Source organism: Lissotriton helveticus, chromosome 5_1, assembly GCF_964261635.1.
Source record: "Lissotriton helveticus chromosome 5_1, aLisHel1.1, whole genome shotgun sequence".
Lineage (NCBI taxonomy): Eukaryota > Metazoa > Chordata > Amphibia > Caudata > Salamandridae > Lissotriton > Lissotriton helveticus.
This window is the reverse complement of record NC_136065.1, coordinates 379,227,675-379,371,853: the sequence shown is the minus strand read 5'-3', so window position 1 is coordinate 379,371,853 and position 144,179 is coordinate 379,227,675. Positions and strand designations below refer to the sequence as shown.

At 45.7% G+C, this 144,179-nt stretch overlaps 1 protein-coding gene across 2 annotated transcripts; it reads left to right on the top strand.

Moving 5' to 3' along the window:
- The first annotated feature begins 43,529 nt into the window (after positions 1-43,529).
- EPHA2 (EPH receptor A2) lies at positions 43,530-116,816 on the top strand. 2 transcript variants are annotated; one of them, XM_078642545.1, is made up of 17 exons: positions 43,530-43,952; positions 60,293-60,360; positions 64,699-65,359; positions 86,430-86,585; positions 87,343-87,675; positions 88,168-88,292; positions 88,780-88,939; positions 89,374-89,476; positions 89,922-89,977; positions 96,707-96,832; positions 97,587-97,772; positions 98,170-98,231; positions 98,395-98,604; positions 99,381-99,530; positions 99,970-100,163; positions 110,086-110,241; positions 113,432-116,816. In XM_078642545.1, exons 1-17 carry the CDS (start codon positions 43,868-43,870, stop codon positions 113,535-113,537), a joined length of 2,937 nt encoding a protein of 978 aa, XP_078498671.1. In that variant the 5' UTR covers positions 43,530-43,867; the 3' UTR covers positions 113,538-116,816. The 2 variants fall into 2 exon arrangements, with proteins under 2 accessions (XP_078498671.1, XP_078498672.1); XM_078642546.1 differs by lacking the exon at positions 110,086-110,241 and having other exon boundaries at positions 113,432-113,686.
- Positions 116,817-144,179: the final 27,363 nt, after the last annotated feature.

The following is a 144,179-nucleotide window of genomic DNA, read 5'->3' as shown; positions in this document are numbered from 1 at the left end:
TAGATACGTCACTAGGAAGCATCCAGGCGGCAACACCATCAAAATAAACACGAAAAAAAAGACTTGTCGAGAGTCCATCTATTTAAACTTTAATTAAAATATCCCTGAGGCTATAATTTGGGCAGAATACTAAACATTTCAGCTAAGAGATAAAATAACATCCTTAAATGAATAAGACAGAAATGAGAAGGGGGAATCCAAAGGTCATGGTTGGTAGAGGGTATCTGTTCAGATCAGCTCAGAGGTTACATAGCAATGAGGTGTTGCTGAAGAGTGTTAACTGAAATATTTTTTATGAAGTCGAGGAAAGCGAGAGTGGCGGATATAAATTGGGATGAATTCCTTACTCTTGGTGCATAGTAAGAGAAGGCCTCACCTCTTGTCGTCCCACTACTGCTCTTCCTGGTCTCTGGTAGGGGATCGTAACTAGCGAAATTCTCTTTATGACTCGTAATTATGCATAATTGTGTGAGAAGCGAAATCAAGCATTTAGCCCTATTTTCTTAGTGCACAGTGCACCCTCATGTCTAAAGTGGGCCAGAGGATGCATTATGCACTAATAAAATAGCACTAAATGCTATAGGACATGAACAGCAGTAGACAGCATTTGATCTTTCTCTCTTAGTTCATTGTGCCTGTGCTCCTTTGGTATGATTTTGTCCATAATTACTGAAGATGGAGTGATTGTGTAATTTTGTAACACAAGAGTAATACATAATTACTGAAAATACTCCAATTACTCCAGCGTAATTCAAATTTTCCCCAAGCCTAGACTCTAGGCATCGTCTATCCATGAAAAGCTATTATTAGCCTTAGTCTATTTGTATAAAGTGACAACATCTATAAGTCGACGTTTGTAAAAACAAGCAGCTTTTTCTGCGGATGGGTTTGCACTAAACCTCCAGGGCTTTGAAATGTTGTAGATGCTGTAACATGTCTCAAAAGGGCAATGTACAGTTGTGGGGCTTTTGAACTGGTTATTTTAAATAACCATAATGTCCCTATGGCAGTGAAGAAAATGCACAACGGCACTTGCAAGATATTAGAGGCCTAGGTGAGCTTATATGTTCTGCTTCAGGCTCTTGTACCAAGGGGGAAGGGTGTATCAAAGGCATCCCATACAGATGTTGATTACCTAGATGACCCCTGGGGAAATCCAGAAAGTAGCTTTCAGAATAGGCTGTTACCAAATAACACAAAGCAAATGTGAGCTTGAATGTATGAAGCACACAAGTAGAGTTAGTACAGCCTGTGCTCCACTTACTGATAGTGCTGCTAGAGGTGGTAACTCAAGTTCAGACTCAACATTGAAAGGTGTTGTCAAATAAGTCATAAAGATATCAAATAAAAAGTGCCTGCTTACGTCTTGGGTGTTAAAATATTTGATGCCAGTTTAAGGGTGTGGTATCATTGGTTCCCAATGTACAGACAGAGGCACAGATTTTATGGAGAAATGTTACCATGTTGTGAAAAGAATATATTACTATGCAAATAATGTTAGGAATAATCATTTTAATGTCTTAAAGTTTAAGGTAACTTTTACAGGACTGTATATATAAAGCAATGTCTTTTTTTATTTTTATTTATTTTTATTGAACAAGCCGTAGGAAAACATTGGTACATTAAATTCTTCATAGTTGGACAAAAATTTACAAACAATATACAAGAGACAACCCTAGATAATAAAATACCACAGCAAAAATACAACAACTGCAATAACATACCGATATTAAAGTGCTAGTACATGAGAAACAACTGATATTATACATCGAACTTTCTACTATAATTCATATAAACATTCATATAAACCTACCCCCATAATAAAATGAGGATATACAAAGATGTTGTTGTTATTCTTAAAATATTAGTACAAAAACGTACTGAATTGACTAATATATAAACATCTAATAAAAAGCATCGAGATTACTATGCGGTTTATAAAGTGCTAGTGCAATAAAGTGCGAGAACCAGCGATTTAAAATAGCAAAAATATTATTGTAATTCTCAAAGTGCTAATGTAGTAATGTGCAAAATTAGCTTATATAAAGTGACTAGTACAATAAAGTGCAGAAAGAGCAGATGTATAGCAGCAAAAAATAGTATTACCTTTCATCGATATATTGCAGCTGAGATATTATTACATTTTTTTTTAAAGTGCGAATGCAATATCGTGCAAAATATGCTAGTATATACGAAAAAGTACATGAACAACTAGCAAAACAACATAAATATGTATTTGCGGTTTTTAAAGTGCTGATGCAATAATCACTAAAAATCGATTCAAATAAAATAATCAACTTCCTTTTATCAATTCAAGATTCTCAAAATATTTCCAATTCCTTTCGAATCTGGCTATCGCGCCCACTCTACCTGCATAAGCTCTCTCAAAATTGCATGTTCTTCTCATTTTATTAACCCATTTCAACTGGCATGGGATCACCATAGATTTCCAATTTTGTAAAATCAGAGACCGAGCTACTGCAGTAGAAATAAAAATAAACACTTCTTATGATTTATTAAACCTATTCCTTTCTTTGCAGATACCGAAAAGGGCCACCTCCGCTTCTGGTAATAGAATTTTCCCTGTTGCAATCTCCAAGTCTGCAAAGATCCCCTTCCAGAAGGATTCTAACTTTGGACAAGAGAAGAAGATATGATACCAACCCCCCTGGCCCCTAGTTTTGCACCTAAAACATTTATTTTCACATTCAGGGAATATTCTCTGTAAGGTTTCTGGAGTGTAGTACGCCAGCCAGCGAGAGAGAAAGGACATTCGTTTATAATTAGCTGCTCGGAGGGCTTTATTTCCTAATTGGCATATTAGCTCCCAATCTTTATCTGAAAAAACGCACTGTAGCGAGAGGCTTATCTTTTCTAAATGATCAGTAATTATAGGAGATAAACCGGAAGGCATTAATTGTTTATACCAGAATCCAATACTCTTGTGTTTCTCCCCATATAAAGCTGTTAACAAGACATTGGGTGTTGTATTTAAGCCTCCTATTTCTTTTCTTATAAAATAAATCAGTTGTAAGTACTCAAAAAACATAAGCCTTCTGGGGTGTGTTCTATCTATAACCAACTGCCAACTGATTACCGTATTTTGAATGAGTAGGTGCCTTATTTCACAAAATCCGGCAGATTCCCATTCTAACAAGTGATTCGGAGATATCTTGAGACCCATTTTAGTGCATTCCGCCAATTTCAAATAAATGGATCCGTCTGAACCATATTTTTTAAATAAAAACCGTAATCTGGATGAATACCCCATCAATGTCCTATATCTTGTTTTCTTAGGAAGTTTTGCAGTTTTTAAAAAGAAAAAAATTTGAGAACCTGATTCCTTCAGCATTTTATCCCAAAAACAATTGTCTCTTGTCTGTCTGTTCCTTAATAATCCTGCCACTATATCGAAAAAGGCTGCTTCATAATATGTCTTAAAATGGGGGAGAGCGAGCCCACCTTGATTTACAGATAGTTGTACTAACGAGAGCTTGACTCTTGGGGCCTTTTTATTCCAAATAAACTTCCTCAACATAGATTCGAGTTCATTAAAAAAGGCCGTATTGACTTTAATTGGGATATTGCTAAACAGAAATAAAAGCAAAGGCAATACATTCATCTTTATCAGAGCTACTCTGCCAATCAGAGATAAGGGCAATAGGTCCCATTGTTCGAGTAGGCTCTTGATTTTGTTCTTCATTTTTATATAGTTCAATCGAAAAAGTTCTTGATACTCGCTGGTCACAAAACACCCTAGATATCTTATTGGATCCCGTTTTTGTGCTTGGAACTGAAGATCTAACGGAAGAAAATCTATACTTGAATTTAAAATAAGAACTTCTGTTTTTTTCTCTATAAAGCAATGTCGTCTTCAAATCACCAATGTGCATTTCTGTGTTGCTGCACTCTAATGTTGTTTAAGTTAATCCATTTCGAATTAAATCCCTCTTGTGTGACTGCTATCTTTCTCTGTTCTGCTCTGGGGCTTGTAGGGGTTCTGTGTTATGATCACATGCAGGCATAACTTCTTCAAGCTTAGGGTTTTGCAAGAATAACCAATATATGCACACAAAACAAGCAACAAATAGTGTGCATAAAGTCACCTCCTAAAATATGGAGGCAACAGAATCGGCTATTCAGTAGAATGAATGCTCACTCAATGGTGTTCCATGTGACAATGTAGCTTTTGCTGTACCTCTCGTCTGCAAGTCTTTATGGTTGTATGACTGGCACTGGACACCACGATTTCAGGGGATTTCGCCTCAAAAAGCACGTGCAGATGTTGTCATTCAGAGACTGGTAAAATGTAGTCTCTTCATACATGGTATTACTTTACATTTACAGTGATAACAAGGTGGATGAATCACTAATCTACACAGCAACCAGGCTTGGTTCACGATATACCATCATAATATTGTGGTACAAAAATATTGCGCCCTAAATATTGACTACCAAAATACGTGATCTTAAGTAAGTAATCAATCAGTCAATCAATCAATAATTCTTTATTCGGCCAAACAGGCCATAAAAGACATACGGAAAATACAACATTGCACAACAGACTACAACAACATCATTAAGAGAGAAAAGATCACAGTTCAGAAAGTGGTATAATCTTAAAGTGATCTTAAGTATAAATAGATAGGTATATGTTTACTATCCTCTACTCCACGTATATGTGTACCTTGATATAAATATCCTCATGGTATGTGTATTTGGATTTCAGGATAGTAAATCTATGTTTGCCTGTATATTCTTACCTTCACAATATTTTGGTTCTCGGTATTTATGCCATGATATTTTTGTAGGATGTTTTTTTTCCTCAGTATTCTGACACAGAACCTGCTCTCGAGGTAGTTTGTCCATCAAGTTCTGCGAACTACTGTCCTGGCAGAATGTAGGCATTACGGGATAACCCTAGAATGTTCTCTTTGCTATGATTCATAATGAGATTTGCACTGCAAAGCCTTGTAAAGTTCATGGAATAGTGCAGCTTCGATAACTAAACATTGGTTCACATGCCTGTGTTGGAATATGCTTGAAATGTGTATGTCAATAGGCCCTTCCACCTTTGGAAAAGAAGGAATAGTGCAAAAAGCAGCTTTGGTGGGTGAAAGATCTTCTGTAGTTTTATGGAAAGGAAACATATTCATTACTGTACATTAGAGAAAGAGTTTAACATGAATCAGTGGCTTTGATAAAGCAGGCTGCACTTTTTTCTACTCAGAATGCAATGCTGCCTTACAGTGATAAGTGAGACCATGCAGCACTAACTTTTGCAGAGATGTTAGGCTGTAAGACCCAGGTAGTACAACCTCCTAGATCACCCTATACAATAGGATGGTTTTATTGTTGAGCTTGAACAACAGCTGCTTTTATGATAGTTCAAGTGAACTAGTTATAGTTTACAGTGAACTAGTTATAGGCCTGTATATCGGATGTTTATTGGGAGATACGTCTTAAAACCACACTTGAAAATAAAGGATTTGCAGCATCTTCATACTTCCTGCTACCCTTTCTTTGGCACGTCCGTGCGTATTTAAAAGAGATCTTTAAACCATATTTTCTTCCTTACGAGTGGTTGCAACAATGGAGACCCTAGGAGAAAAATGAAGATATTAAGTAGTGCAAATAGACCAACAGCTCAATGCAGGATGCATTGTTATTGGTGGTATTATTCCACTCTGAAGCATACAACTGGACGAGAGTAATGCTCATAAATACTAGATGGAGAGACTCGGACAACAACATACATTTCTGGCTTGAACACTATTGTAAACAAGCACTAGCAAAGCCAACACGCCTGGTGTTGCCCACCAGCAATTTTGCTTTCTTAAATGCTTTTTGCATGGTTTTATTGTGGGTAAGCTGCTGGGTCTTCATCTTTTTTTTTAATGGCTAAAAGCAGAAATATTTGTTTGCTCTCAAAAGGCACTTGCTAAAGTAGCGGGTAAACTGTAGACATACAACCATATAATACACTTTCACAACTAAATTAGAAAAATATTTTGATTTTATTGATCTTTTAGTATTTTCTTGTAGATAGAAAATATATGTATATAAATAAGTTCAATTTATACATGATATACTTCAAGACATAAATAAATACATACACATCACAACATATATGTCACTGGTTAGAACCACTTTTTGATATCCATTATGATGTCACTTGCGATAAGCTTATGTTGATGTACCACAACTTATAAAGAATAAAAGGTTATACAGTATACTGCACTTATCACAATCTGTGTTGTCAGAAACGATTTTGCAATAAAATGACAATCATATATATACAAAACATTGGTAGTGATTTGAGGAATACCACCAACGTGTTTCAGCAAATGCCTTCTTCAGGATTTTCTTTACCAGTGAATACTAAAAAGATAAGAAAATATACAAATAACAGTTGTCACCCAGAGTTTAACGCACTGATTCAATATATGTATAATATGCAGACATAAGGTACATCTCTGATGACTCTAGCAAACGTTCTAAGAAGAATGAACCGAACAGTACTGTAAATTATCAAGGTGAAGTGAAGGACATACCACTCTCTCTTCCAAAGGTGATTTGTGCTATACATTTTATTACTAAACTTATGGGTGAAAAAGTGCAAATGAAATAAGAAAAAACTATTCGACGTAAATATTTAAAATTTGCTACATTCACACAAGTGTAACCTACCAACTAATCTATGAGAGTTTATTGAGAACTTAATTTTATTTGTGTTGATCTCTTAACCTTATGCTATCTAATTTGATGAAACTACATATATCTTTAAGGTTTCAGGCTGAAATTGTTTCCTACTTCGTTATATTACACTATAGATACCCCTTGCCTAGGCTAAATTCTTCTATTGAGTTATCAATAACCTCCCTTTATCTTTTGTTGAGTTAATGGTTACATCTAGCAACTCAGTTCAGTACTAGTCTAACAAGAAGGTTACAAAAAAAACATATTTTCTTCTTATATAAAAGCTTCTCATTTATGTTGCCCATACTACAGTACTCTCTGATTTCTTACTGAATATGACTTTTGGGATTAGGTCTATAGTGGACCTTTTCCTTGACAAAAGTGTATCTTCTGTATTGAGATTAGTGTTCAGGATAACAAGGGCATATCTTCTATATTAAAAATAGTAGCATTCAGGCTATAGGGATGAATTCAATGTATTCTTCTTGTCTAAAAATACAAGATGCAATTTATGAGAATTCACTATCTAGAGCAATTCAATTGCGACATGATTTACAGTTGTTACCATTCCTATGCATTATTACTTACTTTATATCTTCTTTTTCTATCCTTTATATGGCCCTTGATTACAGATCATCACTATTCCTAACCGTCGAAGGTCTGTTGAGTGCATCTATATCTCTTCTGTGAACGTCATGAATTAACAATGAGACTCCTGGAATAGGTGTAACAATTGCATTGAGTTTGTCGATATCTATCTATAGGGTCCTATATACCAACCTAGCAAAAACAGGATTCGGGCCGGAATGATATATTCCGAATTTTCTTATTTACCCTCAAGTATATAGAGCAAATTTTTAAGGTTCAATAATCCTGTACCTAAAACAAAAAAAAAGAAAAGAAAGATGGAGAAGATCCTGTGGTCAAAACAGATTCATTTTATGTCTGACTCTAAGATATTTACACTATAGATGAGCAAGAGTAAAATATTAATTCACCTCTATTTACAGGTATCAATTGCACTAGAGATGGACAAGTATCACTGTTTCTTATTTCTTTGTTTGTTCCAAGTTGATAGTTGACCAATTGTCAGACCCTCACAAACCCCTGTTTTAATAGCTTGGTCACTGTGAATGAGAGATATTTAAAAAACATGTATCACCCCTAGTTGTAGGTACAATTATCTCTAAAACTATACTATACTTTTATTTGTGTCCTAACAGATGGCATATAATGCCTCCATATGTCTATGGGTCAAGGAGTGATATATCAAATTTCTTTATTCAAGCATAGGGTAACATGTGTGGCCAGTATATTATTCTCTGTTTAAGATAAAAAGGGTTTGATTAACGTTAATAATATACAATGCCCAGAGAATACAAATGTATCAGGGGACGTTTCAATGTTACCTCACCTTAGAAACAGATGTAGCAAAAATCTATATACTTGTACGTACCCGTACTTATGTAGTGCGACTATAAAAAGCTGTCCACTCAATAAATTGTAAGAGCTTTCTAGGGACTAGTTTCGCAAATAAATTTAATTTAATGGCCGAGGTCTAGGCGGAATTTAAGCTGGTACCTCAACACTATTCCTCGGACTATTATCCAACCCGTGGACCTTACCGATGTGATGGCGATCTCAGGTTCTCCCTCCGACCTGCTTTTCCCTATGCCGCAGCAAAATGCAATCACTTCCGGATTAAATGTTCTCTCGTAACTCAGTTTAGCGCCATGACGTCATCGCGTTGCACGTCTCACTGCGCACTATCCTAGTTTACTTTGGCCACCATCAAGAAGTGTTTTTAATTACCCATTTCTTAACTCGATATAAACATAAGGCCACAATATAATAGGCCTTATTATGTGTACTAAGTTCATTTTGCGCCCTACATTTTTAAGTGTAGGTCCTACCATTCATTGCAGCTAACGCCAAACGAGGTCTGATGTTATAACGTCGCAACCCTCCTCTAGTGGCCATATTGGACTGCTATATGTCTACCCAGTATTCCGGGTTTACAGCATACAATGAATGTATATGTAAATCAATTGCAGTGAAGTGATCGAGAGTCACTATATCGGTCATATATAGTTAATGCTCAATTTATTTACAAGAATTGACCCATTAATCAAGTATTATTTATTTCGATTTTATATTCACTATATTAGGCTTGAGATCTAAGGTACCCATGAATAATTTTGACATTGTGATAAATCCTTGTCTAACACCAGACCCGCAGATCATCTATGTTATTTTTGTTAGGTTACCTATATCTCCCATATAGACCTGTGTTTTTCGGCCAAGTTTGAGGATTCATCCTAGCACTAATGAATGGACCACCTGTATTTTTGTTGTCTACTACAATTATAATTTTTGATCTCAACCTCATTCTATGTCTGTTTTAGTACCCCCTTCCATTTTAACATATTTCAAGGGACCATTTTACATAATTCTTAAGGGAAAAAAAGATCTAAATTTATGCTTAGAGCTCCAGAGATATTATCGCTCTCTAATCAGTGGCGTCCGATATGTATAAAAGATCTTGCTCCATAATTTCTGACTTCACCAGGATATTAAAGAGTATCATAACTACAGTCCCGTGGTTAATGATACATCTCCATATCTACAAAGAAGGACAGGGGCTCTTTTTCTCTCCCCGGTAAATTTCTATTTCATAGCCTGGCCCCAAGGTATTTCAAGATCCTTGGTCGATGTTCTCGGAATAAAAATCCAATGAACTTCTCTCAGTTTTCTGATTTTGTCTATATGTAACCCTTCTCTCAAACTGATTTTCTCCAAGACATACCATTGCATGTCTTCAAGGGCATGATTCTTTTCAATATAATGATTGACCATAGGTGCTATAGTTTTCTTTGTTCTAATAGCTGACCTGTGCTCGGTTAATCTCGCATTTAGCGCTCTACCTGTCTACCCTACATAACCCAATTTGCAAGGACATATAATCAGGTAGATTACATTAGTTGTCTTACAATTACTGAGACACTTGGATGAAATTATGTGATTATTGAAATGTAGAGAGGGTGCTTCTATAGCCATCGCACAAGATTTGCAGCTCGTGCATTTATATGTCCCCACCACTGGTTTATTGTCACTGATACTCATTTGTTGAGATACATTACTGTTCCTCTTACGAGAGTGCACCACATGGTCTTTTATCAATCAATCAATCATAGCATTTGTAAAGCACACTACATACCCATGAGGGTCTCAAGGCGCTGGGGAAGGGGGGTGCTGCTCCTGTTCGAAGAGCCAGGTCTTGAGGAGTCTCCTGAAGGTTAGAAGGTCTTTGGTCTGCCGTAGGCGGATGGGGAGGGTGTTCCACGTCTTGGCGGCGAGGTGGGAGAATGATCTGCCGCCGGCCGTCACTCTTCGGATGCGGGGGACAGTGGCGAGGTCGTGGTCTGCAGAGCGGAGGTGGGGGACGAGGGTTTAGAGGCTGAGTCGTCTGTTGAGGTATGCTGGTCCGGTGTCGTGGAGTGCCTTGTGTGCGTGAGTGAGGAGCTTGAAGGTTATCCTCTTGTTGATGGGGAGCCAGTTCAGGTCTTTCAGGTGGGGTGTGATGTGGCTGCGGTGGGGGACGTCGAGGATCAGGAGTGCGGAGGCGTTCTGGATGCGTTAGAGTCGTTTCAGGAGTTTGGCCGGGGTTCCTGCATAGAGGGCGTTGCCGTAGTCCAGTCTGCTGCTGACAAGGGCCTGGGTGACCGTCCTTCTAGTTTCGGTGGGGATCCACTTGAAGATCTTGTGAAGCATGCGGAGGGTGTTGAAGCAGGAGGAGGAGACAGCGTTGAGCTGCTTTGTCATGGAGAGTGTAGAGTCGAGGATGACCCCTAGGTTTCGTGCGTGGTTGGTGGGTGTAGGGGGTGCTCCTAGTGCCATCTGCCACCAGGAGTTGTCCCAGGCCGAGGGGGTGGAGCCGAGGATGAGGACCTCCATCTTGTCTGAGCTCAGCTTCAGTCGGCTGTTCCTCATCCTGTCGGCGATGGCCTACATTCCTTCGTGGAGGTTGGTTTTGGCGGTGTGGGGGTCCTTGGTGAGCGAGAGGATCAGCTGGGTGTCGTCGGCGTAGGAGTTGATGTTTAGGTCGTGCTGTCAGATGACGTGGGCGAGTGGTGCCATGTAGACGTTGAACAACTTTGGGCTGAGAGATAAGCCCTGGGATACGCCGCAGATGATCTTGGTGGCTTCGAAGGGGGAGGCGGACTCTCTGGGTTCTCCCGGAGAGGAAGGAGGAGGTCCAGTTCAGGGCCTTCTCTTGGATTCCGGCATCGTGGAGGCGTGCTCTTAGTGTGCGGTGGCAGACTGTGTCGAAAGCGTCTGACAGGTCCAGGAGGATGAGGGCCGCGGTTTCTCCGTTGTTGAGCATGTTTCTGATGTCTTCGGTGGCAGCGATGAGGGCAGTTTCGGTGCTGTGGTTGCTGCGTAACCCTGCCTGGGATGGGTCCAGGATGTTGTTCTCTTCTAGGAAGCTGGTCAGTTGTTTGTTGACGGCCTTTTCGATTACCTTCGCCGGGAACGGGAGCAGGAAGATGGGTCGGAAGTTCTTGAGGTCCTTGGGGTCCGCCTTGGGTTTCTTTAGTAAGTCGTTGATCTCTGCGTGCTTCCAGCTCTCCGGGAGGGTCGCTGTCTCGAAGGAGATGTTAATGGTTTTCCGGAGGTGGGATGCGATGGGGCTGCTGGCTTTGTTGTAGATGTGGTGTGGGAAGGGGTCTTCCGGGGAACCGGAGTGGACGGTGTTCATGATCTTGATGGTGTCGTTGATGTTGGTCCAGGCGCGCAGACGGTTGGTTATGGATTTATTCCGTCTGTATGCAAACATTGGGTTTGGCATCTGCTCTGTTTTAGATGTATTGACATTAAGTATATGCCAACTGGCACATACTGCCTGCCTAATTCTCTCATTTAACATTGAATGTCTGGTGACAAAGGCTAAAGCAGGATCCTTTTATCCTTAGTGATCATTAACAAGTGCTGCCGATCATAAAACCGAGCTCTTTTGTAAGAGCCTCTTATGATCTTTTTGGGATAGCCCCTAGTCAGGAACTTCCTTTTCATTGTTTAAGCCTTGATATCAAAATTCTGGATGTTGGTACAATTCCGTTGGAGAAGTAAAAAGTCGCCGAACTGAATACTATTCTTCTGTGTAGCTGGATGGTAGCTATCATAGTGTAATAAGGTATTCCTGGCGGTAGGTTTAACAAATAAATCTACCACCAGGATACCTGTCTGATGTTTTATCAACACATCCAAGTATTCAACTTGTTCTGTGCTTATATTATTCGTGAAATGTATGTTGTTATCAGATAAATTTATCCACTCCAGAAATTGTTGTAAATTGTCATAGTTGTCATTCCAAATTAAAAACACGTCATCTATGAATCGTGACCATTTGGTCACTGATTCATAGAACAGGGCTATTTAGTTACAGACATATTTTTTTCTCAAATTGTGACATATAGATGTTAGCTACTGTTGGTGCGCATGAAGCCCCCATGCTGACACCCTGTTTTTGTTTGTATATCTGTCTGTTGAACTCAAAGATGTTATCGCACTATTTTAAGGCAGTCCAAAACAAACGAGGTAGGGCCCTTGATATTATAGGTCTGGATAAACCAGTGTACAGCTGCTATGGCTCCATCAATAGGAATATTACTATAAAGAGCCTCTATATCCATTGTGACCAAATATTGTTTATCTGGACCAAACATCATGTTCTCCACAAGATTAATGAAATGCCTTGTGTCTTGCACAAAGACTGGTGTCCGAGATTCATGAGCGCATAAAATAGCATCAATATATTTGGCTACGGGCTCTGTAGCCGAACCAATTGTGGTTACTATGGGTCTTAGTGGTGGATCTGTTACACTCTTGTGTACCTTCGGTATGCCATATATACTGGCCATCCGAGGTTTCCTTACATTTAAAAAGGCCCGTTCCTGTTCACAAATCTCTCCCTCCTTCAATGCTCTATTCGTAAGTTTATGTATCTTATTCACAGTGTGCATCGTAGGGTCTCTAGTAATAGGTACATAGAAGTGTGTGTCACTTAACATGTTTTCCATTTTTGTTTGGTAGCTGCTCCACTGTAGGTGTAAAGATTGATTTGGGTGCAAGGCCCGATCGATTCTGCCTGTCACTTTTTCCTTCATGGTTAGAGAAAAAAACTTTTAGTCTGATCTTTCTCAGAAATGCTTGGAGATCTCTAAATAATTCACATTTATTGAGACCTGAATGAGGCGCAAATGTAGGGCCTTTAGATAGAAATGACATAGTCATTGAAGATAACTGAGACCCACTTAGATTAAAGATTGGTATGGTTTCTACTCCCTCCAGTATCTTTTGTTCCGTGTTTCTAGATATTGATTGTAGCCCATCGGTGGATTGGCCTGGAATTGTTTGAAATCCATTTGTGGGCTGGGTTGGAACCTCGGTTGGTATTGAGGTCTCCAATTGCTCCGTCTGGTGAAACGCCTCCCTAAAAAAGGCTGTGTACCATGTTGTCTACTATTAAATCTAGAACCCTGGTAACCATTCCCTGCATATTGGCCTTCATTTTCGGAATCTGAGGAGTCAGAAAAAGTGGTGACGTTTTTTACCATAATTATATTGTTTGTTCATGAATTGATCATAATGGCCACTTTCTGGTTGATTATAGTATTGTTTCGCTAAATAGAGATAGGTAGTCTCTTTACTGTAGAACCTTTTAGTTTTTCAATTTTACGTTTAGTAAGATACTCTGTACATGAGTGCAGATATTTTTCTATATCTTCTCACTTTTTTTTACTTTCTTCCACTATCCCTGAGCTTTTGATTTTACTTTCCAGGTCCTGTATTTCTGCTGCCAGTTGCTCTAGGCTCTCTTTCGTTTGTCTAGAGTTTACGCGCTACATTAGCATTGATCAGCACTGAACACGGTGCTACAGTTTTTTTCAATGTGTCTTGCTATAAGACACATCTCGTTGCTCATGTATCTCTTCCCAGCACTATACTTTCTCCCAGTGTGTTGACTCTACCCATGCACTCTGCCTCTTTCCAGCTGCACCCTGCTGCTCTCCTTTCTGCCAGTGTTCGTTCCCCTGGGGCCCTGTCTCTCTCCTGGGCTTCTCGGCTACTCTCCAGACAGTGGAACCGACATTTGCACCAGCTCCAGGGCTGGTAGTTGGTGCCAGTGGCTCAGTCATGGATACCATGGAGCCCAACTGCAACTCAGACTGAGCAATGAGGCCCAGTGTCTAGTGAGCAGTATTAGCAACATGAAGAAGAAGCAGGTACCTTTGGGGAGAGGGGTGTGAGTGTAAGAAGTGTGAGTGAGAGGAGTGAGAAAGTGTAAGAATAATGTTTTCATATGGAAAGGGAGAATGTATGAATGAGAGATGTGCAAGAGCGATGTTACTGAGAGGAGTATGAAATTGGAGTGTGATAAAAACAGTGAGTGTCAAGCATAAGAGACTAGTGTGAGGGAAAGTATTCAAGTGAGAGTAACAGGGCTGAAAAGAGTTGAGTGAGAGGAATGAATGTGCTTCTGCCTGGCTCTGCGGGAGCCTGGATGGACCCAAATCCAGGTGCTCAGCTCCATCCATGCAGGTTCTTCATTCCAGCGTTTAGACCACCAGCCTCCCTGGATATTCATGTCTGAGACGAAGGCTGCAGATTGTCAGCAGTCTCCAGAGGCGGTATTCTTGGGTACTCATGCACAACAGGGAGCTCCCACACACTCATAGCCTCCGGTGCATCACAAGCGGGGCTGTGAGTGGCAACAATTTACAGGGTGTTTGCTGACTCAGTGTTTGTTAATGCAGTTATAGTAGTCATACGGCTGCAGTTTTATTTACCTGTGTGCCACAGGCTGGGGTCTGCACTGCCTTTCCTAGTCCTTGTCCAATGGGACAGCTCAGTTTCTACTCGAGCTTGGTATACAGAGTAGCTGCTTCTCACCCGCAGTTCTGCTTTTCATTCTTAATCCATGTTGGCAGCATCACTTCTAAAACTGCAATATCATGCTCTGGATACCTACAATTCTTACGTTGCTTATGTCCTACAGGTTTGACTACTCACCCTTCTCCACACCAATACCAATTGAAGAACTACACAAGGGTCTTTAACAACGTACACTACACATGCATCATAAGCTAACCAAATGTTTAAACCTAACACAGAGACAGGCCTTAGACATAGAAGTAGGACTCAAATGCTGACAACATATTAGAGAACAAATGATAAAAACAGTACTGGGTAAGCTTCAAAATGTATCATCCTGCTTGGTGTGGTGGTGATGCATATAGGTCTGTAAGGAAAATTATTGACATTCATATATGGAATCAGAAGGAAACCTTTCAGGACCCTTTTCCCAGACTTGAATATAGCTATTACAACTGTGCAACCTGCTATTAAAAGCAATCAACTAAACTCTGAAAGAATCCCTCAGCTCGTCACTATCCCATAAAACCCTGAATAATCCAATGCACCACTGAGTAGTACCTACTATCTACAGCAACCATCGCAGTTTGAACCATTAACTTCTTCGATGCGTCCACGGTGTGTGTCGGACAGCCAAGGGCCGTCCGTTCTGCGCACACGTCAAATTCCGCTGTGGCGGAATTCGCGCCTCGGTGAAGAGGTTAAAAGATCTCACTTATAAATAAGAATGGGTTAGGTGGAGCAAGAGATAAAATATCAAAAGATACGAGGGAGAACGTTTAAAACAAACTAAATTGGATGAGAAGCTGCAAAAGTGATGAGATCATAAAGCGTGTTGGGATGGAAAAGGTCCCCTGAGTGGCTCAGAATAGCATACATCGATGGCCAAAATTCCCCTTAGTGAGGTTTGGATGGTTGTAATCATGCATGTCTACTGAGGGCCCTTTCTCGCATTGAGTTAGACCCAGAGCTGGGCTCTGTGGTTAAGAGGGCATACCATATGCGTCCTCCAGTTGCCAGCTCACCAGTCTGAGGAGGAGACACTAGCGGTAGCATGTGGATCTCAGTAGTATATGGCCAGGAACTGCTGAGTTCCAACCCCTCACAGACACCCCCATTCCATCCTGTGAGCCTCGTGGGTAGTACCCCCACTCTCCCCCAAGGCGTAGATTACACAAAAAACATTACAGAACTTTCTTTGGGTTAGGGGTTGTAACAACCCCTGGTTGTTATTTATTAAAAGACAAAATATTAAACATTTTGTATATTTCGGGGCTCAGAAACCGTCCATAACACTTCATACAATAGTCATATATCAAATTTATGTACAATATTTATTTACAATGATTGTGGATGGCTAACCTTTACAGAGATTCTAATACATAGCCATTCCTAATCCTAAACTAAAGAATATATACGTTTGTTTCTGAATATCCTGAATTGAGCCTATGGGCAATGTCCAACTACATGCTAGTTCCATCCCATTGTGCAGGAGGCCCGTCTGCCCAGAATGTGGAGAAGTGTGGCTCAATGGTTAGAGCGGCAGACCCTGATGCAGAGGTCTAGCCCGGGACCAGGGTACAATTCCCCGCCTCGGCGGGTCTTGGGCTCAAAATTCCACGGACCTGATAATTCTCACCTCGGTGCCTATTCCAATCATGGAGTCCCACTCTGCAACTCTGGGCAATAGCTTGCTTAATCTCCACAACGGCCCCCACAACGCTAAGGATGCCTGGCCTCCACCTTGGGGGTGCCCAGGAGTGGACACCTCACAGGGAAAGCCAGGATGGGTTCCACAGCGGTAATCGTACAAGCGCCTTGAGACCCTTGCGGGTGAGTAGTGCGCTATACAAGTATCAATTTACAATTTTTTATTTACAAGGTTATCTACCTCAGGCACCTCCTACGCCCTCAAATACCATCCCCAAGGGGCTGCACTCTTATGCTAAATTGCAGCACACTCGCCTGTGTGGGGATTGGCCGCAAGGGGCCTACTGGAAGCGTGCAGTTCCCCACCGCACCCTCCAGCCGACTGGCCATAAGCTCCCCCTGGAGTTCCATGAAAGACCGCTGTTCCCCCAAGTATCCCCATTAACAAGGGTGATGCCTACGAAGGACCGGAAATACCCAACCAATAATGACCTTAACTCCTCAGGCCAGCATAATTGCCTGACTATCTGCTCCCCTCAGAAAACCATACAGTACTGTACTGTCCCCGGATTAACCATGGCAGCAAGTTTTCTAAGAAGAACTCATTACCCAACTTCGAGAGATGCACGCCATCCTGCAGGAAAAACTTCTCCCCCCAAATGCACCCATGTGAGATGGTTTGAAGTTTTGGGGACCGAAACAACTTGTCCATCTTTTAATGAATTCTGTTAACAGAATGGTTCAGGGACCATACCGAATCGCCCCCCACCATTGGAACCTTGGGATGATGTGGGACCAAGCTAAAATAGACGGTGGGCACATCCTTGCCAACCACCCTATCTCTGTGATCAGTGCCTCAAGCAGGCCCCTCCTGCCCAAGTGTACCAGATTTTTGCTCCACAGATATATCGCCACATTTGCAGTGGGTGTGCGCACCTTAAACAGCAAAACCTCTAACATGCTCCTTACCTACCCCAGGCACAACCCTCCTTGCCCATGAAAGGAGATGTTGAACCCCGCCTGACGGGCCCGCTCCACATAATTTCCTGTGAAAAAAGAATGTTTCAATCTGTTCACATAGGAATGGCCTACTACCCATACTTCCATTTCACCTGCGGCAAGGAGAAGCTCTTTAAATGGCCCCTTGCTGCGAAGAGGCAACTGACTGGGCGCGATGCGGGTGATGCGCCGGGAGCAGTGAGGAAAAGACAGTCCCACCTTTTTGATGCTCCCTTTAAAGGGGGCGTGAAAACCAGCAGAAACCGGCTGGACCTGCTTCACTTGCCCCGAAAGTCCTTGAAGCACTTCCGGGGCATCCCCGCAATTCACCAATCACTGTGCAAGATGATTGGTGCAGAGTCATCTGCTCCGTCACCAGCCCACCCTCTTTTCCGGGGGGGACCAGCACAACCGCCATAGGCCCGGCGTGCCTGAGTCCGTATGCCGCCTCTTCAGACAGGCCTTTTTTACCTGTTGCCTTCATTAGGAGAGTGGTCTACTGCCCTCTCCTATTCAAACCGGCCTATTAGTCCTCTGCAACCAGGTCATTTGACAAATTTGTATGGGCTATAAATGCAATGTGATTGTTTACCATGTTTATGTGTTGCAGTGTAAGAATGTAGTGTGTATGCTATGGCTAGCTGTAGCAAACAGGAATCCATATAAAGTACTAGAGCAAGAGTGGTACTCATGATCGAAGTTGGCGGAAGCCTGATGGTCAGCACTGTAGACTTCGGGGCTACTGAAAGCACTCCTCAGGTTCTTCCAAATGAGCCCACTCACTGCTAGAAGGGGCAGTGGAGGTATCCCAGCACAAAAAAGGCTGCCTATGAAAGGGGGCATTGAGGAGCTGGGCAAGAAGCGTGAACTGTCAACTCATTGGGAATCAATCAAGGACGGGCATTGGCAGGCCCTGCAGTGAGACCTTGTACCTGCCTCTCAATGTGCCCAGGGCAGAGTGTCTAAATCCTAAAAAAGTGAGGCAGCTCTGATGGAAGGACACTATGATGTATTGCAACAACTGTCAGTGGTTTCATCAAGATATATTCCCAAAGCACCCATATGACCTAGTGCCAAAACGTTTTGCTACTGCAATCGACAGTGCATCAGGGCACCGCAACCGCACCGTGGCATCAGGGAGCTAAACAAGATTGATTAGAAAATTATCTATGTGCCTTTGAATGGCTTCAGACTGTGAATAGATCGTTTTATGCAACTGGGAGACCCTTCCTTCTCTGCCTGGATCACCATAGTGACATGCGTCACCTTCTTTGCTTCTTTTGTGAGGCGACCTTGAGATTGGACCTGAGGAAGCTACCCAGAAGGAGGACCACCTTCCCTGATCCCCATGGTGACTGTCTGTACCGCAGTGCCCTAACTCTCTCCTACATAGAGCATGTGCATACACCCTAGTGACTGGAGCTGGAGAACAGTAGTGACACTAGGCCAGGCTGAAGTTAATCCAGCCTTTCCCTGCAACCTCAGTCAGTGAGTCAGGGATTGTGAACAAGGGAACGGGCAACATGTAAACTACTCACATGGAACATGACATCTTTTCAAAAGCAGGGTGGTTAGCTGAGACCAAAGGCAGCATTCTTCACTATGCCAATGTGCTAGTGACACATTACATTGCACGTACTACCTAGCAACCAGGGCTTTAAGTGGGCCAGGTGCTCTATCGGGTCTCCATTTTTGCAGTCACACTCAGGATGAAAAAACAAATCTTAACTCTGCAGTAGTACCACCCTTCACTACCTTTGATGTATCTTCAAAGAGACTAGTTATTGTTCTTTCATAGTCTCACCATTTCAGAACTGAAGTTTTCAAAATGCTATACTAGGAAGCCATGGTTGTAGCTTATTTATGTTATGCAACTAACAACCATTGATTGACAAAGCCAATAGTACTGACTTGTTATGAGTGTAATGTTACTTGCTGTATTATATATCTGAATGTAATGACAAAAATAGCAAAATACCAGTTGCTACCACTAAGCTAAGCACAGATTTTCAGCTTACGTACTTTTAAGACGAGCCCTTAATTACATTGGTCACGCCTCTTTGAGAGACTCCCAGTTTACAATGCGGCGCACCATGGGGCAAGAGTAGACAGATGCGTGATGCATCGGCTGCCGTAAAGGTGACGCATTGCTAGAGTTGCGTTGCAAGTGCGACGCAGCTCCAGCAAGGCTCGGGGTGCCCCTATGCCTAACATGCTGCGTCAATCCTTGCGCCTGCTTCAAGCAGGCGCAGGGTTTTGACATAGCATGGCCTTAAAAGTGACTGAGTGAAAAAAGTGACGGAACGGCGGCGCAAATGTGGCGTACGGAGCTTGTAAATCTGTCCCCAAGTTTTTTTCATCCTACTTAAAACACTGCTAGTAACCTTAGAGACTGCCTATGCCATACTGATGGGTTCCCGAATACAGTGATTACTCGCCAGATGTTGCTGTGTTCATGCTGATGGCTTTCTGAACTTATATGTACAGTATTGAGTTGTAGGTGTTAAATTAGGGTTGAACAATGATTTATTTATTGGGATCGGAGTGTCTACCTCACACCACTTCCTTGAGTAAGCCTTCGACTTCTCAACTTCACTGCCCTCAGGCTCAAGTGCTAAAGAGGTGTTCTTGGTGCTCAATAGTAATGTAAAGACAAGGACACCAGTGGTAAGAAGCTCTGGTTATAATTTGAGCCCAGTTGCTCCTGGCTCTCTAGGGTTTTCTGAATAAAGGGCCTTATTTATGAAGGCCTTGCGCCGCCGGTGCGTCACTTTTAACATGGGAAAAACAGCGCCAAGATGCTCCCTGGAGTGATCGTGCGCTATATAAAAAAAAACCAAACATCAAAAAGTGACGCACCGGCGGCGCAAGGCCTTCATAAATAAGGCCCAAAGTTTCCACACCAGGCCTTTCAGAAATCTGAGTGAATTGGGCAACAGGGAAACACTGGAGCAAGGGGGCCAGGGATCATGAGGAATAACCCAGGATAATTTGAGTATCCTAATACTAATAACTAATCTCGACAAGTTCCCTTATACCATATCTAAAGGAGAAAATCAGGCCAATCAACTAATAGTCCGCCAGCAGGCTTAATTGAAGAACTACACAAGCACAACATGGCTTGTTAAAGCTGTCTCCCTTCTAAAATTGGCTCCACTTCAATGTAGGTCAATGGGGAGAAAATGTCCCCGATTTCTTTTTCAAATCTCCCTCTTTCCAGTTTTAAAAATGTTGGCATGTATGGTACAGTGTCAGTGATGGTTTGCTTCTGGTATAGGTTTTTGCTACATAAGTTCTGATGAATACTGACGTGCACATTGGCCTTCCTTTTATCTTACTCTAAGTAAGGTATGAAAGGCTGAGGTGACGCGGCTGTGATCTGAACCCCTGCTCCACACCTGGCGCCTTGTGGTGAGCAGCCCTGCTATTTCTGAGCAGGTTATCTCAAGGCAGAACTCGATAACGGGCCACGTGGCGCCCGGCCAATAAGCGGCCAGGAAGTGTAAGCCACCGGAAGGATAGCATAGAGGTCATGGCAGCCAGGAGCCAGGACTTCCCGTCTCCCCCCAGGGCCCCGTGATAAGAGCCTCACACGAGGCAGTCGCGGTCTGCGGGACTTTCATTGAGAGGAAGGTCACGGGCTGGGCCCCAAAGAATCATTGCTGACCACAGGAAGAATCCCACACACTCGCGCTTCCTTCACACCAGTTTGGAGAGATATCATGTCACGGTCAAACTACAGAAATTCCACGAACGATAAAAAGAAACAAAGATATATGAGGATGTCTGTAATGCATCTAATGAATTCTGTACACGAGAGATAGTGCTTGAATTTTTTTAACCTGCTCTTTGGGCTTTTTTCTCTTTTTTCTAATTTTTTTGTCTTTCCTTTCGCTTTTATGTGATCATTTTATTAAAGGGGTATTATGGAGTTCGGCGGGAAGAGCTGCTCCCCAAGGTTATTTATTTCGTTTATTTGGATTTAGTTTGTTGATTATGGCTTCGTGATGAACTATTTATGTTTGTACACAACAGAAGAAAGTCACGTGGAAGTTGTTTATGGTGGATTGAGTGGGGGGGAATTAATTCAATGTCTTTTTCTTTATTCTACCAATATCATTTTAAAAGAGAAGATGATTGGTTCATATTTAAAGTGAGATTTAACAGGGTCAGCATCTCTATAAGGTCAGAAGAGTCGTGATTGATTGAATCCAGCCGTCAATGTGCATAACAAGGTTTGGTAAATGCATTTCTATGTTATTAGTATTAAGCTGTTTTATGTTGTAAGTTGTAGCTTGGTGAACAGTTGTGCAATATAAGTTACTGAAACTCTGTCAAAGCAGGGGCGGCTCCTCTGCTAAGGAGGAGGAGCGTCGCCCCACTGCCCTGAGAGCAGAAAAAAAAATGATAGCTTTGTTATTATCATTTTTCTTTGATACGGTGCTGGGTTAGGGCAGGGCGGGGCTGGGGTCGGAGCCTGGGAGCCTGGCAGGAGTGGTGAGTGCACACTCTCAAAGCGCGTCTGCCTGCTTGGCCAGCCCTTTTGACCGGCCAAAGCGGCATGTGAATCCCCAGGTCCCCAGACCCTATCTGAGCGCCAAACCACGGCGCTCAGACCCATCACCATCTTAGGGGAACCAATCACAACACTGCATTGCAGCATTGTGATTGGATTAGGAGAGCCCGGGTGCTCCCTGATTCCGGACTTGCCAGGAAGAGAAGGAACACCGAAGAGACGGCGGCCGCGGAAAAAGGTAAGTGTTTTTCTGTTGTTGTTTTTTTTTTCAACCACCTCCTCCAATCCCCTGCTCGCCATTCCCTGCCATCTACCACTGAGTTAAAGTGTTATGACTTATTTATTCAGAAAGGCAATATATTGTGCTGGACACAGTGTGTCTGGAATGTCCAACATTTTGGCAGGGGCAGCTACGATTATTCTTTGTGTGGACACATTTATGCTATTATTAGGCCAGAGGGGTACACTGCAATTCCAGAAATGGCCATAAATAGGCCAAAGATGTCCACCGCATGTTGCAAATTTGCATTATTATGCCAGGGATGATCTCATAATGCCAAGAATGTACAATATAATGGCAAGCATGGCTATCGGTATGCCAAAGATGCAACTTTGACGGATTAAGTGTAGAGCTTGGTGATCATGTTAAAGAACCCTGCAGGCCAGTATAGGTGGGAGTGTTAGTGAAGCTCTGCTTTCGGGTTAGCAGGCTCTCACTCCAAGTGTCTGAAGATGAGCAGCAATGCCTCTTGCAATATCTCAGAATGCTGCATGTAATGTTGTGATCTAGCATTCATATCTGCAAGCTACAACCAGGGAGCTAGCACGCTATCAGTAGATCCAAAGCACCTTGTTGAAGACCCTTGCCTCAATTTCAGTCCTAATCATAATCTTTTATTTCACCTGTTTGTGGCTGTGATGCAGGGGTATTTCATTAAAAAAATGTAGAGCGGGCATTGAGACTTGTTGGTTTTTCTTGTTCTCAACAGCAACATGGGGCTCCTGAATGGACCAGTGTTACCCGCATCAGCGTATACCATGGTGAGACGAATGGGCATAGCACATAGCAATGACCAGGGCTGCCAAATTGTCTACATATCAGAGAAATCAACCATTCCTGCAGTTGCTATGCTTAAAGATAAGGACAGCAGTGGGTAGTGTCAAGATTATGTGTCAGCAGAGACATGGAGCTCAGAGACAAGGAAAGCAGTGGACAATGTAGAGATTAAGTAAGAGCAGACACATGGAGCTCAGAAACAGGGACAGCACTGGGAGAGCTTCTTGGGGCACCCTGGCCCCCCAAAACATAAAAGCAGTGTCTAACACGAGGGGGAGCAGCGCCCTTCTCGTGCCAGACGCCAGAGCTGTTCCGGCGCTGCTGCCCCCGCCAAGAGTGCAGAAGTGCACCAAAAAAATGTTTTAGGGGGTTTAGTGAAAGCTCACATCAGACTCGGGTGCAGTCGGCAGCCGAAATGGGGCCAGGTCGGCTGCACCCCGTGGGCAGGCAGTGGCCTGCCTGTTTGCTGTCTCCTTAAAAAAAAGCTGATATGGGAGTGAGCACATGGGGAAGGAGAGACAGGAAGTCTGAGGGAAAGTGGAGAGTGCTGGTAAACTAAACAAGCTGCTATGGGAGTGAGGACGTGGGGAAGGAGAGACAGGGAGTCTGAGGGAAAGTAAGGAGTGCCAGTAAATAAAAAAGTGTTAGGAAATAGTTAAAAAAGAGAAAACAGATGCCACTCTTCTCCGAAGGAGGCATGTGTGCACGGGGTGCCTTACCAGTAGCATGCAGGAGCAGGGATTGCTGAACTGTGGTATTCTCCACATCCTGATGAGCTTCTAGAGACGCCCTTGCCGCCCAAAACCTAAAAGCAGAGTCTAACACAAGATGGTGAGTAGCGCCCTTCTCTCTGTGCCGGAAGCCAGGGCTGCCACGGTCGCAGTCGGAAGAGCACTTTCAGGGCAGGGACGGGGGCAGGCCGGCCACACCCCTTGGGTAAGCAGGTGCCTGCCTTCTGCTGTCCCCTTAAACCAAGCTGCTATGAGAGTGAAGATATGGGAAAGGAGAGTAAGGGAGACTGAGAAAAAATGGGGAGCACCAATAAATAAAAAAAAAAGCAGCCGCCGTATATGTGTGAATGCACTGCGTAAAAACGGAGGGCTGACCAAATAGGAAGTGCCGTGCAGCTAAGGTGCACACTATAGAGCAAGAATAATAAAAAAGCTGACCTTTGTCGGCATCAAGAGAGCAGCCATACAAAGAAGTTCAGCAGATGAAAAGGAGTACTTCGGCATGGGGACAGTGATAAGAACAAACCCACGCGGAACAACAGGAAATAGTGTGCGACAGCCAATAGAAACGGACGAAAAGTAAGTGGTAAGCACACAAACCAATGAAAGTAAAGGACAGTATGTAAGCCCCTTTCAACATTTATATTAAATACAATAGATTCTACACGCACAGCACAAACGCTGTGCAGGTGAAACTTAAAAATGCATGGGAACTGTGATCCTGAGTGTAATAGATAGCTTGTTGTCCTTTCATCAAAGGGTAGCCAATTTAAAATATAATGCACATACCGAAAATTCGAAATAAGTGCAAGTTAAATAAATCTTGAAGAAATGCACTCTTTTCTGGTAGGAAAGCTCAGTTGGTTAATTTAACTATTTCAGGTATGTGTGTGTAACATGAGGATAACATATTTGAGCATAGCATAGCTACCATTTGTGCAGCAGGTGCAATTGCACATGGCCCGAGAGCTCTGTGGGGCTCACTGAACCCTGATAATTGCTGTATGTCCTAACCTAGCAGCAGTCTAAAGGATATTTTCCTTGCTTGCACTAAGGCATGTAGCATCCTTGCTATGCTATTGGATTTGGCTATGGTTAGGTACACTGTTGAATAGTGATGTCTGTTTATAATGTTATGAGGCCCGAGTCTGTGACAGAAAGCACTGTGAAATGTACTTGAACGCTAACAAAGGAATTGTATTATGGGGCATACATGGTAGGCTGATGCCTGTGAGCTTCTTAAAAATGTTTTAAAGTATTTTTTAAAATTGGCGATCCTTGCACGATCTCTGGCCTCTTGGGCCTTCGAGTACAATAATTGGATTAACGTGTGACCATGCATTCATAGTTAGTCATCTGGCCACTATATGGTTTTTGATGTTAGAACCAGTGCTTCAAAAGTGTTGGCACTGCCCGGTATTGAGTACCAGTACTTTTTTATTTTGAGAGGGAGAGTACCAGCACTTTTCAGGAGGGGTGTAATACTTTTAATTGTAGAGTACCGGCACTTCTCAGAAACACGCAGGTACTCCGGTACAGAGTATCTGCCCTTCTATTTTTCCATTTCAACCACTGGGTAGAATCGACTGAAATTGAGATCTAGGAGTAAATGTAAACTTTTTTAACATTTAGAGCTCGTATTTTATTCCTCCCGAATAGTTAACATGAATAATTTCAAGAACAAACCAGCATCACTTTGTACTGATAAAGGCTCTTTAAACTGTGCAATGTATAACCGAAACACTGTCAGTTCATTTAGAACAATCAGCAGCTTTCGCTGTTTCCTACTGCATAGTGCAAATACCAAGTTCTTTCAGTACTATGAGAACACACAGAGGCAGAGCCCACTATAATTTTCAAGTAGATTAAAATTAATAAATATTTAGAATTTGTTAAGTGTGAAAGCACACTGCACCTTTCTTCAAGTTAGGGTGTTTTATACTGTCTTTCCTTTTCCAAGCGTTCTTTGTACTCCCATCATTGTCACTTGATTCCATGAGTCTTTCTTGCTCCTCTGTCCTCGAGTGATTAGAAACTCTGCATTGAGAGTATTCCCAAAACAGAACAAGGAATACCCAATGCTATGCTTTCAAAGATTGGTGGAAGAGTAAGACCAATATTAACCTGTTAACCACAGCCAAACTCTTGAGATCTTTAGGCAAAATCTGCTGCTCCAATCTATAATCTCCGGTGATATAATATAAACAGGTAGAGTCTGAAAAGGACAATGAAGATTGCATTCTATTCTGCCCTTGTGAAAGAAATGGTTAATACAGACTCTCACCAGTGAACCATGCAAGGTATAATAAAAATGGTGAGTACAAGGCAAACAATACTAAAGCAAAAAAAAAAACGTACTTTCAATAAATATCATTTTTAAGTTGGAACGTATGAGAACACAAATATTACAGGAGAACGTTGTAATGGTGTCTTAACCCAATTGAACTACTTGTGGTCTGCATGGGCTAAATCAAAAAGGAAATATCACGGATTTTAAGTGGTATGTATGAATTAAACCTAGACGAAATGCAGCAATTCCCTGTATAAGTTCAAATGGCAAGGATACATTCAAGAAGTGATAGGAGTGGTAACTGGGTTCTGGGAGTAGAACATACGGTTACTGCATTCTGATAGGAGTAACTGACATTTTTGAAATGATTGACTATTTTGACAAAACTCTGGACCTGTTGTGAAATACTGGCTACCTATTGCCACGGGGTAACTGCGCCATGTCAGAATTGTTTTTATTTATGACTCTTTGTTGAAAGGTGCACTCTGTGATTGACACATAAGCACTCGGGCGTGTTATAGAAGAAGAGTATTTGGAGCATTTTCAGTGGTATTAGAGGAACCGTGTCTATTTGAGGTCACACGTGTAGCTGTGTTTGCTGCAGTGAATCTGCTGGTGAGTAAAGGCAAAAGAGGTGGTGCTTCGGGGAGGTCTCTGAGTTTTAATATCCACAAAATAAAGAAGAACAATAGAGGGACTCTTCATGAAATGTGCTTGAAACAGGCCAGTACTTTTGATGTTACCAGGGCCTTGTTATAGACCCTTGCATGTAATCCAGATTAACATCTGTATAACCCATAGATTAAATGCCTTCTCCTCTTTGGAAGTGAGGTATCTAAGTTATGATGTTGCAATTATTTGAATCATCTACTTAGGAGACCAAAGAAGTTATCAGAGGAATAAAGTGAAGTAGGGATCTGGGACAGTTAATGTATTAGTCTTAACATGAAATGGCGGACCGTACTTTATAACCCTTATTCATAAGGATGTTGTCGGATGGAAAAATACGAGGATACTGTAAAGTGGCAGTGGTTAAGCCAATCAACATAGAGTCTGGTAGGATGTTGTCTTCTTTTCCGCTTTATCACTTCTTAATAATATTTCATACATTTTGTTAGAAGTAGTGTTGTGTTAACAGAAGCCTGGATAAATTAAAAGAAATGTAGTGCTAAGGAACAGATAGGCTGTAGTGAATGCAATAGCACAACCATATCATGATTTTGCACTTTGTTATTTAGTTAAAAAAAATAAAAGAGCTGCAGGCCAGACTGGAAAGCTGTGCTGCTGCTTTGTAGACTTTTATGCAGTCGAGTAAGGGAGGGGCTGGCATCGGACACGCTGCATGTATGGCGGTTTTGCCGGCCCCCGATGACGTCACAGGGAGATGGGCTGGGTTGCGCACAATTGTGACGCGGTGGCCTCGCCTCCCTTCTTGATTGGTTGGTCTGCGCGTGACCCAGAAGTGATAGGAATCACTTCCGGGGCATGCGTAGACAGAACGCCGGCGAGCTGGTTAGAACCGGCTCCCGGTGCCCAATTACCTTTAAAAAGCTGGGGAGCAGCAAGAACGCCCTCTTTGCTCGCGCCTCCACAGCTGACATGGAGCTGAGGAGACCTCCTCAATTTCTCCCACCCACCATCCCCTAAAGCAGAGGTTTTTCGAATGTTTGCTTGCTATAGTGGTTCTCTTTATTTGCAGGTTCATCATGTATTGTGTCATAAAATGTTTATTGTCGTATTTATATTCCTTGGTCAGTGGTAAGGTCATGATTGGTGAGCTTACATTTGGTCCTTAGCGGCGGCGCCATTCTTTAATGGGGACGCCCAAGGGGGAGGGACAAGTGGTCTCTCATGGAACTACAGGGGCAGTTACAGCCGGTTGGCTTGAAGGGTGCGGAGGGAGGGGAGCTATGCTTTCCAGTAGGCAGGTTGGCCAATCCGCACACGCACAAGGGCGCAAGTAAACTGCGCATAAATGCAACGGCCCCTTATGGAGATAATCTGCGGGCATAGGGGGTGCTCGGGGGGAAGTACCCTTCCGGTGAATGGGCCCCCCTTGCGCATGGGCACTCCGGTTGTGGTGCGGGCATAGTTTGATCAGGATCTGGGGCCAGTCATTGACCTTGCCGTAGGCTCAAATAGGGATACGCAGAAAGATAATGTTATTTGATTGCTGAATGTTTAGATTAGAATAGGTTTGTCTATGTATTAGAAATATGTTAAGGATAGCAAAACAAGACATATGTACCTATCAATATAACGGACTTGACTTTCTGCGTATTGTGTACATAAATGTACATATAATGTTTTGAATATAAATTGTAATACATACGGCTGGGATTAACGATCCCTAACCCAAATACCCCTTGTCATAATTGAGTTGTTGCCTTTGGGGTAAACGGGGGCGGGCAACTTTGGCACCGGGAAGGGGGCCATCACCTAGGGGTGTAAGTCCATGGAAGAGGGGATCTAGGCCGTACCTGGCCATATTGAACATAGTTGGTAAAAGTACCCCCTAAAACAAAATTATATCCTGGGGTATTCCATCAAAGCTAACATATATGATCCAGGCCATTCACTCAGAAATTTGTGTCAAGGTTGTGATTGATAAAGGGGGTAGGAACATTCAAAGGATCAACAAAATATGCTCAAGGAAGGCAGTGTCCTTGCACTCCTTCTTTTCAACCTCTTTTATAGTACCATCCACCACTGGGGCAATGATGACTGCTGTGAAAGACCAGGATACATTCCTAAAAACCAGGCAAAAACGAATGACACAAAGCAACAGGACCTGCAGTAGGATGAAAAGGAAACTGAATGCCACAACACAACCTGCCTGACTAAAAACAGGGGTCGGAACCCAACGGACTGGGAAGGGAGAAACAAAACCAGCATGTGGGATGGAAAGACCCGGTGACAAACTAAAGCAACAACGGTATATCATAGCAAAGTGCAAAGTTGCCAGGGAGTGAGCGCATGAGTTATGGGTCTTCTTGTACAAGTGAACCACGATTAGCCGGAAGTAGGAGTCAAAGGGACATCAACTCCTGTAGGTATGTTGGTACACTGGACCACTAACCTTTTGCCTTAGGCACAATCTTCCTATCCCCCACAACCTCTAACCTCTTTTTCTGTGATGTAAAACTCAACCTTTCAAAATCTTAACATTACCTCTGAGATGTCAAAAGTCAACATGTAAATGCACTTATGTATGTGGGCTAACTTTTGATTTTAGATAATGTGCTGACTGGCTGTAGGGTCAACAGAAAATATTGGATTCTTCTTACAGTAACAATAAGGTTACATGCCAATATGGATAAAACAGTAATCCTGGCCTGTGGGAGGAGTAATGTCCAGTCAACATGGTGGCTGGAGGAGACGTTCACAGTATTGAGTAACTACATTTACTTGCTATTTCAATTTACCCTTTCATTAGCCTAAAATCACATGGCACTTACAGAATCAAGAGTAATTAAAGATATGTGAGAGTTTGTGAAATGTAATTGACAATATCGATCCTCTCAGTGTGAAAAAGTGCCACTGTCAGTGGAAATGGGTTTATAGTGCGCATGTTGGTTTGGCCAGCCGTCTTAGGACGGCCAAACCGATAAATGCACTCTTATCTTATCTTATAACCCAAGCTGTGCTGCACAGCCGGTGGACAACAGCTCCCTGTCCCTTAGTGAACGCCAAACCAGGCCGCTTAGACCAATCCTGGCATTGCTTTCATGCTGGTAATGGCATTACCAGCATGCAAGCAGCATCTGGATTGGCCATTGGGTATCTGGGAGCCTGTGTATTGGCTGCTGGGAGTCGTCAGGAGCAGAAGACCACAGAGGCAGCGGCCGGCAGGTAAGTTCTCATTTTTTCCCCTATTTTTCTCCCCCGTGCTGCCCCCTCCATGCTTCCGCACCAGTTTTCCCTCACTGTAGCCGCCGCTGCCCTAAGTTGGAATTGCACGGACAAGAAAAGTCCTCTTAATTTTATGATTATATTTCAGACCAACTGTCATCACAGGAAAGGAGGCACCAAGAGCCTCTTGTGAAATTAGATGGTGGAAATTGAAGAGTGGTGAAAAGGAGAAAGGTATTAGATGATAAGAGGGAATTAGCAAAAGACGTATTAAGGACATGTCCTTTCCGCAAAAGTGACGTTGTGTATTTCAAGCATGTTATGTCGTGGGAGAAGAGGCGAAGGAGATATTAGTCAGAGCCAATATGGACACTTCTACACGGCTGCGACTACGGATAGAGATCAACTCTTATTATTCTCAGGGCTAGGCGCATTTATTCAACATTTTCCTACCAGAATCATACCTGCCAACATTTTAAACTGGGGTGGCATGGTGAGCAAAAGAACGATGGATTTAACCCAGATCTATTCCGTCAAGTGCTTGGGTTTTGGAGCAGTGAATGGATTAGTACATGGTGCTGAATGGGTCACTAGAGGAGTGCAAGGGGAGTGACACTCAGGTTATATTGAGCTGTTATGTTTGTTCTAGTTGATTCAATGCCCATTAGATTCCCAATGTTAGACTAATGTTCTGATTTGTTACCTTTGCCTCAAATTGTAAAGCGCTCTGATATCCTTCGGGATCAAGTTCGCGCTATATAAAACTTTATAAATAAATAAAATAAATAGTACTGGAAGGAATACATATTTTTTGCAACAGAACGGAGGCGTCTAAGAGTGTGACTAAGCCTGCCAGTAAATGTTATGTTGTAGACTTTAAGGGTAGAATAGAACCCTAATTCCTGGTATCTTTTAGCAAACTTAAGGCTGCTGTCATTTATAGCAAAATTAGATAATGGTGATCCAAGGAAGACCTCCAGCATTTTCCATAATGATACAAAGGTTGCCAATTACATACAAAGTTGCAATATCTTATCAAATTGAAAGCATTTTTTAGCATTGGGGAACAGCTTACAATAGAGGTCTTTAAACTGTGTGACAGACCCCAGGATTCCCTGAGTGTCCCTGAATTAATCTCAGGGTGTACCCCAGGCACTGGCCAAGCGAAGCATCAAGCTGAAAACGGTGCTGTGTGTTTACTGAAAAAGCAAGTCGAAGCATTCTTTAAGGGGCCATTTAGTAACATCTTTTGCCACTCATATCCTGGCTGGGAGTAGGTCTCCAGTAGGGGTGGGCGAGTTAACCCTCAAAGTACATCCCATATTTTTGGTAAAGGATCACACTGTGGATACTTTTTACACTTTAGGAAGACCAGGCTGCCCGTAGCATGTTGGCAAGCATGTACTTCATTGCATTTTTAAACCAGATTGCGGAACATAACTGCAATGTTTGAATTGTAAAATTCAGAGCTCCCAATTTTATTTTATAATTGAGAAAAATATGTTTGTCGTTCTGTGAGGCCCCTGATGAAATTTCTTTACAAGAGTAAGGGCTCTGCAGTAAAACATTTGAAGACCACTGGCTTATGGTAACCCTATATGCTTGCAACCGAAAGCATCTCTGAAGAGCTTGTCTTTCTTAGGACTAGGTATAGTGTAACTACTTAGAGTGTATATGTGAAACCCACCTACGCTGATTAACCAACTAAATGTATAGTTGTGAGTAAACCAGTGTGGTGTACAGGAAATAATAAGAAAAATGCCAATGTAATTTGAAGGCATTGTATAACCTGGTACACTTGTACTTGGTGTGCCCTTTAATATCATCGGAGGTTAGAAATGTATTTCTGTGAAAATGCTAAAATAACAAATATGATGAACAGAAATGTTTAGTGTGGGTGAAACACGGGGTCTAGCACTGCCCGGGGCTATTTTTTATGGCGCACAAAGTGCATAAAAATATAGAGGACACCCACCACTTAAAGGCAATGCCTGCCTGGCAGCTGCCTCTCAAACCTCCTCTGCTTTACCTTGTGGGATCTCATGTGCACTCCTCCAGGTGCTCTCCTGCAACCGGAAGTGACACAAAGTGAAGGAGCAGGCGCCTGTAATGAGGCTAATCTTTGGCCAGGATTGCCACTCGTCCAACTCGGTTGGTGACCGTGGGTCCAGAGTGGGACCATCAGAGGTGACAAACACTAAGCTACTAACTAAATGCTGACTATATGTCTGGATCCCACAAACCCATGACCCTGTTTCGGTTCATTCTACCTCTCACCACCTGTGCAAACAATAGCAAAAAGCATGCATGGACACACAGAGCATCATGGTTCATACTGAAATTAACACCTGTGGTGGACATCTTCCGTTAGCAAAGTGAACTGGAGATCTAGGTCATAGCAGTTTTTACTCACTATTGGTAACCTTCCCTCGAAATTCAGTGGGACATGGTCAGCAATTTTATGTATGGTGCTCCTTACAAGCGAGGGGTCGAGTTTTCTAGAACTCTCTTTGTGACACTCCTAATCTCTGCTCTGTATACATCTAGGCTGTGATATACACAAGACCATGACTTCTGTAACCTACAACTGTAACTAAACTATCTCTGTAAAAATTGATTCAAATGTAAAAAAAAAACCTGTTTGTATGTAATACACTCAGTGACCCCTTGCGAACATTCTAAATGTGTTTGGTGGTCTTAGTTTAAATGTAAGCCGCTTCAGCCATGTTTTTTTGCTCATGCTAACAATGCCTGGAGGATGTGCCTGTCTCAAACGTTTAGGCGCATTGTGTGTTCACAATTAAGACTTAAACTTGTGAATTAGCTTTCTCATGCAAAACCCGTTTACATTTTATTACTTATTCGTTCTCATGAGCTCAGCTAAGGCACCTGTGTGTATTCTTGGTAAGAATTCTGTCATGTGATGAAAACCTAAAACCGGTATACATTAGGGTATACATTTGAGTCCCAAATGCATCTGGTGAACTTGCCTCCACCGATTATTTCGGGGGATCCCCTTGTCCTTTGATTCCGTAATTCACTGGCTACTAATTTTTCTTTGTCAATAAAGGCTTTCAGACTCGGACAAAACACAGTAAATAAATAAATAGCAACATCCTGTTTTAACTGTATTAGCAAGAGTACAGCACATACATTTATACATTTTTGTAACAGTGATTGCTTCTGGCAATATAAAAGCTGACCCCAGTGACCATTTTTCATCTTAAATCGAACAAATTATGGAAGCAAAGCACGAAATGTTGAAGAGATTCAGTGGTGTCAACAGAAAGTTCACAAAGCCAAGGATTGTAGGATAAATCATGCAATGCTCATACCAAATGCAGCAGTGGAAGCTGATTAGGTCTGATGCGTATTAGCGTGTGAATTTTACAAGGGCATTTTAAAAGCTCTTATTGACTTAAATTGGGAATGCCTACATAATATTTAGAATATTTACAATACATGCTATTTAATGATTAGAAATCAGATGAGTTCAAAAGTTGATTAATAACATCTATGTTCATTCTTTTGAACATAGCCTTGATGATGCTTAAATAGAGGATGTTAGCATTCAGATTTAGTATGTCTGGCCACTCAAGATAAACTACAATGAAAATGCTGTCATGTATGTAATAACCCAGAAGATGGGAAGTAGTAAATTATTGTGTAAGATTTAGAGATACTACAAAAAGACCAACTTGATGCTAGTACAAATTCCAACTACTTCTCCTCAAGTGGTGCACGAATACGAAGTCCAAAGTGTTTTCACCAAATAGGACCTTTGAGTAAATGAATTAGGTGATCCAGGACAGGAACCAAATGGGAGCACCATTGTATAAGAAAGGGGTTACCTAAATGGTGCTAACATAGATCTATGACTGAACCTTGTGACCACCATAAAAAGGATTAAAACAATTGAGAGCATTTGCAGTGGTTGATAATGAACCGTTCTTGACAGTAATCAGTCTTTCAATGCAGGACCTTATCAGCGGAGTCACTGAAATACTTATAACCACCTTTAAAGGGTTCCTGGCCAAAACTGAAATACCCCAGAATGTAATCTGCCTATATATCAACACTTGAGCGTACTGATTTTTAACAAATTTTGACTATGTGTATTTGGACAGTCCAACATACACTGAAATACTTTAGCACTTTGATCACACAATACCAGACGGTCAGCATAATGTAAAGAACCAGCCCTTCAGCAACCAAAAATAGGTGGAATAAAAAGTTTTGAAAGTTAGGGAGGCTGTGTCACAATCACCAACTTAGACCTTAACTAATGCTGGAGCCAATGCATAACCTGCCTTACACCTGTTTAACATGGTATTTATTAGATTTGATTCTGTTTTGTACTCAAGGGGTATTCCTAGGTATTTAAATGTACATAGGGCAAAATGTGTACACGGTTGCTAGTAAAGACTTTGTTCCATAGAAAAGTCAGGTCTAGTTGGTCAAATGTCAGTGATAGTACAGTGGAGTTGGAATGCTGATTGTGTTATTTTAAAGGGAGAATTAGTATAAATTCCTGATATTTTGACGTACTCACAGAAACACTGCATCCATTTTTTACATCTTGGATATTGCTTGTCATCTAGAATTTTACTTAAGAATAACTTAACACAGACCTTTAATTCTTATTCAGTAATATAGATGGGTCCAGGAACAATTTCAATACTAAATAAATTAATTCAGGTCAATATTAAAATATTCAAAAAACAAAAATAATAGAAATTGTATTTGGCTGAAATACATGTCCTCTTTGAAGGGCTCTTTATAAAACAATAATCATAGTTGGGTGGGGCCCTGTTATCCTGAGTGACTGGTAGCCCTGTAGCCTTCAGTCTGTCCTGGTGTCTGGCCGTGCAACAGCAGGTTCCCAGGTAGGTGGAGTCTCAGATTCATGTGTGGGACAGCCTCAGGTTCCTCAATGTGGGTAGCTTCAGGTACCTTGCTCTGCCAATCCATTTTATGTTTATTTGGGTCCAAGCCAGAAATTTCAGGTTCTGGTTGGGCTTGTTTAGTCTTCTTCTGCCATGGCACAGACAAGTTAATAATTGATGATATGGAATGTGCCCATAGTAATTACCAATGTTTCAGTTTAATTTAAGCATTTCCACGCATCACATTTTTGTTTTGTAAGTGGTTATGCCCAGACATGAATCTCTTATTCGTGTTCTCATTTAGACTCAAGATGCACCTCACTCATGAGACACAAGAGTGAAAATGGTCTGGGGCGGCTTCTGTTCCCGTTCAGAATATATTCGGTCTTCCAGCTCTGGCTGGATTGTTCCTATTCGAGGAGGACCGTGGCTGTTTTGCATGTGGTTGGTCCTCTTTTGCAATGGCACAGCAAGATAAAATATTTGCCGGTCGCCGCGTGAAGGACTCCTTTTGAGTTTGAAGAGAAACATGAATTCAGGTGTTACGATGGGGCAACATTTTAACCCCACCTCAAAATGGGTGACTTCTGCGCCACAAGGTAATGAGTTGGCATTCATCCAGATCGGACTTCTCATAAAACTATTAATAGAGGGAGACATTTGTCTTACATATAAAAATAAGCCCTAGTGAAGTTCAGTTTTGTAAAAGCGAAACCTGTTAGCTCTAACCTTGGCTGTTTTTTATGAAAAGACATCAACATTTCAAAAAAGGAGATATCTAATAAATATAAAAAGAACTTTGGGCTTTTTCATTCATGGTTGGATGCACCATTCTGTGTTCTGTCTTTACATATTTCTGCTTAGCAGTGGTATCAAGCAAAGGATGATACCTCGGATGAAGTGCACCATTCTTCAGTTGTAAGGAACTGTGTGAGAGTTGCGGTTTCACAAGTCCGCCTTTGCAGTTGGTGATCATAAAGATAACATTATTTTCTCTGGTTTGTGCCCAGAGTGATTACTAGTGGTCCAGATTATGCCAAGCATTTCCATCAATTCCTTTTTTGCTGTCTAACTGAATCATCCTAAGTGGTGCGTTTATGCTTGGCTGGGTCAGTGGCTTTCTGTGCCAGAGTAATAGTAGCTGCATGTTGCATTTCACTGAGGAGGCCCAACAAGCTTGAAAACAGCCAGAAATAGCTCATGTTCTCGTTCATTGGCTTGTGTTCAGAGGGTGCGTGGTTTGAGGTGATTGTATTCAACCTGATCTATCTGTTCAAGCTGGCCTGTTCTTAATGGAGCAGGGCCACTCCTGGTGTGGTTGGACCCCTTCTGTAATGGCAAAGAGAGGCCAAAATTGATGGATACATTAGTTACATATTTTCTGCGGAAAGGGGAACAAGTGAGAATGGCAATGAAAAATGCACCTGAATAAAGATCTAATAAATGCTTATATGGCTAACTTACGCCTATACTAGACCAGCTTCCGATCAGACAAGGTCCCATGTGGTTTCTTGATCCATGCCTGTTAGGTTAAAATCGAGCATTCCCTGCTTCATTTCCTAACTCTCTCAAATGTACGTACCTTCTCGAGGTGGCAGGCAACACATTTGAAAGCAATCAATCAATCAATCAATCAATCAGGGCATTTATATAGTGCACTACTCACCCGGAGGGTCTCAAGGCGCTGGGGGGGTGGGGGGGGTCCGCTACTGCTCGAACAGCCAGGTCTTGAGCTGCTTCCTGAAGGCGAGGTGGTCCTGGGTCAGGCGGAGGTGGGTCGGAAGGGAGTTCCAAGTCTTGGCAGCCAGGTAGGAGAAGGACCTTCCTCCTGTGGTGGCTCTTCGGATGCGGGGGACGGCGGCGAGGGCGTGGCTGGTCGATCGAAGCTGGCGTTTGGGAGCGTAGAAGTTGAGGCGGCTGTTGAGGTAACCTGGTCCTTGGTTATGTAGGGCTTTGTGTAGGTTTAGGTACAAGAAGATTGCTCCTTCAGTTAAAAAATAATTTTACAATTAAATATTTACGGCGATCTTTGCTTTCCTGCCGAATAACAAGAGAATTAGGATAGATGTACTGAGACAAATAGGCTAAAAGGAGTCTCAGCTTTAAGCAGGACTTCGGCACTAGTGAGAAACTGCTGGCATTTGTTAACATACTAAACAATTTAGAAAATATGGAATTTAAACTTTTCCTGAAGCTCAGATCCATTGTCTATAAAAAAAAGTTGTATGGCAGATGCAGTCCATCCTAAACTGGCCCACAAGCTTTGTTCACAAGACCAATTTGGGTTTTATAGCATATTACCTTCTTTGGCCCGCTTCCTCGTCACTTAATCTCAAGTTACAGAAGAAACAGGAAGACAAAAGCAGTAGACAGACTGAACTCTTGTTCCCACAGATGAAATGACCGCTAATTGTTACATAGTCACTCCAAACTTACTCAAACGAGATTTCTATGATTACATAAACCATAGGGGACCACAGCGAAACTGGATAGCCTCCATCTTCTACCTACCGACCTCCTGTGGAATTGTCAGGACTCCAAAAGTGACCTAACACACTTTAATTCTAACTGCAAGCTGATTACCCCTTTATGACAGAAGATTGCAACCTATTGCACAGGAATGTTTTTGTCCGAAATAACCCGTAACCCAATGAGGGCCCTTTCTAGTACACGGGACCTAAGCTCCTCACACGTTTTATTGCTACATCTGCTGCTTACCCTCAGGGGATAAGATTACTCTATCTAATTGGAAATCTGCCCATATTGAAAGACTTCCCACACAGGCTCTGTAATAAGACGGCACTCCAACCATACACAGCATGCACTGTGCAGCATGCTACCACAGAGGACAAGCTCTTGACGTGTCAGCAAGGCTCAATACTAAGACAACACTCTGACAATCACACACCGTACTTGGTGTACCATGCTACCCGGGTGGGAATGTGCTTCAGCATACCATCTAGGCGCTATATAAGTGCTATGTAATCACAATATGAATGTTCTCATACGACTTCAATACACAGCTAATGATTTACACACAGTGCAGACAACAAACTGTAAAAACACTTGGATAAGAGCAAATGCCAGAAATAGAACAAACGTAACTTTTATTTACAGAAAATCAGATCTCTTAAGTTGAATTTTTTCCTTCTTCTTTCATTGCATTTCGTAGATATATTGACGATTGATATTTAGACCGGTGAACAGCGTTTACAACACAACTTTTACAACGAACTACCTTTACCACACAACTTTTACAACGCAAGTCGTTACAACGACTTGCGCTGGGGGGCGCTCTAGGATAGGGAATAGTTTAATTTACTATCCAACACCTTCCCTACTATCCACGGGGACTGTGTTGGGATTTAGACAGGTCTGATCCTTAGTCCTCTCTCTGTGCGCATGCTTTGGTCACTCCCCTTCCTTACCTGCTCATGTGACGGTATAAAGTGAATTCAGACCGGGCGTTCTTCGCTTGGTTTCGCTACCGGTCACGTTGTCTTCCCTGTTCGGGTCTTCCTTTGCACTTGCTCTTGGGATTTTGCTGCTGTGCTGAAGGATTGTCAAGGGACTGTTCCGGATTGCAGAACGAGGCTTCATTTCTGCTGCAAAGAAAACGAATAGATTCGGGACGTTACTCAGGACTTAGGAGCGTTGGTTCCAGCGAGTGGATATTTAACTCATCTGGGATTCATTGTTGGTCTGTACGCGGCTGCGTGCAGAAGAAAGAAACACACGGGAGGTTTTACTTCCGGGTATTTTCGAACCTATTCGCCTCATTGAGTGAAGTTGAGGTGTTTTTCACGGACCGGCTGTTAGTCGGTGTTTTGTTTGGCGTGTTGGGTGGCCACTCATATTTTCGGGTTTTTAGGGACGGAGTCAAGTATCATGGAGTACTAAAGAAGGGGTTTTTTCAGTCCAGTGACTTTTTCCCCTGCTTTTCCTTTACCTGTAAAGAATCACCGTTTTAAGTATAGTTTCTTCCGAAGTGGACTCCAATCAGGACTGTGGAAACGGAGTCTCCAGTTACGGACTATTGAATCCCTCATCAGGTAAGAAGGGGTTGTTGTTATCTTTTGTTATGGTATGCGCAGAGAGAGAGAGGGTCGTGGGGTGATTCTCATTATCTTCCTTTCTTTTGTCCCTCTTCTGCAGGGTGGGAGGCTTAGACTATCTTCACCTCAGATGTAAGGGGAGCTGGAGACGTATCGAGTCCATTGAAGCCTTCTTCTTCCCTTTGTTTCTTTTTTACCCTTCCCTCTCCCCTGGTCCAGACGGTAGGGCGTGGTGGTATATGTATCGCGGTCTGCAGTCTGTGCGGGGGTAGAGGTTTGGGAATATCGTCGCTCCTGCAGCGTGGTTCCGAGTGGGTGACATCTGACAGACTGGAGTTGGAATAGTAAATTAAACTATTCAGTATCCAGCGCCACCCAACGCAAGTCGTTGTAACGACTTGTGTTGTAAAAGTTACATGGTAAAGGCATGCGTTGTAAAAGCATGCTTGCTAACGACATACATCCATTTAGACCTTGTTTGGGTCAGACAGTGATTCTCTCATTATATTATGTTTTTGAGTCCATGTGCAAACCAATTTCCGATTGTGATAACAATTTCTTAACCTTGAAGCATATTCTTATTGTTATATATGCCCTTACCTAGTTTCATAGTGGCTCTTGCTTATCATTGAAATATGCACTTTAATTGTGGATTTCTGTATATTTCGTTTTGAAAACCAATAAAACATTTGAACTTAAAAAGCAATGGCATAAAGGCCACCCAGAGTAATTACCAGCGGTACAGATTAATTCATGCATTCCCATCACTGGCCTCATGCCTTGTGGCTTAATTTTCTTGGTGGAGTGAGTCTGACCCTGCAGTTTAATGAAATAACCAATAAAGTTTACCACTACGTACCAGAGTTTAGGTTACTACATTAGGTGTTTCTCACCCAAAAATGGTCAATAAAAGTGTTGACTTGGAGCAAAAGCCCTCATCCACTCAAAAGTGGCATGCTTCATCATCGGGCTGTGCCCCTCACTGGGCCGTTGCTGCAATGCCCAGACAAGCCCCTCAAGGGGCTCTTTGGCAGAGATCTTTTATGAAATATGGCCGTGAGGGTTGCAATTCAGCAGCCCAGTTACCTCCAGTGCGGAAGACAGAAGTAAAGAGGCCAAAATGAAGAAGAATTGGTGAAGGATCTGCTGCATAAAATTAACTATAGTACCCCTAATTGCTCTATTTATTATTGGGTCCTATGTTAAAGGATAAAAAAACAAAAGGAAAATAAATAGGACAACAATAATCCTTATATTCTCTCGAAGTGAAAATGGTCAACATGTTTCTTGCCCCTCCAGTCCCTGAGGATCTACAGCAATTCGTCAGGCCCTTTGATGCTACCTAATCTTCTTGATGGGGGACTTTAATCATAAACTAAACCCAAGGAAATCTGATGGTTGGTATTCAGGCATACTGGAGGAATTTAATATAAACCAAGCAACCTTCCCCAATTGTGAAACAACAACTCGGGATACAAACCTGGGAATTTACCCGAGGTTAAAAAGCCTCTTCTGTTTAAATGGAAGGTCACCACTTGACTGCCCAGCAATGAAAACATTTAAACCAGGTACAAAAAACTGCCCAATAGACTATGTCTTTATGTTACCTTGGAATGTTTCCCTAGCTGAAGATTTTAGAACCGGTCAAAGGGAAGGAAGTGATCATAATCCCCTGGAGTTAGAGCTCTTGGGGTTCCATCTGAAGTCCGGTGATAAAGTCATTGATCAAGAGATGGAATACCCAAGGCGTATTACAACAAGGCTAACAGATGACTACATAGGTAGGCTAGTAAATTTTCAACAGAACCTCGATCTGGGAGAAGAAAGAGGACAGGGTCTAGACTGGGATGTGGACAAATTAGAGCAAGTGGTTCAAACCCACCGAGTTGAACTAAGAAAAAATAGAAATAATGCAAAGAGTCACCAAAATGTAACAAAGAGCCATGGAAAGTGGTTTACTGAGGATTGCCTAAAAAAGAAGAGAGAGTTAAGGAGAGAAGCGCGTAGATTAAGGGTAAAATATAATCAGGAAAGGGCAGCTAAACTGGCACACTTAAAAAAAGAATATAATATGTTAATAAGTAGTGCATAAAGATTCATGCTGGGCAAAATTACTGGAGCTAATTGAGACAAAGAATTTATGCCAGTTTTGAAAATTAATACAATCAGCAGCAGAACACCCGCCCGCTTCAATGAATTGTGTGGTGGAAGAAGCGGCGTGGGGGGAATACCTGCAGAAATTGTATAGCCAGGGAAGAGATCCGGCAGCTGGGGAGCCCCAGAAGTGGGGCGGGTTAGTTGAAGAGCTGAAAGTTGACTTTCTATCCTCAAATGTAAAATCCACAATAAAAACCCTTAATCTAACAAGAGCGGCAGGACCAGATAATCTCCCAGCCCTGATAAAATCACAACCGAATTGGTGGGCAGAATTCTTCTCATCTATGTTTCACGTGATCCTAGAATCCGGGAAAATCCCCAATAAGTGGAAAGGAGCAATAGTTAGACCGGTGCATAAGAAAGGTGACATTCATACTCCAAAGAACTACAGATTAATAAATCTGTTAGATATTGGGGAAAAGATTTTTTCAAAAATATTATTGGGCAGGCTCAAAGCATGGACAGAACAGTACTAGATTATACCGGTATACCGGTAGAACAGGGTGGCTTTAAAGAAGGCCATTCCACCATGGACCACTGCTTTGCCCTTTGGGCACTTGCCCGGAAGTCAATAGAGCAGAATTGGAAATGGTACTGCTGCTTTGTTGACTTCCGGGCGGCATTTGACTCAGTGGACCGTATGTGCCTTTGGGATTGCCTGACTTAGTATGGTATAACGGAGGGTTTACTGGCTATTTTAAAGGAATTACACTCAGGAAACAGGGCTCGGGTAATAAAAGACACACAAGGGGCTTTAACACATAAAATAGTGGTAGGGAATAGGCTGAGACAAGGCTGCGTTTTGGCTCCTTTATTATTTGCCTTATTCTTGGCTGACCTACCCAAAGCGCTAGAAGTGTAAAGAAGTGCGAGCCCTAGAATGAACGGAAATAAAGTGGCATGCCTTTTATACGCAGATGATCTTGTGATACTCGATCAAACGGAGCTTGGCCTACAAAGGAAATTAAATGTTTTTAGAGACTATTGTGGGAACATTTTTTTAGTTGTAAATATGGACAAAACTAAGGTTTTATGCTTTGGTAAAAGCAAAAAAAAAATGTTGCTGGTTTTTAGGGCATATCAAACTGGAGATAGTAAAAGAATATAAATATCTAGGTCTCTGGTTCGACAATGCCCTTAAATGGTGTATACACATGGAGGCGCAAAAAGCAAAAACTTTTTCCTCAATTTGTGGGTTAAAAAAGTTTAATAATGAATATGAAGAAATGTCCCATAGACCCATGTTAAAAGCATATGATGCCATGATACCTCCGCAGTTTTTGTACGGGGCGGAAGTCCTGTACCTAAGCGGCAAATGTAGATGGGACCAGGAGGAGGGGAAGTTTTTTAAAACCTTATTGTCTTTACCAAGCTCAGCGATGATCCAGGCTATAAGAATGGAGACAGGGGGAGTGGGGGGGGGGGGCTGAAGCCCGGTGAGTCCAATGGGTGTTGTGCGCCTGCCCCAAGCTATAGATATACTATTAGAAATGCCAAATCTTGACATAGCGATCGCTTTGGGGAACTATATGAAAAGCATAAAAACTTTTTTAAGGGATAGTTAGAAGAGGGTTTAGCAACTCTATCCCTCTGTCTCTTTTAGCTTCCCACAGCTAGCTTAGGCAAAACATTTTAGACAAAGATATCTCTTATTGATCGGAGTGACATGTAATAGCTGCTGCTACTGGTATATGAATTTGATATGAAGTTGGCCTTGTACCCTTTTTATGAATTTTATTGTAAGGATTTTTTTTATTGTAAAGAATGTTTTTATGTGATTGTTGCAGTGTTTATGGACCACGGTCTAAATAAACAAAGTATTTCATTCATCATTACCTAATCTTCTCCATGTGGGTATCCCATCCTATAAAAAGGTTCTATTTAACTCACCACTTTGTGATCTTTGCGCAGTGATAACATGATTTACACAATAAAGTGTATGATTTGTATGCCTAGCAACGGGTAGGCCGTAGAGCTGGTGACATCCCATAGAGAAAGTATATAGGCCGTGTGGGAGTCCTTCGCATAATTTTGAGGTTTGTTTCCCCCTTGCTCCCAGACCTACAAGTTAACCTCAGGGGGTACCTCTTTACACTTTAAATTTGAAGTGATAACATGAAAACAAAACTAATTGTAGTTGAGGATTCCTAACCCTAACTTAAGGAGTAAAGTCTCTATCCAACGCTATGGACCTATATTTAAAGAAAATGGAAAGAAAACAGAAAACACAACAAACACACATTTAAAATGTTATCGTGAATGTGTAAGTCATGCTGAGATGTTCTTACAATTCCACTCTTATTGTTTACAAGTGATTTAGTCTATCTCGATCACCCCATTGACCTGAAGACACATGCATAACATTCATGCATCAGGTCATTGCTTAGGTTTCGGACTATAGGGACAATTGACCAGAGTGGAAATGGCCTCTGTGTCTGCAATAGTGTCATGGTGTCTAACTGTCGAAGCCGCGCTCTCTGGTTAGGTGAAGCCTTGGGGTCCGACCCGGCAGCGCTGCCCCCTACGTGTGTTTCTGCAGCTGCAGCCTCGGTGCGATGAGGTGCAGACTGTAATTATCCTCACCCTGCGGGACACCCGGGTTCCGGAGTGGGCGGGCCTAGCCAGGGCTGACATTCCGCGTGCACTGTCTCTTTAAGGCGGGCCGCATTCCTGAGGGAGGGGCTCGAGTGACATCAGCTCCAGGCATGAATGAGCAGGGCGAGCCCAGCAAACTTCGGGAACTTGGTGCGGGAGCAGGCAGTCCTAGCAGACGGAGCCCGGGGCTGGAACTGTGGGAACTGTGGGAGCTGGCGGGGCTGGGGCACTGCAGCTGAGGGGGCTCGAAGAGTGGCTGAAGTGCCGGGGACGCTGCACCTGGAGCTCGGTCGGCAGGGACTGCAGCGCCTTGGAAGCGCGGAGCGGGAGTAGCGGCAGCCGGACAGGAGGCACTGAAGCCGGAAGGGCTGCGAGAGGTGTGGAGCATCAGAGAGCACGAGCTGGGACCCTGGAGCCCGACGGAGGCAGCCGGCACCGGAGCGGGATGAGGGGCCCCTGGGTGTGCGCGCTCCTGCTCTGCGCGTCCCTCCTGCCCGGACCGGCGCGCGGATCGCCCCAGAGCACTGAAGGTGAGGACAGCGCCGAGGCGAGGGGGTGGTGCTTCGGGGCGCTCCCGGGTCACACTTCGATCACTGCCAGCCCCCGCAGCCCAGGGGGTAACGGGGAGCGCCCCGGGTTTATAACTTTTTAGTCTTTCATGGTATCTGCGAGTGGAGCGCCGTCCCTTTGCAGATACAGGTGCGTGCTGCTTTGCTGATGAGGTACAGACATATAGTTGAATCATTAAGTAGCCTCACCAGCCTAAGAAATAGACGGTGCGCACCTGGCATGGTGAAGTATAGTGTGTATATATCGCACTATTTTTCTGTGTTTTTTTGAACTTCACAAAGAGGTGTCTGTGGGGAAGAAGTGCTCTCGCTTCATTGATTTTTATCTGAAATAATCACAAGTGGTCGGAAGTTGAGGGCTCGCGCATACCACGCTGGGTCCACGGTTTGCCGGACTGTGTCAGCACGCCGGCTTATGCCCCTTTTGTTATGTTCAACCGGCTGTGTCAGCATATGCATTGGGTCTTGGTGGCACATTCAGTACGGGGACATATGACGCTTTGGATTGGTAGTTGCCCTGCTTTGGTTCAGAGGGCTAGCTGGGCATGGGGCACATAGTCTCGGGTGTTTCATTGACTCTGAAGACACTTTGGCTGGGTTGGCGCTGTAGCGTGGGTGAAACGTTGCCTCGGTTGTAGCCGGTTGGCAGGCGTATAGTGTTTGATGTAGTTAGTGATTGCTTGCTGGTTTCTGCATGCGCTTTAGGCTGTGTTTCTGCTTCACTCTGATGTCCATTTGCTGTCGCCTCTCTGGTTAACTCCTCAACGTAAGAAATACCAAAGTTTCCAGGTATTTTTTAAATGACATCAACTCTGTGGAGCGTTGCTGGGCCTTCTCTGCCCAGTCGAAGAGGTAATAAAACAGACCTAATAATAGTAATATAGTTTGTATGCTGTACTTTCCTTGACACGTCTATTTTTCGGAGGCTGCTGTACCAACTTAAGAGATGAAGAACCCACCTTGGCCATGCCCATGACCACCATGCGTGCCACTGGCTCCTAATCTTATTTGGGGGAGTATTTCCTTTCATCTTACTCCAGTGGTGTTGTATTTGGGGCAAATGGTCGGGGGTCGGGTTTCGGGGTCGATCAGAGTCGTTTAGTTATGCACATATGAGGTTCAATGTCTTATTATTCTCTGCGCTTTTTAGACTGTGGCATGGGTGGGTAATAAACCCCCCCCCCCCCCCATGCTAAGTTTGTTGAATCTGGCTCCGGCTGACTGCCCCATACCTGCATTTTTTAAATCTGACACTTGTTTGTGAACTTGTGAATTAGTTGTGGCACTGCACCTGCGCCAGCTTTCCCTCTTCATTGCAAGGTGAATAAGTCAACTTATCGGGGTGTTTGTGACCTGAAGGTGGACTTGGGCATTCCCAGCACTTCCGCTGTGTAGCCGTGGTGGAATGTCGGACTCTCGCCCTTGCGCTTCCTGACTCAGGCCCATGCTCCGTCATCGGCTCTCTTATTCACCCGGAAACCTGCTCCAGAGGGTGCGGGCCTGGACCGGCCAGGCCGGGCTATTGATTCACCCTCTGGCATGTCGAGAGGAGATGCGGGCTAATGGTTAAACTGCAGCGTGTGCAAATAACCAGATCCGATCCCGGCTTCCCCCACTTAAAAGCTCTATGGTCCTTGACAAATCGCTTTATAGCCCCGTGCCTCGCTTCCTTTATCTAAAACAAATGAAGAGGTAATAACACCGCTCGCACCCGGCGCACGTGGGCAACGCTCCTCCGGTGTTCGCAAAGGCAAGGGGGTGAATAATGTTCATTAATGTATAGTGTATCCGCACCAGTGCGCAGCGTCACGTGGCCTAGTGCAAGGAAGCAAATACTGCCTAATCTGTAAAATATGCCAACAATTGGGGTTCAGTGGACTCTTCGGGGCCCAGTGCAACTGCACAAAGGGAGGCTGCGCTGCTGGCTGGCACCTCGCACGTGAAAATCATATTCCGTCCGTCAAACCAGTCCATAGCCCTAGAAAGTAGTGGGGTGGTTGGTCATCCAACGTGATGTCATGTGTGACGACATTTTGATAAAGTTTGATACGTGTTGAATTGCTAGTTATGTATTGTCATGTTTATTTTAATATCTTATGGTAATAAACATGGCCTTTTTTCACCCACAACACTGGTTGTCGAATCACTGATTTGTGGGACTGGGTGGGAGCGGGGATGGGAGCAAACTGGGGGGTCCGGATCCTTTAACCTAATAACCTAGTTGCTGACCTGTGTAACAAAGCTGATGAGTACATTCAGGTAACACATGGCCTGGTAATATAGTTACCTTTATTGAGGTTACTTGGGCGCATAGGCAATAACCTTTTTCGTGCAACCTGTAACCTGGCAAAATAGCTAGCCACCTTCTTCATGTAATCTGTAGCCTGGTAACACAGCTAGCTTCCTAGTTCATGTGACCTGTAGCCTGCTAAGTTACCAGACCAAGTATATCATGTAAACTCCATCCTGGTAACGTAGCTGGCACCTTCATCAGACAACCTGTAGAGTGGTGACATAGCTGATTACTTTAAGTAGGTAGCCTGTAATCAGATAATATAGCTGATGACCAGGTAGCTTGTAGTCTGGTAATGTCGCTGGAGACCTGCTGATGGTAGCCCTTTTCCTGGTAAGATAGCTGATCATGTTCAAGTAACCTTTGGCCGTAGAGCATAGTTGAGTGCCTTCTTCCGTCACCTTTAGCTTGTAAAAAAAAGCTCCTGTTCAGCCTTCGAATACTGTGAGGTGAATATAGCATCTCAGTATTTTTTTTTACCTATCTAGGCATAATTCGGCTGATGTGCTGTAGAAGTATGCAGCAGTGGAAGACCAGATTATGTGGTATGCATCAGAGAAAGCTCTATTGTTATTTTAATACACATAGTCTAAGATTTTGCATCTTTGGTTACAACGTAACACCTAAATACAGCATTCAGCGGCAGAAAGGTAACCAGTTAACGTTTTAAAAGGGTATCCCAGTGTGCAGCACCACATGAGGCATTACAACATAATTTGATCTACTTGAGCTACAAACAAAATAGATTTCTTCTTCAAATATGCAAATTATGCAGCAGATGGAGGATTATGTGGAAAACCCTTAGCTATGTTGATAAAGCTGTGACCATAGAAACTCATAATCCCAGTGGCCGTAGCTATAAGAAACATACATGTTAATGACCCAGTCCACAATTGATTCACTCCTACAAATAGTCTTGATACTTGGCCACAGTGGAATTGGATCTCTGCTGAGAATGGGATTGTAGGTCAAATGGTATGTGGTGCTGAACAGCTCCACAGCACCGATGCTTAAGTTCCAGCTCTTTGAAAGTGTGATCTAGAGGAAGCTTTTAGAAGACTTCTGTACCTCCTACAGAGAGACAACAGACATCAGGACAAAGCTCTTATTTATAGTTTTTATTAGGGGTAGACAAGGTGGCCAAGGAGTGCTTCGGAACGGAGGTTTGCATTTTAAGATACTGCTTAAACACACATTATGCCTCCGATGTCTTTGTTCATGTAACTTTTGTAGTTTCCAAAGAGCTATGAGTGAGGTGGATATTGCGTGTGCTCAGCCAAACTGAAGAAGTCTACCCATGTTATAAATGCACACATGCTTGCGTATGCATACGTATGGATTAGTTAATATCATGGTTTTGTTGTAAAGGGAAATTTGCATGGTAAATACTGAATGGAAAATGCTATAGTGTAAAAGTGTCCAGCGTTGAACCACAAGGGTCAGATTCGTGCCAGATTTCAGGACAACCATAGGCTATGTGATTGATTCCAATTTAGAGTTATTGGATGAACAATTATCCTAAATGGGTATACTGAGACTCTGTTATGGTTCCAGTGCTCATGGACCAACATTGGACACCCGTGTCCTCGGTCTATATAATTTATAATGCATGCCTACATTAGTAAGTAGTCTAGACCGATCCTTTACTATTCACAACTAGGGGTACCAAGTGGTTGTTCAATAAATACAGACTTAGCTCACCATTAGTAATCACGCACTTCAAGCTTGGAGTGGCTGTGTACGTTATACAAAACACATGCAGGGTGAATTTTGGGTAGAAAGCTGCTTTCCACCTAGAGGCAGGGAGATATTAACATTTCGCTAACCAGTGTTTACAATATTGAAGTAAACTGTTCAAAGCGTTGGAAAAAATGCAGTGGTGACATTCAAACATTTATTTTTCCTTAATAAGGTCTTTGCAAATTATTGCTAAAGTCTTAGTAGAATCAGCCTAATAAAGATGTAAGTCACTGTAAAGGGAGATATGGTAAACTTTATACAATGGAATAAATTACATTGTTAACAATTAACGGATAGCTTGTTGACAGTTTAAACTCTAACGGAGCTCTCATTGACCTGTTATTTGTCTAAGGTCAGAGGTTGTTGACTTAAAATGGAGAAGCCTAGTTGTCTTTTTATATTAGAGACCTCCATATGTTTCAGGCAAGCACTTTATGCATTTTGTTCCTCCATCTATCAGATCAAAGTAGTTAAAGATATAACCATCTCAAATTGGTTCTCATCTTCAGGAGATATATTGTGCAGTATTGGATCCTAACAATAAATGCACTACGGAGGGTGTATACACAGAGCTGCTGTCACTATTCATTTCTGAAGCCATTTACGTTTTCTGCATCATTGTGGATTTGCCAAGGATCAATCCATTTACTGTTTTCTTTAGATTACAGCACCAACAAATTGTTTTATCTAGGGTGGATCAGATTGTAATACAATTACTACTTGTGGAATACAGGGTGGTTCACAACATGCTGCCACAGTTAATTGGTCACCTTGCACTTGTTCATTGCTGTTGTCAGCAACTGAGGAGGTGAGAATTGCATTAAAACATAGTTACTATTTCTAAAGGACTGAATGGCAGGGCGGATGTGTGCATTTGTGAATTGCGAGGAACTGAGGGGGAACAAAGTATCTTCATATTTAATATATTTCAAACGGATTTGAAAGAATGCACCTTGTAATGTTTGCATTGTGGTGTACTCAAAACACCAGTTAATCCAAGAGGGAACGTGCTACTGAAAAATGCCAAACCTTTTTCACCTCGTAGGGTCTGATGTCTTCGACCCTGAAGTGCATCCTAGTGAAATGCATGCATAATAACTGTGCAGTACATGATTATTGGTTTTCTTTCCTCACATGGAAGCATAGCAATGACAATATATTAATTACTACTTTTTATCTCCCAGGGTGAAATGTGTAAAATACAAACAATCCTAATCTCAGCAGACAAGGACCCGTGTATCTTCTAAGTTTTAAAAATAAAATAAAAGCTGTGCCTTTTTTAAGCTGCATATTTCAGCTAAGTTGTAAAACTTACCACCTGGGGCTCAATGTTGAGTTTATTCTATTACATCTCTTGGAGGCTGTGCCAGTGTCATTCCTACAAAAGCAGTTTTTTGGAAGAGTTTTGTTGGCAAACAACATTTTGAGTAGTATCTGCAATGGTCCCTTTTGAAGAAAACAGTATATTTGTTGTGGCATTGGGATCTGGTGTGTGTGTGTTAAATGCACTGATAATGCCGCCTGTGTCCTTAATTGTATGTTATTCCGCATAATTTGGCTCTGCTGTGCCACATAATTCTAGTTTCACTGCGAGTACATTCATATATTAAAATTTTGCTAAAATACATATGCATCATAAATAGAAGGCAGCTAGTGATGAAAATTAAATCAGGCAGGACATCTCACAATTTTCTCCAGAGGGTGTGCGTGATTCCATTCCCTAGCCGTGTTGACCAATATTGACCTTCTAGGCAGTTACATAATCCATTCTGTAAAAGGAAGAGCTCTTTTTAAACTTCTATAATCATCCTGGTATTTGCTGGCAGTCCAATGATTAAGGGGTGTTCATCTTTTAGTTTTCAGAGGCTTAAGCGTGGCAAAGCTGGAGGAGGGGTCTGGCTGGGACTGCAGTTTGGAAATATGCTCTTTTAGTTCAGTCATATGACTCTTGAGCAGTTCTGTTGTTTACGCCCTGTTCAGGAGTTCCCCAGTCTGTTGACACAAGGATGCCCGATGGGTTCACAGTACATCGTTCCATCTGATAAAATCTGACCAAGTGTTTCACTTCTGTGGGTTTCAGTATTGGAGACAGCAACTAAATGCTACTACTAGTATCGTCGAAAATACTTCAGAAAAAAGAGGGCGCCACTAAACCTGTTATTCTAGGTGGTTTCCTACCACAGAACCACCATCTTTGTGATTCATTTCTCTTCCAGAGACATGCAGAGTTCAGACGAATCTTTCCACTTAGAGGACCTGTGTGATCCAGCCACCCTCTGTAGGGGAATGCCAAAAATAATAAACACTTGGGGGCTACTTGGATATATGGTACCAACAATAGGTCCTATATTTTCTCTCTGCAGGTAGGCCTCAAAATAACCATAGCGAAGGATGTTTATAGTGCTTTAACGCCTTAGCATGTGCCATGTATTATCCAAGGAGTAGTTCTCTAAATAACCAATCATGCAGTACAGTGGTGGCTGGTGGCATTTGGAAGTGGTGAGGCATAAATCAATTACAGTACTGCACTGCAGCGAGCAAGCAAATATGTGAGGTCCAATCACCTTGTAAAGTCCACCGGGTATGATTCAGTAGCTAGAAAGGTGGAAGAGCCTTATAATGCCTTCAAACAGCCCATATATTGCCTAAGAGAATGACCGGCTTTCTTCTTGAGTTATGCAGGAAGATGAAGACTTGCCTTTTCAGTTACTGATCCTATCCTGGCACGGGCAGGGCACACACACCTGCTCAGTGCCAGGATACCCTTGCAGGTGATATAGTCCACCTTACAAATACACATAACAATGCATTCACATGCTCATTTAGACATTCTCGTGGGCAATGTGTGGGCTACTCAAGGGCAACCTGAGATGTACATGGTTATAATTACAGAGAAAGCCCTGGCAAGTGCCTCCTGATCTACCAGGCAGATGGCAGTACGTGTGCTCTGTGGCGAGGCCTTTGCATTCCTCCTTGAGCGTTCATGGATGTCGAGGCCCTCTTAGGGAAGCCGCCATGTCTGGTGCGCGTCACTGCTCCTTGCAGGTGCTACAGGGCCAGTAGGAGACAACATGAAGAGGTCCCCCCCCCCTCCCCCAATACCCGATGAATTGTATGGAACCTCGAAGTGCCCCCATATATAAACCCACCTTCATCAAAAGATTTCCAGGGCGGGTCCCTTAGAAGTCATAAACGGGCCTGTTGAATGATTTTTGAGCCTGCGATGCTCGGCGCATGAAAGTAGCCTCTGCTCCGCTCCAAGGAGGCTTTTAACTTTACTTTGAAAACCCGGGTGGTCGTCTTAACTAAAACTTCAAAGTCCATGCCTGCAGCCGCCTCTCCCCCTTCGACACCCACTCCCAAACTGCTGCCATCGCAGGTGGGACGGCACTTGTGGGAATGTGGCTTTTCCAAGCCAGGAAGCATCCTGCCTCATAGCCTGTGTGGGCGCCCCCGGGGCACTTCCTGCCCCTCCCTCCGCCCCGGAGGGTCCCGCGGGGGTACTGCGCTCTGTTGACAGAAGGTTAGTGTCGTCGCTGACCAGCGACACTGGAAGCAGTGTTGCCCTAATTGCCGCTGCCCTGGTCAGTAGTCCAGGCACTTTAAGGGGGGGGGGGGGGGGGGGGCAGACGCAAGGGATGGGAAATATGTCGCCTGTGGGATCAATGGGAGATTTTCTTGAAGAAACGAAATGGAGTGCAAGACAAGCGAGTGGAATTGCGAACATGTAAAACGCATGTGGGTCACGACCATCCGGGGTCCACTCCTCTTCTCGGTATATCTGGCTGGTCTGGTGGGGTGGGTATAGTGAGGGGTACTTTTCGTTGGAGTTAGTGGCTTAAGGGCCTACCGGAAGTACTTATGGACATACAAAGAGTATATGTGATCGTGAGGTATGCAGTCATGGTCTAAAAAGCGTCTTTCCAAGAGGGAAGGGCGCCTCTTGTCGTATACAAGCGCTCAACATACATTTGGAACGCACACACTTCAAACTGATTATGTTGGGTTTACAAGGGGTGGACTTGTATCACTTTTTTCAAACGCTTAATGGTAATCCACCGTCTTTGCACTAAAGTGTGAGTGGATTGTGGAATAAGGCGCGCGCAGGAGCGGCGATGCACTCCAGCACCCTTTCCACATTGAGCGCTGAGTTGAAAGCAAGATCTGCGTGAGATCTCCAGATTAGTGTAATGGTGGGGTATGCTGGATGTCGATAAAAGCAGTACCCGTGATGCACAAGTGCATGCAAATATTGTATGTGAAGCACTGTGGTCAATTCGCTGTACAAATAAGAATCTTGTATTGCCCTCTCTCTCCTTGTGTGCTCTCCGGCGCACTGCGTGCGACGACAGAAGGTTCCAGATTACTTTCGCCCCCCTCCCCTGTGCTTGTTTGATGGGAGCAGACGGGGAATGTGCCACGTGGGTCATGAAACGGCACGAGGCACGCAGGTGGTATGAAACCTTGTCTCTTGCACTGCCTTATCAGTAGAGTCCTCTCGCCTCCTGCAAGCCCAGGTATAGTTTGCATAAATGCAAACCGCAGCTCGGCTCCAAGACTTAATAAGCCGTGCCCGGGGGCCCCGTGCGCCACAAGAAACCCGGTATATTTATGTTGACGGCAGCAGGGCCATGCTCCCGCCCTGGCATTTCTCCTTTTTGGACGGTACCACTTCACCTGTGATCATGCTGGTGGCTGGACATGCCCGGGCATGTGCCCTGAGCCCCTGGCTGCAAAGCCCCAGCTTACACAGCACGTTGTGCAGCAAGGGAGCAGCGCTGTGACCCTTTTGTCGGGTTCGGGCGGGGAGAGTTCTCAGCTCGTGCCAGTATTCACAACTCGCTGTGACGAGTTCGCAAAAACACAGCCTCTCGACCTCAAAGGAATTCATTCTCAGCAAATGGCTGAAAATACACTGAATCCTGTTAAACTAACACCTGTTGTAACTCCTGTTCGCACCCACACACTGAACTGCAGCTCGCGTCTGGAAACGTGATTTCAGAGACCGGGGTCAACTGAGGTCTTCAACCATTGAGCATGCCTTAATTTACGCACCTACAGGTGGTGCTAATGGCTGCTTGCGGTTTGTCTAAGGTCTCTGTAAACTGTTCTGAGATGCAGGAACACTGGGGCCAAGAAAGAGGGACAGGGGAGGAAGGGGTTATCACTTGCAACGGCCGCCAATTATTTTTGGGGGGGTCGTTTTTGTCCATTTCTCCCTGATTCGTTTAGGCCCCGGATCCCCCAGCATGCTCCACACCCGCCTACCCACCGAAACAAGCACTTGGGAACAGGTGGGTTTAAAAGGCCATGTTTAATTACACTTCATAAACATGACATGTAAATCGTTTATACATTTCTCAAATTATGAGCAACATCCCTCCTTTATTATCAACTCTTCTTCATCAACTTTATTATACGTTTCAACTTGTATTTATTTTGCTCATAACTTCTTGCTTCCCCCAGCACCAAGGGGCCTTCAGGTTCGCATCCCCCAAGTAACGATGCCCGCGCCAGGTGCAACCCACCTGCGCCCCCCGAGCGATGGGCCCCAGCCCTCGGGTCCTTGTCCGCCATTTCCAGGGCCCCACCTCTCATCCACCACGCTGCTAGGAGGCTCGTACCTGACGCCCTTGCCTCCCCAGCCGGTGGTCTCCATCCCCCTGCGGAGAGCTTACCCTCTCTCCCCTCAGTGCTGGCGTAGGGAGTGCGCAAGGCGGACTCCACTCCATTTTTCCAGTCTATCAGTGTTCAAATGTCTCTTTTCCGCCACAAGGGAGACTAGGGCCCTCAGGTCCGTCGCCCTTCCCCCCTGCCGCCAAGTTCAGCACAAATGACCAAATGCCTTGAATCCAAGCATCCATACCAATGTCCGACAGATGCACCCCATCCTGGTGAAACATTTCAGATCCCGAGATCATCCTGTGCGGGAGATGTAGCAAGCGGCCCTTTCCTGAGCACATCTTTGCCAATTCTCCGTTGAGACGCCTCACAGACACATTCACCGGGTACGGACGGATCCCATTGCCCCACCATCGTCGTGGGATCATGCATGACCATGCTATCCTGGCATGGGGGAAGGTTCGCCCCAGCCAAGCAAATTCTGTAAGTAGTGCCTCTTTGACTGCGAGGCGGCCCCTGTCGACCATGTCGTTGCCGCCCAAGTGTAAGATGACCAATGCGGGAGACTGCCTCTCGCGCCCCTTGATGTCTTCCACCAGCCGCCGCAGGTGCCGAATCCGCATTCCTCCCACACCATGCCACAAAAACTCCGTCCCTTCCAGCCCGGGTGGCATTCCGCACTCGCCGTTGCCGCAGTCGCACCGCTGCCCGTCGAACGAACGAGTGTCCCAATACCCACACCACCTTCCCTGGCATACTAGTAATCGGAGAGGAAATAGAAAAGTCAGACATGGGCATGGCAATACACGACGTCATAGCAATTCGGGCCTTACATATCGTTTAAAGCAGTCGGACGACCAACGGCCCACCTTCTTCACAGCCTTGGAAGAAACCCCTGCCCCTGCCGCCAATGTGGCAGCGCCTATCCTGAATGAATGGGACGAATAACCCGAATCCCCAAGGCCCAGGTCACCCAGAGCCACCCGAAGTACAGCCTTGAATTGGTATTGCGAGACACACTCACCCCCCTCATGAATGAACAAGGCCTGACTCTTCTCCCCAGGGCGGATGGCCAGGTATGCCTGCATACAGGCTACCGGGCACACAGGCGCATCAGGCGCAGGGCCCAACTGGATCCAGGCCCCTTTTCCCAGCTGGTCGGTCTTAGACTTTCTGAGGAATACCTCCATGGTCCCTGCTCTAAAATTGAGATCCCTGAACTGCAGCCCCCCCATTATGATCATTGCGAGAGGACCCCACGATCTCCCCCAGACGAAACGCCCCATAAAAGGCTAACGAGAAGACTGCGGAGAATAAAGTGCTCTCAAAGGCAGAGGTGCACCGCCTAGGGAGGGCGTCTAGCATACTCTTCAAAGTCCCCACGTCCAAGGGCCGTCTACTGTCCCGCTTAGGGCCTTCCCTCCTAGCCCACCCAGTCAATGCTCTCTTGACTACATAAGACATCCCTGGATCATACAAGCCCGCCAATCTGGCAAAGAATCCCACAGAAGTGACGTGCGTTCTGGCATAAGAGAGTGACCTGCCCTGGTCACAGATGTGCTGAAGAAAGTGAAACATAGCTTGATCAGAATGCCAACATGAGAAACCCGCCTCTTGCACCAATGTCCTGTAATACAAAAAACTCTGCTGATACGATTTCCGAGTGCGGTCACTCAATGAGGCACCTACCAGCCCCGCTAAAGCGGGGCTCCAATCCTCCACAGTGATGGTGGGAACACCGTCCTCTGATCCTCCGCTCCAGGATGGAACCTCCGAAATTCCTGCAGCTTGGAACGAGACAAAGCATCAGCAGCATGATTGTCGACCCCTGGAATGTGTGCTGCCTTAAACGTTAAATTCAACCTCAAACATGCCAACACCAACTGTTTCAACAATCTCAGCACATTCTTACACGTGGCCCCCTGTCGGTTAATGGCTTCAACCACAGACATGTTGTCTGACCAAAATATCACTGATCTGTTCCTGAAGTGCTCTGCCCAAACAGACACCGCCACCAGTATGGGGAACAACTCCAAAAAGGCTACATTTCTTGTCAAACCTGTTTTGTGCCACTCTTCGGGCCACTCCGCCCCGCACCACTTAGGCCCGAGGATAGCCCCAAAGCCAACGCTGCCTGCCGCATCCGTGAATAATCCCAACTCAGAGTTGGACACCGGGGCGGACGGCCAGACAACTGTGCCATTGAAATTCGCTAAGAAATCTCGCCACACTCTCAAATCTCCCTTCACCTCGGCCCGTAGGCGCACTCTGTGGTGCTTCTGCGTTAGGCCCACCATCGCCCTGGCAATAGATCTAGAAAAGGGGCGACCCATGGGGATGATCCTGAGGGCGAAGTTTAGCTGTCCAACCACAACCTGAAGCTGGTGTAAAGTCACCTTTGTACAAGCCAAGACCGCATCAATGGCCTGGGAAAAAGCCTTCACTTTGTCTTGTGGTAACCTGCATTCCCCCGCCACCGTGTCAATTTCAATCCCCAGAAAAGTCATGCATGTATCGGGGCCCACTGTCTTGCCCGGGGCCAACGGAATATTAAATTCCCTGAACAAGGCCACCAGTTGGTCCAACGCCTGATTACAAGCTGTTGAGGCGGCTGGTCCCAAGACCATGAAGTCATCTAAATAATGCACAACCTCCCTGCACCCTGTCTTATGAGAAAACAACCATTGGAGCATGCAACTAAAGGTCTCAAAATACTTGCAGGAGACAGCACAACCCATGGGCATACACTTATCATAGTAAAACTGTTGGTTCAGTTGGAATCCCAACAGGTGATAATCCTCCGGGTGAACAGGCAACAGGCGAAAAGCGGATTCTATGTCTGTCTTGGCCATGATGGCGCCAGGCCCTAGTGACCTCACTTTATTCAAAGCTACGTCGAAGGACGAGTAAGATACTGAACACAAAGTTGGGTCGATAGCATCGTTCACAGACTCTCCCTTGGGGGCAGATAAGTTATGGATCATCCTGAATTGCCCCGGTTCCTTCTTCGGTACTACCCCTAGAGGTGAGCAGACAAAGCCTGGAAGCGGGGGGGCCCCGAACGGGCCCGCTACACGCCCCGCACTAAGCTCCTTCCTTACCTTCAACTCAACCACCGCAGGCATCGCCCTTGCAGATAAAAGATTATTGCAAAACTGAACCGGGGGGACCCCAAGTGCTGGAATGCAAAACCCCTCTGAGAACCCTGAGTACAAGAGTTTGGCTGCTGACCGGTCTGGATACTGATTCAGCCAAAAAACCAGTTTCCCAATGTCCACCGGGGTGGGCAGCTTATGGCTGGGAGGGCTTAACCTCTTTGCCCCCCCCTCCCCGTTCCTTGGATTTTTTAATGCACTTGAATTCGGGATGTGAGGGGTGCCCGCAAAAGGAGCATGCGTGCTTGAACTTGCACTTGTCCGGCGGCCAGGTGCACACCTTCCTGTTAAATTGCCAACATGTCCCCCGCTTCTCCCCAGGTCCCCCCTGGGATGTCCGAAAGGGCTGTCTATTGTTTTGCGACCCACATGCTTTGGCATTCACACTTTCCAACCATACATTGACCTCCACCTGGTCCCAACCCATGTCTGGGTCCTGCACCTTCTCCCATCTGAAATCCCTATCATAGTCCAGCCAGGCTGTCCCTCCCTGCGTCGTGTGCGCCTTCAAAATCCTATGCATATAGTACACCAATGGCCCCGCCAACTCTGGCTTCTTCTCAATAACTACTGTTATAAACACCTGGAAACCAAAGAGCCAATTCGTGATAGATTCTTCCACCCCAGGTCTCCTATCCTTAGAGGAGTTATCCTTACCCTCCTTGTCCTTACTCTCCACTTCCATTCTCTTGGGCCTAATCAATGCAAATATATCCACGAATTCCCCCTTCCAAATTTTTTCCTTCATATCGGGAGATACGTGTGTAGCCAGGCGGCCTGGTTTAGACAAGACATATCCCTGGCCACCCCCCGCAATCGCTCCCCCCCCGGGCTCCAGGCCCTTCATCTCAGGCTTACCTCCTGGAGTACTAGGGGCGCAAGCAGGGGCCGCCACCACTGATGGTGCCACCGGGGCATTCAGAGACTGAGTCCTAGCTAACAGCGCCAATTGTTCCTTGATCTCGCCCAGGGGGCCCTCATCCTTATTCCCAGGGACCCAAGGCGTGACTGCTGGGACCAAGGTCGGTGCCACGGCTATTGGAGGAGGAGGGGGCGCTGCACCCGGAGCTCGGGTGAGCGCCTTCAGGGCATTTAAGATTTCCCCCAAAGCGCCACCAGTCCCAGCGCCCTCGAGTTGGGGCGGGGCGGGCGGGCTTACTACCACTGGCGGGGGCACTGCCACCTTCTCAGGAAGCACCGGGGGAGATCCCAGCGCCGCTATTGCACCCAAGATTTCTTTCAAGATGCCACCTGTAGGCTCAGAGGCCGGGGGTATCGCCGGAGCACCTGGTGCCGCTGGGGGAACAACAGGCGCTTGTGGCGCAGGTAGAGGGGCCCCTGGCGCTAGTGGTGCAGGCGAAGGAGTTACAGGCGCTTGTGGCGCAGAAACAGGAATTACTGGAGCTAGAGGCGCCGCCAACGGAGTTACTGGCGCCTGGGGCGCAGGAAGAGGAGCTACTGGTGCATGCGGCGCCAATGGGGGGGCAATCGTTACTAACGGTTCCAAAGGAACCCTCGGAGGGGGGGGCGGCCCCGAGCCCCCACCGCTCCCTTTCTTCTTCTGCACACGTTTGCCCCTAGGATTCTGTGCCCTCGGTTTCTTGGGCAGGGGAGGGAACGCCGCTTTGGGCGGGACCCCTTGCCTGCGTGGGCGCTCAACAATGTTCGGGGGCTCCCCCTCCGGGTCGGACTGGGGCCCATCGGTCTCTCCCTCACTGCTCTCGTCGTCCCTGTTAAACTTTTGGAGGAGCAAGGCCAGTAACTGCGCAATCTCAGGGTCTTTGCCCTTGCGCTTATGGCTCTGCCCCCTGGATGCCATGGTACCTTCTATGCACCGCTAACTACCACTCCGGATCCCGCTACCCCTCTCCCTCGCCCCACACCCACCCTGCCGCCAGGCGACGGCGCCGGAGCTCTGCTGCCCTTCTCTAAGGCAGCTGCAGGCGAGCACGGGCCCGCACCACGCTCTCTGCTCCCAACACCTCACCAGGATGCAGCAGGAGGAAGCGACAAACAAGCCCCGCGCCCGCCCCCAGCCTCAGCTAACCCCGGCACCTCACCTGGCGACCCGGTCGGCGCTCTCTCCTCCGCCGCCCGTCGAGGTTCGTCGGCACTCCGTCTTTGTCCTTCTCCGGGGGTCAGACTATGGGGCGGGGAAGCTACTGGGCCACCTAAGTTTTTTAAAATTTAATATTAAACTAGCTGACTAACGGACAGGGAGTGGGCGATCAGGTCCGGCGCAGGCGGGGAAAGAGGCCGAGTTGACCGTGACCCAGACCTAAATAGGTCATGGCCTCTGCCCCACGCCCCCACTGGACGTGCGTCACCCGCCCCCTGACCCGGAAGTACTTCCCAGGATGGCTGCCCATAGGGCAGCCTCCTGGGACCTAAGAACCAATGGCGGCGCGGTGTGGGCCGGGGGGCCGGGCCCTAAAGGCAGGCTCGTCTAGCCTCGCCCTTGGTATTCTGCATCTCCACATCTTCTTGCCCCATTACTTCCTTCTGCCCGCCCCACTGCCCATTTCCCTCGCCCCTTGGTGCTTTTATTGGCCCCCAGTGTTGTCATATGCTAATGAAGTGCTTAGTTTTCGTAACTATTTTTTGTCCACATTGGTCTATCTATAGTTTTTTTTTTTTAAGCATTTTTTTTTGCATTTTCTAGTGTACTGTTTGTATTCTTTCAGGAAACTTGAGGCGCGGTTTCTCATTGCAGCAATTTTTGCTGCAAGTTTCCCTCAGAAGAAATATGGTAAAATAACTCGGTGCATTTTTAGAGTTTCAAGATCATTTAGCGTTACTTAGTTCTAGAGGCTCTTTGTAACGAACAGTTTATTGATGGGTAGGTCGGTGGTAAACGTGTCAGTTCATTTATTACTTTGACAGCAGGTGATGTTTAACCGTGCAGCATGTGCTACTGGGCAGGGTAGGACTGAAACAGAAAATAAGCCCGGGGAACCAAAATAAAAGTTGGACCCATTAGGGAATTATATAGCTAAAATAGTGGCCCGTATTTGTAAACTGGGGCAGTTTTGAACATGTGAAGACACGCTGTTTAAGGGTTTTGTAAGGTAGTGAAGACAGCATGGATTTGAGCTTACTGCAGGCAATGTTTGTTTTAATGTCAGGAAAATCAACAGTAAAAACCAGCCCAGCAGACCATAAAACATACCTACAAACCGACAAAAAACTGGCCCGCGCTGACCTTTCAGGCCAGCCCATCGGGGACTGCCTGATTGCCCTAGGGGTCAGCCCAGCCCTGCTGCTGGGATGTAATGGACATGGTTTGCTCTTATCTTACATGTGGGCGGTGGGGGTTAATTTCCCAGAACGGAAGTCGCGGTTTCTTGCTGTCCTGCACTGACTGTCTTTGCCTTGGAAGGAGATTGACAGTGGTTGTGGTGGTTTTGTCGTTTCCCCTTGGGTGTGCATCAAAAGTTGTTTATTTTCGAGTTTACACCTTATCACAGCATTCATATGTTTTTACCTTACAGTTGAGCTCCTGAATTTCAAGAAGGCGCAGGGTGAACTCGGCTGGCTGACACATCCCTACGGCAAAGGGGTAAGTGAAAACCTGCTGGGTTTTTTTTTTTTTTTTTTTTTTAGTGTTGAAGGAAGGGGGTCTTGGCACTTAGCGACGGGTACCATGTTCTGGGGCTGGAGCTTGGGTGCTGTGATCCGGGTTTCGGTGCACTGGAAGGGTCTGGTTGAGAAGTGCAATTTATATGTGCTTTATTGAGCGGCTGTTATGCGAGGGTCAAATGCTGTTTGCTGTGTACCGTCCCATTTGCGGTAAGATGCTGTGGTGGTGTGTCTGGGTCAGATTCTGTTTGAACATGCTGAGTCGAGTGGTTGTGCTGTGTGCCATCCTGTTTGCTCTGTGAGGGCCCAGGTGCAGTATTGAGTTTGTTTGCTGTGAGGGGCCGCGCACTGTGAGGAGCTATCCATGTTTGCTGTGCGAAGACCCCGTTTTATTTGCTGTTTGGGAGCCGGGGTGCCGCATTAAGTGCTCGCAGGACTTGTTCCCTTGTCATTTCTCACCCACTAGTGTCAGGAGGTTAATTGGTGTTTGTTTTCGCCTCCCCCATCCTAACCCCGATGACAGCTTTAATCCCAGGTCTTGGCTAAATCCTGTTAAAGCCTGAGGCCTCTTGGGACCGCCTCTCCGAGGCTGACTGAGCAGCAGGCTCGGTACGCTCACAGTGAGCCCTGAGGGCCCGGCTCAATCGCCAGGTCCTGTGAAATGCAGAGTGCAGCCCTGGTCTCGCCTGGCCCCTTCTGCTGCAGGCCGGGACTCGCCAAGTTCCGTCAGATGCAGGCCCAGTCTCTTCTGGTCCCTATCCAATGAGGGTCCGCAGGGTACCCGCTGTGAGCTGCGGACCCAGCCTGGTCCTCGTGAGCTGCGGACTCAACCTCAAAAGTTCCTATTTATTTTTTATTTTATTTTAAAAGTTTTATATAGCGCTGGCTAGACCCAGAGGTATCAGAGCGCTTTACAAGAGAAGATAATACATAGCAAACAAGTAGATAAAAGATAATTAAACCTGTGAGATACACAAATCAAAATAGATTGCAGGTGCAGAATAGATATATAGGTGCAAAATAGATATACAGATGCAAGAGCTTTACATTTCAAGTAGTTCCTATCCTCGGTGTAGGCAGGCCCTGCCTTCTCGTGGTGATCTTCCCCTTGTTAACCACATGTCCAGGTTTCGCCTGGTCCCTGTGGACTGCATGTTGTTTACCTGGTGTCCAGATTCCTCCTAAGGACAATTAGCTGATGTGTGCACATCAGGTGAAACGCCTCCCCCAGAGGGACTTGTCTTGTTTATGCTGTTTTCTGGCCAGAGTACCAGCTCCAAGGGCTTGTGTCTGCAGAAGGAAGTGGCGGTGTCTGGCTAAAACCAAGGCCCAGGAGGGATCGCTTTTCCCATTAGACCTCGCTTTAGCCTCTGACAATATGCACCTGCGCCACATACGTGGTGATGGAAATTGTAGTTCGAGATCCACCTCTAGGCCACCAGGGCGAAAAAGTCAGTGCTCAATCACTGACTCTTTGTAGCATTTACAGGATTTTATTCATAAGGATCCCAGACGGATTCGACGTCGTCCACTACAGGTACACAAATGACACCTAGATGTACTAGTAAGTAAAATAGACTTGGTGTGTCACCAACAGCTTACCAGTTGGGTAACCTGCATTCACAGCTAAACACACAAAAACTGGCCCACTGAAGTCCTTCTCGCCAGCCCAGCAATCATTTCCTTCATCTGACGATTGCCGGCAGCAATTAAGCACCCCCTCCACAGTTCCCTAGGGAAAGGTTCATAACAAGGATGTTCTTTGATTTCGCTTCAACATCTTCCCCTACATGCTCCTATTTGGAGGTGCAATCAAACTACAGTGTGCAAAGCATTGCATGGTGGTGCACACAGATATCTGAACAGATTATCACTTTGCCCGTTTACAAGATGCCTTGTGCATCCTTGCAGAATAAAATTGTGCTCCTGCCTTTGAGTTGGGAACTTGATGAATGAAGAACCATGCATGCCCAGTTTGCTAGCCATGAACTCCCTCCTCCTACACTAATTCATCGAAGAAGACTAAAAAGTTTCCATGCGGACTAAATGCCTGATGGTTTCGCTCGGCCTGCCGCTTGTAACCACATCCTGAGCAGGTCAAGGCACCTGGTCCAACACAGTCGACTGGTTGGGTCCAGGCCTGATCTGGCTTGAAATAAACTTTTCTACCAGGTTACACCTCAGTATCTGTCATAAACATTCACAACTTTTACATCCCTGAAAGTGGTTGGAAATTGTCTCAAAAATTAAACATAGGTGCATTCCAAAAACGGGCAAAGAAATCAATAAAATGTTGAGAATGCCTGCTGAATGATTGGACAAGTAACTTTGAGACGATATCTTCTCCGTCTCCATGCCCGAGTTTGCTGTTCTCTATGACATATTGCTGCATATGAGGGAGTTGGGTGTGGGGGGGGGGAGCGTCATCTAACAAATAAACTGGGAGGGTGGGTAGCTGAAGGCTCATTAGACAGGTTACTCGGGATAAGCCAGCCTCTTGCAGGCCTGCTCTCCTCAGCAGTTCAAATTCTCCTGGTAATACCTTCTCTCCTCAGAAGCTCATGCTGTTCCACTGTTCTCTCCTCCCCTGCCTTGGCATTTCCTGCTTCTCAGGGATTAGGCACAGGATTGTGCACGCATGCCATTACAGAAATGGCCACAATTGTTGAGTTAGGGTGTGTTGTGTTAATGTTATGTGTTACTAATCTCTCAAGTTAAGTACACACGCTCTTAGCTGCTGCATTGTGGCAGTACTTCTGTTTTTTTGGAGGTCGGCCAGGGTCCCTTTCACGAACAGCATGTCTAGGTGTGCTTGTATTGTATTGTTTAGCAACTGGTTGCAGTGGGTGCGGTCTTCAATATCGATGATGTTTTATTCAACATTAAAATCCTCTTTCATAGTGTTCGGCCATACATCTTGATCTCCTGTCTCTTCATGTTATGGGCTGACTGATTGTTCAGAACCAGTATATCCAAATGTCGAGCTTCTACTGCCTGTAAGAGTCCTACTTACACCTAGTATGAGGGTGTTTGAGTATATTCCTCTCCGGGTTGTCTAGTTTTGCGGTTTAGTGGTAAGTGGTTCACTGCATTGGGAATGCAGAAGAAAGTGATTTTGAGACAAATGGAAAAAATAGGAATTGTTTTCCCTGTTACTTGCATTGATGCGATGGGTACATGAGGAGGCGGTCATTTTAAAAAAAGATGAAAATTGAATTTTTGGTAAAGAGAGGAAAAAAAAACCACAGGGTCATTTACACTGTGTGTCCTGATTTTCGTGTCTGGTGATCAAATGTGTACTGGTGCCTAGAGTGGGCCTTCCTCACATTCTGCGCTTTTATTCTTCTTATATGGGAGGTTAGGCATTTGGGGGCAGGGGTTTATTGCATGATACCTCTGCTATCTAGTCTACAATTTTTTTTAACTATTGTGTCTGCCTCCCCTTTTTTGGTGGGATATTTAGAGATTATAGTGAGTGAAGTGACAGGAGGATTGTACAAAGTATTAACTAGGGCGAAAAAACTATTTTGGAGCAAGCATGGTTCTTCTAACTCGTTTTCTGCAGTAGCTTGTTGGGTAATTAGGGGAGAGGTAGCGGTGAATGGTAAATGGTTTCTGACTTACATGCCCCCTCACTTTCCTTAAGAGGTGTTGGATTTGGCGAACCCATGCAGTAGTTCATGGTCTTGGGTAATCTTCATGCTTCTGTTGGCTACTGTGGCTGTGGGAGTTTCATGGGTGCTGTGGTTAGCAGTTTGTTGCCTGGTTGTCATACCCCTCTATTCTTCCTGCAATCAGTTCTGAGCTTTGTGCGCCAGTGGGTAGCTGCTGTGGGTGGACTTTCTGTTTTCTGGTCTTTATACCTCTCTGACCCTGCTATAGTGGGTCTTGTATTTTAAGGGCACTTTAGTAAGTTATTTATTCATCATCTGGCGTAATTCCTCTCTTACTGTTATGGGTACTGGGTTTTTAGAGTAAAGTGAGCGGAGTTGAGTGGGTTTTCTCTATAGTAAGGCCTGCTGCGCCTCCTAGCTGCCTTGCGTCCTGGGTTTGTGCGGGATGCTTGGTGTGCTGAGTGGTCTCTCTCCATCCATAACCCTCTCCTTGGTACATTGTGTGATGTGAGTGTTAGGGGAGCTGCAATTTCTGGTCTTTCTGACCTTATGTCTGTGATTCATTATTCGTTTGGGTTGTGAGAGGAGAGGAACTGTTTGTGGTCTATTTAGCCTCATGCCTCATTGGGGGCTGGGTTTAGGTGGTTACGAGTGGCCAACCTCTTTCCTCCAGCCTCATGCTTCTCTTTCTCTCTATGCTGCAGTGGGACCTGCTCCAGAACGTGATGAACGAATCCCTCATCTACATCTACTCCGTCTGCAATGTGCTAGAGGGGGACCAAGACAACTGGCTGCGCACAAACTGGATCTACCGCAGCGAGGCCAGGCGCATCTTTGTAGAGCTGCAATTCACTGTCCGCGACTGCAACAGCTTCCCAGGGGGTGCTGGCTCTTGCAAGGAAACGTTCAACCTCTACTATGCAGAGTCCGACGTGGACTATGGCACCAACTTCCAGAAGCGCCAATTTACCAAGATCGACACAATTGCACCCGACGAGATCACCATCAAGGATGACTTTGCATCGCGTAATGTCAAAATTAATGTGGAGGTGCGCCCGGTTGGGCCACTTAGCCGCAAGGGTTTTTATCTAGCCTTCCAGGACATTGGTGCCTGCATTGCACTGTTGTCGGTCCGCATATACTACAAGAAGTGCCCCGCCCTGGTGCAGAACCTGGCCGCCTTTCCTGAAACAATTGCTGGGGCAGACTCGCAGCCGCTCACCAAGGTGCGTGGGGCCTGCGTTGAGCACGCTGTGGCGTCAGAGGAGCCCATGATGCACTGCAACGGCGATGGAGAGTGGCTGGTGCCCATCGGGCAGTGCCGCTGCCAGCCTGGTTACGAGCGGGTGCTGGAAGCCTGCCAAGGTAAGACAGCTTGGCTTTTGTGTTGGGTAAGCACAATGATGAAGGGTCCTAAACCCTGGAGGAGGGGGTGCATTGGGAGAAAGGAGGAGGATGGCAGAGGCAGGTGGGGTGCATAGAAATGGGAGGCCATGAAAACATTCAGTGAGATCCATCTGGCTGGTAGACAGGGAACACAAGCGCCTACTCTAAACTTTCCTCCTCAGCAAGAATATGTTTCTATTACTTTAGTTAGGGTATATTAGTTTTAGCTCAACATGTAAGTACAGTTTTTCAGGTTCATAAAATGCACAAAATATTTATGGAAAGGGTACATTAATAACTTTTTTTTAATTTAAATGTAGTTTTCCGTCTTTGTACATTGCCCTTCAGGATTGTTTGAGATGTGGTGTAAAGGCAGATTGCCCTTCTCACACTAAGTACAATGGGGGAGGGGTAGAGGATTGCACACCCAATATACGTTTGCTCAAAACCATACTCTAAAGTGTTCCTTTGATAATCTGTCTTCGAGTTTAAAAAATTGGGTATTGTATCATAAAATGGCTCCTGTCTGTAAACTTTGTCCCGTTTACCTTAATCAGAAAGGCTCTCTCAGTTTCTGGAAACATTTCCAGGTCCATTCACACAACTACGTTTGTGTAAGCGGCGGTTTAACTCGTGTCCTCCCATATATCGGGTGTGTTTGTATGTTAGTTGGCGGTCTATCGATTAATTAACAGGGCCTGGATTGGGGTACCAGAACCGTCTCTCCTTTTGACTCCCCAGGCAGTGATTGGATGAGGTTTGAGATGCACCTTCCGGGACATTGTTTGTTAATCGCGCGCCCTCCCATTCGGCACCTTAACCCCCTGTGTGGAGGACGAGACCGCAGGGCCATAATCTCCCTGCAGGTCCCGGCTGGCTGGACACCCTGTTCCCACCGCGCCCCATGCATTAATTACCTTGTTAACCTCTTAAGCCCCCCTTCGGTGGCACCTCACCCCTTCCCTGCCACGAACCATGAGACTGCAGACGAGTAGGCCCTGTCGGGGCCCCTTCCACTGGTAAATCCGCCCTTTCACACTTCTTAAGACATGCAGAACAAGCTATAAAACACCCTCCAGGCGTGGGGGAGGGGCGACGGGGGGTGGGCGAATGAGGGAGACAACAGTATTGGCTCTTTCGGCTTTTATTGTGGGAACAAACACTCGATGTCGGCTTACAAGGGGACCGAGAAAGGAAGACGAAACATGAAAGGAAAACGACTGCTTCACTTGTGTCTGCAACACCGACTGCAGGATTAATCTGTCGCGATATCCCCACTGATTGGCAATTGTTTGCGTGTTTCATGGTTGTGAACACTGTGTCCGAAAAGAGGCATGATTTTAACTGTTCTAAAACCTCCAAGGGCTTTAGACCCTGATGTCTTCATGAGCAGTGAGTGGCATCACGTTAGCGTGACCTTTGAGCACTGTGGCCAGACTCAACTTCACGGAAACATATCTGAACCAGCTGACACCGTTCCAGTGCAGTGGCGTGCTGTTGCCCAGGAAGTGCAGTAGGCGCTGCAAGGCAAGCGTTTCAAGGCACCGCCCTCACAGATGGCCATTGTTAATAAGGGAGTTGGGGTTCACCGTCTTAACCCCCCAAACGTAGTATGATCACTTTAATATATGTTTTTTAACATTTTTTTTGTTGCAAAATGCTTAAATCAGTAGCGTTGGTACCAGGGATGATTTTTATTTTCATCATCAGATTTACACCCAATGCACGAGCGAGACCGAAAACGGTAGTGAAAAAAATTAAGGTAAAGATAGGAAAAGTGGCAAATGGAGAAAGCAGGGATGAAAAACAAGCTCTAAGAAAGAGTGAGAGACAGGATGTGTCGTGTGGTGGAAAAAAGCTGCACGAAGTGGAATCAAACCCTTGACATTCAGAAAGCCAGCATTTGCCGCTCCAGTGGTGGACTCAACGGAAACCTTAGGGCTCCTGCACTTGCTTTATTTATTTACAAATTCAGCTCTGGTTGGAAAGTATGTATTTTATTTTCCACTTACCTTCCTGAATACTAATAGAATATACCCCTCACACACCAACAGGCCCCTTGGTGTCATGCTTCATCATCGGGGTCTTCGCTACTACTTGTTAACGCTCCCTCGTAGTCGCAGGTCGTAGCGTGCCGCATCCCCTTAGCGGGGTGCGAAGACCCCGATGATGAAGCATGACACCAAGGGGCCTGTTGGTGTGTGAGGGGTATTTTACACTACACTGAGTGTTCCCCATCACTGTGGTGCACACTGGCAGTAGGATTCTCCTTGTTTATGTATCAGTGCCCGTGGAGAAGGAATCCTATCTCTTTTCTCTACCTCCCTTCGTTGATAATTTACTAATAGAATATGCCATCATAAACTACAGTTGTGGCCTATTTTAACATGCCTACATGTGCCACCGCTCACTCAGACATTGCTTCTCAAGCCAAGTGGATTGATCGTATCAACTAAAACCAATATCTTGTGAATACTATTTACACATATATTTTTTTGGTTAACTTGCATGTAGTTGAATGCTTCTTTGCAGTGAAAGTCGGTGGCTAAGAGGTGTGTGTGAGAGGGTCAAAAGACCCTTTTCCCCACTTTAAGCTCTTTTTATCTTCCTGATTTTGGGGAAAGTATATGCCCATACTCCAAGGGCCAGAGCCTGTTCAGCTTTTCAGAATATCCATGTAAGATAAATTTAGTGCCATAACAAAAATGGAAATCATTTATATAGTGGTTATCATGAAATCTGGGTGGATCCAGCGCTTACTCAATTATGTTGTTGCCCTCTGGTTTGATGCATGTTCTTTTTCTCAGAACAAGATGGGTCGTCATGTACTAATCATAGAAAGGAACCTCATTGTCGGGCTGGTGTGATTTTCTCCATACTTCTTTATCGTAATAAGGGTTATTAGCATGGCATAGGGGCTTCCATGCTGCGTCTACTAGGGCCTGATCCATGCCAGACCTTCAAGATGTCCATATAATAAACTTACATTCAACAAATGTTGATAACATTAGTTTCCATTTTTATTGGTGATTTTGAGAATGTCATAATCCAGTGGTGCTCAGTAACCTACATTGATCAGTAAAGCACTTACTCTTCTCCAGGAACACTTCAGCATGGTGAAGAGTGCCCTGTTTGTGAGGGTGTAGAATTAAAAAGTGTCCTATTTAGGCTGGGCTTGTAATATGAGAGCAGAACTGTGCCTTGTTCTGTTGATCTATCCCTGGATACGTGTGTACATGTCTGATTATCTGCTTATATCCATCCATCTCTGGAGTCCTGAGAACTAGAACCTCTAGGAGAACGAGCACACCGAGCTAGAACCTCTAGGAGAACGAGCACACGGGTCCTCTGGTAGGGTGACCAGACATTCATTCCGGATTTCCCCAACAGTACCAATTTTCAGAGGACTGTCCGGGCGTCCCAACACTTTTCGTGAATTTAAATACATACCCCAGTTTTTGTGACAAATGTCAACTCATGCTAAGCAAAATTGAAGACTCTTTGCGTCTTCTGAATTAACTTTTGTAATTAATCTTTCTCTTCCAGTGGCACTGGAGGTCTGTTGCATGCTCCTAGCAGAGGGGAGACAGAGTTGGTAGGAGGGCAGGGGTGCTGAGGGTGGAGGTCCTGCCACAGCTAAGGTTATGTAGCCTTGTAAACGTGTGCCGTATTTATATATAAAAAAGTACATGTATACTTACACCTACGTGTTTTGCTTCCTTCCCACCATGCCGCCAGCCCAGATGCATGAACATAATGCATTGTGGGAGTTGCAGTTTGTGCATTTACCGCAACGTCCAACGGGTGTGCTGAATCAATCATTGTAGGTAGGAGGAGATTTAAGGGCATGTGAATTCAATACTGAACAGCAGGTCGTGAAAAACGAGAGACAGCTCCACGCAGTGCAGGGCGCTGAGGAAGGCTTACTGCCGAAATGCATCCGCCGCCACTGGGTATTGCCAAATAAAGCGTGTCCTTCTCAGTGGACTCCCCTCTGGCCTCTGATTTCTTCTGTTGGAGAGATGTGGCATGATATACTTACAAGGCTACAGCAAAACCGGGATAGGTCGGCTATATACCTTGATCATAGTCTGCCTTTAGTCCTACTTCTATGTTCTGTGTAGGGCCTCTCCCAGATTTTGCCTCTCAAAATCTGGTCACACCCTAGCCTTTGGGCAAACATTGCACTGGAAAGATTCTTACTCACACCGACCTCAATCTTTCTGAAGGGCGTGAGTATCCTCTCCCCGGAAGGGCAAGAGTATCCTAGCATACGCAGGTTAAACAAAGGCCTTGCATCCCGAACCACTGCACAGAGACATCCCACTTGACGCCAACACTGGTTTGGTTGGAAAATTGTTAGAATGTACTGCCTCTCCCTCTTAATGGAATACCTATGCAAGTATAAGGAACAATATGTGTATATGTATATAAACCCCCAGCCCAATATGGTTCGGTAATTATAGAGGTTTTTCTTTTCTGAATCCATTAACAAGGTAAGTATCCCTTTCAGACAAATCTCCAGGCTCTTTGCTTGTACCTAGGCCACACAGTACCAGGGGGCAAGGCTGTGTGCCCACGTGTGCATAGCCTGGTCAGAGCTTACATTCCTAATTTAAAATTTTCAGGAGTAAACCGTGCTTTTGGAAAATCCTCGTGATTTTTGTATTGTGGAAAGATTTTTAAAAAGATCCCAAACCCCAAAAAATGTTGCTATTTTTCTGGGAGTTTTTCTGCTGAATTATACAAGGACTGCCCATGTGTAGGTGGTGGTCGGTAAAAATGTGTTCTGCTAGTGTGCGGTATATTTACTGACAGCTGCCACAGGGTCTGCCTTGCCAGGAGGTATCTATACAAGCAGAATTACTGTTCTGAGCATCTCTTGTTGTTCACAGGTGACGGGGGTCACCAAAGAGAGACCAATTACAAAGAGCCCTCTGCCTGTGGATGGCTTGTTGGAATAGGGCCAAGTCAATCGCAATTCTCGCCACAGTAGTGTAGAGTGACGACCCCCCCCCCACCCCCGCCCGCCTAGAGATGCAGGCCTATAAGAATGCATACATAAACCAGCCTGTGTATCCCCGGAGGGGGGTGATTCTGGGTTTGCTTACCAGCTTCCGTAGGACGTCGCCTTCTGTTTACTTTGTCTCCAGTAGATTTTGCATTTACTTGTTTGGCTAGAAGGATGAGCTCCTTGGAGACACGTGGGTCCCCACCCCCGCTTTCCATGCCCCCCCCTTACATCTCCCACCCCCAACTCCCCTGCTACAATGGCCCTCTGTCCCAGCCCGGCAGATGGAGCCTCGGTGGTAACTCCCCGGTGAGCGCAGTGCTGAGGAATGTGCCCTGGTGAAGGGGCTGCAGATAATGAAGAGGGCTGAGGAGGGGTGTGTGTGTTTGAAGGATGCAGGGGGTTCGGGGCGGGGGTGGGCCGCGTCGGTATACAGGACGAGGCTATTTCACTTTGCTGCAGCCTGCTGCTTGCGCAGTTCATCTCTGGAGCCGCGTGCTGCACGGCGTAAAGCGCATCGACTCCTCGTCGGCGGAAGTAAGAGCTATATAAATACCATTACAATTAGAGCGAGCTCGGCACCGCTAAAACTCTGGTGTGCATGTGTGCTGTCGAATTTACACCCGCATTAGTTCACCGTTTCTAAGGCATCTTCATTTCACTGAGGAAGCCGTGACCGCCCCACTGCATTCCTCTCCTTACAAACTGTACAATTCATGTTGTAGTATAATGCGTTGCTTGTATTTGGCAATACAAGTGTTCTCAGAACATGCATCAATATTTCATTTTTTTTCTTTGACTTAAAATCGGTCTGTGAAGAAAGGCGGAGGTCGGGGGTTGTGGGTTGGAGATATGGAGCGGTCTAGTTCCAAGTAGGAGCGTCAGGCTTTGGACCCAAGGCGGAGATAGTGTAACAAAACAGGAGCCTCCGGTACCACGAGTGTCTGGTGCACCTTTAGACCTGACCCGTAACCTGCTCTGGGGCCTGTGCTCACCCCCAGGGCTCTGGGTGAGGCCTTCCACTGAGCAGGAGCTAAATCGAGGTCACGGCTAGGTGTGGTGTCGCCATATTTCATTCTGCAGCTCTGTCCTTGTCCCGCCAGACAATATTTCTCTCTCCTTCATCACTCCTCTTTAGGCGTTTTTTTTCCATCCTCATTCGATAATTTTCCTCTTCACCCAGTTCTCCCCTTCAGTCCTCCCTTTCTGTTTCACAATCCCTCCCCGCACACCCTGCACAGTCTAAACCTGTATGCCCAGTTTGAGGTGGGCGTCGGGTTGGTTCCAATACCGCCAGTCACGCCCCCTGCCCAAGTGACCCGGCCTTTTCTTGACCTAATTACTTCTTTACCAGGCCTCCCCAGTCTCCCGTCCCTCTGAGGTACAATTTTTCCCCTCGTACTTACAGCTTCTCCAGTGGGCATGCCCACCCCATGGACTGTGACTTTAGTTCCTTGAAACACTCGCACACTTAACTCTGCGAGGTCAGCCGCAGGCAGCGCGTCATCGGATGCCTGCCGACCGACCCACCCTGTGACGCACTTCCTGTTGCTACCGGGCCGTTTCCCCATCGGATAGAAGGGGGTAAAGGCCCCACTTCCTGGTGGCCGATTGTTGTACTGCCTCTTCCAAGTTCACAAGTTGTCGACGTGGAGTTTTTGTTCTGTCACCCTCTTTTTTTTTTTTTTTTTTCCTTTCCTTTATCAGCCTAGATGTGCCTCGGCCGCGGTGTATCACGGTTTTACCATCGCCCCTCGGCGTCGAACTTTCCCGAGCACAACACTAAACCGTAGAGTTGTAAAGTGCCTAAACATTCACGTTGGTGCGTCATGGCTCAGACACAGGCGTTCTGTGTGAGCTTAGACAGGTGCCTCTACCTGGCTCTGGCAGTTTCGCCAGCTGTAATTGAGCCCTCACGAACGCAGGCCCCTCGGGCCAGGAAGCCGGCTACTTGAAGGAGTTTCCACAGCACCAGGTGCCGTGTTCGACATTTTACAGGTTTGTAGTGGGTGGAGGGGCCTCGTGCCTGGGCTTGCTCCGCCACTTCCTGGTGCACGAGACTGGAGCGGCTGGTAGAGGTGCTCCAATCAGACTCTAGGGGCAGGCGCATGCGCACATAACCAACCGACAGGGATTTGTAGGTGCACACAGGAGCAACCGCTGACCTAGCTCTGCCCTTTGCAACAGCCAGTGTTCTGTCACTGCCCAGTGGAACAGCAAATGAACTATCACTGTCTACTGGAATGTAGATGTACAACTAACTGTTGTAGTGGTGGCTCTTGGAATACACACTGATGGGCCACTGTCCTTTGGAACGGCCAGTCTGTCACGCATGTCTGGAGTATACTGCGATGACATCTGCTTATACTGCACACTTGAATGTGCAGTAATGTCATTCTACACATACAATGACATACCGCTGCACATTTTAATCAGCGGTGATTTAACCCTGCCCACTGGCATGCACGCTGGTCTGGAACTGCTGAATGCAATGTAAAGCGATATGCCACCGCTGTATACATTGATTTGGCACGGTCAACTGCATTTACCTAATTTCACAGTGATTTGTTAACTTTGAGCCAATTCGTCTCTGATCACCACTTACAAAATATGATACTCTGGGCAGAACGGGGAGTATGGGTAGCATGGTGGAGAAGGGGAGGACGGACAGTAAAAGTTCAGTCTCAGATAGAAGTCTAGGTGAACCAGCAAGATCATTTTACGGTTCCTCTGCAGTAAAGAACCAAGGTGCCCTCTGAGGCTAGGAGGCTGAGCTGAGGGTGGGCCCCAAAGACTGAAGCTTTGGGACAGTGTAATAGGTGATGTGCTGTAATTCATGATCTAGATAATTAATCTCTGTGCACTTCATGTACAGCGTTCTGTAGTGAAAGTAGGTTGATTTGTCTAGAATAGGGTATTCTAAAATCTCGAGCTGGCTCAGGCCTGGTTTGCACTTTCTATGCGTCCTGGTTTGTTTAAGATGTACATGCTTCCACTGGGTACCGTTTTAAAGCTTTGCCCAGTGTATTCTTAAGAGCTGCTCTCTGGGGTCCCAGCAACCCTTCCCTAGCAGTCCATGTTTGTAAAGGACCCCTCGACAGCCCTCGTGAGTGACTGCTGAGGCTGCCTCCTGATTAGTCAGTGAAACGTTCTTCACTCTGCACCAGTTTCAATCTAACCACAGAGGACAAAAAACCATAAGAAACAGTGGAGGGAAATGGTTCACCCCAAAACTGCGACAACTAAAAAGACTAATGCATTTCTTAGGGCTGAACGCATGATGGAACCTCATTTTTCACAACAAACTCTGAAAACAATTGAAGCCTTAAAAAAAGAGCTAAAAAGAGAGACCAATCGAGCCAAGCGAATATATAAGGAAAAACTAGCGAGCACTATACTCCATGCAAGCAAGTTGCAGAATTCAAAGGACTTTTGGTCAAAAATAAACTTTTTGCTCAACGGCAAACATCGGCAGTTTAAATCAGACCTGACAGACCAGCTTTGGTGCAGCCACATTGACTTATTATACAACTCCACGCACGATACATTCACAGATAACAAAGCCAAGTCTCCCCCAGAGACTCTCCCGTCAAGCCCGAGAACAACAGCAGATTTAAAGTCCTTTGATCCTAAAGTTACCAGTGAACCATTAACAACAAAGTACACAGGAAAAACCGACTTGATTACACCTATGCAGGTTTCTAACATAAAATCAATGAGAGCGGACGGAGGACCTGGACCAAATGGTCTTCCCAATGCCTTATTCAGGAAAGACCCCACGTTCTGGGCCAGTCAACTACTCTACTCCCCTTATTCAATCACAGTCTAAGGACCGGGAACATTCCTGAATCGTGGAGGGGCAGCATCTTACACCCAATACATAAATCTGGGTCCCGCTCAGACCCTAACAACTACAGGCTGATAGCCCTAATAGATGTGGAGGCTAAGATCTACGCGTCAAATTTATTGGTAGAACTGGAAGCTTGGGTTAGCAGCATAGGGTTAATCCCGCTAACACAAACAGGTTTCCGCCCAGGGATGGGCACTCTTACTAACTTATCCGCGATAACCCTCCTAGCTAAAAAGGCAATTGACAATTCTAACTCGCTGTACACATGTTTTCTGGACCTAAAAGTGGCATTCGATAAAGTCCCCAGATCCAAACTTTGGGCTAAAATGAAAGCCTGGGGTGCGCCGCTAAAGCTAATGGGTGCAGTTATAGAGCTTTATTCACATACATGGGTCCAAGTGAAAAAAGGAGACAGCCGATGCCTGACAAACAAATTTTGCACGCTTAACGGCTTAAAGCAAGGCTGCGTATTGGCTCCCTGCCTCTTCAACATCTACACCGCGGACCTAGAAAGTGACTTACGTTCTATCCAGGGAGATCCACCAAAACTGGGCAATCTACCCATAATGAGTCTCCAATACGCAGATGACATTGTGCTCCTGTCACAAACTCCTCTCGGCCTACAACGCATGATTTCCAAACTTGCGTTGTATCTCTCGAATGCGCAATTAACAATAAATCTTAAAAAACAAACATCCTATGCTTCTCCGGCTCTCGCAAGAAAAGACAAAAATTTGTCTGGAAGATAAACTCCACCACACTAACTCAGGTAGACCAATACAAATATTTGGGCATCTTACTGGACCATAAGTTAAAGTACAAACAGCACTTGGAACAAGGGAAATCAAAAGTCAAACAACTCCAATTTGCCTTTAAAACCGTCCAAAAACATCTACGGGGAAATTCCACTGGCCATATTTTAAAGATTGTAGCTGCTAAATTCCTGCCATCGCTCACATACGGCTCTGAGTTGATGGCAACCCGAGACTCTACAGTCCTAAATCTCGCCCAATCCAGCCTGTTCAAAAAACTTTTTTCAATTCCGCGTCACATTTCCCAAGCCCAAATACGTTTGGAATATGGTCTCACAAATCAGTTTCCGGCAAGACACGGAGCCCTTGCCAAATACTACTGGCGAATGAGGGACGCAGAAGATCACTCCCTGGCTCATCTGTGCTGGCTAGAAGTCGAAAAACAGGCAGGGCTTTCCAACTCCATATACAAGTCCCTTAGGCAAGCGCTTCATGCGTTAGCATTAGAAGAATCCTGGCTTTTACCCATGACTTACACCGCTTTCAAACAGTTAACCAACAAAGCAATTAAACAAGCGTCACTACTAATGGACAAAGCTGCAGTGGCTGGTTAAAGCCACGCCTGGATTGTCTTGCCATCATACACCTATTTGAAACCCCATCCATATCTGCAAGACTGCTTCAGGGACTACCACAAAAGGAAATTAAGCCTGTTAAGGCTGGGTTGCTTTTCGAGTAAAGACCTCACCCCCAAATGGCTACGGTCGTGGCCAACACACGACTGTCGCCTTTCTGGAAACGGCGCGGAGTCACTACTGCATTTAATATGCATATGTCCGGCACTCCAGAAACTAAGGAAAACGCTCCTGCTACCACTTTTAAGAGACGCTCAGGTGAGAACCTGCAGGGCGGCAGTTATTAAATGTCTTAGTGGGTCTTGGATCCAATTATCCTGTAATACTATAAAATTTCTGGAGCATACCGCCCAAGAGCTGGAAAACAAGGTACCAACCAAAGAGGACTCGGGATAACCGGCTTGGCCATAGCCGGTCACGGACCCTTCTTTATTTTGCTCAATGGATATTCTTCCCTCAACTCACTAGTATATTACAAGTATTCTTTTGAGTTAAACAGTGTAATGTGATCCAACTTACACAACTCTTTTAAGTTTTACTTTCCTTCTTAGATCAACTCTGCAAAGTTTGTGTACTTTTACGTTACTATTTTTAATTCCGACTTGTCGTTTACTTTGTATTGTTTTAAAGATGCAAATGTTGACCGCATGGTGGTAAGTTCCACCCTTTTATGATTTTTTTACAAATCACATAAAAGTATTATGTACCACTCTGCACCAGGGGTAGTTTTGGGAGTGTGACCTCTGCTCTAGAACTGATGCCATTCAGGCAGGTGTGTGCTAGGCCAGGTGTCCGAGACAGGAGTTAATTTCATTGCCCTGAGTCTTTATGAAATTCTAGGTGGCCAGTAGTTGCTGGGGGTAGTGGCTATCAGTAGTCCTTGACACACGGTGTTCATTATGATGACTGTACCCTTTTCCCAACCCTGCACACACCACAGTCCCACCAATGCAGCCATCTTGCTCCTCCGCTGTCCACTCGCTGCATCATAGACTACATCTGGTGTGGTCTTATAACCTGGTATCCCAGCCGCGAGCGAGCATACTCTTACTCTGGTCAGGTACGCAGAATGCAGTAGGCTTGCAAGTTCCTGCCAAATCTGTGGACTAAATCCCACTTTGTGCCATCCAGCAATAGGATGTGACTGCACTTTTGCTTCTGCACCGGGCTACTACATTCTGCTGTTATCATCCTCCTTGGCCATTCCTTATAATTGTGTGCACAAACCAATAGAGTGGTGTGATTTGTCTTGTCACACAATTACCTATACTTACCCATGCAACACTAAGTGTAACAGTGGACTTCTCTACCAGCCCACATTGTATTGCCACTCCTAATACAATGTGCCAAATTACAATGTGGAGTGTTCGAGATATAAATAATTTCCATCTGTCCTATTTTCAGCGTGGATCACCCTTTCATGTTGCTTTACCTAACCTACGGGTTTATACCTACAGCCGTACCAAGCCAGTTAATGTTCCTAGTTCTCTGTGGTGCTATTGGGTTTTGGTTTACCTGACCCTTATTGGCTCACCTTGTCTTAGTTTTGAGTTTCCCCTGCCATGCCTAGCTTCCATGTCATTCTTTTTGGAATGCCTTGCTGACCGTTTTAAACTTAGCGGAGTTATTCTCTGGTCTTTCCCTAGCAAAGTGTGTCTTGCCTTGCAAATGTCAGAGCTCACCTAAGTGTTGCCTTCGCTTTCCTGGTACAGCCTGCTAACCTATGTATTCTCGTATTGGCTTTCAGTGTTTATCGAGGACTAGCACTGTTGCTTTTGCTTTTCCCGGGCCATATAGGCTGTTTACATTGTTTACAATTATTGTAAGCGTTGTGTAAACTTATACTTTCCACTTCTTTGTTCTAACTCGGATATTGTTGAGCCACAGGACATCTCGCTCCCTCTCCTATTTGCTTAGCCTCCCATTCTCGTTCCTCTTTTTCCCATTCTTTTCCTTTGTGGCTCTCCGTCACATTTTCTTCCTCCCTCCCTCTCCTCTGAGCCTGGCTCCCTCATCTTACTTCCTCCTGCCTCTTCCTTGATCTCTATGGCCCTGTTCCAGTAGCAGTCCTGGCCTCCGTCCCTGAATGTTCCCTTGCATCCTGCTCTCCGCTCTGCAATTAGAGTTTGGATGGGCTCATAGGCTGGGGCGAAGGCTTTTTTCCGTTACCACATTGCTGGCACCCCCACTCGGGGCTCAGCAGTACTTCCACGCTGGCACTGCTATTTCTCTAGCTCCTGGGGTTGCTTGGCCCACCTGCCCAGCTTGCAGTCTTCTCCGTCTGCCCCTCTTCCTCCAGTTCTCGAGGCAGCTGCCTAGGCCGCCAGCTACCAGGTGGCACCAGTTTTCCATAAGAGCATCCACTGTGGTCCTGTTGTCTGGCTACAGGGTGGCATATGGTCACTTTGCCTGGAGCACCACAAATTCAAGTTTTGATCTGTGTCGTTTTAGTGTCATTTACAGAATGAACGCATCACCCAGTCATTTCTTGCTCTTCTCGAAATGCTTCTTTCTTGGTATTATTTCCTTGCAGTACGAGATTCTTCTTTCTTTGAGGGTGTGATTTGCTCTTTTGTCAAAGCATTCTTTCTTGTGGATCCGAGTGTTTCCTTTGTGGCACGTTTTTGTCGGTGGGGGAGGGGGCTGGGTGAGTGCTCTCGGGATTACTATCCTGTGACACAGGTTCACTAATGAACGAATATTTTGCCTTTGAAGTAATTTGTCCAAAGGGGTAGTTTTACAGTAAGACTTCCGGGGTGAGCGTCGGCGGGCGTAAGGGGGTCTCGAAGCGAGGCTGTAATGGCGTGACACATCTTTCCATAGGAGATATTCTCCCATGACGCACCGCCTTTGATTGCGGGCTCCGGACGTCCCTAGAAGGCCCTCCTTCCGCGCCTTCCAACACTCATCCGGGACCGATACCATCTCATCCGCCTCGGAAGTGTCCCGACATTCCCTCGCTTCCTGTTGGCCGAGCCCGGGACCTTGGCTCATTCTGGATGTTTCCGTCCTCGTGCTTTTGACTACCTAGCGTTGCTGGCGAAATCACAGCTCACTGTAGGATGGGGGCGCGACATTTCCATAAGCCACCATTATTGATGTAGCACGCAGGAACACCTACCTCATTGGCCAGTGGCCGCGATGCCTACTTAAAGCACAGACTCCAAAACTGTTATCGTGCCTTAGCTATTAAGTCATAGCTATTGCTAGCAGAGGTTATCCTGTTTATCCACCTTAGGAGAATGAAAGGCTGAGTTGGCCCTGTGGAAATTAAAAGCACTTGTCTGCAAGTTTCGCACTCGGTGATCACCAGTCAGACGCTAGACACTGACGCTTCACATCCTGCCTGTGTTGCTTGTGCTGCCCCGCCCAGTATCAATGTCACTCATAGAGCAATTCTTCTGCCTCTGCCAGGACGGTGGTGTCGGCAGAGTGGGCGGGTCTTGGTTCCTTTTAAGCACGTTGCTTTGCAAACAACGGAGCAGGAAAATTGCCTTCATTTGCGAACCGTTTATTCAGAAGCGTTGGCAACAGAACGTTTTAATAAATTTATGGCACGTTATATAATCTTGTGTCAACATGGTTTCTGAAAAATGCAATAAACCCTTTATTAGTATGTGGTGGGAGGGGAGCGTGGTTCCTGCTGATGCTATGCATATTTTAGTGGCTTGGCCAGACTGCCAGGCAGTGGGGAAGGCTGGGCCTGGGCAAAGCTTAGCAGCTGTGCCACCGGGCTGGGGTAATGACACCGCTCCATGGAGCAGAGGGAATCTGGGCTGGAAAAAGGCAGAGCTCAAGGGAGCGGAGTGGTTCAGACTTTGAACAGTAATCAATCAACCAATCAAAGATTTATTATGTGATTACTTAAAATCCTATAAGTAGCATAAATAACACGGACATTACAATAAAGTAATTGTGTTAAAACAAGGCCCATTAAAATAAGAACAGATCGAGAGATCTCTCAGACATGTTAAAATGAGTGCAGTCTTAAATATTGTGCGAGTTGACTTATCACTCTGTACAAAATTCCGCTCAAAATTCGTCCATGCAAAGTTAAGAATATCCGAGCTACTGCTAGGCTCTGATTTTAATGTCCCTAGGGCTGTAGGATGGGATGTGCAATTTATAACATGTATAAATATATGAATATGTCGGCAAAGTGCTGTGCCTGGAGATGTGGGAGTTTGATGCCAGTTGAGTAATATGGGTTTGTATGCCAGAACATATGCTCCCTGTTCCTACATGTCAGCGCCTGATCCTACATGTCAGCGCCTGATCCTACATGTCAGCGCCTGATCCTACATGTCAGCGCGTAATCCTACATGTCAGTGCGTGATCCTACATGTCAGTGCGTAATCCTACATGTCAGCACGTGATCCTATATAGCGCGTGATCCTACATGTCAGTGCGTGATCCTACATGTCGGCGTGTGATCCTACATGTCAACGTGTGATGTGCTTTGACTTAGCCATGGGCAGTCTGCCTTTCCCTGATGAACGCTGCCCCAATCATAAGCCCCGCCCCTTACTTTGCTCTGCTGCTAGCCATGTCCTTTGAACTGCCAGAGTGGATGACTTCTCGCTTGGTAGGTCAGCAGTAGCAGAGCCAAGAAGTTCCGGTTTGGGGCAGTTGCAGAGCTCCAGGCAGCAAAGAGATTCTGAGGGGTGGCAATTCTCCTGGCAACAGGACAGGTATTGCATGCAAGGATCACTGAGTTTAAAAGAGAATTGAATACCACAAGAGTTGGATTCTTGGCAAAGAGAAAAACCTTGTATGTTAGCCACTTGAGCTTGTTGGTGTCTAGTGGTCAGGAGCTGTTTTATAGGAATCTGGTCCTTTGTTAGCCCACAAAAAGAGCAGGTCTGTCCACATGAAACTTTGCATTGGTTTTCAGTTGGACACCGACATTGGGCGGAATTTGTTAAACATCCAGATGTAAACAGGATCTCTTTCTGTGACTGACTATATCTGTCTGAGCCCCAAAAAACCTAGAAAGAGTCTGCCTTCCTTCTGATCTTACTTTGAAAGTGACCGGTGAAATTGTCCCTGAAGAGACTGCTTTCCTAATTAGGTTATGGAAGCTTCTATCTAGGCAGGAAGAATGGTGCTTTCTAAAGTGACTACCTTGATAGCGAATAACACTGCGTTTAGGATGGCTGCCCTAACAGGTAGACCTGGTCGGTGAGTCAAATGCCGAGCCATGTGTGTATATATACCTTGTCTATGAAGGACTTGCCCAGCGAAGATTATCAAGTGTATGCCTTCTAAGGAAAGGGGGGAAAAAAAGTTCTGAATTAGAAATGTTGGGAGGTGGTTATCATATTTGCTTCACAGCAACTTAGACTGTTCTATTGTGTTTTTGATATCCATAGAATTGGTTTCTCTGTAGTAAGGCTTACTCTGCTGTGTCCACTGTATCACACTAGTGCATTTGTGCTTGCAGGACAGTCACCATGCATAGTCATATATTTAGAGAGTAAATATGTGTAAAGAGGCCAAGTTCCAGTGGGCAACTCTTTACACATATACAGCTCATGCTATGCAGGCATTCAGAAAGCGTGCACGCTGATCACCTGTAACTTGTGAATTTGTACAACTTAAGTAATCGGGAGTGCACAATCTACACGACTCTCTGCTGAGAGTGAACCATCAATCCGTTTTTTACAATGCGACATTGGACAGGGGGGTTGCCATTGTGACTAGGTGGTTCAGTTGCCCCAGGGACGGTGGCCATTGTGAAGCGGTTCCTGCCCGGGGACTGCTGAAGCGGAAGTTCACGCTTCCACATGAAAGTGGCGCAATTGGCCCACAATGGCGGCCCACGATCCAGTGCTTCCTTCCTTCGGGGTTGCAGCTTCTGCCTTCCTGTGGTGTAAAGCCTACACTACTGTAATCCTATTGGGGGGAGCAGCCTGGCTTCTTGCCTTTGCGTGAAGCAGCTGCATCCCAGTGAGTGAAACGCGCATGCGCACTGGTGCATGGACATTCGAGTGAGTACCAATGGATACTGTTGATGCGGTCACCTGCATTGGTGTGTTCTGGACAGTGCAATGGCAGGATTCTGAAAAGGGCCAGTATCTGGAATTTAGAGGGGCAATGATGGTGTTTCAGTGCCTGGCAGTGCGGCTTCTGGAAGGGGCAGGCAGGTTATTCCGTAGGTGTGAAGGGTTGGCATTAAGAAGAACAGGGATTATGTTGCAGGGCCAGGATTGCGGAAGGACACAGCACCAGTCCTTGGCTGATGAGGAGTGTTGGTGTTCTGCGTCTCGGGGCTGTGTTTGTACACTGCAGGGGTTTGTCTCGGGTCTCCTGGAAGGGAGGGGCCGCTGGTGTCAGCATTCTAACGGGGGCTGCCACCAGCTGTCCCTCATCATTCGAGTCCTGTCGCCCCTTCTCGCGCTGCTGACAGATGCCCGTATCCATCCTTCACACGCTCCCGTGCCCGCGGTCTCCCCCCGACGTGCTGCCCCCTCCCCTGCCTCCGCCATTGTCGCCCCCCTCTACGCCATTCATCTTCCTAATCCCCTACACTTGTTCCTGTGTGTGCCTGTCTGCCGCTGAATGGGGGTCAACAGGCCTCGCAGACCCCTCCACCAATCTATCCTGGGAAAACGGGGATCAGCTCTTGTCACTTATTCCTGCCAGCCCCCCACCCCCTTCCAAGAAAGAAAGACGAAAGCGGGGAATATGGGGCCTCTGTCAACAGAAGCTAAGTGGACTAGACTTCAGCAGTGAATTAAGAGGCATTTCTTCTTGGGAGGAGGTGGGGTTGGCTGAAATTTGGATTATAATGTCTCCTTTCCTTTGCACAATGTAGTGAATCGGCTAGCTTTATTAAGTTTGCTTAATGAAGGGGGCTGTTAGTGTTGGAGGCATTGAGAGGAAGGATGCTTTAATCAGCAGTGCACGGGAGAAGGGTGGTTTCTTTGAGCCATCCTTGGAAACGTAAAAGTTACTCCAAACGTAAGAAAGATTGTGTTGTTGGGCGGACTCTGAAGTGGTTCAGTAAAGCCTGGATTTGGGGCAAGGATTCCTTCTCACTTGTGGAAGTCACACTTGCCTGTTCTAGGCTGTTTTTAGTATGAGGCTCTTCGCACCTGCGCCCGATAGTAGTAGCAATGGTTCTGCACTACACCGGAGATGCTGCTTGCCGGGTTGCTAGGCCTTGGTTCATTCAGTGTTGTGTGTTGTTGGACATCTGCCCGAGTAAAGCCCCATCTTATTATGGGTCTTGGAGGCAGACCTCATGGGCTAGGACCAGTGAAACCACCCCTGTGGCTAGGGGGGAGGAGCAGGGAAGGTAAAGTTATTTTAGATGTGCCTGTGCACTTGAGGAACAGCTGTGTTACTGGCATACAATTAATAAGCTATCACTATTTTGCTGAAATCGCCCAGGGGCTGTGATTCCATTTCTAGGTTGGAGCTGTGTGTGCAAGGACCCCCATCCTCCACACAGCAGATATTGGATGGTCGTTGCCACCCCACCTTCACGCACAGGTCTAAGTCCTCTTTTAAATTCTGTGCATATGGTACATTGGCACTTTTGTGAACCTAATGAATAGACCCATTATTCCCCTCCCTCCCCTCCAAACTGTCTCTATCTCAGTAGCTCTCTCTCGTGTGGCTGTGTATAGAGGCTACAACCCCCCCCCCTTCAACCACCTGCTGATTGACATAGACTAATGAAAGGGATGCTTTAGAATTGTAAAAAAATTGTAATTGGGAATCCGTGCATAGACGATAGGCAGTTTTTCAAGGATTGGCCTGCATGCATCAGGTGACCCAGAAATGGGGACATGGCCGGCCTGTAGACACTGCTGGTGTGGATAAGGGTGGTCGGAGTGGATCTGTCACAGCTAGTCCTGTGTTCACCCAGGTCTGATGAGGTTTTTCCGCTGGAGTCACAGATAGGTGGTTGCGTACCAGTGTTTGGTTGTTTACCAAGAGAGCGTATTTTTCTTTGATAACTTCTTCCCACGTGTTGTAGTTCCGTGAGAACGTGTGTGCGTGACGACCTGTGCTTGCATATTTGCTCACACCCTAGTTTAAGTCAGTCCTGGATCCTCCAGGCAGATTACCCTTAAGTCCAAGCTGATCCTTTCCTGGTTGCAGGGACAGTGACTAAGCAGCAAGTAGTTCCTAGTGCATGCTGGGAAAATGGAGCAGGAAGTGTTAGAGAGGATCCCCTTCTGTCCTCAGACACTTGCGTAGCAGGTGAAGTCACTTCCATACTATTGGTACTTGTTAATCAAAGGGAAATCAGTATCTCCTCTCGCGAACATGAGTACCTTGCTTGACACCGGACGGCAGTGTTACCCAATATATGGGCTTATGTGCCCTCTTTCATGGACCAGTGCATGAGCAGGAAGCAGATCATTGTATGTCAGAATTAGGTGACAAGGACTGCCTCTGCAAATCTGTATGGGGGGTGCAACAAACTGAAAATTGCACAAGATGAGGCTCCTTCTTTAAGATGATGGCTGAAGGTGGGACCTTTCGGAGCAGAGGGCATGTTATTTAGTTAATCACCAATTCTACTGTTTTACACTCCGAAATCCCAGGGATCCCTGCACGGGTGTGAATTTATGCCCTGTAAGAAGAGAGTTGATTAAGGAAGAACACCTCAAGTGACCTGAACATCTGAGGTTGAACATGGAGTGGAATAAACTGGAGCAAAATGGAGGTTGTTTCCCACTGTGGACATCGTCTGAAGCTCTCCCGAGTCTTATCCAGATATGGAGACCTCATTCTTCGCATTATTATCAAAACATCCTTTTCGGAGGGTTTCAGTCAGAGTGATGGGACCAGTTAAGTAGGCCAGAGGGCTAGTTACTTCTTAGAGGGTAAATATGAGGTTTTGTGCCCTGTTCTAGAAGCTACATTTCCAGGAGGATAAAGACATGTTGGTGGTAACAGTATAAATAGGGTAACCAGAATGGTGTACAGTTCAAATCAGTAATTGAAGAGGAGGGCTTCTTTCTGGACCCGTTGAATGACTCGACAGCTACACCGTGGAGTATTGCTTTCGTGTTTGGAAGTTCAGAAACTGTCTGCTCGTGGTTTGTTTGGTAGAAGCTGTTCTTCACGCTCCCCTCACCCCAGGCGCAGGCCACCCGTGACTGTGAGTGACAGGACTGTCCGAGAGGAAAACCTTGCCTGCCTTTGAAGAACTGGGAGGGAGCGATACCTCGCAAATGGTGTGGGGCTGGTGGTCAGTCCAAAAAAAGTGTGGCCATGTGCTGTGAAGTGACAGCTTCTCACAGGTTGGACAGTTAGTGACATTTTTGCTTCGCTGCCCAAGACCTGCACAGCTGAGAGAGTTTCCTGGCCAGGAAAGTACAGCCTCTAACCCGGAAGTGCTAGCGGGATCAGCAGGTCGCGTCCCTGTGCGGTTGTTCATTCTGGGGACGGATGGCGCAGTGAACACCGTGGTTGTCCCCTGGCCTCAGCCAGCTCCTGTCTTCGGAGTGTGGGGAGGGCGTTGTGCGCTCGAGCTGGGGGCAGGGTTTACAACAGGTTCTGTCTACTCCCCATTCAAACGGCTGAAAGGTAGGGGGTGTCGGGCCTTTTTTTTTTAAACTAGACCGAAGGGATGACACCCTCCCACCGGGCACCAGCTGTTACCTGCTGTGAGGAAAACTGCAGAATGTGACAAATTATTTTTAACTGGGCTTTTGGCCTGATTCCGTACCCCCAAAATAGCCTTTACAAATCATTGAATGGATCGGAAATTATACATTACTGACTATGCTACAGCCTGAGCCAGGTTCGCTTTTATCGACGTTAAAAGGGCAATAGACCTATGAGCTGGCAACGCCCTGTTCCCCCTCCTGTCCCGGCTGTACTTGAGAGGCAGACAAGTTGGTCTTTCTCTCGAACTGTCACTCCCTATTCTGGTGCAAGAACTCGGCCCACTGCCTTGTATTGAAAACGTCTTACGTCAGGGCGCTCCCCTGTGGTGAGTGGGTTAAATAAGGTTAAATAAGGCTCTGTCCGGCTTCTGTAGTGGCGAGGCGTAGCTTCCTTAAAGAAAAAAAAATTGTTTTAAGCGCACTAATAAAATCTAAAATGTGTCTTATTATTGAATAATGACATTTGTGTTTATTGCCCTGCGGGGATTTCTGCACTGTTTCTATACAAGCGACTGCTCTTCAAACAGACCGCTTTTCTCATGAATACTTCACCCCTTGTGGATGCAGCTGTAACCAGAAAATATGCAGCGATTGTCAATAATGCTTTTAGAAAGACAACCCTGGGCTGCAGCTAATGTAAACTGTAGGGAATGTCATCATCGCACTCCCTTCATTGAAGCCTAAGACCTGTTCCAGCTCAGGGCAAGACTACCAGACTCCTCGGGTGCCACCAGCAGGAGGCGCCTTACAATGTAAGTCACAGGTTTCCAGTGTCACGGCGGGGCTACACATTTAATTTGGTCTAGAGCAGTAACAGTCACTGCACCGACCCTGTTTGTGGGCATACCAGAGCTTTTATGTTTTATTAATGTATGTTCATCAATATGTTATTTTTATACTGTTAATTCTTACGCTTCTCGTGCAAGAGAAAATCAATAAAAATATCTAGTCATAAATATGAACAGTGACACAGTTAAAATACTTGTTTCGTAGTGAAAATATTTCATGCTGAATTTATGTAGTGCGAGCTCCATCCCAGGTGGATGCTTCCTGATGTACATAGGCATTCTGTGCTCACCCAGGGTTAAAGGTCGGCTTGAATGACCATGGCATTGAATCTAATGTGATGTTCATCATTGCCCTAAGACTGTCACTTTCTCTCTCCATAGCCTGTCCTCCCAGTCACTTCAAGGCGGATGCGTCTGACAGTGCCTGCCTGAAGTGCCCGCTGCACACCCTGCCCTCTGCCTCTGGTGCCACATCCTGCCCATGTGAGGAGGGCTACTTTAGAGCTGCCGGGGATCCGCTTTCGTTTCCATGTACTCGTAAGTGCTTTCTTTTTTCCAGTTTTCAGTTTGTTACACTCCGCTGTCCCCATCGTCTAGACTGCGGTGGAACAGTCCCAGGACCTCCTATCTAAAGCATATTTATTGCTGTGAAATGGCCTTCTCTTTCTGTTGCTTCTGTGCTTTTTTTATTTTCTATTTTGAGCTCCACTCTTCGGTCCGCTGTTTGGGACTCCTACTTGGTCTTTGGCACCCTTCTGCTTGATACTTTGCTTTCTTCTGCATACTCTCTGGCGCTCATTCCGCTTACCCTCTGGCGCTCATTCCGCTTGCCCTCTGGCGCTCATTCCGCTTGCCCTCTGGCGCTCATTCCGCTTGCCCTCTGGCGCTCATTCCGCTTGCCCTCTGGCGCTCATTCCGCTTGCCCTCTGGCGCTCATTCCGCTTGCCCTCTGGCGCTCATTCCGCTTGCCCTCTGGCGCTCATTCCGCTTGCCCTCTGGCGCTCATTCCGCTTGCCCTCTGGCGCTCATTCCGCTTGCCCTCTGGCGCTCATTCCGCTTGCCCTCTGGCGCTCATTCCGCTTGCCCTCTGGCCCTCTTTCCGCCTGCCCTCTGGCCCTCTTTCCGCCTGCCCTCTGGCCCTCTTTCCGCCTGCCCTCTGGCCCTCTGCCCACCTACCCTGTGGCACTCTTCACGCTTGGCCGTATTGGCTGTTGCGTTTTTGGGTAAAGCTTTACTGTCCCGCTTTTGATTTGGGCTACGTCTCAGTATGACTTTTACCCTCTTCTCTCTTTAGGTCCCCCATCACCCCCACATGGTGTAATCGCTGTTGGTTTGGGTGCCAAGGTAGACCTGAAGTGGTCTCCTCCACGTAGCTCTGGTGGCCGTAAGGACGTAACGTACACAGTCACCTGTGAGCAGTGCCGATCTGATGCTCGGGAGTGCTACCCTTGCGATTCCAGTGTGCGCTACTCCGAGACACCACAGGGACTAAAGGAGACCACATTGACAGTCTTCGATCTGGAGCCCTATGTGAATTACACCTTCACCGTAGAGGCGCGTAATGGCGTGTCTAGCTTCACCAACAGTCGCAGCATGGGCACCGCCAGCATCAGCGTCAACCAGACAGGTAAGAGACGGAGAGACTCCTGTCGCCATACCCTTTGTTATCGCCCACCCCTGTGATCCCTCACCCCTAGATTGGAGCAGGCTCCTATGTTGATGGTGACTGGGAGCTTATGTCCAGGCTTTAACATTCGAGCACCTCCTGCACACGCAGCACGTCAAGGGTTCGTGGATCCCAGAGGAGTTGTATGTGCAGATGCAGATTGGTGTGTTCGAGTGAATTCATGGTGTTTTGGTTAAGGATTATCCTGTGACCCTTGCGTCACAGGCGTTCCTGAAACAAATGAGCGCATTTTGAGATTTGTGATATTAATTTAGTTAATTTTACTAAATGAACTCAGACAGTGGACAATAATAATTTATTAAATGAAACATCTGATCTGGACAGCTGGTATCCTTATGACACGGATTCTTATATTCATCCTAGCTAGAGTTGTGTGAGGTGTCTGTACCTGTTGCAGCAGCCATTTTAACCTCTTCATTGTTCGTTGACCAGAGCCCCCCAGGGTGACGTCGGTGAATCTGGAGAGCCGCAGCAGCAGCACCCTCAGCCTGTCCTGGATAGTACCTCAGCGGCAACTGGGCCGTGTCTGGAAGTATGAGGTCAACTATAGCAAGAAGGTAAGAGAGGGGTCCACTCCAGAGAGGTGTCCTAAGTCCTTGTTGCAAATTGCCCCCCTTCTCACCCGCCTGTTCTCGCTGATCCACCCGTGGGTGCAGAACTATATGCCCTTCTTCACCTACACAGGACACCAGATTCTTTTTTTTGTTCCCTGTACTAAATTAGGTATTGTCCCAAAATAATAAAGGGAACACCCAAGCAAAGCTGTTTTCTTTATCTGTCTATCTAACCTATTTCATCAGAGTACTCCCCAGGTTTGCTGGACAACACAGCTCAGCTTTAAAAAAAATTAAATGTATTTTCAGGCTTGGAATAAGCACCATAACAACACAGAAGCCAAAGCACAAGTAATTCACATGACATGCAGTATGTGGCAATCTTTCCCTGGTCACACATTTTTATATCTTGAGTTTGAGCCAGCCCTGCTGGAACATCAATTTGCTTTTTGGCTTTCTCAGTTCCTTAATCTCCTCTTTTCCCCCCCAGCATGATGAAAACAGCTATTCAGTACTTCGATGTGAGGGCACTTCTGTTACCATCTCCAAGCTGGCCGCAGGGACCACATATGTGGTGCGCGTCCAGGCGCTTACCCAGGAGGGTCAGGGCACCTTCAGTAAGGAGCATGAGTTCCACACTTTGAGCGAAGGTAAGTAGCTGGGACTGTCCATATTACTTTTATGTGACCAGTTGATGGCTTTGCTGCACTCGATGAAGAAAATGTGTAATAAAGCAGGCTGCATTTTTGTATGTTACTTATTTATTGTGTGACTTAGTATTGGAGTGGGCTTTCATTTGTAATGTTTTCTTCCTTCACACAAGGAGCAGAAAAAGTGCCTATAATGAACAGATAACGGTTTTGCCAGGCTGTTGTATTTGGGCTTAATCCCTGTTCTCCATTTCTTGTCAAATGTGGATTTACTGAGTGCGATTGAAAATTCACTGTCTCATTGTTTCCTCATAAAGGGTCTGGGTTTTGGGGTCTGCTTGTAAAGGGTCTGGGCGTGAGTTTTTTTCACTGCTTTTGGCCAAGTCTGTAGTCCCACCGAGTGACGATCATGGTTTTGTTTTTTATCTCTCCAGCAGCCTCCAGTGGGATGGGTATGTCGGCGTCCATCGGCGGGGCAGTGGCGGGTGTCCTCGTGCTAGCCGTGATAGTGGGTGCTGTCATCTGCTTCCACCGCAGGTAGGTGAAGCCAGGGACTGGCGCTGACCTATATTCCCTTCTGGGTCTACCTCCCACCTGCATGCCTCTCCCAGCCAATGTTCCAAAACAGCCCTATTCTGAAACTCTTCTCTTCCTCTGGCAGCCTCACCCCACGACTCTGAAGACCCCTGTTGCACCCTTTTGCCTTCTTCCTGCTGTTTGCCTATGTCCCTCTTCACTACTTGTTTTCCCACCTATCTCTCCTTCGCGTTTTCGACACCTGCGTCTTTGCTCCCCAATGCACATCCACGTCTTCCATCCAGTCTGGCCACGATGAAAGTAGGATGCGAGCATCAGACCATAGAAGGTCAAAGATCACTAAGGCAGGATTGTGTGGAAACACTACTCCTTACCTAGTGATCAACCGTTTAGAGGAGATTTTTCACCCGTCTCATCCTCACTTGCTCTCCTTTTTTTTCCGCAGGAGGAGGATGTCGCGGGCTAGGCAGTCGCCAGAGGACGTACGTTTCTCAAAATCTGGTAAGTGTGAGGTGTGACATTTGAAGAGGCTGGGGGTAGCCCCTTGGAATAGTGCCCACCACCTTCAGTACACGTGGCCCAACATTGGGGGAATGTTCATGATGGAATCTGTTACATGATGCTGTTATATACCACTCAAGACGTGTCATAGTAGTAGGTTATTCATATCCAGGCCCGGTGCTCATTTGTCCCCCTTCATTTTTTTTATTTATTTATTTATTTTGAGAGTTTTATATAGCGCGAACAAGATCTTTGCAGATAACAGAGCGCTTTACAAAGGCAGGTGGAGGGTAGGGGAACAAGGGGGCATAGTAGGGAGGTAGATCAATATGATCATGTACATAGCACCAATATAGTATATAACATAGTACCAATATAATGTATAGTACAGGTATGAGGTAGCAGGCATAGTTGGAGCGTAGGTCATCAACAAGTTCATGTACATAGCACCAATATAGTATATAACATAGTACCCATATAACGTATAGTACAGGTATGAGGTAGCAGGCAAAATTGGAGCGTAGGCCATCCACACGCTGTAAATAATACAGAGTAATATTATTATACAAAATAGTATGTATAGTACGCATAGTACAGGTATGAGGTAGCAGTGCATAGTTGGAGCGACGGCCATCGAAACGCTGTAAAAATAAAGGACTAAAATACGTCAAAGCACACGTGCATAGGAATATATAGGCAATATCATAACACAATACTGGTAATACTGTTCTTAATGTAAATCAAGCGGAATTGTTCAAGTGTATTTAGCCATAAGGATACTTTTGACTTCTTTCTTAAAAAGAAGGGAGGAAGAGATGAGCCTCGTTTCAGGAGGAAGTGCGTTCCAGATCCTGGGCGCCATACCAGAGAAGGAGCGTTTGTAGGTTTTTTCCTTCCGGAATCTTTGCGGTTTCAGCAGAAGATTGTTCGTGCTCCTGGTAGTTCTGGACCCACCAGAGATTGTCAACTTATGAGTGAGGTAGCTGGGTGATTTCAAGTGTATAGCCTTGTGCGTCATGCAGGCAATTTTCAGCTGAATTCTGGCTTCCAGAGGCAGCCAGTTCAAGGCTTTGAAGTCAGGAGAGATATGCGAATGCTTTTTTGATCCAGTGATGAGTCTTGCTGCCGCATTTAGTGACGCTCTTAGGGGTGCAGTTGTCGTTAGGGGGAGGCCGCAGAGGGCCACGCTGCCATAGTCTATGCGAGGGATGACTAGAGCTTGTACTGCTGTTTGGAAGTCTTTTGCTGGGAGGAAGGGTTTCAGTTTTCTCAAGGTGTTTATTTGGAAGTTCGCCCCCTTAGTAGCCTTGCTGATATGCTGCTGCATGCTGAGGTTGGTGTCTAGTGTTATGCCTAGGGATTTAGCTGAGTCCACGATGGTCGGTTGGACATTGAGTGCTGTTAGGTGCTTAAGCCATGTTTGTGCGGAAGATATTTTCGTGGGAGGTGAGATTAGGAGGAACTCAGTCTTCATAGCATTGAGTTTGAGGTGGTTGTCAGCCAACCAGGATTGGGTGCTTCTGATCGTTGAATTCAGACTCAGGATGTCTTTGGGGGATTGTAACTTGAGGTATATTTGAGTGTAATCGGCGTACATGTGAAAGTGTACATTGGATGCTTGTAACAGAGTGGTGAGAGGTTCCATAACTAGGTTGAACAAAGTAGGGGATAAGCAGGATCCTTGAGGGACGCCTAACGATACCGGTACTGGGGAAGACATTAGGTTTTTGCTCTTGAATTTTTGAGACCTGTTGTGTAGAAAGGAAGTGAACCAACGAAGCACAGTCCCAGATAGGCCCATTCTTGATTTTAGGAGTTCGAGTAAGCTCTCATGTTTCACTGTGTCGAATGCCGAAGAGAGATCAAGAAGGATGAGGAGGCAGGTATTGTTTTGATCTAAGATTTGGATGGCGTCGTCAATAATGTGAGTCATAGCGGTTTCAGTACTGTGCCCTGCTCGGAAGCCTGATTGGTGTGGGTTGAGGAGATCAAACTGTTCTATGTGCTTTGTCATTTGCAGTTGGACGCATTTTTCTAGCAGCTTGGCGAGAGTGGGAATGTTGGTAATCGGACGGTAGTTGTTTAGATCGGTGGGGTCGGCTGTTGGTTTCTTCAGTAAAGGTGTAACTTGTCCAACTTTGAGGGAGTCCGGGATGGTTCCTTGTTGTAGTGAACTATTGATAATTTTAGTCCAGAGTGGGAGTAGCAGAGGGATGAAGTCTTTTACGGCGTTAGCAGGAAGAGGGTCAGTGAGGTGATTGGATGGTTTTAGAGTGCTGAGTATTCTGCCAATTTCTCCTTCAGAGTAGGTGTCAAAGGATGACCATGTCGCATTGTTTTTTAGTTCAATGGGTGTTATGCAGTTGGGTATTGAGTACAGGCTTGCGTCATTGCGGAGGTCGCTCTTTATATTGTCAGTTTTATTGTTGAAGAAAGCTGCGAAATCTTCACAAGAAGGGGTAGTGCTGATAATGTCGACAGCTGGGGGTTGTTCCTTAGATTGAGATCGGATTAGTTCGAACAATTTACTTGGACGGTTTTTAGATTGGTCTAGCTGGATTCTGAAGAACTCTGACTTTGAGCGTTTTATTTTCCTGAAGTATGCATTTCTCTTTTTCCTAAGAGTTTTGAGATGCAATGTCGAGGGAATTGATCTCCAGGTACGCTCTGCCGATCGCATAGCCCGTCTCTCTTCATTGAGACTCCCGTTGTACCAGGGGTTGGATATCTTCGTGGATACTCTTTTCAATTGCATTGGAGCGGCCTCATTGATTATTGTGGCCATGGAGTTGAGATAGTGGTCAGTTAGGACCAGCACGTCCGAGGTGTCGGTAGGGGGGAGTAGGAGATTGCAGCTGTTGGGGGGTAGAGAGTTTGGATTGAGTTTCCTCATGCCTCTTTTCCAGACTTTGGGCATGGCGTATTGCACCGGGATGAGTTTTACCTTTTCCTTGATGATGAATGTTATAATATGGTGGTCTGACCAGTCACAAGGTTGTATTGAGTCGAGTTGAGTGGTGCCTTCTTTGGAAATGACCAGGTCGAGGGTCGAGCCTTTGTCGTGTGTCGGAGTGTTGCAAATTTGAGTGAGGTCAGAGGCGGTAAGGAAACTTTTGAGGCTATTAACTACTGCGTCACTGCCATCATTCCAATGGAGATTGTAGTCACCAAGGTAAATTTGTGTGTGTAGCCGTCCTGCGTTGATTAATATTGTGTCCATGAGTTGTTGGGAGAAGACGAGGTTGTCCCCCGGGGGGTGGTACATGATGTGTAACGAGCATACAGGTTTATTCTCACTGGTGACACCAAGGCAGAAGTATTCACAGAGGTAAGAGAAGGGGCAGTGACTTTATTAATAGAGAGGTTGCTCTTGTAAATGCAGGCGATTCCGCCACCTGTCTTGTTGGGCCTGTCAAGTCTAGTGATGTAGTAGTTGGGGGGGACTAGGATATCCATGATAGGATTGGAGGATTCGGTTAACCATGTTTCAGTTAGTATGGCCAGGTCAAGGTTCCTAGACAGGATGAGGTCAGCGACCTCCGTCGAGTGTTTTTGGGCCGATCTACAGTTGAGAAGTGTGCATTTGAGACTGGGGGTGCAGGGGGAGGTGGAGGGTCCCGTAGTGAGAGGGACTTTAGTGAGGTTGTTGGGAACAGAGCCTCTGTTGCTATACGTGGGGTGCCTACTGGGGTTGGAGAGAATCGTAGAAATGGACATTTGCGTGGTGGCTAAGCTGTTTTGGGTTGCCGGGACATATGTGCTGAGTAGGGTGTGTATGTCGCGGTCCGAGAGAGTCTTGATAGCGTGCTGGGGGCGGTTGGCGGTATTGCGAGAGGGGATAGAGGTCCAATGTAAGGGGCGGTTAGGAAGTGTCTTGATAGTGCGCTTAGGCCTGTTGGAGGTATTGCGAGAGGGGATAGAAATCCCATGTAAGGGGTGCCTAGGATGTGGGGGGGTGTTGTTAATTCGTTGACATGTGGTCGTGCGGGGGGGTGCGGGAGGAGTAATTCTTTGAGCGAGTGGAGCTCTTCTTTCACTTGGAGGAGGGTGGTCATGATTATATCCAGCGTGACGTTGGGAGTGGGGTTAGAGTTATTGGAAGGGTAATCAGCGACAGGCGGGGTGAGGCAGATGCGGGACGAGGCAGATGCGGGACGAGTGGAGACTGGTCGTTGCGGGGGGGGCAAGTGTAGTGATGGGGAGTGAGAGTGGGGGGAGAGATGTTGAGGGGGGAGTGGGGACCAGGAGTGGAGGGGGGGCTAAGGGTGGGGGGAGTGAACTGTTGAGGGAAGAGTGGAGGCTTGGAGTGGCGGGGGGGGGATATGTTAAGGGTGGGGTGTATGTCTGGCCTGGGTTGAGTGCCGAGCATACGGCGGGCGCTGATGAGGGGGGAGTGAAGGCTCGGAGTGTCGGGAGTGCAGGGATTGGGGGGGGAGATGTCGAGGGAGGGGTGTATGTCAGTATTTCTTTGAGTGGGGGTGGGGGGGGAGATGTTGAGGGAGGGGTGTAGGTCTGGAGTGCGTTGAGTGCAGAGACTGGAGGGCGCGCCGTTGAGTGAGGAGTGCGGGCTAGGAGTGGCGGGAGTGCAGGGAGTGAGTAGGGAGATGTTGAGGGAGGTGTGTATGACAGGAGTTGTTTGAGTGCAAAGAGTAGGGTGGGGGGTGTTGAGGGAGGAGTGGGGGCCAGGAGGGGGGGCGCAGGGAGTGGGGGGAGAGAGGACACGGGTGGGGGGGGCTAGGTGCGGCGCGGGTGTAGGGAGTGGCGGAGAGATTGGAGGGGTAATTGGGAAGGCATAGAGTCGCGTTGTGAGGGTCAGAGGCGGTGGGTCGTTCTGAGACGTTAGTTGGAAGTGAGGAGTTCTGGTTCAGTTGTATTGGGGTATGAGTGGAGGGCCGCCGATTTGAGAGGTGCTCTTTGAAAGTGGGGAACAGGTCGTCTAGTAGTTCCAGGTTCCTGTCTGTGGCTTGAATTAGAACAATCCCGTTATTGTAAATAGTAATGGCTGTACTGCCAGGGAAGCGTTTGGATGGAGCGATGGAGAGTGATAGTCCATGAGCGGATTTCCTGATGGTGGAGACGTTGAGCAAGGCCTGGAAGGTTTTTCTCCATTGAGCTCTACGTGCGGTGTGGAAGATGATATCGGTGTTCAGGGATCCCTTAACCGGAGAGAAGTAGGTGTCGGCAAAGGGTCTTTCAGGGTGGGACCTCAGGAGGTTGTGTTTAAAGCGTTTAGCGGCTTTTTTTGTGAGTGCGGGTGGGTAGATTATTTTAAATGTGTGATTGCCGCAGTGATCCATGTTAGGAAGGTGCAAGGTGGGTGTGGGAGATTGAGCAGAGGAGATGTGCAGGATCGCAGATAGATGCAGACAAAATGTTACCAATGCCTGTAGACGGTATGTTACATAGGTCAAAAGAGGCAACTGCAGACCATATGTTACAGGTGTCGGAAAGGGCACTAGTGGGACAATATGTTACATGGGTCACAGGAGATAGCTGCAGACCATATGTTACAGGTACAGAAGAGGCACTAGTGAGTGAGCTAAATATGTATTAGCAACTAGGTGCATTATAAGCATAAAAAGCGATGGGAGCAGCATACATAGGTATATAACTATATATATAAACAATCAGCTATGCGTATAATACTGCTGAAATATTGTAGCAAAAACATATGTCCACTGCAATTTAATGCGTCAGGTGACCACCTTCATTGCCCACACCTTGCTTGTGGCAGTCGTGTGAGATTGCATTTTAAGAGTCCACACTTACTGATGACAGATATAGCTGTATTTAGGGTCCGATGGCTAATTGGGCCATTGCATCCACTACACATCTGTCTTTGACCTTCTAATCACAGATTAGAATCCCGGTGGGGTCCACTGAGCCTTCCATTCCCCCAAAGTCAAAGCAATGAGTTTCATTGAGTTGAATAAAATCCGTTTTTTTTTTTTTTACACAAAGATGCTCATGAGGGCAATGTTTACAAATTAACATGTTGTAGCCAGAGTTATTCCGCCACTGGAACATATTCATTTAGCATTGGTTTTAAACATGTTAAAATTGAAACGAACCACTGAGAAACCCAACCTAGAGCAGAACGTGCCCCAGTATTGATCTACTACCAGGCTTATAGCTGCATGTGCTGTGGTCTCTGTTCAGTATCAACCTTGTTTAGTCTGTGGTTGCCACCTCACTTTGTCGAATTTGTATAGCGTGGTTTTTCGGGTAAAAACCTTTGTTGCGGTATGTGTTAGTCCTTTGGAATCCTAGACTAAAGCTCCCAGCACAAATATGGCCGTCAGATGAAAGCCCAGGATTGTAAGCGCACTGTCCAGCTTATGTTTGATGCAACTCAAGGTCAAGGTCTTCTCTCACAGCACCTACCCTGGTGTTCGGATCTTGCAGTGCAAGTCCTAGAAGTATTGCCCGATGACTATTGCGTTCAGGGCTCCTTGTGTGTGCCTTTCTTGCTGGAAGTGCCCTATAAATGGGAGAGTATAGGTCTCTTGCAAGCACCCTTTTTAAAGAATGTGAAGTGAAAAAGGTGGGATACCTGGCCTATATATTGGCTGTATCACAGAACAGTCGGTGATGGCATGATAACTGGATTTTGCTGCCCTCCCAAGCTCTCACATGAGGGCCCTTGGGTTAGCAAGATATGGGGCACATGTATAACTGATATGTCTGCAATCTGCAAGTATTAATTGTATTTCTCTCTTCCCCTACAAGAACAATTGAAACCTTTGAAGACGTACGTTGACCCCCACACATATGAAGACCCCAACCAAGCCGTTCTGAAGTTCACCACTGAAATCCAACCCACCTGTGTTACCCGTCAGAAGGTGATTGGTGCAGGTAAAGCAGACCATGGTCATTGTACTCTCCCCCTTTGTTGCTGTAATGGTTGTTTGTACTTCTGATCCTCTTGTATGCCAGGAGTGCACTGTTACAGATTGCAACCTTCTGGTGAAGCACCTCCGTCCTGGACAGTATCCTTGACCTGCTACTCTTGTGCCATGCCCTACTCACCCCTGTGAAGCACAATGATATTGTCATTTTAGTACCCCGGCGCGCTTCTTCCAGCCCTCCGTAATCTTGCCCTCCGTAATCTTGCCCTACATCTCCACCCTGCTATTCACAATGTCCATCCCTCTGCAGATAGGGAAGTTTGCACATGCAGAGCTTTAGAATTTCTGTTTTTCAAAGTCTGGTGGTGCAGTCCAGGGCACTGCTCTTAGTATCGGGGGACGGAGAATCGGTCTTTGTTATGGGAGTAAGCCCGGAAATTACTTTGCGTGAAGCCCTTCTAGTTCTTGTGGATGCAGAGCTCGAAGACCACTCGTGGTATATAGACCCCCAGTCTCATAGTGGCTTCATTAAAGTATGCGTGGGACAGTTAGAGTTCAGTGTCAGAGTAGACGTTTGGCTGTATTTGGGTTGCTCTAACTATGTCTGTGAAGAGGAATTGTGGTGTGTGAATAATGATGGTTTGACAGCATGGGGTGATCCGATTTAGATGCGGACTGTCAGATTAGATAGGAAGACGTCTGCCAACTCTTTTCTTCACCAGCTGTGCCATCTACTTACCCTCCCTCCTTGCCTCCACAAGGTGAATTTGGAGAGGTGTACAAGGGGATTCTGAAGCTGCCAGGGAAGAAGGAGACACCGGTGGCCATCAAGACCCTGAAGGCGGGGTACACAGAGAAGCAGCGCATAGACTTCCTGAGCGAGGCCAGCATCATGGGGCAGTTCAGCCACCACAACATCATCCACCTGGAGGGCGTGGTTTCTAAATGTAAGTGCAGCCATCTTCTATGTGCCTTGCTATTCAGTAAAGCAATCTTGCCAGTGCCTTGTTATTCTATGTTCTGCCCATGCAGCATATTCACATTGATCTGGCAGCCTGCCCTTCACTATCTTACCATCACCCCCCCAGCATATCACTGAACCTCCCTGGCATCTCTCTGACCTACTCCCATTTCATGTACCCAAGGCCAGCTGACTGCCCCACCCTAGTACCTCACTGACCCCTTGTGCCACTAGCCATTTCTTGTATACTCCCTATGCATATTTTCGCTGCTCTTGTCCTTGTTGTCCCCAAGCGTTGCAGACTCTTCCTCACTGCTTTTCACCTTTAATAAAAGTGCCACAATGACCCTGAATATCCCTAATCTTTGACCCTTTGTCCTCAGATAAGCCTATGATGATCATCACAGAGCATATGGAGAATGGTGCCCTCGACAAGTTCCTTCGGGTATGTGCCGCAGCCATTTTTTTAATTTGGCGTATGTGTGTGTTTGTGTATAGGTTCCTCTGTGATACTATGGGCAGTGGTACGCGGTAAAGGATCATTGGTGAGGATGTGTAGTACAGGCTGCATGTAAGTTTCCTTCTCATAGTTCTTTTCCACTTTGCAGGACAACGATGGTGAATTCAGCGTCCTCCAGCTCGTGGGCATGCTACGTGGCATTGCTGCTGGCATGAAGTACCTCTCTGATATGAACTACGTGCACAGGGACCTCGCTGCCCGCAACATCTTAGTGGACAGTCAGTTGGTGTGCAAAGTCTCAGACTTTGGCCTTTCACGCGTCCTGGAGGATGACCCTGAAGCTACATACACAACAAGCGTGAGTACCGTGGTTTGTTGCTCGCCTAGAAGCAGAATTCTGCCCATCTCTGAGCTCTTTGATTGGAACAGTTGCCCTTGAGAACCTAGAATCGCTGGCTATCTCAGGTTTGATAATTTACAGCAAAGATAATTTACAGATACAGGACATGAAGTGTCTACTATGTTGTGACTCTCGGGTATGCCACCAGGAAGCCAATTCATATTAGTGAATTGAGGACCCAACCTACCATTCCAGGTTTGCTACCACCTACTTTAAGGGACTCCAGAACTCAACCATGCTTTAGGTTGTAGACCGGTTTCCTCCTCATTTTCAAGAGTTCAAGCATTTTTTCGGACCCACAGTGTGCCACCAATGCTCTGTAAGTGACTTTGTACATGTAGTGGGTCCGCTATGCAATCACTTTTACGTCCCCTTGTTAGTATGGGGGATGTTTTCATAAAGTTTGCAGTATCTTTAGGAGCTCATGGGTTGACTTAAGTTGGCATAATTTATTTTGTTGGATGGCTGGGCTGACTTTCTGCCAGGGGAGATTCTGTGTGAGTGAGAATACCAGTTGACATTAAACAACCTGCCCTTTGCTGCACTAGGTCACAGCACTTGAGAAAATCAAAGCATGGTGTTATTTGTTACACTACTGGCAGTTTGACAGTGTAACATGCACGACGCAGCTGGGAGGTGGTGATCGGAAGAGAAGGGTCTGATCATTGTTTTTTTTTGTTTTTTTTCTTCTGCATTCCCTTCCGTGTTTTCACTTGCTCTTTTCCTTTCCACAGGGCGGAAAGATTCCAATCCGCTGGACCGCTCCAGAAGCCATCTCTTACCGCAAGTTTACGTCAGCCAGTGACGTGTGGAGCTATGGCATCGTCATGTGGGAGGTGATCTCCTACGGGGAGCGGCCCTACTGGGAGCTGTCCAACCACGAGGTAGGTTCCATAGGAGTCTTAGAGGTTGGTGGGTAGCGCCAATCTAAACTGATTTCTGGACCTAGTTTTTAGAGCATTCCTTGTAAATTTCGGAAAAGTGCTTTGCTCTTGGTGTGCTCCTTTGTGAAGTGGGAGGGCTGAGATTTTTTTTATTTGTACCTGCATGAAAAGTAAGTGTTTGATGTGGGGGGGTGTTGAGCTGAACTGTTCCTCTATGAAATTCAACCATCTGTAGAACCATAAACAATAGAAGGAAATAGATATTAGAACTTGGCAGTAGAACTAAGGCTGTAACCAACAGGTGACTGAGGCAGGAAGTGTGATGGTGAACAAGGAATTACTTTACAGGGGCAAAGAGGGAAGCTAGTGCCTTTATAATGAAAAGGTACCACCACGTTGTTTTTCTTTTTCTTAAATGTACTATATTTTTCTAACTCAGGTGATGAAGGCTATCAACGAGGGATTTCGGTTGCCAGCTCCCATGGACTGCCCGTCTGCCATCTACCAGCTCATGATGCAGTGCTGGCTTCAGGATCGCAGTCGGCGCCCCAAGTTCCCCGATATAGTCAGCCTCCTGGACAAGCTCATTCGGGCACCCGACTCCCTCAAGACCATGGCTGACTTTGATCCCAGGTATGCACTCGTAGGGCTCTGTGGCTTGGGGAAAGTGTAAACTAATTTCCAATGACCGGCTTTGGCCTTTTGGTTGCCTGGGTGGTTCTATAAACTCAAAGAACATATTGTTTGTGGGCCAGGGTGTTTTTGGTGCTTATTTTTTATCATTTGCGGGTTATCTGGGGGCTGGACGGGAGTAAACTGCTTAGTTGAGAGTAAGAGATCTGTACTTTTTCAAAGGTAGGGGCCATACACGCCTCATAATTTACAGCTATTTTCTAATTGCCTAGCCCAACATAAGGGGTCAGTCGCCTCTGTTTGCTGGGTTGATGGTTATAATTTGCAAACTGGATATAATGCTTGTCACTCACCGTAGCAAAGAGTTTCTGGCTGGTGTGTGCTTACAAGCCCTGTGCAGACTGAGTTTCCTTACTCTGCCCCGAGGAGTGAGTAAAGCTAGAGTAAGAGAGCTTAAAACCAGCTGACGGCAGACTGGAAGTTTGTGGTTACAGAGGTGTGTGGATCGAGGGTTGGTGAGGAGCGGGGCAGGGGCGTTTCTCTTTCCTGTTTACCAGTAATATAACCTAGATCTTATCCCTGGGATTAAAGCTTTCTTCTCGGAGTTTCTGCTGCTGGTGAGTAAGTTATAGAGGGGAAAAATAAAGAGCTTAAGTTAAGCTGAAGCTGGCGGAGGCTGCACCTTGGACATCAATTCAGTTTATCACATATCTTTTGTTTCTATATATAAAGCCTTTCTAATATAGACGTTCCCTCCCCCCTGGGTCTGTTGTCTCTGCCCAGAACATCAGTTCCTTTGCTCTCTTGTTTTTTTCTATCCAGTAGTGAGAAGGATGTGTTTGTTTGAGTCTCTTTACATGCACAGGCTGGTTTTGTCTGGCACTGTGCTGTTTAAGCAATTTGGTCCTATTAAAAATCCTAATGTAATCAATGTTACTCTTTGAAGGGTAGCGAGTGTATGCATTTCTGTCCTTATCTGGCCCAGATTTCACTGTCCATTTTGGCTGCACTGAGCACGTGCTGGCCGTGTGAAAGCTTCAACTTGTTTTCATGGGCCCACTTCTTCTTAATGAAGTAAACTGACCGCGTAGAACTAGACATTTCCTTCCAGCTGCTTGTTTGTTGCGTGTTTCAAGGCGGAATGAGCTTTAAAGCGATTAGCATTCCCTATGTTGCTGTTTAAATGAGAATCGGTTTGCCACCATCTCCGCACACTTCACTGTTGCAGTGTCGTGAATCTGTTCCCACAGATGACATTTTTCGGGCATGTGATATTTAAAAAAAATAATTCTATTTTACCATATTTTGTTTTTGGAAATCCTGGAAATTAAAGTCTTGTCCCCTGTCTGAATAAATTAACAAGCATTTGCAATGCAATAGGTCTCGCATTAGGAAAGTTTGAGCTATTGGTATTGTAAATTACAAATGTTTTATTTATGTGTTGGTTTTGAAAATAGCAAAATTAATAGCTTTGTCATTTACAATGCCAATACTTTTAACTTTCGCAAATGTGACACGTATAGCATTTGTAATGCAACATGTTTTGTATTTACGTAACTTAGATGTATTGATATTACAAATAAAAATGGCTTTTAATTTTTTTAAATAATTAATACTTAAATAAAAGTTATTGTAATTTATAATAGCAACAGCTTAAACTTTTGTAAATAACTTTTGTGAAGATTATGTTCAGTGTATTTTATTGTGAGGAAAATCCAAGAACAGAAGTGAAATATTAACATCTTTCTGTGACATTTGTAATAAAGCTTGAAACATTGAGAGAACATATTTGAACCAGTTGTTGTTGAATGGTTGCACAGATTGATGCTGTGGTGGCGCTGAATGATGTGGTGGCGAGGAGTGATGCTTTGGCGTTCAGTGAAGCTGTGGTAGCGCATAGTAATGTTGTGGTGCCCCTGAGTGATGCTGTGGTGATGCGGAGTGAGGGCGATAGACATATAGATAGAGTGAGGGCGATAGATAGAGGGCGATAGATAGATAGATAGATAGATAGAGTGTGATAGATAGAGTGAGGGCCATAGATAGAGTGAGGGCGATAGAGTGAGGGTGATATATAGAGTGAGGGCGATAGATAGATAGATTGATAGAGTGAGGGGCGATAGATAGAAAGAGTGAGGGGCGATAGATAGAAAGAGTGAGGGCGATAGATACAAAGAGTGAGGGCGATAGATACAAAGAGTGAGGGCGATAGATACAAAGAGTGAGGGCGATAGATACAAAGAGTGAGGGCGATAGATACAAAGAGTGAGGGCGATAGATACAAAGAGTGAGGGCGATAGATACAAAGAGTGAGGGCGATAGATACAAAGAGTGAGGGCGATAGATACAAAGAGTGAGGGCGATAGATACAAAGAGTGCGGGCGATAGATACAAAGAGTGAGGGCGATAGATACAAAGAGTGAGGGCGATAGATACAAAGAGTGAAGGCGATAGATTGATAGAGTGAGGTGCGATATTTAGATAGAGTGAGGTGCGATATTTAGATAGAGTGAGGTGCGATATTTAGATAGAGTGAGGTGCGATATTTAGATAGAGTGAGGTGCGATATTTAGATAGAGTGAGGGCGATAGATAGATAGATAGATTGAATGTGATAGATAGATAGAGTGAGGGTCGATAGATAGATAGATTGACAGAGTGAGGGGCTATATATAGATGGAGTGAGGGGCTATATATAGATGGAGTGAGGGGCTATATATAGATGGAGTGAGGGCGATAGATAGATGGAGTGAGGGCGATAGATAGATGGAGTGAGGGCGATAGATGGATAGAGTGAGGGCGATAGATGGATGGAGTGAGGGCGATAGATAGATGGAGTGAGGGCGATAGATAGTTAGAGTGAGGGCGATAGATGGATAGAGTGAGGGCAATAGATAGAGTGAGGGCGATAGATAGAGGCCGATTGATAGATAGATAGATAGATAGATAGATAGAGTGAGGGCGATAGATAGATAGATAGATAGAGTGAGGGCGATAGATAGATAGAGTGAGGGTGATAGATAGAGTGAGAGGGATGGATAGATAGATAGATAGAGTGAGGGTGATAGATAGAGTGAGGTAAGATAGATAGGGATCACTGACATAATATCGAGGGACATAATATCGAGTAGCACAAATATCGTTGACAAAATATCGACAGACAGAATATCAAGTTTGTATCTACAAACAGGTAAGTACAAAAATATCGACTACAACATATCGTTTACAAAAATATAGTTTATTAAAATATCGACTTTATTAAAAACAGTGTTAAATTAATATTAAAAATTAATTACTAAAATATACTTAAAAATACTTTAATTACCTTATAATAATTAAATAATTAATGAAAGTTATTAAAAAAAATTACAATCATATTTGTTAAAACAACATATATATATATATATAGTAACATAATATAATTACATAATAATCAATATTATTACCGTAGGATAGCAGAAGTGTAAAAATTACTATTCCCACTCCAGAGAGTGCAACAGTAGGAAAAGCGTTGGATAGCGTAGGGGTACAAATTACTATTCCCACTCCAGTGAGTGCAACAGTAGGGAAAGCGGTGGATAGCGTACGGGTAAAAATTACTATTCCCACTCCAGTGAGTGCAACAGTAGGGAAAGCGTTGGATAGCGTAGAGGTAAAAATTACTATTTCCACTCCAGTGGGTGCAACAGTAGGGAAAGCGTTGGATAGCGTAGGGGTAAAAATTACTATTCCCACTCCAGTGGGTGCAACAGTAGGGAAAGCGTTGGATAGCGTAGGGGTAAAAATTACTATTCCCACTCCAATGAGTGCAACAGTAGGGAAAGCGTTGGATAGCGTAGGGGTAAAAATTACTATTCCCACTCCAAAGAGTGCAACAGTAGGGAAAGTGTTGGATAGCGTAGGGGTAAAAATTACTTTTCCCACTCCAGTGGGTGCAACAGTAGGGAAAACATTGGATAGCGTAGGGGTAAAAATTACTATGCCCACTCCAAAGAGTGCAACAGTAGGGAAAGCGTTGGATAGCGTAGGGGTAAAAATTACTATTCCCACTCCAAAGAGTGCAACAATAGGGAAAGCATTGGATAGCGTAGGGTTTAAAATTACTATTCCCACTCCAAAGAGTGCAACAGTAGGGAAAGCGTTGGATAGCGTAGAGGTAAAAATTACTATTCCCACTCCAGTGGGTGCAACAGTAGGGAAAGCGTTGGATAGCGTAGGGGTAAAAATTACTATTCCCACTCCAGAGAGTGCAACAGTAGAGAAAGTAAATACTTCATATGTTATTTAAAAAAATATAAATTAATATCTATAAAAAATTATTTAAAGTAATTACCAATTTAATATAATATAACAATTAATCAATTAAAATTACAAATTAAAATTAATTATTACTATTAGTTACCTATTAATCCAAATTAATTACAAATTAAAAATTAATTAATTAACAATTAAAACTTATTTAACATTTATTTCAAATTAAATACAATTAAATAAATTGAATTATTTAATTATTTATAAATAAATTACTTCCCACCCTATTCCCCTATAAACCCACAACCCGCTACAGAAAATAAATTAGTAAAATTAACATAATTAGCAATAAAAAAATAAAATAAAATTAATTGTCAATTAAAATTTAATTAATTACCCATTAAAAATTAATTAACAATTAATTCAAAACAAATACCAATAAATATTTTTACATATTTAATTAATTATAATTAAATTACTTCCCACCCAATTCCCCTATAAACCCACAACCCGCTACAGAAAATAATTTAGTAAAATTAACATAATTAGCAATTAATCAATTAATTAAAATGAATTGCCAATTAAAATTTAATTAATTACCAAATATTAATTAATTAACAATTAATTAAAAATGAATACCAATAAATACATTTACATATGTAATTAATTATATTTAAATTACTTCCCACCCTATTCCCCTATAAACCCACAACCCGCTACAGAATTTAACTATGCAAATATTACAAAAACAAATTTCATTATTTAAAATTAATTATAACATAAATACACAATTTTCACACATATAATAACATAAAAAACACTATAAAAAATTCGATACTATTAGAAATTCGATAATTTTATTAACCTATATTATATACTTCGATATTTTAACTTTCTATATTTTTAAAATTCGATATTAAATTACTTACCTTAAAAACGATATTTTTGATGTCTATATTCTGTCCATTCGATATTTTGTCCAGTCTATATTTTGAACTCGATATTATGTCCATTCGATATTTTGTAGTCGATATTATGTCTGTTTACCGATAGATAGATAGAGTGAGGGCAATAGATAGATAGATGGAGTGAGGGCGATAGATAGATAGAGTGAGGGCAATAGAGAGATAGAGTGAGGGCGATAGAGAGATAGAGTGAGGGCAATAGATAGATAGAGTGAGGGCGATAGAGAGATAGAGTGTGGGTGTGGGGTTGTGTGTGTGGGAGGGGTTGTGTGTGTGGGGGTTGTGTGTGTGCGGTGTGTGTGTGGGTGTGTGTGTGTGGGGGTGTGTGGGGGTGTGTGTGTCTGTGTGTGGGTGTGTGTGTGTGGGTTTGTGTGTGGGGGGTTATGTGTGTGTGGGGTTGTGTGTGTAGGGGGGTTGTGTGTGTAAGGGGTTGTGTGTGTAAGGGGTTGTGTGTGTAAGGGGTTGTGTGTGTAAGGGGTTGTGTGTGTAAGGGGTTGTGTGTGGGGGGTTGTGTGTGTGTGGGTTGTGTGTGTGGGGGGTTGTGTGTGGGGTTGTGTGTGTGGGGTTGTGTGTGTGGGGGGGGGTTGTGTGTGTGGGGGGTTGTGTGTGTGGGGGGGTTGTATGTGGGGGGGGGTTGTGTGTGGGGGGTGTTGTGTGTGTGGGGGGTTGTGTGTGGGGGGTTTTGTGTGTGGGGTTGAATTATCATTCAACTTGCAACCAAGCAGCTTCTGTTCACAAGCTTGAAAGCAGCAGTTACATAAATCGGGAGCTGCAGCATGCCCATGGCTTGCCAGTGCATGTTGCAAATGAAACTAAGCATAATGTGTCCCGTCACACCTTCTTGATTCAGAATACAGCAGTGCACGATGTAATAATTAATGCTGCCTGAAAAATCATTCATCTAACAAAGAATGTGTGACAATAGATAGGTATAAAAAAACTTTCATAAATAGATGATTGATTTGAATAAAAAAAGATACAAACTGTAAGTTATATGTTAGAACTACACAGCACTGTAATAAGACCACTGGAGAGTCTCCTTGTCTGCTGTGTAGATGTTTACAACCTGCAGGCCAAAGATGAGGGAAGTGGAGGAGCAAAACCGAGAGAGAAAGAATGGAAGAAGGAATGGCAGATGGAGCTCAAGTGGGAGAGTGAGTGACAGAGAAGAGAGAGCGAGAGGAGAGAGATGAAAGGGGAGAGAGAGAGTCAATGAAGGGGATAGAAATAGAAAGAGAGAAAGGGGGGACAGAGAATATAGGGGGAAAAGATAGAGAGAGAGAGAGATAGAGGAGAGAGAATGAAGGAGAGAGAGAATTAGAGAGGAGAGAGAGAGAAAGAGAGATAGAAAAAGAGAGGGGGCAAAGCTAAAACAATGCCAACATTTTTTTTCAGGGACATCATATGTAGCAAATAAAGAACCCAAACGCACACATTTGGGAACCCCAAATATTCCTAAATACTGCCATGTAAAATGCAGCTCTGCATGTCAGCGCCTAGTGACGGGTCACGCGCCTGGAAAAGCTCACAGAGGGGGTGAATGGGTGCCACAGAGAGAAATTAAACGAAAGGACGCGAACAGATAACCCAGGCTTTTGATAGAGGGGAAACAGCTAAATCAATGCGCCTATTGCCTGTCTTTGTGAGATGCGCCGTCTGTGGTTCCTGTCTGTGTGAGATGCGCCCCCTGTTGTTCCAGTCTGTGTGAGATGTGCCCCCTGTTCCTGTCTGTGTGAGATGCGCCCCCCTGTTCCTGTCTATGTAAGATGCGCCCTCTGTTGTTCCTGTCTGTGACATGCGCCCCCTTTTGGCTCCTGTCTGTGTGAGAAGAATCCTCTGTTCCTGTCTGTGTGAGATGCCCCCTCTGTTGTACCTGTATGTGAGAAGCGCCCACTGTTGGTCCTGTCAAGTGTGAGAATGAGCGAGAGAAAAGAGAGAGCAAGAGGGAAAGGAATGAAGGGGAGAGAGAGTGAATGAAAGAAAGAGAGGGAAATAAGGGCAGGTAGAGTAAATGAAGGGAAGTGAAAGAGAAAGGGTGAGAGAGAGAGAGAGAATGAAGGGGGAGAGCGAGAGGAGAGACAGAATTAAGGAGAGGTAGAATTAGAGAGGGGGGAGAGAGAAAGAGAGTGAAGGGAGAGAGAGAGTGAACAAGTGATACAAAAAAAGTAAGCCATGCACGAGTGATTAACGAATGCTGATATTTTTAAGCCCACAGCGGATGTTACTTTGCCCAGTGGGAGAATATAAAAATTTAACAAGTTACGGTAAGTGAGGGGTGGATCTTCTCTTAGAGAGAGCTGTTTCAGGGAAAATATACATGTGCGTGTACTTTTAAACTCTACAGCACATGCTAAATAAATAAAGTCAAGCATTGCCTGTTTACTGGAGTGGGACGACAGACACACGTCACCAAGGAACTCATCAGACATGTGCAGGGCAACACTGCTAGGAGCAACATGAAGCATTAAAACCGAACAAGTCTGTAGCAGGAAACATTTTTACTGCGTCAAACACTCACGCTACAATGTTGTTATACAAACAAAATGCCGCGGACCACCTAACCGTTCGAAACCAATAATAAACATCAAACTTAGACCCCGCTTAGACCCGGCTCACTTAAAACCGGTTCAATGAAGTGTAATGATAATAATTTTTGGGCGAGTGGAAAGCGGGAGGGGGGGGCTGAATCCTTTTTTCAGTACTTCGTGTATATTCTAAGTGTCACTAAGCAAAACACTAAAACAAAAAAAGAAACACAAACAATATGTAGAGGCCCTCAAGTAAAGAAACACAAACAATGTGTAGAGGCCCTCAAGTTAACCTACTAAATAGTTCCTAACAGTACAAAAGGCTAAAGTGTTCCATTTTAAATTGTGGTTTTGGGTGGCCAAAAGCAGACCGAAAGTTTGTGATAGTGTGATATTTTGGAGTGAAAATCGAAACTTTAGAAAAGAAACAACGGCAGGCTAATGAAGCGCTAACAAGCAGAGAAGGACAGATTGAAATCTATTCGTAGGAGGCACATGTGGGATGCAAACACCGAGGCACGCCAACATCTATTAAACCAGCCAGCCCCGGGGATCCTCCCTGCTCGGCACCCATGCGCACGCGTAACCCCCTCCCGCCTGGCGGCTTACCGTCCCCGGGTGAAATGGTCTCGATCTCCACTCCCATGACGGCAGCTGGGAAAAGAAAAGGGGGTGTCCTCGCGCGGGCTGGCTCTGGCTGGCACCCCGGGCTGGGACGTGCTCGTGATGCCTTGGCGGGGCTTGCTGGGCTTGCTTGTGTGCTTCCCAGAGAGACAGGAGATTGGGAACGCGCGCGCGCGGCCGGCTCCGATCGCTTTCCAGAGCGTGCGCGCGCCAGTCTCTGTCTCCTGGGAAGCAGACTCCGCAACTATAGTATCGCGCCTGGCGCGATGCATATGGCTTCGCCATATGCATCGCAGGCGCGAGACCTAAAAATGTGTTGGGCTCCATAGTGTTAGTGGTCTTTCCTGGCATTGTAGTAATGCCTGTTCATTATGGCAGTATCAGTCACTACGCTTCCCTCCCTTGAGAATGGGAAATTACCCCAGGACTGCAAGTAAATGTGGCAAAAATGGGCGGGTTCGAACATTGGGACAAAGGAGGAAATGGATTGTAATTGTTTAAAGGAAGGTCAGATTAAAAGCGGCCATTTACTTGTCATCACTGCTGAAATTGTAAATGGAAAAAATGTGCAAGGGCTGTGCATTTGGCTATAATTATGCTTTAGTGCATAGGTAGGAGCCATGGTGATAGGCTGGAAGTGTGGAGGGAAGACGCATAGTCTGAAAAAAGAGGCTCTGTAATAATCCTCCCTTGCCCAGGCATGCAATCCCGCACTAGATGTGTGTTAAAGACAGAATCCGAGCCTCTTTCACTGCCTGATCCTGCATTCCTCATAATCGGGTGTGAGGGCTTCGTAGTGCCCCCTAAAGAGAATTCTGCAAGGGCATGGTTGTGTCATTCCATCCAAGGATTCTGCCTAGGGCATAGCACCACCCCGTGGGAAAATCTTCTGAGAAGCTGTCCACGGTCTGTGTAGATCTCAGACCTACGTTTGGGTAGAGTTTGCCTCTGCTTCCGGGTATGACCTCATGTCTTCAGAGTCGCTCGAGGTGTGAAGTTTCACAGCTATTCACTGCTGGTGTGTTCACATTCTGAGCTGTAGTGAGACTTTTGAAAACAGACCAAGCTTTCTACAGGCAAAGATTATTGCAACATTTCATCTGGAGACCGAGTGATGCAGTCTAGCCTGTGTGTCTGTGGTTTCTGGCGTACACACGAGACACACGCATGCTCATCCTCTGTGGTATTCAGCAGTACTCTTGCTTTCCGAATGTGGTTATTGCTATAGCATCTTTTGTTTCAGTACTAACATCTGAACCTCCTGCTTGACTGGCAGCCCCTCTTTATTGCAGCACTTGTACTATGCTGCCTCTCTCTATTGCAGCACTTGTACTATGCTGCCCTGTGCCTTTGTATGTCAATGGGGCCCACCAGCATCTTTCTTGGGGCTTTTATCCCCAGTGTTAGTCCCCACAAATAGCCTTTTAGTGCACCTCTGTCCCCCCCCACCCTACAGCACTAAAAGTTTTTCTTTAGGTCGAATTCTCAGGCCACCTGATTGTGATATATTGTTCCTAATACTGCTGGACCTGACCCTCTGCTCTGTGTTTCTCAGGATCTCCATCCGCCTGCCTAGCAGCAGTGGGTCCGAGGGGATGCCCTTCAAAAGCATCGCGGAGTGGCTGGAGTCCATCAAGATGCAGCAGTACACCGAGCACTTCATGTCGTCTGCCTTCAGCTCCATGGACCGGGTCATCCAGATGAGCCACGAGTGAGTACCTGTCCTTGGCGTGGAGCGTGTGAGCCTGAGGAGCAGTGACCAAGTGCCAGGCCTCTTTCGTGAGAGTATGAGACTGTGGAACAGGGAGCGATTACAGGGCCTCATGTGAGAGCCTGAGGAAGGCTGCAACGGGGGGAGCCTATGGGTCATACCTAGAGTGCAGTGTCTTTGCTCCCTGTTCGACTAGGCACACGTACGGTCCTCTGACCTCAACCGATTTGTAAGCATAGTACATTAATAGATGACAACAGTCTGTTTGCACCCTTGCTGTCACTTACAGTCTGTCTACTTGCTTTCTTCTGAGTTTGGAACTTCACCAAAAAATGGATGCTTGTGTGGTGGCCCTGTGACTCCATGTTTATTAGACGCATGCTCTGCACTCAAGGCAAAATCTATTATATTTAATAGAGCATTAAATGTATGTACCCTTATATACTGCCTGTGGCTGTAAACACATGGGACCTGGACTTCTGACCTTAATTTAAATGGCATTCTTACCTCTAACCTCAACCTAAAAGTGTGAACACCGTGCATTGGTTTTTTGGTGGGACCGCCTGCAGAGTGGGTACTGAGCTTGTTTCTCATTCGCTCACCAGTAAATTTTAGACCATCCATGCAAAAGAGTTTATTAATTAGAAGGGCTGGCCTACCCTTGTATTATCCCGATGAAGAGCCTCCTCAGAACTTAAGGGCTGCATTGCCATGCTGGAGGCTCCCTCTCTAGCTTGCACAATTATCTGGGCCCTTCTCGGAGCTCGGACGAAAGACATTCCTCATACTTTCCACCGATCCATAGCTCCCTGTTTTTGAGGGACATCACCCAGCTACGTGTTCTCACTGTCGCTCACTGCTTACATCTGAGTACCTGAGGTTGAGCAGTCACACAGGCTTCTCAGGAGGACTCTCCTGACCCTGGGAAGGCCGAATGTAGCAGGCTAACTCTAGTGTAGGGCACCACCTTGAAAGATTAATGCTGACATTGCAAATTCTGCCATTATGACCATGGGGGCCATGTCTTGCAAAGGTTAGTCAATACTCCATTTTCTTTGCTACTTTCCAGCAGGATCAGTGCTACATTAGGCCATTGCAGGCTGCTACCTTGTTACTGCCACCAGTAGGTTCAAGACCGCATCAAACGGTCTTTAAAAAAAAAAAAAAAAAAGCCTTGTTCCTTAAGGGCATGGGAGCAACAGACGGGAAAAATTGCATTTTGATTGGGGCTGAGAAATACATTCCGACATAGTGAATTCCTCGAGTGTAGCAAAAACCTCTTGGGCAGGGAATGAGTGAGAGGAGGAGGCTCGCCAGCATGGTAAGTGTAAGAAAACGGGAGCCTCTTGGGCAGAGTGGAGGTAAGATGGGGAGCATCTCGGACAGGATAGGATAAGCAGGATGTTGAGTGAAAATGCAGTACCTCTGGAGAAGGCTGCTGGACAAGAATAAGGGTCTTTGGGAATGAGCTTCAGATAAGGGCACAGGAGGTTCTGGAGCAGGGCCAGGGGAAAGAGCAGAGATTCCCTTGCATGAGTGACTGTCTTGTCGCTTTGTATGGGGGAGAAGTGACTTACAGAGTAGGGTAAGAGGAGGTGGTACACAAGCAATATTCACAGCCTTACTCGGGGCAGAAGGATCACTTTGACTAAAACACCGTCTCCATTTGCGTCCATTTGTTTCCATGTCTCCTGTGCATCTCTCTTAGTCAGGCTCCCATATCGCTCTCTCACAGTTGAGTGACACTTCTCAATTTTCCATGTTCTTTGACAAGTGTAAGTGGTTTCTAGTCTTGATCCATTGAAAGCAAATCAGAAACGGTGCCTTTGTTGACAGTCTCCTTAGAGCGTGATGTGTATAGTTTGGAGGATATATGGCAGCCTCTATCTCTTGTGTTGTGGCGCACGAGTCTCGATCGAGAGGCCAAGTTTGAATGGGCCGGGTGCCTTCCAAGATAGAGTTGGTATCTTTGTCTTCCAGATCTATGGATGTGGGTCTTTTGAGCTCTTTGGCCCTCTCTGGAGCCTTTAAGGAGCACTGCATAAAGACAGTACATGTTTACAGTGCTTGGAAGCCTCCAGCTCTCCAGCGTGTGCTTTAACCTCATTTGTTGCATCCCTTCTGCTTTTCTTGGCCCCCTTCTGTGGAACGTTTCCGGTTTCCCATACACCCGTCTCCCATTCCTTGTACTTTAAGTAATTTCTCTTCCACGTGTTGAAAAGCTCTTGGGAACGCCAGTCATGGGAACTTGGACACACAGGGCCCGTGTCTGAGGCACAGACAGGACTTTTCAGGCACAACAACATGTCTCCCTGGTCTAAAACCAGAAAAGAGTCAGCCTGAAAGGTCAAGGGTGGAGGTCCGGGGCTCAGGCCACTGCAGCGTTTGAACTTCAAATGATGGGGCACCCTTTTAACTTTTGCTGTTTGTTTATTTGCGAAGTTGGATGCTGTCCTGGGGCCGGAAAGGGATGTTCAGTTCTACAGCTCAAGCTGTCTAAATAACGTGACTTAAGGCTTGTTGTGGCAAGACATTCAGAAGCGCCTCCCTGGGACAGGGCAACCTGCTGGGCTCTAGTCCTCTCCCATCTCCACGCCCCTTTGGCCGCGTCAGAAGAGCATTTCCCACTGCATGACTCAATTTGAGCCTTGTGTTTTTCCAAACCTCCATCTTTAATTCGTAAGTTCTAGAAGCATTGTCGCTGGATGCTAAGCAAGGTTTGACATGCATTGCATGGTTAGTTTCTCAAGTGTTTTTAACAATCCTGGCTTGATTTTCGTGCCTGTTGTAGTACAGGTGTGAAGGCTGTCATCCTGCCTACCTGGCATTTGAGTACCACCCGCCCCAAAAATGGATGCTGTTTGATCAGAAATAAAATGCAGCTTATTAAAAAAAAGACCTAGAGTCTCTCTAAAAAAAGTTTGAGGCATTTTAAAAAACGGATGAGTGAAGCAGTATGAACGAGATTGGTAATGAAATATTAATGGAAAGGGATGTGAACAATCCAGGGAGGGGTGGCGTTGTGTCTGTTAATTAACCACTTGGATGCTAAGCATCTGGTACCACTTCAATGTAATTTCCATTGAAATCAATGGAAACTCCATGACGAGTTACCCTTGTCATTAGCACTGAAGGGGTTAATCATAGCACTCTTTTTCTAACCTATTCATTTTCTTCCCCTCTTCATCAGGGACATAAAGAAATTGGGCATCCGCCTACCGGGGCACCAGAAACGCATCGCCTTCAGCATCCTTGGTCTGCAGGAACAGGCCAGCACCATGGGCATCCCCACCTAAAGCTTGACCAGTAGGATACAGACTTAGCGCTGTCGTATCAGCCAATAGGGATCCACCTTCTTGTGTGTGGTGATGATGGACGCTGGAAACAGTGCATCTAAGGAAACCTAGACTGAAAATACTTGAAGTTTGAAAGTCCCACCAGTGGCTGAAAGAACTGGCCGAAGGCAGCCGGCACTGCCTTACAAGGAAGGCACCTATGTGGATGGACCGCTCAGCCACCAAGGGTGGTACCAGTGGGATTCTGCCTGTCCCGTGTCGAACTGAAAAGGAGCCATCCTCACCCAATGTTAAGCCAGTCATGGCATTTACCACCCAATGTGGAACCGGATGTGCCTTTATGTATCAAGCATGGGACCATGGGACCTCTGTCTACTTATTGTAGAGCTGGTAGGATTTCCACCCATTCAATGTAGAACCAGTGGGGATTCTACCTGCCCAGCGGGAGTCTGGCTCGGCCTGTACTGGTCCAATGATAACTTGACTGACTGGTATCTGCCTATGCATTGTTCAGCTGCCGTGGCTACCACCGCCGCCACCGAGGACTTGTTTGTACTTAAGATGTTGCTTATTCTTTTAATGCAGAGAGACTTTACCGAAGCCTGTCTGGAGGTTGTAGGGAAATGGTGTTGCCTGAATCCGGCAGATATTCCCACAATGCTTTGCAGTACAGTGTGTGGTACATTTCTTTAGTTTTCTCACACGAGGCCTTACAATGTCCAACTTCCATCTTTAAGTATGAATTTTTATTTTTTGTTTGCTGTTTTAGGCAGTTATCGGTTTCGGAAAACTTAGAAACTCACTTTCTCAAATATAAAGCATTCTGGGAATTCTTGGAGCAGGTAATGGAGTTAGAACAGTAGGGTGAAGAACTGTCTCCTCCCACAATCCCTTGTGGTCGCTGTACATATTCTTTCTCAGCTGACAGGACGAGGGATCTGATTTTTGCTTTTAAAGTTTAAGTTCAGCAGGTTGCCAGTCCTAGACTAGCTTTTGAAACATTTAAAAGTTAGGAATTCGCTAAATGGCGACACTATTGTTTCTTGTCTTATGGTCCGAGGGCTCTGATCAACCAAATATGGATGAGGACTATGGCTAATATTCACTTATTCTTCACACAGAGCAGGAGCTGGAGTTGCCTGGAAGGAGGGTTTCCAGCTGAATGGTACAGTTGAAAGGCATTCAGGCCTTGGTGTGGTGTCAGCAGGGTATTGTCCCATTTTGCAGAACCACTGACCTCTGCAGAAATCTCCTGATAGTTTGCTTCTGTCCAGCAGTCTGCCTCTCCAGTTTCCATGATTTCATAAAGTTCTCTCGGCAGTAGCACAGTGTGCTGCAAAGGAGGAATCTTGTTGAGTTGATATCCAGCTCCATACATGCCACCCATTGTTCATAATTAGAAAATGCACACAAACTCATCTTTGGGGATTGCATGAGACTGTGGAAGTGCATGGAGCCCTGCTATGGGGTATGGACTACTCTGGGAGTATCAGTGGCACGTGATGCCTGGAGTGGGCCAAACTCAGTTGAAGCGCATTAGTCACCTCTTGAGAATGTTGGATGCCAGCATTGTGAGGAATCAGGGGCCCCACTGTGCCATTCACAGACCCCTGTGAGTGGGGTCTGCTTATCTGCAGGTGCATGGTGGACCACCTTATAGGGCTCTGCCAGTCTGGCCTGAAGATTATGTCAGTAGTGCTCACTGCATGCCATTCTTTAAGCGAAATAATGTCCTCTTGATAATTCTGTCTAAAAAGTTCTGCACAGCGACTTGGACCAACTCAAATGCTGTATGTGGGTTTGGGGGATCATCAGGGCCAATCTACAGCCAAGCAACCCCACAGGACCATGTCCTGCAAGCTGCTCCCCAAGAAGAGTTGCTAAATTGGAGTGTAAGAGGAGGGCTTTGGAGGGTAGATATGTCTATCTTCAGCAGTTGGGGAAAAGGGAGGGACTGACCGGTTCTTTGTCCTAATGAGACCGGGCTAGCTAAAACAAAACTTATTCACTTTTGAGGCAAGCAAACCACCGATTGGAGCATTTGTTTTAAAATGTCTCTACTCGTCCTCCACCACCACACTCACCAATTTCAAAATATCGGTAGAATTGTAGCACCCTCTTGCTCATACCAGCTCTCGGAGTTCAAGGATAAAGTGAGGGGGATGTTGTGCCAGGGGCACCTCATTAAACCTGTATGAAGAAGGAAACATACTTGTACACCACTACAATTCGAACAATAGTGTACCAAGTCATTTAGGATTCGCTCTTGCTCAAACTTCTTTTTATTGAGAAATCCTGCAAGGCTTTTCCTCCATTTCTGCAGGAAAGTGACTTTGAATTCCCAGAATGCTTTGTGCGCAAGGGCTGGTAGACTGCACCGAAACTACCCTCTTCGGTGACCCAGAGCTTTTGCCTCACCGTCTAGGCAGACAGTGGTCTAGGTATGTCATGCCTGCCAGATATCCCTATAGTGCGGGATGTTTTTTCCTGTGTTGTATTGAAGGTCGCCCTGTGCGAAGCTAAATGGTTGCAATGGAGGAGGAACTTGCACGTAATGCCATACCTTGATTGAAGGCTATTGAAAAATGTAGTCTAGATAAATGTGTTATCTTTGCTGAAAGAAAGGCATAGCTTTCTATGGGACAATCTGGGGTCTTCCAACATGTTGAGGCTCAGGTGGACAGAGGTTTTGGGGCAGTCTACAAGTCAATCCATCTCATGGTTTCAACTTTGTGCCCTCCCACTCTGACCTGAATGCAAAGTAGACCTTTCGTAGGCATTGTTTCATATCTGTTTCGAAACTAGCTCTCGCATGCCCGAAAAAGTATACTAGTATCTACAGTTACCTCAAGCAAAAGATAGTAAACACTATAGTCCGAAATTAGCCAGGATCCTGGTGTTGTACAAATCCTGAGCAAGCAGAGTTCCAGGTGCCTGCAGAGAAGATCCATTCCCGTCTCCTTTAGGTGTGCATCTCAACACTGATGGGAATACTAGAATAGTGCCTTCTAAGAACATTCCTCCCTTGCAGGGAATGCAAAGTTTAATCGTTTAAACCCTCTTTCCCTTTTTATTTATTTATCCCTTTGGGATGTCATCCTTCCAGACAGTCTGTGCTTTGATAAAAATGTGACTGCTGTTCAGTCAGTGTTATATTCCTATGATAAACTTAATAATATTTATTTTTATATATTTATTGATAGAGATTCAGAAGTGTATTTTACTTTCTCAGAATTGCCGTTCTTAAATAAATCTGCAAATAGATTTAAAGAGCAAAAACGTCTGTGTTTTCCTTTGTAAGAGCCAACATTGAAAAATGTGACCACAGTGAGATGAATCCTTATAATGAGCGAGAAGCTCGAGCAATTTGTCATAGAAAATCTTAGGCTTCCTGTTTATGCATGGAGGTAAATCCTGATTATGCGTGAGATGATTGAGAAATGTTTCATAGAAAATCCTGCGCTTCTCATTTATAGCTTCATCGAGTTACTCAAGGTTCCAAAACACACATTAGCTAGTTATGATTATCATTGTCAAATTAGTCCAACTTTTTTACGCCCGACATGTATTGTTATCATGTGCTATTAAATACCACAGTTCCTTTTTTGATGAAGTGCATACTTTTTATTAAACGCAAGAGAAAATACACAGGCAATTCTTCAGTTTTCTAGGTGGCCCACGCAACCCACCTGTACTGTACTGCTGGTAGCAGCAGGTGACTTTTAATAGTGTATTATTGCAGATCGTTCTGGTGACATGCTTCTTTTAAATTAGATTTTCCCAGCATTTAATATTCTATTAAAAAACATAATTTTCCAAATGCTGTGCTATTAGACCAATGTTGATATGTTTCACCCCACAATGGACTTATGTCACCTTCCTCTTGACCCCTTCACAAGAATGGATTCTGTTATGTTAATACTCTTTTCAAATTTTTGCAGCAGTGTTCTTTCTTGCTAAGTGCAGGTCTTTTTGAAGGGCTTTCATCTACTAATTCGCCTTTTGTGAATGCTTTACAGAAGACCGTAAAACTACGCTGCTACAGAAATCCCAATTCACTCATTGGACTATGGTATGACATGTGGCCACAGATTTATAAAAGTATCCCGGAGAGTTGTATGCAAAAAAATTAGAGTGCGACTCCACTAACGTAATTAAGGCACTTGATTGGGCAATAATTTAAATGTATTGTGGGAGAGCACTGGGGCAAATGAGACTTCATTGAGGTGTATGAGGGAAGGGGAGAATGGGGAATGAATCTATTGAAACATGAAGTTAATGGTGTGGCCTGTCTCATACCTAGATTCGCACATGTCAGAGTTGATGTAATGAGTGAGCCTTAATTGAGGTGTAGGAGAGCATCTTATAGGGAATTAATGAAATTCCTAAGATTAGAAAAGTGCACAGGAATATGATTCATCTTTCTGCAGGCAAAAAATAACTTCCTACAGAGAAGCACATGATATTTCATTACCTGTCCACCCAGGAGACCCAGCATTACGCACAACATTAGAGATGAGGGAGAGGAGAACTATGTAAAACGTGCAGTATGATTATAAGGTTAGCATGCCCTGAAACAGGTTAGGGTGGAATCCTTCACTTGTGCGTGTTGAGTCGGAATGCCATAGACTCAGTGCTGCATAATCAGTCAGGTATTTGGATTTACCATGCCCGTAATACGCCCAAGATAATTCATGCTGACTGGATATGCTGGCATACATACATCAATTCGAGTGTGCAGGGGTTTGTTGGAACTCCTTATGAGAAAATCAATTTTGAAAGACCTTTATAAGACCAGCCTTTTCTGTCAAGATATTCTCAACAAGTGCATCCAGGGAAGAAATTTTTTGATCTACTAGAAATGTACCCACATACCCACATAGAACATAGCATAAATGTTCTTGCTCACTTTTGTTGGGTGTAAGGAGGATCGGTGTATTGGTATGTATTTTTTGCCATATGAATAGCTGAAACACCGACGGGAGGATATGTTCTTCAGCACTTCACACTCCTCTCCCGGATGCCATGGCTTATGACCCTTCCCTTCCCAAGAGAGCATGTCCTTCCACCAAACACAACCTGCTGAGAATCACCAATGCCTACACTGCCGTTTGCTTGCTAAAGCCCTTCTGGACAGGCTTACTCTAGCACCCTAGACTAGAGTGAACCACATTAGAGGCAGCTGCCACAATCAGCAGGCGCTCCTGAGAAGTGGGAGCTGTTGTACCCTTCAACCAGTCTGGAGCTTCAGGCGGATGTGGACAACCTTTAACCTCATCTCGCACACTGAACTCACCAACGTCTTTAACTCACTCTAGTTCACCTCATATGAAGCTGACATCCTACACTCTACAATCTTCAATCACTCTTATCATCAACATTAAAAAAACTCCCTCAAACCGAGACCTTCCAGAAGACGCATCCTCCCCCCCCCCCCCCCCCCCCTCCTTGAAAAAACATTCCTGGAGTTGTCTACCTTTTCAACCCCACTGCCATTACCTATCTGCCTAGCAGTCCTCGACACAGTTGAATATAAAGCACTAATCTAGAGCCTGGAAAATTACATGATTCTCTGACTAAGTCCTGCAGTGGTTGATCACGTACGTCACAAACCCAGCTCAATTGGATATCTCAAAATTCCAGAAACTTCCAATCTTCTACTGCACGCAGGATCTTTGTTCGCAATCCTCATCTTCATCCTCTACATGACTCTCCTTTATTTATTTATTTATTTATTTGAAGCTTTATATAGTGCGAACAGGACAGAAGGCAAGGGCAAAGTACAGGGATGGGGGATAGGGAAACGTCAATAGTGGGACAAAGCTGTGTCTATATACAAGAGTCAATACAGTTCCACAATTCGCGATGCCTTGAGTACAATAAAGCAAAAGGAGGAGATATATACAATAAATAGTGCTCCTCTGATCCTTACTTGCCAGCATCAAGACCCATCATTACAACAAGGCCACTGAACTCAACCTCAAAATCTTCTCAATTAGCTCAGAACCGGTCTCAAGCTTATCAAGAAATAGATGTGTAACACCTACCAAAACCCTCCCAATTATTGTTTGCTAGCAGCACCAAACAGCCACAGGCTCATACTTGGCTATCTGACTTCAACCTAGACTCTGACCTCTCCTTCATCACCTGACCGACTTCTCCCAGCCACTAGTAAGCACACAATCATTTTGATGCACTCTTGACACAGACCTCTCCTCAAAACACAAAACCACAACCGGTTGGTACCTGATCTTGTTCCTACAATAGTGACATTTTTCCTACAGGAGCCAAATTTAGAACAACGTTAAATGCCCTGACCCGACAACATTGCTACAATACTGTTTCAATGACACCACGGTGGACCCCTGAAAAGGCATCTTATATGCCACCGCACATTCCATCCGGGGCTTGAAGAAGTTAGACCAAATAAAACACCAATGTGGAAGGAAATACATTACTTCCCCTTCAGGCCCGCATTATCTTAATGACCAGCTGCGTCATCTGTAAGGCCATCGCAAACAGTCCACACTCATTCTGTCAAACTACCCACCTCAGGTGAACTGTGCTAAATCAGGAACCAAGCATCACTAGCCTGAAGACAAGCAAATACAAGAACTAAATACCAGGAGGTAGACCTTCCTCTTCTATTCAGTTGGGATCTGGAATACCCATCCCCATTGACATTAGTACTCCTCTACCTCTCCTACAGTTCAAAAATAAATCCAAGATGCATCTCTCAGAAGTGAACAACCTCCCCACATACATCACTCCAAACAGAACAACCTCGCCACACAATAGAAACTTACTTGCTACTTGTATCCTTGTAAACAATCTTGAAATAACCTTGAGTCGGTGGCCCTGTTCGGCAACTCTTTGCTCCACAGCTAGGTTTGCACTATAGAAATATATTTATATACATTAATACAGCCATATTGGTCTCTGTGTGCACCGGGTCTGGTGGCTCAGTGGACTAAAGCAGCCACTGCAAGGGCCTGTGTTCGACCTCATGGTCACAGGTTCAAATCCCAGCGGGTCCACTCAGCCTTTCATCCATTTGAGGTCGATAAAATGAGTACCATTGAGTTGGGTAACAATAAACATCTGTTATTCAGCGCCAGGATACCTTCGGGTAATCGTGCGCTTTACAAATACACCTGTTATGTTACTTGCTTGAGTTGTCTAAATGGCTGGCCCTGAAGTTTAGTCTATGAGGATATACAGAGAGTCCAGCACAAGACATAAATGAAGACCTGGTCCCAGTATACAGTACTAGAACTCCTACATCTGATGCAACGTGCAATACATAGGATAATAAAGTACTGTTGCAACTGAAAGACAACAACAGTCTTTGCACTGGCCAGAATCAACCAACTATATTTTCTGAGACACAGCCAACAGATTAAAACGGCTCTAAATCCTCTTATCCAACAGCGCTGTGTGGGGCTAAAGTTTGTGACCGGAATGGGCAAATTATGACACAATTTGTGGCATTGTATTGTATTGTATGGTGTTTTTGTAAAGCGCGTGGTTACCAGAAGGCATCCCAGCGCTAAGATAGAGTGAGACTTAGAGGGGGGGGCATGGAAGGGAAGGGGGGGGAATCATTGGGGGGGGGGAAGGGAGGGGGAAGGGAGGGGGGGGAGGAAGAGAGGGGGGGGAGGAAGAGAGGGGGGGGGAGAGAGGAAGAGGGGGGGAGGAAGAGAGGGGGGGGAGAGAGGAAGAGAGGGGGAGGAAGAGAGGGGGGAGAGAGGAAGAGAGGGGGGGAGAGAGGAAGAGAGGGGGAGAGAGGAGGGGGGGGAGAGAGGAAGAGAGGGGGGGGGGAGAGAGGAAGAGAGGGGGGGGGGAGAGAGGAAGAGAGGGGGGGGGAGAGAGGAAGAGAGGGGGGGGGGAGAGAGGAAGAGAGGGGGGGGGAGAGAGGAAGAGAGAGGGGGGGGGGGGGGAGAGAGGAAGAGAGAGGGGGGGGGGGAGAGAGTAAGAGAAGAGAAGAGAAGAGTTTTCAGAGATGTCCGAAAGCGGAGAAGACCGGGTTCCGCGTGAAGTTGCAATGGGAGGGAATTCCAATGTGAGGCCGCGTTGACCGAGAAGTGGCGGCCTCCGGTGCGAGCTTTCTTGATTCTAGGCACCGTGGCCAGGAACCCATTGTCAGAACGCAGGGGTCTATTGGGTTTGTAGGGGGTTACCAGGTTTCTCATAATCGGGGGTCCTTTACCTTGGAGGATTTTGTGGGCAATGCGTAGGGATTTGAAAATAATCCTCTCTCGTACGGGGAGCCAATGAAGTGCTTTGAGAGCAGGTTTAGCTGATGACCTGAGGGGGATACCCATTAAGAGCCTGGCAGCGGCATTTTGGGTTTGTTGAAGCTTGTTGATTGTAGCTTCCGGGGCTCCCAGGAAGATTGCGTTACTGAAGTCTAGTCTAGAAAGAACTAGACCTTGTATCAAAAGCCTCCTAGAATGCTGCGGGAGGAGGGGAAGGATTTTGCGGGCGGAACGGAGTAGACCGAAGCAGGTACCTGCTGTCTTTTTCGCATGTGTCTTAAGCGAAAGGTCCTGCTCAAGCCAAACGCCCAGGCTTTTGATTTCCTTTTTCGGGGTGGGTGGGTCCCCTAGACAAGCCAGCCAGATGGAAGGGGGCAGAAAGGCCGACTTGTGGCCTAACATCATGATTTCTGTTTTTGCTCCGTTAAGCTTTAGTGAGGAGTCACACATCCAGGCATGGATCTTAGTCAAGCATTGATGGAGGTTGTCAGGGCATTGGCTAAGTTGTGAAAGTGAGACGACCAGTTGGGTATCATCGGCATAGCTTATTATTTTGATCCCGAAGGGGCAACCACCTCCTCCAGGGGGGCCATATACACATTAAACAATGTGGGGCTCAGGGATGAGCCCTGCGGCACACCACACTGGAGGGGTATTAAGGCAGATTGTGAGTTGCCTTCCCAGACTTGGAAGGTGCGATTCGAAAGATAGGACGATAGCCAGGTCAGAGCGGACCCTCGTATTCCAGCTTCGGCCAGGCGGTGGATCAAGATACGGTGGTTCACCGTATCGAAGGCCGCACTCGGGTCCAGGAGGATCACTGCCACTGATCCTCCTGAATCTAGAATGCGCCTAGCCTCCTCGATGACAGAGAGGAGAGCGGTGTCGGTGCCTTGGCCTGGGCGGAATCCGGTTTGGGAATCGCGCAACCGATCATTGGACTCTAAAAAGTGGGAGAGTTAGTAATTCACCACTTTTTCTGTGATCTTACTGAGCCCTGGGAGAAGGGAGATCGGTCTGAAGTTGGCAAGCTCTAGAGGGTCGAGATGAGGTTTCTTAAGAAGGGCCTTGACAATGGCCCCTTTCCAACTGGGAGGCACAATGCCCTGAGAAAGAGAGAGATTGATGAGCTCAGTTGCCGGGGTGGAAATGGAGGCAGCTATCTGTTTTAAGAAACGCATCGGGACCGGGTCACTAAGAGAACCACTTTTGATGCTGGATAAGATTTTGAGGAAGTCCTCCTCAGAGATTAAATTAAAGGTGTTCAACTGAGGGGTTGTGTCCGGGTGCGAGATCTCATAGTGTAAGGGGCTCTCCGTATGGGGTAGGGTGGAAATGATATTTTTTATTTTCTGATTAAAGTAAGTGGCTAGTTCATTGCATTTAGCGCCTGAGGGATCTTGGGGTAACGGGGGATCAGGGATCTTCAGGAGTTCTTTCATAATCATGTAGGTCTCTCTCGTTGAATTGGAGGTATTTTTGATTCTGTGATCATAAAATGTTGTTTTGGCATTTCTGAGGGCGACTTTATACGCTCTGATCGAGTCGTGATAGGTGTCTTTGTTGGCCGTATCCCAGTTTCTTCTCCAGATACACTCAAGCCTCTTACAGCCTTGCCTAAGGGTTCTGAGCTCAGGAGTATACCAGGGAGCGGAGCCAGTTCTGACCTGCTTTTTCCTCAGGATTTTTTTTGGTAGGACTAAGTCCAGTGAATTAGAGAGCCAGTTTTTGAAATTAGTATCGCCCACAACGGGGTCCGAAACGGGGGGTGGGAGGGAACAATCTAGGATGTCCGTCCACTTTTCCACTGAAAGTTTCGACCACATTCTATCGTGAGTGGAGGTACTGAGCGTATGAACAGTTGTGCGCTCGACCTGCCAAGTGAAAGTCAGGAGAAAATGGTCTGTCCAGGGGAGGGGAGACGGGGGGCTGGTTTGAAGTGACCTGATATTAGAAAATATCGGATCTAGAAGGTGACCTTTGTTGTGTGTGGCTCCTGTATTCCTGAGATAAATCTCATAAGATGATAGATCAAGTAGCAAGTCAGAGGCTACTTTGTCAGAGGGTTCGTTGAAATGGAGATTCAGATCACCTAAGATGGTGAAGTTAGGCGCGGAGGAGGCTAAAACGGTAACCGTTTCTAGGAAAGAGCTGGTAAAGTGACCAGAGTGCCCAGGGGGACGGTATACTAAAAGGCCTGTAAAGGAGGTAGTAGGGGAAAGCTGGAAATGGAAGTGACAGTTTTCGGAATCCGCGATTCCGCCGTCCTTCATCCTGCAAGTTAGGTGGTTTTTATATAGAATAGCCAGTCCACCTCCTTTGCCCGAGGGTCTGATCTGTGAATGGATAAGGTATCCTGTAGGGAGAGGGCTAACAATGTCGGCCTCAGAGTTGGTAGATAGCCACGTTTCTGTGAGAAACAGAATATCCAGGTCGTGATCCTGAAGCAAAAAGTTAAGCTCAAGAGAATGTTTCAGGAGGGACCTACAATTCAATGAAGCCATACGTAGGTCCGTAATGGCTGGGTGATAATGCGTTGAGCCCGACGGGTCTGTGCTGCACAGATCGCAGCGCGTGTTAATGTGCTCATATTTATGCATATAATGACAATGTTTATTCTTGCAGGGTCTCAGGGCAAGAAGCTCACTTCGGGAGTAGAGAATGGAGCTATCAGTGAAATCGGGCATAGGTTCGCGCCCTGAGCCCGGCAGAGCCCGGACGGGCCCAGACGGGCTTGTCTCTGGCGCGCCCCCGCTGCGCGGACGGAAAACGGGATTCATTTTATCGTGCTCTGGCCCCAAATCGGCCTTAGCACTAGCGCGCTGTCCTAGCCGTCATTCAAGCTGGCGGCCGCTATCTGCGCCTGGGGAGGAGGGGAGTGAGAACCTGCTGGGCCCGTAAATCGGCCAAGAAAGGACGGCAGGAGTCCCAAAAGGGAATGAATCCTTAGGTAAGTGCAGTCAGGGGAACGTTTTCTAGTGCCCAGAGAAATTAGAGTGAGAAGTTTACAAAAACTGCGATTTTTAAAAGTTGCAGATTTAACAATTCAAAAGTGCATTAATAAAAACAATTCAATATCTATCTCCCGGCTTCCGCCTCAGGAGTGTTCTCTATTTGGATATTTTAACAGTCTTTTATCGAAGTAAATTGCCAGCCCTTTTAATTTCCGATTACTGCAGTCAACAGCTGAAAGGTGACTAGTTAGCTTTTGCAGGTGTCTGATGTGCCGTAATGTTAATGTTTGATCCGTTTGAGTCGGAATCAGTTTTTTTGTCAGATTCAGAAAATTAAGCAGTAGATGTTGGATTTTCCTGTGAGTGACACAGATGTTCAACACCAAGACGTGTCCTTGAACATTCAGGTGACAGCAAGCCATCTAAAAATGAAGGGTGCGATAGATCTCACCCTAGGTAGATTATTAGAGATCTGCGTTCAAGATTCAGGCATCGGTAAACTACAAGAGAGTGAAAACCGACCAACACCAAGGGAACCAATGGTTTCCAGGCGACCTTATAGATGTTAAACCTAAAAATGATCAACTAGACAATTCATAGAATATCAAGTCAACATATGGCTTAAGTACTAAGACCAATGTTGGCTTTAGAAATAAATCAGTAGTTTCAGTGCATAACTGGCATATTGCGAAGGCATGTGACCTGTTGTATTCATGTGGAAAACACATTTACTTGTCAAGAAATCCATTCCTCCTAGAACTTCTGAAAGATAAGGTGTTTGGGATACTATCTCCCACTGAATGTCCCAGGTATGCCTGCTGGAAGCAGGCATCAGTTTTGACGTACAATGGCATGGTGGTTGGTCTCCAGATTGACAAAGTGAATGAAATCACAGTCTCCGATACCCTTTGTAGTCCAGGCTCTGGTGAGTAGGAGGATGAGGAGGGAGGGGGTGGAAGGTGGGGGGGGGGAGAAGGTGAGGTGACAATGGCGCTAGCATTCAAACAGAGGTTTAAGGAATGTCTTAAGACAGTCATGTTGTACATACATACCTACCTGGTAAATGTGTGTTGTTAAAATGTAGGGAAAGCGCATCTTCACATTGGAATGGTCTTTTGTAAGCAAGAGAACTGTGGATTCTGGCACGACAGTGGTGATTTACGTAGCTTCACTATAACTTTGTTTATTTGGTAAGCGTTAGTATGCATTAGCATCTAGGCAATATATAATAATATTCATAACACGGTTTCCAAGTAGAGAGACTTGACATATAAAAGCTGTTAATAGAAATCCAATAGACCAGGGCTCTTAAATAAAAAGCTGGGTTTTTAACAGTTTGATAAAAGAAATTAATCAAGTCTCTGAGTGTAGATTTAGAGGCAAGGAATTCCAAATTCAGCTAGCGGCAATGGAAAACACCATACTGTCTCCATAAAAAAAAGTCTAGATGTTCAAATGCGGTCCCAGCCTGGCAATGTCATGTTATATATACATGTTTAATGTAGTGTGCAAGACAAATATTATTACTCCAAGTCCACTTGTGGTCTAAAACATGATTATTAAAAAATATATAGCAATATCGCTGCTTTACAAGACAGAACATCTCCTCACCAAGCAATTGAGCACCTACTGTTTACCTCTCCCCACATTTCCACAACTATTAAACATTTTCTTCATATATGCAGTAGAAGCAGCATACAATGAACCGAAACCGAAACTTTAGAACAAAAAAAGGACCTTGACACGAGATTCAACAGCGGAGATCTAAGACGCAGAGGTAGCCTAACCATTGCTTAATTTGAGCAGGTGTTTTCAGGTGCTCAGCACCTCATTTAATTGTCAACACTGGCGCTTATGGCAGTCTGCCACAAGGAGGCGCTTATGGCTAATTTAGAGATGACCACAACTAGTCATTTATTCATTCAATGTACACTTAAAAAATGATTATTACCTGCCGCCCAAGCCATTCTTGTATCTTTGGGGGCCTAAAATAGTAAACTTTTTCAAACTTGTAGGAGTGTAATGGTTAGTAGTTATGAGGTTGTTATCATTGGCAGCATACCAGAGGCAATGTGTGGTGCAATCTGCAGAGACCTCCTGACGAGAGCCTAGCAACTTATGTTTTTTTTTTTTTTTTTTTTACAAGTGAAGCACTGACTGCCTGAGAATCTGCGCTTCACAGTGCCAGGCACGGAAACAAGGCCAGGTATTTCAGAAACCAGAGAATTCAAGCACCATAGTATAACATAGGCACGCAAAGTGGTTGTGGTGTACTTAACATGGTTGACATATGGGTAACTAAATCATTCTAAAACGGCAAAACAAGTTCACAGTAGGAACTTGCCATTACAGTGTTTGCTTTCCGTACTAAATCTGTGTGGACACGGTCACCGGAGGAATAGCAGCACATGCAGTCCATTGAACACCTGAGCATGTTTAATAAGTAACCTGCACCTGTCCTTGTGTCCTCTGTAGCCATTGGGCCCTCAGCAGTTCATTAGCACAGTCAACTGTTGCCTTTCTCATTGAGCAGCATTTGCCCTTTTTGTCAATGAATAAGGCAACAGTACATCTTTGCCTTTTTTATGAGCCACAGTGATCACACCAGGCAGGTTGTCCTATTGAGCCAATTCCATGTTTACCTTAACAGCACTCCTAAGCTGGCATATTTAGCAACATATTCGCAGCACAATAGTTTTAATGGACTCTCACCTTGCACACACTTTGATGGGCATCGTATCTTGCCATTTCATTTAAAGCTAAAGGTATTCCTTCTAGCACACGATTCTGTAAGGGTGCTCCATCAATGCATCTCTATATATCAGACAGGCAGTACATCTTCAGAGGCACACATTTATCTGCTTTGCCACCAGTTGTCATGTATCTGGCGCACACTTTCTTTGGCACATGCAGTATTTTCTGCTTTTAAGAAATATTACTTCTGGGTATTGCGACAGATCCTGAAATATTGCAAAATTTAATTTTACAATATTTCATTATTCCCTCCAGAACTACTGGTACATCCTACTGTGCTGTATTCTTGATCACTTTGCCGCTGAATTCAAGCTAGCCGGGCTGATGAGGAGTGATGCCCTGAAACTGGTCCCACGATGCTTGTTTCCGGTCCAGGTTAGAACTGCTTTGGCAATTCGTCCGGACTGTTCCTATGAGGCACAGGGTCAAGACTGATCTGAATATGGCTGGGTCTGATCTGGGGTGGCGAAGTGAGCAAAAGAACGATGATGGATTCAGCTCAGATCTGTGACTGGGGGTGAGTGTCTGAAAAGATTCAGCGCTCTGTCCGTCATCTCCTTGTGTTTACTATATTCTGACCTTCTAGCACATTTATATTAAAAATTGTGGTATAATATGCTGTTTGTCTCATTTCGCACTGTGCATTCCTGGGCTTGTTTCCGCACTTTTAGCAGAGCTGTTTTCAGTTTTCAGCCTGGCCCAGTTGGCTGTGTTATCCCACATGGTTAGACCACGGCAGCACAAATTGTTTTCCAACCAATCCACACTTGTGATTGCAGAAAATCCAGACATCTTGCTCTGTCATTTGAGGGGAAATCTATAATTTTCACTTCTGAGGGTTTGAAGAGTTGGACCACAATCTGAATAATTACAGAGACTTTTCCAGCCTGTCTCCGCTGAATACTTCACTAAACAACTCCATATATTTGTATATTCATATTCAATGTTTGATAAGTTAAATTCTTATAACTATAAAGGACTTCTGTTTGACCCAGTAAATTCAATCCAGCTGTCATTCCTCATTGTTCCTCAACTTTTAGCTGATAACTGCTTCGAGATATTGTTGATCTGTGTATTTACTGGGTCTGGGCTAAAGCGGCACAACCCGGCCATTGATCGCAATCTTTTAATGAGGGAAACGATAAAAGGTAAGAATTTGAAAGTTTTGATCCATTTAGACTGGTGAGTGAGAGGAATCATCTTTTTCCCCTTTACTTTTAGATCAAGCCTACTAGCTGTCTGGTTGCGAAAGACATATTGTAGGCTTACCAAGAAAGTGTAGTGGCTTGCAGCTTGCCTATTGCTTACTATTTGTTGTTTTTAATGTCACTCTTATTTGCTTGCTATTCAATGGCTTTCCCTTTTTCAGCCTGTCCATCTTGTATTTGTCCCTCCCATTGAACATAGCCTCTTTACCATATCTTTGATTGACTTCTATGTATGCATTCTCTGCTCACTTTTAGGGAACTACTTTTTTCTTTAAGTACTCCCTGGTAGTGGATGTCTTTTCCAGTTGTCTCCCTCGCGTGCTCCCCACGTTGCTCTCTCTTGCCCATGTGGTTCTCATGTTGCACTCTCTCTCCTGTGTGGTTCTCCCACCTGTGCTCCACGTTGCTCTCTTTTAGCGTATGTCTACATTTTGCCCCATGTTCTCCCTAGTATTGCTTCTCCCCCTGCCCATCATGTTGGTTCTACCCTGCCCGTAATGGTGCTTTACCCTATCCACTCCCCCAAATCATTCCCGCAACCGACTTATCTGTTGAATTTTTTAAATGTATTTTCACGCCATGTTTCACAAAAAGCACTTTTGCATAATTATTTTTTAATTTACAAAGCCATCTTGGATGGGTAAAAAGAAGAAAATAAAGCCCCAAGTCCTATTTTAGGTATGCACATGTGTGGGGGTGAATGCATACGCATGACTACAAAATGATGTGGCGACTGCGTCCTTCCGCCTTTTTTCTTTCCAGCTGTGATACTGAGAGGCATGGCTAAAAACATTGGCAATGGCGATAGGTCTCATAAACGAGGAGAATTGGATTGCAAATTGTTCTTTTATTTTATATCCATCCACCGACCAAGGCTGTTTGGCAAATGAAACTTCACCACGATGAGATGCATGTGGAGATTTTGGAGCCAAAACAGGTTACATAAAATAGAGCTGTGCAGCACTGCATAAAAACATGCAGTGTTCCATGAAATGAATTGGAGAACATAATGCAGCACGGTTTTTGCCACGAGTCACATGCTGATGATGTCATCAGCTACACGTATGATAAAAATGGCGTGAAAGAGTAACACCAAGGCTATGGCACAAAGGCAGCAGTGAGATCTACACCTGGGGCACACCTTTCAGTACAAATGTTAATATGCACACAGCTATCCAAAGGCAAGGTGCATACATTTGAAGGAATTGCACGTTATGCATTGGAAATGTCACATGATGTCCAGATTGCTCTGTCTAATTTCAATTGTCGCTGGTATTCCATGCAAAGCCAGGTCATGCCACTTTCGTTGATGGGCTTTGAGTGGAAACCTAAGGGTGTCTACAGTGTTCCTGTGAAAGGTATTTATTTAAAGCGGGGCCTGAATGACTGCTCTTGCATGAGGCTACCAGCTTTCCTGCAGGCCACCAGTACTGTTCACTCACCACTACTACCTTTGTCTGGCTTCCAGCAGGTGGAACAATGGGAGAAGACCTTAAACCTTGAGGACACAACGGTAAAACCAGGTGAGGCAAATGGCACCAGATTAGTGTGTCAGCCATTGCCAGGGTCCTGGCCCCCTCTTTGCCAAATTGCGAGGCCTGTTTTCCTACTTCTGCCAATAGGGTACCTTGCCCCACTACAACTGCAAGGACGGAGTGAGTCCCTGGAAGGGACTGAGGAACACTCCCAAACCTGAAAATGACTTGCAGAACAGTACGAACTGAAATCTACCAACCAGCTCACCAGCAAGGCGCACCCCTTCCACCATGATGCCTCAGATGAAGGCGATGGAGAAAAATGTATCTCCGCATGCATGGACCGCTTCACATTAGACTGATGACAACGTTGCAATGGAAATGTGAGTTGCCAACATGACCCTTTACCTAGTACGTGACGCGACCTGTGACGGTGTCACCCCTAGCCGCTCCGGTATTGCTGCCTGCACTAATCTTGGTGGCCATCTTTGTACTGTATGCTGTGCAGAGGGGAATGAGCAAAAGAAAGGAGAATACATTACTCCTTAAATTTGCTGCTGAGCTCCTGGAGGTAGCTACCCCGAGGCCATCGTTGGGCGTCACTCATGTTCTGATTCTGAGGCTCTTTGGCTTGTGGAGGGTTGCACCCTACATTGTGTTGCTGACCAATGTCCTGGCTGCAGGGACAGCTGCAATGCACTAAAGGCATACACTAGTCTGCAACAGGGTGCTTTACCAGAGCAGCCTTTGCCTGGTGGATGTGACAGTTCAATCATATACATCTATACCGAACCCTGTGCCCTTGCGTGAATTCTCTGCACACCCTGTGGACCTTCCTTGCCTGCCTTGTAGCCCGGCATGAGTTATAGTTCCTCATTCACTGGGCAGTGTGTGCTTCCCCGGATAGCACTGGTACCAGGCTGGTCTGTGGAATTTATAGGCTTTCCACACTAAAGAAGTTTTGCGCTCTTACACTCCCTTTTACAATGCTGGTGATTTACTAACCCCTTTGTCTAAATTCATCATATTCAATCTTCTCTCACTTCATCTCAGATTGGATAACATAGACATAGGTTTAGGGCTGTGAAGTAACAGCTGGAACAAATTCACAGGTTACCTGATTTAGGGAAAGCACTGTAAAACCTAAGCAGAAAAGTCACAGATTTGGAAGACAGGAGCCACTGAGACAATGCCCAATACTTGGGTGTTCCAGAGACATTTGAGTAGCAAGACGTCCTGTTTGTCGTCATTCACCCCAGAAGTGAATCTTCTACCTTTCAACCCTCCCTTAGAGATCCAAAGGGTTGCATTGCATTTGGTCCAGATGGGCTGTGTCCCAGAATATACCTGGGGCAATATTTTCACAGGCATAGTCAGGCGAAACAGGTGGCTTAAGCAGCTAAAAAGAATGACAGCCCCTTTGTGTACCAAAATCTTAAAATATGTGTTCCGGACAACTTATGCCAGGAAATGGCACCAAAGTGTAGAAAATTCCTTGCTCTAAGACCCCAAATGGGGAAGCGGGACAATAGATATGGTCTTTTGGAATCTGCTTCTTATCATATTTTCACTCATTTTTTTTTATTTAAACAGATTTTATTGATTGCATAGTAAACACATATTACGTAATGCTCTGTAATCCAGAGACAATCACCATTATCAACGTATCAATATTTTCACTCATTTTTTCTTTTTTTCCCTTTTTGATCTTTGCTCCTTGGACAGAGTTCAGGATTTTTTTTTAGATCTGTGAAATCTCCCTTTCCCCACTTTTTAGGCAGCAGTTTGGCCTGATCGAGCGACTCCCAAGGGGTATTTGTCTGTTAAAAACACTTTATTACCTAGTTATGTCTTACTGATCTCCTTGTTTTTGCTTTACTGATAGCCTAGCCACTTCTTTCAGGTGTTGGAAATTCCATTGACCCTGTGCTGGTCACTGTTCTCCCAAACCTAAAATGAAAATATTTTGTGGGTCGAGGGAGAAAATGAGTCATTGTTGTCGGATTAGAGGCTGCAGTAAACACGTCAACATAATTCAGATCAGGCTGCAATCACTATGGTGCCACAAGTTACACAGTCTGCATGATACATGTAATAGAATTGACTATTTTTTGACCTTCTACTTCTACATATCATCTCTGGATATGAAATGCTGGAGCACAGCATACTGGGTAAATCCCTGATAGTCTGCATCGAGGAAGAAGCAAGACGCAGAATTTCTTTAGAATAATGGATGGAAAGATTACAGAGGTTAAGATACAAAAAGTAATTGGAGACATGCAATCCAGCAAAGCTCCCGGGGAAGATGAGCCCACACTAAAACTTACAAAACTAACAAATCCAAAATGATGACATTGCATTATGCAGCATTTAGGGACTGCTGACAATCCGCTTCCCTACACCCTGAATTCAACTCCGTCATCATCGTTCTTATTCCAAAACCCAGAAAGGGTCCACTGCTGTTCTCCAGCTACAGGCCCATCTCCTTCTTAGCAGACAAACCTCACCAGAGTGCTTTCCGACAGATTGAAGAGAGTCATTCCATTTCGGATAAATCATTCACTGTGGACTTTGTTCCAAGCTGCTCCTCAGGGGGAACATGAGGATGTTGCTTCATCTGTTGCGGTACGTAATTGCCCATCAAGAATACATTGTGCATTTTCATTGGATGCCGAGAAGGCGTTTGGCTGAGTTGAAGGAAAATATCAGTTTCATACACTTCAGAGATCCGGCATGGGCAGAGGGTTTGTGGACATGGTCAGGTGGCTCTACTCAAACCTATTGCTGTGGGGGATTTTGTCTTAAACTTTCTCAGTTAAACATGGCACCAGACAAGAGTGCCCACTCTACATACTGCTTTTTCTACAGAGGTTAGGACTTTTGACAGTGGCCAAATGCCAAACAGAACATTTGGCACACTGGCCCTCCCGACGGGCAGCTGAAAAACTTTTTTTTATGCAGGCAACATATTATTGTCGCCCATTCAGAAACGTAAATGTTTGATCTTATGGAGCTGACTTCAGAGTTTTCTACTTACCCAGGGTACAGGATTATTTGGTCCAAGAATTAATTTCTAACCGTGACCTGCACTACAAGAAGTACTTCGGTCAATGGGTTTGGCTTTTGATTGATTTCCAACAAGCTGAAGTACATCGGTATGCTGGTGAATCAGGGACTTAGGCCGTGGTTCATGAAAGTTTACAAACTTTAAATTAGTGGAGGTCTGTCCATTTTGAAAGAAGGCTGCACCTGCAGTTCTCCTTATGGGGTAAATTTCAAGTAAGGTGGTATCAAGGCTTAATTATGCTACCATTGAAGATGCCTAACAATGTCAAGAAGACAGTAGATAACTTCAAACGCTTTCTGTAGCACTCTGCACAGCTGAGACTGAAAGCTACAAAACTATACGCAGCCACGTTGGCTGCTGGCATTTGGTTACGCTTCGTCCTCATACCATCTGGCCACTGCGTGGCATGCCTCATGCAAATTCTCTCCTCCAGCCAGTAGAAACTTACCTGGGTCACACTGGAAAGGAAACTCTTGGGAATCTCCGCTGCCAACAATATTTTGTATTGTGATTCAGGAACAGTAATGGAGGATATCATTCCCATCATACACTCAATGACCGTGGCCTGGTATTAACAACATCATAAAATAAAATGATGGACGGAGTGTTGAAACTTTTCAAACACTCACCCCCAGTCACAGATATGGGTTTAATCCATCGTTATTTTGCTTGCCACGTCACCCCAGTTTGGTCCCAGCCTTGCCCGAACTGCCAAGCCAGGTCCTCCCTTGACTGGAAACAGGCATCCTGGGACCGATTTCGTGGTGTCGCCCCTCATCAGCCAGGCTAGCTTGAGTTCAGTGGCACAGCGAGGAGGGGACCCTCATTTGGGCATACCCATAGCCACTTAGGGCATACATAGCAACATCACTAAAGTGGCATGGTATTCCCTTCATAAACAGCTCAGAACCATGACTTTCTACATGAGGAAGCACCCAGATGGAGGAAAACAAAGATCCACGTTGATTCCTCTTAGCCTGACTGGCAGGCCTGACACACATTACTTATCAAAACACTGAAGAACCTGTTCACTCGAGACACATTGAAATCCTTTCATGATCTACTACAGGAAGAGTATGGTGTAAAAGCACCTCAGAAATTGAAGTATTAACAGCGAAAACAATGCCTGATGCCCATCGAGGGTCTTCATATACCCGGATAGATGACAATCGTCATTTATCCGGTCCTCTGTGGTGGTCTGGGGCCAATTTAGTTGAGTTGCTATTGGGTTTATAAAGAACTATCATTGCGAAATTATTCTCGGGCTCCACTAGAAAGCCTCAGAAAGGGAAATTGCAATGTGATCTAGCATTGGAAACATAAGCAGACGATTGTACTGCCCGCATGAACCTCTATGATAAAGTTTTGAGGTAATCAAGTCTTAAATTGACTTACTTTAAGATCTTCCATGGTTGGCACTAGTTCTTGAGTAGGCAATAGTCTGCTGCCGCAGCCCAGAATCGAAATGTTGGCATTGTGGAGCAGAGAACTTCCATACTCTACATATTCAGTGAGCTTGTCCAATTCCGTCTCAATATTGGTCCTAGGTTTGGAGTACCTTGAAAGACATTGCCAGGTCTGGCTCCGTGGCCTTCCTTTACAAAGTCTCACATATTCCGGGTCTGAAAAACCAATGGAGGAGTTGGCCCTCAAATTAGTTGGCAGTTGTGAAGGTATGCAATATCCAGGAAATGGAGATTGACATATGTACCTACGTATGCTGAATGACTCAAAGACTTAATGTCATGGTGGAACAAGAGTGACTGTTCTGTCACCTTTAGGACCATGGTCATCTATTTGACTGGACCTGGGGACATTTCTTGCCACTTGGATTAGCATGATAAGTATTGTTTTACCCCCAACCCACCTTTGCCCCATTGCTGCCCATTTTGAATGTACTTTGTTCCTGAATATCGCCAACCCATGCCACACATAATGTTTAAATGAGATTAATCTCAACTTCATATATATCTCTATTGTTGTATTACAGGTTATTACACAACCCTTAAAAAAATAAAAATATCTGTTAAGGACAATAGGCCTTTAAGAGTGAATTGTTATTATGTTGTACAAGAAATCTATTTCATTAGTTGAAATGGTTGTATGACGTTCCCCCGCATGTTTTTACCCCGCATGCTTTAACCCACAATTTTTACTCCGCAAAATCTTTTATAATTCAGGGCTTTATAATGCACTCCGTTACAACACATTCTGTAGTAGGGGATCTCTGTGTATAGTCATAATCTAGTGAATAGTCCCGCCCATGTGCGTGGACCCCGGAGCAATCAAAAATAATCTCTTAGAGTGTCGAAAAATGCAGAAATGCACAGACACTTAAGAGAGAATTTAAAGACAGATGATGCAGCCTAGAAGGCTACACTGTCCAGTACTTCAACTAGAAATTCCACCATAAAAATCCACAAAACAGCAAAGCCTGTACAGATTTCCCTTGCTTTCACAGCAAAATCCCTCAGGAATAATAGAGAGAAGAACCTGGACAGACAAGCCCCATAGGCTGCCATTATGTGGCTCAGAATAGGATACTGTGCCTTTAAGAGAACTTTCCAGAACTTCACAGTATCCCAGAATGCCTTGCAGGTCCCAGTTACTTTCAGTTCTTTTTTCAGGCTCCTGCAAGCAGGACCCTGGAGCATTGATCTCTCCCTTTTCAAGGGTTTTGTTGGTGTTTTTTCACTAAATTCGATTTTGGGTACTTTTAAAAGTACTTTGGTGCCTTTCTTCTTGGTTTTTTGCACCCTTTTGTTGTCCATAATGCCTGCATTATTTGACAAATGCCCGGAGTGCTCCAGGAAGAAGGCCAAGTCAGACCCCCATGAGGTGTGTATCCTCTGCCTTCCCTCTTCCCACATCCCAGAGGAGTGTGAGATCTGTCAAGGCTTCTCTGGCAGGACCCTGAAGGACAGAATGAAGATCAGGCTTCAGGGACTCAAAGAAAGAAGGCTGAAGGCGCAAGGTGGGTCTGGTGGGGTTTCATTTGCCCATGCTGAGGCCTCTGGGGGGCTCCCCAGGGGCAGGAAGTCCAGCAAACGTCCCCATTCTCCGTCTGGGTCGGTGGCAGCCACCAAGACGTCGAGAGGGAGGTCCAAGGCCGTCTCCCTGTCTCCCCAGGGCTCTGGGTTGAGAAAACATCGCCCGTCGATGTCGAGGGATTTGCATAGGCCGCCGTCGAACCCCGTGACGGTTTCTTCGTCGTTGTCGTCGACGTCGAGTGATCGGCGTCGACGGGTCCGGCGTCAGCGCTCGCCGTCGAGGGACAGGACATGATCGTCGTCGAGGGGATCCTCGTCGTCGAGACAGCCGTCGAAGCGGAAGAGATCGCCGGCGAGACAGAAGCGTTCGCCGTCGAGGAAGAGGTCGCCGTCAAGGCGGAAGAGGTCGCCGTCGAAGCGGTCGAGGTCGACGTCGAGACATACGAAGTCGACATCGAAGCATACGAAGTCGAGGCGGTCGCGGTCGCCGTTGAGGCGCAAGAGATCGCATTCGAGACACAGAGGATCGTCGTCGAGATGGTCCGGGTCGACGTCGAGACGTGGCAGGCGTTCGACACCGAAGCTGATGAGACGGTCGACGCCGAAGGGGCGCTCGCCGTCGAGGGACCTGCGTTCGACGTCTGGTCACCGGTCGTCGGCGTCGAGGGATCGTGCTGCGTGACCTAGGACTGTGGGGGGCTCCCCTCAGTCCGGGAAGGATGATGGGTCACCGGGATCGGTGTACTCGGAGGTGTATACTCCGAAGAAGTCCGTTACGCCGCCTCCTCCGTTGCCAAGAGGTCCGCATCCGAGGGCTCCAACCCCTCCTCCGTTACCTCCGCTGCCTGCGCTTCCTACAGGACCTCAAACCCCTGTGCCTGTGAAGCCTCCACCGGTTCCACCGAGGTCGGTCTCGTTGCCCAGGCTCCCGACCCCTCCCAAGAAGACTCCTAAGTCTAAGGAACCGCCCAAGACGGCCGTCCCGGGGAAACCGGCTGAACGTCCGAGGCCCAGGAGATCGAGATCGCGCTCCAGACGGAGAGACCGATCGAGGAGCAGACACAGGTCCTCCACCCGATCTAGACATCGCCATAGGAGGCATAGGTCCAGGTCCCGTACGACATCTAGGACCCGTTCCTATTCACCTACCTTGTCCGATTCCCCGGAGACTAGGGTGTCTCCGATCGACGACATCGGTACATTCCAGGAGGTTCTCCTGAGGGGGGCTGCGAAGTTGGGTATCTCGGTGACGGCTCCTACACCTACGACGTCCGTGATATTTGAAACTTTGCACAAGAAGCACCTGTCTCGCCCTCTGTTGCCATTGGTGCCAGGACTGGTCGAACCCGCACAAGAGCTGTTTCTTACGCCTGCGGTGGTGAAGGCTGCCCCGTCCAGGCTTCTGAAGAAATACAGGGCGCCTGACTCGGACCCTGCCTTCTTAAGGGTGGACCCAGTGCCCGACTCAGTGATAGTGACGGCGGCCAGGAAGCAACATTCTACCTCCCCGTCCTCCACCGTGCCTCCGGATAAAGAGAGCCGCTGGATTGATTCGGCGGGAAGGAAGCCCTGTGGGACTTCTTCTACCACGATGAAGGCTTCCAGCGACTCGGCATTACTGGGACGGTATGACCGTGCGCTGTGGGATTCCATGGAACAGTTCGCGGACCTTGTGCCGAGTGACAGGAAGGAGGACTTCATGGTAATCGTCAAGGAGGGGATGCTGGTCTCGAACCAGGCGATAAGTGCCGCGGCGGATATCTCCTTGTTGGCTGCACATGGCTACTGCCACGGTATCAACCAACGTCGCCATGCGTGGCTCAGGCTTACGTCACTCAAACCTGAGGCGCAACAGCGAGTGGCCAATCTGCCGTTTTCCGGAGACACGCTCTTCGGTAAACACGCAGATGACGAAATGGCCCGGATGAAGGCCGAGGCGGAGACCCTGACGGCTGTGGGCTTGGAGAAGCCCAAGGACAAGAAACCCTACTGCCAGTTCCAACGGCGGTTCGGCGCGCAGGGGAAAGGAAGAGGACAGTCTTCGGGACAACAGCAGCAGCAACAACAGCAGCAGTACCGGAGACCCTTCCAGAAACACCAGAGGGGTAGAGGTGGACAGCAGTCCTCTACCACGAACAAGGGCCCGGCCGGGTCTCGACCCTGAGCGGTTACTTCCCCTTCGTCCGTTACCCGCTCCGGTGGGGGGAAGTGTTCAGTTTTTTCTGGCAGAGTGGAGAAAAATTACCCAGGACAAGTGGGTGCTGAATATTGTTTGCAATGGATACAGTCTTCGGTTCATCAGCCCTCCTCCATCGATTCCTCCGGTCAGCTCGCAGTATCAGCTGCGCGAGCTGCAGGCGGAGGCCGATATCCTGTTAAGGAAAAGGGCGATAGAAGACGTACCTCTGTCTCAAAGAGGAAGAGGTCTGTACTCCCGGTTCTTTCTGGTCCGCAAGAAGGACAAGAACGAGTTCAGGCCCATTCTGGACTTGCGTCAGGCAAACAAGTGGATTCGCAGAGAAAAGTTTTGCATGCTGTCGTTGCATCAGATCTACCCTCAGTTGCAACGGGGAGATTGGATGTGTGCCATAGACCTACAGGATGCATACTTCCATGAGCCCATTGCATGCAAACACAGGAAGTTTCTGCGATTTCAAGTCGGCACCAATCACTATCAGTACACGGTGCTTCCATTCGGGCTGAAGTCTGCGCCCAGGACATTCTCGAAGTGCATGGCGGTGGTAGCGGCACACCGGAGGAAGAACAAGGTGTTTGTCTACCCGTACCTGGACGATTGGTTGATCAAGGCCTCCTCCTTCTCGGAAGCTCAAGCACACTTCCAGAAGACGTGCGTTCTCTTGAACAAGCTGGGGTTGCACATCAACATGTCCAAGTCTGTCCTGACTCCGGTCCAGTGCATCCAGTACTTGGGAGCCTCCATCAATACGCTGTCAGCAAGCGTGTCTCCTTCGGAAGAGCGACGTTAATCACTCCTTCGGAAGGCTCAGGCTCTCATGTCCACTCCATCTACGACAGTGAGGTTGGTGTCTTCGCTGCTGGGTTCGATGGCATCTTGCATCTTCCTGACGCCACATGCGCGGCTGCACATGAGACCGCTGCAGGAGTGCTTGGAGGATCAGTGGGACCAGAGGAGAGGATCTTGGGACGACAAAATACGACAGTCTCTACATGCTCTTCAGTCTCTGAAGTGGTGGTGTTCAGCGGAGAATCTCCTCAGAGGAGTTCCCTTCCACAAGGACATTCCCACACAGACTATCGTGACGGATGCTTCTCTCCAGGGCTGGGGAGCGCATTCCGGAGACCTACAGATTCAAGGGACGTGGTCCCCGACGGAGTCCACGTACCACATCAATTTCCTGGAACTCAGAGCTGTTCACTTGGCACTGAAGGCCTTTCATCCGTCCTTTCAGACCAACTCTCTGCTTGTACAGACGGACAATACGACCACGATGTATTACCTCAACAAGCAGGGGGGCTCGAGATCCCGCACTCTGTCGCGGGAGGCGCAGGCGATCTGGCACTGGCTTCTGGCCCGAGGACTGTTGATACCGGCCACCCATCTGCCAGGCATGCAGAATGTTCAGGCAGACGAACTGAGCAGACTGATTCAGGAAAACCACGAATGTGTCATAAACGACGAAGTACTAGGGGAAGTCTTCGCAAGGTGGGGAACTCCAGACATAGATCTGTTCGCCGCCGCCGAAAACAGCAAATGCCGAGGCTTCGCCTCCAGGTACTACCAGCCGGGGACGCTGGGGAACGCGTTATGGATCAACTGGTCGAACAGCTTTCTGTACGCTTTTCCACCCATTCCCCTGATTCCTACGGTTCTCATCAAGCTGTCCCAATCCAGGGCGAGGATGATTCTGATTGCCCCGGAATGGCCCAGACAGTGGTGGTTCACGGACCTGCTTCACCGGTCCCTCCTTCCTCACATGAAGCTGCCGTGCAGGCCGGACCTTCTCACGAAGTTCGGGGGCGGATGGTGCACCCCAACCTCTCGTCTTTGAGTTTGGCGGCATGGCTCCTGAAATAGTGCAATATGGCCATCTGAATCTCCCAGAGGATTGTATGGACATACTGAAGGAGGCTAAGCGACCTTCCACTAGGACTTCTTATGCTTACAGGTGGAAGAGGTTTTGTATCTGGTGCAAGTCTAAGAACTATGACCCTACGACATGCAAGGAGGATGTCATCCTTCCATATCTGCTACATCTGGCGCAGTCTGGCCTTAATGTCCATTCCATTAAGGTTCATCTGGCTGCTTTGACTGCCTACAGGAAATGCCCTTCACAGACTTCCTTTTTCCAGATCCCTGTGATCAAAGATTTTTTGGAAGGCTTGAAGAAAGTGTTCCCTCCTGTCCGGCTTCCTTCGCCTTCGTGGGACTTGAATGTGGTGCTGTCCAGATTGATGAAGGAGCCTTTTGAACCGGTTCATAAGGCTTTGTTGCAGCACCTGTCCTGGAAGGCGGCGTTCCTTGTGGCCATTACATCGGCCCGCAGGGTGAGTGAAATTCAGGCATTGTGTTGCCAAGAGCCTTATACTATATTTCATGCTGCTAAGGTTGTTATGCGTACTCACCCTAAGTTTCTTCCCAAGGTTGTTTCTGATTTTCATATCAACCAGACTATAACTTTGCCTACGTTCTTTCAGAATCCTTCATCTCCAGCGGAAAGGTCTTTGCATTCCCTGGACGTTAGGAGGGTGCTGAAATTTTATCTGGATAAATCCAAAGATATTCGTAGGTCAGACCAATTGTTCATCAATTATGGATCGGTCAGGACAGGTCTTGCTACCTCTAAACAGTCCATCTCTAGGTGGATTGTGTCCTGCATACAGTTGTGTTACTACAAAGCTAATAAGACCTTAGGGGGCAAACCTAAGGCTCATTCCACCAGGGGCAAAGCTGCCACGACAGCTATGCTTCGTAATGTTCCCATTGCAGAGATCTGCAAGGCGGCCACTTGGAAGTCGGTCCATACCTTTGCTAGGCATTACTGCCTGGACGCTGATGCCAGGGCAGACGCTCAGGTTGGGCAGGCTTTGCTGCGGAATTTGTTTGCACAATAGTGGCGTTATTTCTTCTTTCTCCACCGCCGCTTGGTGTGGGTATGGGCTTGCCATTCTATTCACTAGATTATGACTATACACAGAGATCCCCTACTACAGAAGGAGTAGTTTATGTCCTGTAACTCCAGTTCTGTAGTAGGGGTATCTCTGTTATAGTCATAAGCGCCCGCCCTCCTCCCCGGTGGAGAGAGTTTTTGATGTAAGGAATGCTACAGGTCTGGCGTGTTACGCCTTCAAAAAGAACTGAAAGTAACTGGGACCTGCAAGGCATTCTGGGATACTGTGAAGTTCTGGAAAGTTCTCTTAAAGGCACAGTATCCTATTCTGAGCCACATAATGGCAGCCTATGGGGCTTGTCTGTCCAGGTTCTTCTCTCTATCATTCCTGAGGGATTTTGCTGTGAAAGCAAGGGAAATCTGTACAGGCTTTGCTGTTTTGTGGATTTTTATGGTGGAATTTCTAGTTGAAGTACTGGACAGTGTAGCCTTCTAGGCTGCATTATCTGTCTTTAAATTCTCTCTTAAGTGTCTGTGCATTTCTGCATTTTTCGACACTCTAAGAGATTATTTTTTATTGCTCCGGGGTCCACGCACATGGGCGGGACTATTCACTAGATTATGACTATAACAGAGATACCCCTACTACAGAACTGGAGTTTCAGGACAGAAACTACTCCTTCCCCATTACAAAGCAATTACCATTCTAACTCCAGGGGGGGCGTTACTTTGGGGAATGCATTGTAACAGTTTGCGGTGTAAAGCCCTGCATTGTAAAAGTTTTTGCGGAGTAAAAAATGCCGGGTAAAGATATACGAAGTAAAAAATGCTGAGTAAAGGATGTTTCCTGTTGAAATATCACAGTTTACAGTATTAAGCAAAAATGTTGGTTATGTCCTCTCACCAAGTAAGTGGTAGCAGATGTGCATTCTGATTATCTTTTTAAACATGTATATTTTGATTACCTGCAATCTTGTACACATTTGTAATTTTGTGACTTTATGCTTGATGATAGCTCTGGGGGGGAAGCATATGCTCAATAGAGCAGGCCGGTGTTGCTTATGTTAACAAGCTAACAGTAAAGACCATAGGCTCCATTAGTTAATTGGAAAGGCTATGTCAGATGCCATATTTCCTATTCATTTATTATGAAAAGTTATGGCATAAGCAATAGGCCTGATTTGTTCCTTGTGAAAAAACATATGCTGAAGCCAAAAGACTTTAAGTATGCGTATACACGTGCAGAATACCTTTCCAAGGTGGCTATCTGCTCCTTTGTTTAACTGTTTACTTATTATTGTATTTTGTTCCACTTTTATTGTTTTAATTTATCTTGCATGTACTTGCTTTGTGTGCTGTGTTTCAGTGTGAATGAGTTTGAGGTTGGTTGCAAGAATGATTCAGTGGGTAGATAAATGGATGCATGCCTTCGAGGATGAGTGACAAAGTGCATATATGAAGAGTAATTGAATGTCTAAATTTACCAGTCACTGAAGAGACGACCTTTCAGTTATAAGCGAGGCCTACTGGTTTGCCATTGTTTTTTAAGTTGGCTATCAGTTAAAGAGAGGATTCAGTAAGTTTAATATCTAGAACATCTCTCCACAGGCAAATTGGGCGAGGGGTCCTGTGTATTTTCATTATATTTTGAATGGGTGCAGCCCCAAAAGAGTGATCTGCTCTTTCCGATGTAACTCACTGTCAGGAGAGATTGTCAGATCAAGGAGGGCAGGTGGTCGGCTGCTCTTTGCTTTCTGATCCACCGTCAGGAATCAGGTCACTGCTTTCCCAGTTACTAAAGCCAAACTGCTGTTAGGAGTTATTTTATTTCCATGAGGTGGGACTTATTCCTTGAATAGCACCCGTAACTCATCCTAAAACAGTAGAAAGTCACTCCTACTGTGCATTTTTCTTGCTATACTTGTTACAACCATCTGCATTTTTCATCCTTGAATCTGCCTAGAGCAAACAGCACGTGTATGATAGTATGTTAACACCATATCATTTGGGGTAAAAAATGCATAGATCACTTATTCTCACAAGAGTGGGCACTGGCACCCCTAACTAGGTGGGGTGCATGGATTACCGGGTAGACCAAAAGACTCCCACCAGGAATGATGAATAATCAGAAATACCGGATCTAATTCATGTTATTCCTCATTAGCATGTACCCCTCCTCCAGCATCCCCCAGCTTCCCTTCCTGAGCTTCACCAGAGCGGTGGTTTCCAGGTGAACAAACAGCTGGTATGCACTTACCGTGGACCATGTAATTTCGACGAGGCTTGATTTGTTACCGGCCCTGTTTGGGAGTGGAGGAAGGGGGTGGAGACTCACAGAACAGGACTCAGGATGGGGAACCTGCTGCTGAGAGAAGGAAAGGGTATGCCGCGCCAGTGGGAAATAAGAGCAGGGGGAAGAGTGAGCGTGAAGAGAGAAAGCAGGAATGAGGGCAACCTTTTGTCGAGAGAGTTTTTTTACCCTGTGCTTGATGTCACAGTTTCGCCATTTCTAACAACTGCAAATAACAGGTTTGTCACAGATTATAAAATGTATTTTTCAATATTCTGACCTCAGAAGGGTGCAAGGACGAGTTGATCTTGCCGGTTTTTATGTCATGACCTGCGGCTTAACTCACTGAGCCATCTTGCTTGCGGTCATAATCGATAAACTGTCCGCACGAGTCATTGAAAAGAAATATTGAGCCCTCTTGTGTCTCAAAGTAAAAAATGATAGCGTCATCTCGGGTTAAAGACCAACCAAGTCAAACCTACAACTGCTCGATACATCTGTAGGGTAAAGCCTGGTGCAGGTCAATGTTCCTTGAAGGAGAGCAGTGGGGGACATA

Bases quoted from the DNA above. Each gene is read 5' to 3' on its own strand.
- EPHA2 (XM_078642545.1), top strand. From the start codon at position 43,868: ATGAGGGGCCCCTGGGTGTGCGCGCTCCTGCTCTGCGCGTCCCTCCTG. The intron at 87,676-88,167 runs GTAAGAGACGGA...TTCGTTGACCAG, and splicing joins CATCAGCGTCAACCAGACAG to AGCCCCCCAGGGTGACGTCG. The intron at 89,477-89,921 runs GTAGGTGAAGCC...TTTTTTCCGCAG, and splicing joins GTCATCTGCTTCCACCGCAG to GAGGAGGATGTCGCGGGCTA.